The following is a 144,179-nucleotide window of genomic DNA, read 5'->3' on the forward strand; positions in this document are numbered from 1 at the left end:
CGTCCACGGTATACTGATTCCTAAAACAAGCAATTACAAATGAGTTATCAAACATGCAACCTCTCCTGTGTGTTAACTCCTTCCAAGGTAAACCCATCTCTCCCAGTCAAAAACAAAATAATAGTAGGGAATAATTGCCCATCTCACTGCTCCACAACCTAAACAAAAAAACTCTGGTACCACAAGCAGTCTCACACATCTCCAAACAAGTCAGTTTAACAGAGATCAACAAAGTGGAGCTAACTGATGAATGTCAGTTGAAATCTGTGCAAGCGGCCTCCCAAGCATGCACACCAGTTTGGGACCTTTGATTTTAAGGACCATTTAAATAAGCAAAGCCTAAACACCAAATACGAGCCACCTGTGAACCGCAAAATACAGGTGTAAAAACTGGAATTATGCTGGCCATTTTGTAGTAGCAAAATGGACCCGTATCGTCAACTGGGGCTTCCTCTATTCCCATAGGTTCGATAGAAGTTATACAGATTAAATGAGTCTGATGTGTTCCTCTAAAGAAAGCAAAGATCGTCTAACGCCCCTTAACCTAAATAGGGTCACCACCACAGGCTCAATTTACTGGAAGTCCCCCAATTAAAAAAAAAAAACACTTCGGCGTGCTGTATAATATGCTCTGGATCCTACCACCAGCTATATTTAACATTCCAAATATTCTGATTAGGAAATTGGGGGGATATATTGATGATATCATAGTGATTTGGACAGGCTTCCAGTTGCAAATGGAGAGTTATTTAGAATTTTTTAATCTGAATAATTGGAATGTAAATTCACAATGTCATCTCATAGAACTAGAATAAATTTCTTGCATATCACCTTTCATATATCTGGTGGTAGGATCCAGAGCACATTGTGCATAAGCCTCAGGCTTCTAACAATACTTTTGGGTATTTGTTTTGTTGGTTGGACATGGGAGTGAGCATCTTTTGTTTTCACCTAAATTATGGGGAATGTAACGGAGTGCTGTAATCTTGTGACACCACCATCATTGTATTTTTTCAAAATAGTACTAAGATCATACTTTTCGTTCATTTCAAAACTCCCTGGAAATTCATGGAGAAAAACAAAGGTAAGGGTGACGTTATAGTTAGGTAGGGTAATAAGATCTTCCTTTACGTTAAGAAATCCTAGAAATTCACTGAGGAAAAACAAAGGTTAAAGCAAAGTTTATGTATGTGAAAATGTCAGTTGAAAATACAATTTTAAACAAGAAAAACACTAACATTCACCAGATCTAGTTTACTGAGCAAAAGACTGGTGTTTGGACACAATATAGGAAAATAAATACTATGATAAAAAAAGTATTGCGTCAAGGATATTGGGATGTCAAAAATATCATCAACAGGAACATTGAAGGTAAAAATATAATTTTAAGTGTTGTTTTAATATTGTTGTAATACGTATGGATTTAGAACATATTGTATGTAATATTGTTTGTAAGTGTTAATTAGTATGTAATTTATTGTAGTGTGTTTGATTCTATATATTTGCATATGTTTCCGGTGGGAACAGTGGTACGAGATAGCACTCAGCTCACTTAAAGGAGCTCAGTGTTATCTCATAGCACAGAGGTGGCTGACCAGTGCCCTCTGAAGGCCACGATCTGCAAAAAAGACAGCGCACATTCCGATGGTGATGGGCCCATGAGCATGGGCAGGACAGGGACCCCCCTGTGGCCCCCTGCAATTGTCCTCAGCCAGTCTTTTCAGGGTGGGGAAACTGCCATGAAAAGTCTGGCGGAGAACAAGGTTGTAATCAGCAGGGCAGCAGTGAGTTCAGCACCGCCCTGGCTGATTACAACCAAGACCTCCGTCACCCCATCAGGATCCTGGCGTAGATGACGATCAGTTGGTGTTCCTATCGCCAAATTTGTAATGTGCCTGTCGGACCACCACAGGCGCGGTGGTCCGACTGCCACCGTGAGGCTGGTGGTCTTGTGGCCACCAGCCTCGTAATGAGACCCTTAGTTTGTGTAGATTTTACTGTATTAATAGTAATGTTTTACACCAGTTTGTAGTTGGGGGTTTTTGTACACTGTTTTAATAATGTATTTTTATGTTATGTTATCTTAAATTGTATTATGTTACCTATATTTTGATAATTAAGTGTGACGTATATATATTTTGGGGAATGTAATATATTTTACAAGTGGGTTTTTCTGTTTACTTTACAGGTTTTTGTTTACAAATGTGGCCTATGGGCATTTGGAATTACAGTTTTTTTTAAACAGAAAACACTTTGGTTTATAATAAACAATTGATTTCCTTTTATTCCAAGTTTTTGGGAAGTTTTTCTGTTTTAATTACTTTCTGGGGATTTTTTTATGGTTCCCAGATACTTTCGATTGCTTCGAGGTATCTCTAATAATATCATTTTTTGGGCTTTTTGGACAATACTTTTTCAATTTTGATGGATTATTATTTTTGACTACATGAATACAGAGAAAGACCTGCAGCTACAGAACAGTAAGTGTTAGCCCTGTCAGCCATAGAGTGGTCTTCTGTCAAATGTTTTGCCTCACTTACTCCATTTGTGCTGCCCTTTTTGCCCTTTTGGTCCTAGGACTCTTAGGACTTTACCACTGCTAACCAGTGCTGAAGTGCTTGTGATTGATCCCCTAAAATGTAATTGCATTATTTATACCCAATTGCCACATTTAATTTACTGATAGGTCCCTTGTAAAGAGGTACACCACACACCAGGGGCCTGTACATTAAATGCTACCAGTGGGCCTGCAACACTTATTTTGCCACCCACCTAAATAGCCCCATAAAATGCCCCAGGTCTGCCACTGCGGTCTGAATGCAGTTTTAAGCTGCCATGTCTACTTGGCGTTTAATACCCCCTTGCCAAGTCTTAACCTCCCTTTTGTTACATATGTCACACCTAAGGTAGGCCCTAGGTAGCTCACAGGGCAGGGTGCTGTGTAACGTAAAGGTGGGACATGTACTTTTAGGTTTTAACATTGCTTGGTAGTAAAAAACTCCTAAATTCATTTTTCACTACTATGAGGCCTACCCCTCCCATAGGTGACATTGGGGATCCCTTATTACATTTACAAAAAGCTGTAATTTCCATTTGGGGGCTGGCAGCTGTGCCATGTTTGGTCTCTGTGGAATTGTGGTGAAGAGCTCTATTTAAGAGTAAAGTCAGATTTTTTGTCACATTTATTTAAATGGCACTTTTAGATAGAAAGTTGGCTTTTTTCTGCCCTTAACCCTTTTCTGCCTATAGCCTGGCTTGGGTCACATGACTGGTTGTAGCTGACAGTTAGACTTTGTGAATTCCTCCCAGATAGTCAGCCAATAGAGGATTAGGTATGACTGAACGGGCCATCTGCTGTCAGAATGGGGGGGGGGGGTTTGAAGCTGAGCACAGTCCCATTTGCACCTACATAGCCTGTGCTCTGCCTTCACACAAAGGGGTTAACAAACCCACATTGTTGCTGCAGCCAGCTGGAGCCACGCAGGCAAGGCAGGAAATTCCATGCACTTCAAAGTCACTGTCTAGAAGCTTCTCCCACCTTTCAGAACCAAGGCATCAGGGTATAAAAGTAGGACCTTACACAACAAATTTTCAGTAAACTTCTGGACCTATGGCTATTAGGCTAGAAACAAGGTCTGGTGTGCTTCTGGAAGGACTGCCATTCTGCTGGTTTGCTGCTGTGAAGGACTGCTACCCTTTTGGATTGCTGTCCTGTTTGGCCTGCTGCTCTTCTACTTTCTGCCTGGGTACAAAGACTGGATCTTAAACTGTCACAGGTTGCCCAGGGCAACTCATGCATTTCAGTGGGGACCATGACGTGGGTCCCTTAGTGGCTACCACAACATGTTGGCCATGATTTCGCCAGCCAATCAAGTGTGGTCCCTTTGGGACCTCCCACATGCCCCTTGGAGTCAGAGTATGTTCACCTTGACCACTTATATACGTATATATTTTAATTAATTTTCAGAACAAAAGGGCCATGTACCTGAGTCCTATAATGGCTGCCACAACATATTGTTCAGGTTGTTGCCAGCTATTCAGTATTGACTAGTCCCCTTTAAAGTGGCCAATTAGAGCATGACTGTACACAAACAGTCCAGAGATATCTATTTTAACATTTTTATGACCCCCAAATATTTTCAAATATAGCAGAATGGATTCACACTAGGAAACAAGCAACATGCGTTCTAGGGGTTAGGGGAGCCTAGCGACCCTCAGGGAGTTGGGACAAAATCTGGCACAAGGTTAGGCTTTGCAGACAAACAACCCACTGCACACAACCAAAAGCTGTGCTCCAATGGTATTTGGGTGACTATGATAACAAAAAAAAACTGAAATTCACTGAAACTAAACAATGGTTAAAGTGATATAATAGTTAGACATAGTAACATGGTCTTACTTCCCACTTTTAAAAAAAAACCTCACAAATTCAATGAGAAAACTGTGGGTTAAGGTGAGATTAGAGGTAGGCAATCTAAGAAGATATTAGCTTCTGATAAAAAAAAAACCTACATAGTAACTAAAAAGAACAAAGGTTAAAGTGACATTATAGTTAAGAGTTGAGACAATACAAAAACTAGCAGCTAAAAAGCAAATAAACAACAAGCTAACTACAACTCCTGCCTCTATCATGCGCTGCTAATGACCTCACACATTACATCATTGATGACAGGTTCAGTGACATCATTGATGACATCACTAATGACATCACTGATGACAACATACAATAGATGTGACAGTTTGCTATGTGCCTTTCACACTGGAATTTTATGTTACTTCGTTACTGCTATTGGGTGTAACCTTTGGCGAACAAACAGGAAACAAACCTCATCTATTAAACTACCCACATTTGCTCAGTATTATGCTCTATTTTTACTGGCATCCATGTGTGTAAAATGCATAATGTCTTTGTAGTCATTAATGCAGGCAACCATTTATTAAAATTTGATTACCGTTCAAAAAAGAATTTGGTGATTATTTATCTTAATGAGATTTACCTGTTAAATACCTCATCTGACTTAGAATTGTTAGTCAATTCTTTCCTCTTAATGCAATAATCAGTGATACGGCAGGCAAAATGTGGTTCTCTGGAAAACATGTTGTACTTTGTATGATATGCTTTTGGCTAATATTTGTAAGTAATCTACTCCTTTGTTGTTATTAAGAGCTTGACTTTAAATTATAGGATATTGTACATTCTTTTGGCTTGTTTGCTAAGGTTAGGTGTAGTTTGGCTAACAGATTGCTCCATTTGTAGTTGTTGGTAGCATTGCTCTTTTTGCAATGCTTCCATAAATTTATAGAGTGTAGGTTTGATTCTGCCTAGTATGGATTGAAAGGTATTGTGCCTTTCTTCCTTTGCATTGTTTGTTTTGGCTTCCCACGCCAAAGGGCTGTGATAGACATTACACCATGGTATTTGGAATTTGGGTTGAGGTCTGTGTCCAGAGCACTGCAGTCTGCCAACCCAAGTGTCTTCACATTAGGAGGCTTAGTTCTCAGAATGGCAAATGATCTCCACCCTTGCCCGGGCCCCGCAACCTAGCACCACCGACCCCAACACAGCTGCCCTCAACCTCAGACAATGGCTAGACGACTGCGCCAACGCCTTGGCTCCGCTCAGAAAATCCCCAAACAACCACACCAGCGCCAAGACCATATGGTTCACCACTGACCTTCAGTCCTCGAAGCGGGAATTCCAGAAACTCGACAAGAAGAGGAGCCACAAACCAACAGAGAGCAACCTCGCCGCCCTCAAGACTGCCACCCGCAGACACCACCAGCTCATCCGGACCACCAAAAGATCCTTCTACAAAGACTGCATCGACAACGACATCCACAACAGCAAAGAGCTCTTCAGCAACGTCAAAGAACTCAGCAACCCCAGATCATGAATCGTCGACTCACCCTCCATCGCAAGACCTCTGTGACTCCCTTGCCACACTTTTCCATTGCAAGATCATGTAAATCCACAACAGCTTCAACTCTTCATCCCCCATTACCACCGCAACCACCACCAACCCTGACGTCCCCAGCCACACCAACCTCTTGCTCTCCTGGACCCACATCAGCGACAAGAACACCATCAAAACCATGAGCACCATCCACTCCAGCTCTCCCTCCGACCCCTTCCCCACCATGTCTTCAACAATGCGAACCCCATCATCGCCCCCCAACTCCGAATGATCGTCAATAGCTCCTTCGAGACCACCACCTTCCCAGAGAGCTGAAATCATGCCAAAGTCAACACCCTTCTGAAGAAACCCAAAGCGGACCCTGAAGACCTCAAGAATTACTGACCCATCTCCCTCCTCCCCTTCCTGGCAAAGGTAATCGAGAAGATCGTCAACGGCCAACTGACACGCTTCCTGGAAGACAACAACACGCTGGACATCTCCCGATCAGGATTCCGGAGGAACCACAGCACCGAGACCGCCCTCATCAGCGCAACAGACAACATCAGGACCATGCTTGACAAGGGCGAAACCGCAGCCCTCATCCTCCTGGACGCAGGGTTTCACCACAAATATTTTGCCTGGATCACGTCCTTCCTCTCCGGCCGAACCCAGGGAGTCCGCCATCCTCCCTTCCTGTCGGGGGCCACCAAAACCATCTACGGATTTCCCCAAAGGTCTCCTCTCAGCCCAACTCTTTTTAACATCTTCATGGCACCGCTCGCCAACATCTGTTCCCACAACCTCAACATCTGCACATAATCGCCACCTGGATGGAGAAGAGCCGCCTCAAACTTAACTCGGACAAGAAAGAGGTCCTCATTTTCCTGCTTTAACACCCTCTGCATGCTTCTCAAGATCTTAGTATGGATCCCCACCGAAACAAGAAGGACGATCACCCACGCTCTCGTCAGAAGCAGACTGGACTACTGCAACGTGCTCTACGCGGGGACCACAGCCAAGCTCCAGAAGAAACTACAACGGATACAGAACACCTCCATACGCCTCATCCTCAACATTCCTCGCCGCAACCACATCTCAGCCCACCTCAGAGACCTGCACTGGCTCCCTGTCACCAAGAGGATCACCTTCAAACTCCTCATCCATGCCCACAAAGCCCTTCACAATACAGGCCCGGCCTATCTCAACGAGCGACTCACCCTCCACACTCCCACCTGCCAACCCCGCTCCACCAACCTTGCCCTCACCGCCATCCCTTGCATCCATCGGACTACAGCCGGCGGCAGATCCTTCTCCTACCTCGCCGCCAAGACCTGGAACACCCTCCCTGTCCACCTTCGACAGACCCAGGACTTCCTGACCTTCAGAAAACACCTAAAGATCTGGCCATTCGAGCAGTAGTAGTCCTCCCTCCCCAGCACCTTGAGACCCTAGCGGGTGAGTAGCGTGCTTTACAAATGTTTGATTGATTAATTGATTGAGTTTGTCTTCATTTTGTTGGGAGAAAGGGATTTCTAAAAGTAAACTGGACAATGATTATCTACCTCTCTGAACCTCCTGGCCTTCCATCATAGCAGTTAACACCTGCCCCAGCTCAGAACGGTGGAATGCATAAAAACTGTCTTACATTTTTTAACTGATATGCCCATGCGTAGTACTGTATATCAGGAGCCGCGAGACCACCTTTTTCTTTCTTTCTCCTGAGCTTTTTCCATGACATACAAACACCTTTCGATGCCCAAATAAAACTACTAATTTTCCCCTGCAATTTCTTTAAAGCAGCCTTATTAAACATTAATGTCAATGCATTGAAAATAAAAGTTAATTTAGGGACAATGACCATTTTTACCACATGAATCTGACCTATTATAGTTAGTGGAAGATTTAACCATTTTCTCAGTAAAAGGTCCACCTCCCTCATAACCCGAGCAAGATTTGTTTCCGCCATTTTACATACATCATGTGTCACCGTAATCCCCAAATATTTGACGTCTTTTTTTACATTCACTACATCATCATTCACTACATCATCATTTAGTTCCATATTCCATGCCATCATTTCGGTCTTTTGATTGTTAACCGCATAACCAGAAATCCCCCCAAAATCCTCCGACAACTCTTGTAGAACTGGTTTAGGGTGGCTTAGGTTCGCTGTATAAATCATTAGATCATCCGCATACAAAGAGACCTTCTTAACCAGGTCTCCACACCAGAAAGGCAGCATTCTCTTATCTCTCCTAATTCTGCAAGCTAATGGTTCAATATAAAGGTCAAATAATAGAGGGGATAATGCGCACCTCTGTCTCGTCCCTCTTTCTATTTTTACCGGAGGAGTGAGCATACCATTAACCAAGATTCTTGCACTTGGGTCCTGATAGATATTTTTCACTATTCTAATAAATTGGCCTCCGATTTTATATGATTCACATACCATCCTCAAATAACTCCAATTAACCCTGTTGAATGCTTTGGTTGCATCCACCATTACCACCGCCAAAGGCATATGCAATGACGTAGCTAAATCAATCGACCCTACCAATCCCTGTATCAATTCATGCATATGCCTACCTATCAGAAACCCTCTCTGGTCTGTATGTATGAGTTTCCCCATCACCATCGCTAATCTATCAGCCATGAGTTTGGCAAAGATTTTATAATCACAATTTAACAGTGATATTGGGCAGTATGAATCACACTTCCTAGGGTCCTTTCCGGGCTTTAGAATTAACGTAATAATCGCCTGTTTCCAAGAAGGAGGAAGATTCTCACCTCCCCCCATGATCTTGTCACATAATTGCTTCAGAATTTTTGAAATGCTACTACCCAGAGCTCGATAAACCTCCATCGGTAACCCATCTGGTCCTGATGCCTTCCCCAATTTACCTGCTGAAATCACCCTTTCTCCCTTACTCAGCTGTACCGGTTCATTAACCACCCTTCTCTCCTCTTCATTCAGAGTCGGTAACTCTAATTCCCCAAGCCACTCCTTCCATATCTCCACAGGCGGCTTCAAATCTTTAGTATATATAAGTCCTTAAAGAAATTGAAAAAGCCCTCTTCCACCTGCTCAGCACCTTTACTAACCTCACCCGATTCCTGAACCTATCTGATTTTATTTTCTAAGCCAAAAGTTGACTGCTGGTCTCACTATACTCGAAATGCATCACCCTATTAGCTTCACATCTCAATCTAACCCTGCGATCCAAAAGAGCTGCCAACTCCAGACTGGCTGTCTGACATTGCTTAAATAAGTTGTCTAACTCTTCACCATGCTCCATACTTAACATTCCCTACTCACACTGCCGAACTTGACTCTCCAACCTACATATTTCTTCATTATTTAATTTCCTCCTATATGCAGCAATCCTAATCAGACATCCCCTCAAAAAGGCCTTAAATGTATCCCAAACTATCGCTAAGGGAGCTGAACCCAAGTTTATAAAATTACTCTGATTCCGCCCGCAATTCCGTAACCACCTCATCTTCCAGAAGCAAGGTTCTGTCTAGAGTCTACCTTTTTTCCCTCCTTTTTGTTGGCAACCTAAGAACCAAACTAACCGCCAAGTGATCTGATAAATGGGCCCCAATATACACAACTGACTCAACAAAGTCCCTCAAACCCATATCCAACAGGAAATAGTCAATTCTGGACTGATGCAGATACTTCTTATTATTATGAGAGTACCCTTTCTCTGACCACCTTTTATCTCTCCAAACATCAGATAACCCCATTGGGACATCATTACCCAAATCTGACCCTGCATTTTCTCATTTACTTTGGACCTACTACCCGCTGATCTATCTAATTCGTAGTTCAGTACAACATTGAAATCACCTGCCCATATTACAGGATCTAAATATTGTAAAAGGCAATCTGAGAGTTCTCTTAATGGCCCTATTAGGACCATAGTATCCTACCAAGGTAAAGACATATTCAAAAGCAGACAGCTTCCCCACCACCCACCTCCCCAAGTTATATATGGGGCCTCCCAGAAAAGTAATACTGGTATGTTTCTTAATTAGAACAGCCACTTCTTTACTACCACTCAAACAATTTGAGCTGGCAATCTGCTGGACCCACCAGCATGCCTTAAAAACTTCAAAACATTCCTCCCTGGAAAGATGAGTCTCTTGTAAGATCAAGACATCAAACAGGACATCTCTCAAATATTGCACCAACCTTTTCTGCCTGCTCTCTACCCTGAGACCATTTACATTCCAAGACAGGAGTCTCAAGTTCTTTATTGCCATTTTCCGATATCCAAACCACCTACCTTCTTCCACCCCCCATCCATCCCTCCCCCATCCCCCAGGTCCACCCACCACAATGAGGATCTTTTTTCCCGGTGATATACTCCCCACCCAGTGCTCGCCATCACTACCCCTCCCTCCCTAACCCCCAAACTACTTACACCAAAGATTATCTTTTTTACCACTATTATACTCCCCACCCAGTGCTCCCCTCCACCCTCATCCTGCACCCCACCCAATCCCCTTCCTCCCCTGGGAACCCACCCAAACATTGACCTGACCTAGGTCAGAGGAGGGTCACTGCTCCTAAGTTTGGACATTGCCCACAAAACCTCCTCACCAGGAGAACACTCCAATGTTAGGTTAGACCTGCCTCATTCCTGCCCTCTTTCTCAATTTTCATAATCAACTCATCCACCTCCTTCCAGTTCGTAAAATTATACATCTTGTTATTTACCATAACTTTTAGAGAAGCAGGAAATCTCAACTGAGCTGTAGCCCCAAGTTTTTTTCAAAATATCTATTCTTTTACCCAACTCTCACTGTTTATTCAAAGTCACAGCCACAAGGTCTGACCTAATTTCAAAAGGGCATCCATTTACCATCAACAATTTCTTTTTTATCGCCAGGGCAAGAATATGTTCCTTCAAACAGTATGTCTGAAAATAAACTAAGATTTTTCTTGGTCTGTCCCTTTTGGGGGGCATTCTTTCCGGGACCCGGTGCACCCTTTGAATAACTTTAGCAATGTCTTCCTCTGATATTTCCACATTCACCTCTTGCTTTATCAGATGAGCCATAAACCCTTTTAAGTCACCTTCTTCCAGCCCTTCCGGGACCCTAAGAAACCTCAAATTATTCCTCCTCAGATTATTTTCCATGGATTCCATTTTAGCCATCACCCCGTTTCTCCTTATTTTAAATAATATCTTATCTGCTCCTTATTTTCTTCCACCGCCACTCTTGACTCCCCCATCTCCTCCTCCAAAGCGGCAGTACGACCTGCCAAATCAACAATTTTCTTCCCTAAATCTTCACAGAATCCCCTTATCTCCATCTGATTGGCATTAGAAGTCTCCAAGCCACTCTTCAGCTCCACAGATAATGCTTTTAACATATTTGCAATTGATTGCCCATGATCCTCTTCGACAGGTTGGGAAACCTGCACTACATTCACTTCTGCTTGCCTCCCTATGGAATCACAGGAAGAGGGTGCTGTAACATACTCCCCCCATCCACACGGAGGTCTGAGCCACTACCCTCTGAGCTAGCGTCAGACTCTAATCTGTCCATTTCGTCTAGCTCTTTCATATTCAGCTAACACCCTTGGAGAGCCTGGAAGTAATCGAAAATAAGTCCTAACTGAAGGGGTGACACAGGCTCTCCTGTAACTCAATCCACCAAAAATCTTTGCATCCAGTTTCCTTATAACTGAACTATTATATTGTTCCGCTTATTTCTCACTGAAGAAGATTTACTTTTCTTAGCGCTACGGAGGGAATACGCTACTTGACCAAGACTATTTTTGAATGCCACCTTCCCTCCTTCTTTCCCGAACCCCACCTGCCCCTTTACCCTGTCCACCATAAGGTCTAAATAAGTTTCTACAACATTTATAACATAAGGCTGAAACAAAAAGCCTTCCAGTCTTGGTGCTTTCCTACGAAACTCAAAAGTCGCCAGGTCCTCAGCACGCTGAACAATCCTAAAGCACTGTTCTTCCTTCCACCGGTATCCACACTTGTTCTGGCTCTGCCTTGAATTCCCTGGAGGGAAACACGAGCCGCTGCCTCTCTGACCAGAATGAGCTTCAGGGAAGCACTCAGCAACGGAGCAGCTCCGCGCTCCCAGGAGTGCTGTCTCCCCGCCAGCTCCCTCGTCCATCACACCACTGCTGGATACAAAAAACTGGAAAAATTAACCCCTTTCGTCAACCTTATCAAGCCTCGCGATCCCCCGGTAAGGCTTGCATTATCTTCACATAATCTTTTCAGGAGCAGCACCCTCCGTGAGTGGCTCCTCAGACGGCCGCCATGTTCCCAGCCACGCCCCTCTCCTGTTTCTTGTATAAGTTTGGGGATCCGAGGTTCTTTAAAAAAAATCAATTTAAGATATTATATGATTGGGCAGTGCTGTGGGATGAGGTGAGGAAGATCACAAAGTTGTCATATTATAATGCGTATGCACCGATTTGGGACTCTCCTGGCTCCCCGGAGTGGACTAAAGACGCCCTGGCTATTCCCCTGAAAGAGGCAGGTTTTCTGCAATGGAAACATCTTTGTTATAATGGTGAACTTAGAGACTTTGATAACCTTAATATCGAGGTAGGAGGAGGGCTGTCAAAGTTTAAATACCTTCAGATGAAGTCCTGGATTGGGAATGTAACAGAGGAAGTGGGAAGTACTAACAGACTGGTGGACCACATGCAGATGAACAGATGACATTTCGATGAAGAAAGAAGTGTTGAGATGGTATTGGGTGATGTTGGATATTGTGAATGGGGAATTTAACATCCCAGAAGAAATCTGGAGGGAGTCCTTGCCCGAGCCGCAGCTTAAAGACATTTGGCAAGTATCTACTACACTTCTGTATAACACCGTTAAACCCGCTGCGTTATAGAGAAATCATCTATTTTCTATCCACAGAGCCTTCTGGACTCCCAAAAAATTGTCCAGGCTGTGACAAGATAACGTGGTGAGGTGTAAGAAGTATGTTTTTGCATCAGCTGACGATCTACATATGTTTATGGACTGTCCTTTACTTTGTACGGTTTGGTAAGAGGTGGGGGATGCAATTAATGAGATTCTTCCCTCAAGCCCAAAGGTAAGACCTTCGATAGTGATGTTTGGCTGTTCATACGAGACACAGAAGATGGGTAGAGATGGAGCTAAACTGTTGTTTTATATGATGCTTTTGGCAAGAAGGGAGATTTGTAGGAAATGGATCAGTCCTGCCCCCCCTACTTTTGTCGAATGGAAAAATTCTCTAATTTACTATCATATGTTTGACTGTCATAAAGTTTGTAAGAGGACCAGATTTTGGAATCCGTTGAAGCAATGGTTGGGAAGCGGGGAGGTATAAATAGATAGGATGTGATCCTATGATTATATTCTTCCCTCTGCTTTCCGCACTAGAGTTTGGGTGGAGAGTTTGTCCCGGACAGGGGTGACGAGGTTAGGGATGGGTGGTGAGCAGTTGGGTGAGCACCTTCGCTGCCTCCCCCCCATCGGTCATGTGAGGGATATTTGGAAGATATATGAGGATCAAAAAAAAAAATGATTAGCTACCTCTGTTACAGGGACATAGGCTAGTTATTTTTATTTCAAAGACAAATTGACTGTCTTTTTGTAGAATAATCTACCCTTAGTGTAGATTGTCAAAGGTGTTTCCACATGCTTTGATTGAAATGATAATAACAGCCTTGCATGGCTGCGTTAGGGTAATTGTTTTTTAAAATGTTCGAATCATGGCTTGTTCTAAATCTATGGTTATTGTTTGTGGGTAAAAATTTGTTTTATGTTTAATGTGGTTGAAATGTTTGTTGTAAGTGATGCTTTATTTATTTGGTACTAGGACACCTATAAAAGGGTATTTGTGTTTTGATATTCACCATGTATGGTGTATATCTGAGTGAATGGTTTAAGAAACATTTGGAAGGTCCCATCCATCATCTAGGTTTGACAATGGTTTAGTTTTAGTACGTTATTTGCTGTAGAGAATACTAGGCTTCATTGTTTAGGTGGTCATACGAAAGAAAAAGCATCCTCATTATTTGCCATTGTTAAATGTTTAGGTTTTTCTCTGTCGGTAGAAGGATTCTTGCTGATGGTTGTAGGTGTATCCCATGCGACTTAGTACTTGCGTTTTTCAATGATGGTATATATTTTACTCTCATTGTATCTGAAAGAAGCATAACAGCATACATATTTACATTTTAAAATTTGCACATGGATTATTCACATGTAAAATTATGCAGCAACTTCTATTTTGCATACTTTCATGATTTTTCTTTTTAGATGTTCACACTGTTTTTCGAATTTCCATTGATGGTGATCTAATGTGGAGCAGGTGCTTTCTTTTCTGTTGGATACAAAAAAGTGTCAGTTTAATTTTAAATGTTAATTTTGTTGGTAGTCTGCAGAGGTTAATAGGGTTTTTATTGACTGGGGTGAGTTTACATATTTTAAATAATTTTTGTATACTCGCTTTGTTATATCTTTTTGTTGGTTTGTGATAGGTGTGTTTTTCCTGGTAGCTTACTTTTCCAAGTTGTGATGTTTTCTTTTTAGGAAGTAGATGTAAAAAGATAGAAGTTGGGGAATGCTTTATTAATTAGTTGCTACTTTGCATTCTTAGGTTTACAAGTAATGTTTGTTTTAAATATGTTTTACTTACTTGGTTAGGCAGTTGTTCAGATATACATATGTATTTAGGGTTCTGGTCAGAGAATCCAGCAGAGTTTCCTCATCTTACAGTGTTTGTCATTTTTTAAATAGTGAGTTCATTACATTAATGTACCTTTTATGTTTTATTAAAAACAAGTTTTATTGAAAGTTTCCAGATGTGGCACTGTACTTTCAAGGAAGCAGATAAATGCATTGCCACTTTGATCATACAGTAACAGGACACCATCCTTATCAACCACTTCACAAGTAGCATACATATGCTGCAACAGAGTATCAACCCTGATTCATTACAAGCAAGAAACAGTCACTGAAATCGGGATTAATGGACTGTAGCCATACCCAATGAACATATTAAAACCTTTTGACCCCCTCTCATTCTTATGTAAGGTCCTGAAGGTGGTCTCACATGAAGTGCAACATGGATCATCTGTGAAGGTTTATAGTGTGTGTACGTGTGGATTAGAACCTTCCCATCCCTCACCTGCCATCAAACTCCCCAAAACCCTTAGTAGGGGCTCAACTCGCTGCTCTTTAAAATCAGACAGCATATCGTAGCAGGCATACAGGTCATCTTCCAACTCTTCATCCCTCTGAACATGCTTTATTCTCACCTCCCCTGCAATCATCCATTTAGAGATATCTCTATTCCAGGCCACACAAGCAGGAGGCAATGGACTAATTTATTTAACAATGATACGTTGCTTCTCTAAGAGCAACCCCAGGAGGACAAGATTTCTGCTGAGTTTTTGTTAGGGGGAAATGGCAGGATGCCCAACAGCACCTGTTCAATCTCCAACTGCATGGTCTATGCTGAGGCCATATTAAGAGCCCGCAGTACTTCCTGCCAATAAGTATAGTGTACCTTTTTTGTTGTTAATTTAATTGGCTGCTTGATTTTATTGGTTAAAGTGGTTTATAGTTTGATTTTATTGGTTAATTTAGCTCTAGTTTGAATTTTTGTATCAGTTATGTCCTTCTCTGGTAAACTCTATTTTAGGTTTTTTAATAATGTATGCTATATATAGTGTGATAAAACAGGGCTGATTGCAGAGGCCCCCTAACCTTTTGCACCCATTTTTCACTTTTTGCTGGTGTTTTCCTGACTTTAACGGTGCCCTGGATACTGCTAACCAGTCCCAGGTCCTGTGGTCTGAATAAAATGAGTATGCAAATTAGGCTAATTATAATTGGTTAAGTCAACCTTCCTATAAGTCCCTAGTATATGTTAGGGCCTGTAGGTTTAGGGACCCCAGCATAGGTGGTACACCCATAGGTGCACTGCTGAGGTGCCAAGTGTCATTTTAAAGGCTGCCTGTCTTTCTGACTGCTTTTAAATTAAAGTTACATTCAAATTCAACATTGGAATTAAAAGTAGTTCCAAAGTCTTAAACTTCCTTATTTTTACATATAAGTCACCCCTAAGATGTGCCCTACGTGCCCCTAGGGCTGGGTGCCATGTAACTTTAAGCAGGGACCTTACCAATATAGTTTTATAAGCCCTGGTGAGGTAAAACAGCCAAATGTGATTTGCCCTCATGGTAGTGAATGGCCTCCATAGGCTAGAACGGGGAGACTTTATTTTAATTTATAAATTCCTCTTAAGTGGCAGATAGCTCAAGTTTGGTACCAAATTGATTGTTATACTAAATCCACAACTTGAAATTGATGGATTTAATATAACTTGTTCAGGTAAAGAATTTTTAATTTTACCTAAAAAGTTGCAACTTCAGCCCTGTAGTGTTTTGCTGCTTTGCTGTGAATGGCCAGCCTCTGGCAGCCTGACCATCCTGCCTTGATGTATGAAGTGGCCTGGGCTCAACACAAAGAGACGTGCCTGGGGGAGGAGATCTTCCCTCAGCAGATGGGGAAGCAGGAAGGGGGGAGGGCTGTCAAACTAGTCTTCAAAGGCAGGGAAGGACATTGGGAGCAACCCAGCACCTCCCTCACATCCTGCAAACCCAGACAATTAGGTGCTCCCTTGATTAGATAAGGAGAGGGCAGGTGAGGGGTGTGTTTATGATTTTTGGCCACACCAGTGGGCTCAGCCAGATGTAACCTCCTAAAATCATTTTCAGACATGAACAATTTTTTAGGAATGTTGGTCCCTGGGAATGATTTTTGACACACTTCCTAGGCAGTGGTCATCACAGGGGGAAGAACCCTGAAAATGATTGGAGAACCAGGACCCCCTGTTTTTCACCCAGGAGCAAGGATAAAACTGGCTGAACTGCACCCACACCTCAGTTCCCTACCAGATTCCAACAAGAAAGAACTACAAGAGAAGAAGAACTGCCCTGCTAGACCCCTGACCTGCACCTGGACACTGCACTCTGGAGGACTGCACCAGCTGCACACTTGGGCATCACCACAAGAAGGACTTTGCTTGGCTTTAACTGGTTCAAGGAGGGACTCCCTGTTTGCTAGAGGTGAAAAATTGCTAACTAGCGTCCCCTGCACCAACTACTGAGGAAACTGACCAGCTGACCACTGTGCAGTGGCCAATTTGGAGTTTGCACCAGGTGCATTCTGGGAGTTGTAGTCCGCACCCTCAAGAAGCATCTCAGAGCTTCTGGAACCTTGCAGTGAGTTGTGGGCCTCAAAATAACCTTAATAGAACATCTGGAAGAAGATCCAGAAGTTTTGAGAAGTTTGGAGAACTTTTGGAAAAAAGCTCCATAAAGGGACCGACCTTCCGCAGCAACTCTAGACTGCTTGCCTCAACCACAACCCGGCCTGACTTGCGGGTTTGTCCCAGTGAAGAAAATCTCAGAAAAAGTGATTTAGTCCGAACGTAGACAGTTGACAGGCACCTCCAAGGCAGTGTATCCGAAAAGGGATCCAGGGACGTCGGATCAAGATTCAGGCTTGCCCAGGTCAAAGGATTTTCACCTCGAAAAAATGAATAAGCCTGAAGGTAAAAATCTCCACAGCGGGCTCCCGTGACGAGTATCCGAGGAAGAGTTCTAGGAGGTCGGATTGGATTGGCGATTTGGTTCCACTGAAGAAAATCTTCAGGAAAACGACTAAGACGGAAGGTTAACTTTTGACCGAGGCCTCCCGCGGGGTGTAGCCTAGAAGGGCTCCATCACGGTCGGCATATTAAGACCATACAATCCTCCACCTTTTCCAGGGCTGTACCAACGACAGCAAAAGCCTGGCAGAAACAATGCACAGAAGTGAAAGGACTCACCAGTGGAGACACAGGGAACAACCACGCCGCCATGGAGCCTGAGCTGCATGTCTTTCCCATGCTCTTCTATGTGCTGCTCCACCACAAACACCAACAACGGCGAAGACGACGATGGTGAGTACAGCTGCCTTGCACACAAGGGAGGGCGGAGGAAAAAAAGAGTGACACACACACATGCACAACACACACCCCCACCCTCAACACCAGACACACAATCAGCTGCAGTAATAAAAAAATATATACCCCGCACCTCAGATGAATAATGCAAGCACAACATGAATTTACAAAAGTGAGTGTAATAAGATCAACACAGTAGAAATAAGAAATAAGCAATGTAACTGGTATATACACATGTACAGTTCAAGGGATACTGTCTAGTCCTCAGTGTGCGTGGGCCATAGGCCCACAGGCCAAAGTCCAAGGCCCCACTTGTCACCTGTACCAACACGGAGAGAACACTGCAGGGGCATCAATTGGAAAATAGAAAGGCACCTCAGGGGGATGGGGAATGGGGGGTATCTCAGCCGGCAGATTGAACAAGACCACTTTTTCTAGAGGGGACAACATGCCCTGTGCTTGTTCCTGGGAGTGCAAGGCCACAGTTTCTCGAGTGGGTGACTTACCCACATGCTCTGGAGTAGGCAACATGCCCTGTGCTTGGTCCTGCAGAGTGGAAGGCTACAGTTCACAAGTGAGTGACTTGCCCACATGCTCTGGAGGGGGCAACATGCCCTGTGCTTGGTCCTGGGGAGTGCGAGGCCACTGTCTCTCAAGTGGGTGACTTGCCCAACATGCTCTGGAGGGGGCAACGTACCCTGTGCTTGGTCCTGGGGAGTGCAAGGCCACAGTCTCACAAGTGAATGACTTGCCCACATGGTCTGGAGGGGACAACATGCCCTGTGTTTGGTCCTGGGGAGTGCAAGGCCACAGTCTCTCAAGTGGGTGACTTGCCCACATGCTCTGGAGGGGGCAACGTGCCCTGTGCTTGGTCGTGGGGAGTCCAAGGCCACAGTCTCACAAGTGGGTGACTTGCCCACATGCTCTGGAGGGGGCAACGTGCCCTGTGCTTGGTCCTGGGGAGTGCAAGGCCACAGTCTCACAAGTGGGTGACTTTCCCACATGCTCTGGAGGGGGCAACATGCCCTGTGCCCTTGATCCTGGGGACGCTGGGGTTGGTGGGTGTCTTACCCACTGGTTCTGGAGGGGGCATTGTGCCCTGTGCTCTTGATCCTGGGGAGCCTGGGTTGGTGGGTGTCTTACCCACTGGTTCTGGAGGGGGCATTGTGCCCTGTGCTTTTGATCCTGGGGAGTGCAAGGTCACAGTCTCTCAAGTGGGTGTCATACCCACTAGTTAAGCAGGGGCCAGGCTGCACCTCAGCCCATGGGGGCAGGACTATATACCGTCTGCCAGCGGTGATGGCTGCTCAGTGGTGATAGTGGTGCTGCTGCAGCCGCTGGTGGGGGGCAGCTCCTGCCCATCCCCTGCAGCCTCGAACGGCTGCTCAGTGGTGGTGGTGGTGGTGGTGCTGCTGCTGGTGGAGGAAAGTTCCTGCCCATCCATGCAGCCTCTGATGTCTGCTCAGTGGTGGTGGTGATGCTGCTGGTCCTGCTGGTGGGGGGAAGCTCCTGCCCATACCCTACAGCCTTGGACGGCTGCCTACTGGTGGTGGTGGTGCTGCTGCTGCTGGTGGGGGGAAGCTATGGCCCATACCTTGCAGCCTCAGATGGCTGCTCGGTGGTGGTGGTGGTGCTGCTGCTGCTGGTGGGGGGAAGCAACAGCCCATCCCTGGCGGACTCGGACAGCTTCACAACCATGGTTGATGGTGGGGGCTCCATCTGAGCCCCTGCCCCAGGCCCTTGTCCTTCCTGTCTGCTGGTACTGGCTCCGTGCCCTTCCTGGCAGCAGCTGGTGCTGTCTCCTTGCCCTTCCTTGCAGCAGCTGGGGCTGACTCCTTGCCCTTCCTGCAGCAGCTGGGGCTGGCTCCTTGCCCTTCCGAACAGCAGCTGGGGCAGGCACCCTTTCCTTGAGGCTGCCTGATGCAGGCTCCTTCACCCTCTGCACAAGTGCCCTGGATCCTTTCCCAACACGAGTGGGTGTGGAGACTACTGGGCCCGTGGACTGAGTGGCTGAGGTGCTTGCCTGGCTTTTTGCCACCCTGGCCAGATGGGAAGAATGGGGGGGAGGGGTAAGGAAGAGGTCAATGGTGGAGAGGAAAAGATTCTTAGGGACATTGGGGCGGGAAGAGGGAGAAGGTTTGGGAGTGGAGGAAGAGGGAGTGGTTGTAGGACGTGTCTGTCTGGTGATTTTGGGTGCAGGTGCATGGGCAGGTTGCTGTTGTGAGGTGGATGGCTGTTGGGTGTCTGAGTGCTTGCGTTTGTGCACTTTAGGAGGGGGGACAGACACAATGGGAATGGACATAGGGGATGTGTGCATGGCTGTTCTGGAGGTGTCTGCCAGTGAGGTTTGTGTTCTTCTAGATGTGGTGGTGATGGATGAGGATGTAGTGCATGCAGGTGTGAGTGTAGACGCAACTGGGATGGAGGTGGAGGAGGAGGGGGAATCAGAGGAAATTGTGGATGTTGGTATGTCTGCATCTGGATGGTATTTGTGTGAGTGCCTGTGGGATGATGTGTGGTGCTTGTGTTTGCTGGTGTCACTCTTGTGTGTTGCTTTGTATGCCTGCTCGTCTGCCTGTGTGCTTGGGATAGATTGGGGTTGAGGGGAATGGGATTGGGATTGGGAAGAGGAAGTTGGAGGGGGGGAGGGTAGAAACAGGGACAATGGCTGCCATCAGAGAGGAGGCTAGAGCCTTGATCAATCTCAGTTGGGCCACCAAGCCAGTGTGAATGCCCTCTAGAAATGCATTAGTTTGTTGCATTTGGGCTGCCTGCCCCTGGATGCACTCACAATGGTTGACTGCCCTACAGAGATGGATATCAGGAGGTCAATAACCTCCTCACTCAGGGCAGCAGAGATCACTGGGGCGGGGGCAGTGATGCCTGGGGCAAAGGAGATGTCCACCCTCCTGGGTGAGCCGGCACAGGCAACTCAATGAGGGGCTGCTGGGATGGAGGTGCTGGTACAGGGTTGGTGGCTGTACCTGTAGCTGGGGTGGTCACAGAGGTGTGCTTCCATCGGAACAGGTATCTGTATCTCAGCTGTACCCTCCAGTCTCTGCCGTGGTGCTCCACTCACCCTCCCTCACACTGGTGCCCTCACCGTCGGTGGACTCTGCCTCCTGGGTCCTGTGGGATGCAGATCCCTCTGCTGCCGGTGCCACTGCTCCTCCGCCAGATGATGCTAATGCACATAAGGACAGGGTGACAAAACAAAAAGGGGGGGGAGACAAAGGATACACCTGGTCAATGGCTGCACCAACACCACCGTTGGCGTACACACCACTCTCACACACAGGGAACAGCCCTACACACTATACATTGCACTACCAGGTATTTTGCTAGCCACCAAGGCATGGGGAGGGGCACACACTGCCAAATGCAGCACACCTGGGACCCACGCAACCCTGACCAGTTGTGGAAGCCTACAAGCTAGGTAGCATGATTATCCCTTCAGGACCCTTGCCACCAGAGGACCTACTCTGCAATGTCAGGCCTGGGCTAGGGGCACCCACTGACACACATCCACCACCCGGATACCACCCTACCATGTGTAAGTTGTAATGCTGGGGACTGTACTCACCCCCTTGTGGCTGCTGTGATGCCCTCAACCGCCCATCCTGCTGAGGAGAGGCCACCACTAGTTTGAGGGCCATCAGGGGGGTCAGGGTTCGACAGGCACCCCTTCCTCGTTGGGAGGCCATCCCCAGCTGGGCCTCTGCCGTCTTCCATGCCCGGCGTCTAAGGTCCTCCCACTATTTCCAACAGTGGGTGCTCCGCCTGCCAGAGACCCCCATGGTCCGCATGTCCTTGGCGATGGCACACCATATACCCTTATTTTGATGGGCGCTGACCTAATACACACAGGAAAATAGAATCAGTCAGACAGTCCTGCCTGTTACACTTATGGCCCACTATACCCTACACATCACCATTTGGACACACATGGCCCAGTACACAACCAATACGCCGCCCAGAGGACATGCATTCAACCCCCTTACACGAGGCCTTCACACACACCACTCCATGCATTCATGCCACATGCATTGTGCTCACAGTGTACTCACCTGTTGGTATGGAGGCCGATACAGCAGTCCTTACTGGGGTAGGACCCCATCCACCAGTCGCTCCAACTCCGCTGAGGTGAAGGCAGTGGCCCTTTCCCCAGTCACATGCGCCATGGTAAGTTCCAGACACAGGACACAGCAGCGCATGAGGTGTAGGTCCTCTCCTGTTGAATGTCAGGTAGCAAGTGAGGAATCAGATAGAAAATGGCAGTCACGTCCATGGCGGTGCATACCGTCACTACCGGCGTAGATCACCATTGGCCACTGTACCCCATAGGGTCCAATGTTAACCCATGAGGAGTTGCACAGCAGTTCCCAACCACCTTCCATAACGGCCACAACGTCAGCGGAATTACCTCACTTCCACCTGTCCCTCCACACAGGACAGGCGGACTCCATTTCAGGGCAGGTGCAGGCCCTGGATAATAACTGCGTCACAGTTAAAATTCAGACATACAGGACAAATCCCACTTACCAATACAAATTGACATCATGCATTGTATTGTTGTGGCTCCAATGTTCAGTTTGTGACCGGCTCCTCACTCCTTTGTCCCTTAGTTTGCTACCGCTGCGGATGAATAGGAGATGGAGACATATCCCTGTGTACAGACACCTGGTGGACTTGGCAACACTGGATGGACCTATAGACTTGACAGGTCCACAATCACTGAGCTGTATGCCCAGTTGGAACCTGACCTGATATCTGCTATCCGTCACCCCACTGGGATCCCCCCTCTTGTGCAAGTTCTATCAGTGCTCCATTTCCTGGCAACTGGTTCTTTCCAAATGACAGTGGGCTTGGGAGCAGGAATGTCATAGCCAATATTCTCAATAGTGCTGACCAGAGTGTTGTCTGCCCTGATTAAACACATGTGCAGCTACATTGTTCTTCCCCAGGTGGAGGATTTGGCCACAGTGAAGGCTGACTTATATGCAATGGGACATATCCCCATTGATGGAACTCATATTGCATTTGTCCCCTCCCCTCCCCTTTTTACAATGAACAGTTGTACAGAAATTGTAAGAGTTTTCACTCCATGAATGGACAGGTGGTGTGCTTGGCAGACCATTACATCTCCCATGCCAATGCTAAGTATCCTGGGTCGGTGCATGATGCCTTTATGCTGAGGAATAGCAGCATCCCAAATGTGATGGGCCAACTACAAAGGCACAGGGTGTGGCTAATAGATGAACCCTGGTTCCCACCCAGTAAGTGTAGGTGTATGGGTATGGTATGGGCCATATGGGACAGTGTGGCTAAATGTTGTCCCTTGATATTTGCAGGTGACTCTGGTTACCCCAACCTATCATGGCTACTGACCCCTGTGAGGAATGCCAGGAGAAGGGCAAAAGAACTTTACAATGAGGCACATGGGCGAACAAGAAGGATAATCGAAAGAACCTTTGGCCTCCTGAAAGCCAGGTTCGGGTGCCTCCATCTAACAGGTGGATCCCTGTGCAAATCACCCAAGAAGGTATGCCAGATAATTATGGCATGCTGCATGTTGCACAACCTTGCCTTGAGACGCTGTGTGCCTTTTCTGCAGGAGGAGGCTGGAGATGGCCGTGTGGCAGCAGTGGATCCTGTGAACAGTGAGGATGAGGAGGCAGAGGATGAGGACAGCAGAACAGCAGTGATACGACAATACTTCCAATGACACACAGGTAAAAGAGTGTTACTTCACATTTCATCGTCAATATTTTGTATATCTTTGGCACTTGCATGCTGTTATTTCCTCTTCTATGCCCACTTACTGTACCCTTTGGCAATTCATTTTACAGATGTTGGTGCCCCACTATTGCTCCTGGTGTGATCACTGCAGCCAAATACAGGTCTTTCCTATGTGCACAATTACTGTACAGTTGAATTGCAATGTTTGAACCTGGTAAAGCGAATACATACTTTAAAAATGTAACATATTCCATACTTGCTTTTTTTCCAAGGGTGCTTATTGAAGTGCTAAGAAGAAGAGGAGCAAGTACAAGTAATGGAGTGATGGTGGAGGAAAGTCCAGGGTATTGTTCCAGTCTATTTGTAGCACAGGTGCATTGTCCATGGGGACATAGGAAGGGGAGCAATGGCAGTTCAAGGTGGACAAGGTGACTGAGTGGGACACAAGGGGGACTTTTTTTTTCATTTCCTGGCGGTGGTCTTGGCAAGTGTCACTGGCTTCTGCCTGAATCACAGGGAATGTTTGTGGGGTGGCTCTCCTTCCGCTGGGGGAGGGGTGCTGGTGGCCTGTGAGTCCTGTTGCGGGGCCTCCTGTCCACTAGCGGCAACGGAGGTGGAAGGCAGTTCAGATGTCTGGCCAGTGGCAGGGGCCCGCTGTTGTGAGACTGCCTCCCTCATAATGTTGGCCATTTCTCCTAGCACCCCTGCAATGGAAACCAGGGTAGTGTTGATAGCCTGCAAGTTCTCCCTGATCCCCTGGTACTGTCCTACCTGCAGCCGCCTGTTCTCCTGCACGTTGTCCAGGATCTGGCCCATCGTGTCCTGGGAATGTTGATAAGTTCCCAGGATCTTGGTGAGTGCCTCATGGAGAGTCGGTTCCCTGGTGCTGTCCTCCCCCTGGTGCACAGCACTCCTCCCAGTTTCCCTGTTGTTCTGTGCCTCTGTCCCCTGAACCATGTGCCCATTGCCATTGACCCCAGGTCTCTGATTGTCTTGGGTATGAGGTGTGCACTGGGGTCTCTGTAGAGGTGGACACACTGCTGATTGACATGCCCTGGGGACAGAGGTGTGGGTACGCTGGGTGGGTGCTGTGGTGGTGTTTCCAGATGGGGGAGGCTCTCTGGTGGTGTGTGACTGGGCCTGGGTAACCAACTGTCTAGAGGTCCCTGATGGGCCAGGTTGGTCCTCCAGATCCAGGGGACCAGAGTTGCTGTCATCACTGTGGGCCTCTTCAGTTGGGGGCCTGGATAGTGCTGGCACCTCTTCTCCGGTGACATTGGCTGAAATACCTGTGAGAATGTAAATGAAGTATTGTTGTTTCTGTGTGTGACATATTGTGAATCGGTGGGTTGCCCTATTTGGTTGTATTTGCCCTGGCAGCTTTCACTTGTGTAAGCTGGTATATGGTGGGCTAGCTGATTCTCTGTATTGTGCATGCTTTGGTGGTAGGTGTCCATGCAGGGTTGTGAGTGATGTCCATGCATTGGTAGTGTGTGCAGGGCTTGGCATTGGAATGAGTGGGATGTGATGGTGGGGTGTGTGGGAGGTGGTGGAGTCATGGGAGTGAGGGTGAGGGTATGTGATGGCATGCAGGTAGGGGGGTAGTAGTAGTATAAAGTTGACTTACCAGAGTCCAGTCCTCCTCCTACCCTGGCCAGGCCCTCAGGATGCATGATTGCCAAAACCTGCTTCTCCCATGTTGTGAGTTGTGGGGGGGAGGTGGGGGTCCACCGCCAGTCCTCTGTACAGCGAGTTGGTGTCTTGCTGCAATGGAACGTACCTTCCCCCGTAGGTCATTCCACCTCTTCCTGATGTCATCCCTGGTTCTTGGGTGCTCTCCCACGGCGTTGACCCTGTCCACGATTCTCTGCCAAAGCTCCGTCTTCCTAGCTATAGATATCTGCTGCACCTGTTATCCAAATAGCTGAGGCTCTACCACCATGACCCTTACCTCCTCCTCTGAGAATCGGGGGTGTCTTTGTGGTGCCATGGTTGTTGTGTAAGGTGTGTAGGTGAGGGTGTATAGGGTAATGTACTGGGGTGTGTGATGTGGGGTGCGTGAGTGGTGTATAGGTGTGAGTGGTATGTGGCTCTGGTTGTGTGAGTGGTCTTGCTGTCTCTCTCTGGTGGCAATTATTTGTAGTCGTACAGGGTTATGGGTAATGCAGGTGTGTGTTTTGTAGTAGTGTGGGTGTGTGGGCATGGTGTGTATATGGGTGTCTGGTGTGTGTTATTTAAATTGACCAATGTAGTGTTGTTTTGTGTGTGTGTATTTTGAGTGCACAGGTATATACCGCCAATGGTTTACGCCAGTTGAATGTCCGCCGTGGTGATTCGTGGTTCATAATGTGATGGGCGTTGTTCTGCTGGCGTAATGATGTGGGTTTGGATACCACCAGTTTATCACTGATCTTTGGTGTGGCGGACTTGTGTCTGTGGCTGAATAGTGACGGATTGGTGTGTGTGTTTGTGTCATAATATGGTGAACGGATATCCGCCGCGGCGGCGGTATGTTGGCAGCTGTCAGCATGGCAGTAAGTGGGATTTACTGCCAATGTCATAATGAAGGCCGTAATATGTTTATTTAAGGATGACAATATGTTTGTTCCTAATACTTATGTTTTCGATATAAGGAAAAATTGCTATTTATAGCAACAATATCTGTGTTCTCAATATTTGTGATTTTACTTGTTAGGTAGAGGAAGTCAATAATTTTATGGATGATATTTATTTACAGATTTAAAAAAAATATTTGTATTTGTTTTTTAAAGATAGTACAACAAGGACACAGTTGGGAAAAAGAGAACAATGAGCAGATGTCATCATTCCATTAAATAAGTCATGGTATTTTCATACATCAGATAGAGAAGAAGGTAAAAGCTTTACAGTGAATCGATTAATACAATGAGACAGGATTTTGGTATTAGTGATTCTGTGACAGAGGTATCTCTTCAACATTATATTGCTCATTTAAACCATAATAGTTCATCCAGCTACCCCATATCTTGCGGAATATACGGGTACAACCTCTACTCTTATAGGTTACCCTCTCTGATACACATAAAGTTCCATGCCAGTTTTCCAATTAGACATTCTAGATATGTCAGGGGCTCCCCAGTGCTTGGCCAGGTCATGCTTTGCAATCATCAGTCACAAGTTACAAAAAATTAGTTTCATTCTCAGAAGTTCTATATAATTAGGTATGCCTAGGTGTACAAACTTAGGTTCATCTGGTATTGCCATCCCTATTACTTTGCTCAGTTCCAGGAGTACTTTGTGCTAGTATGTGTGTATATTGGGGCATGTCCACAGCGTATGGTAGAAATCTCTGCATTGCTCTCCGCATCGTAAGCACTCCAGAGAGGTCACCCTGCCCATCGTGTGTAATCGGGATCTATCATAGTGAACACGGTGTAGAACTTTAAGCTGAATAAGCCTTAATCTAGATTTTATTTACACTTCCAATGGAACCATTAGTGCAGCATCCCAGTCCAACTCTTCCAGATCACCTGCATCAGATACCCATTTAATCCCAAATTTCAAAAGTGTGACAGGGATGTTGTTATTAATAGTTTAGTAGACCACGGAGATGGCCTGTTCTGGTATTTCCTCCATCAAACGTCTACCCTCTAGTGGTGAGAAGTCAGAAGGGGTTGGGGAATGTTTTCGACCTTCGAGGCATGCGCAAGTTGGAGGTACTTATAATGTTGTGTTTCACTAAACTGGGTTTCACTCTGGAGGGTATCATGAAGCTGATTTTATTCCCTATTGGGATACACACTATATATGATAAATAATTGGGTTCTGCATGGGGTTGAAAAGTTAAATAATTTTATTATTAGAAGGTTTTATGGATGTGATTGCAGTATTTTTTTATTTATTTTATATGTTCATGTAGGGAGTTTATTTTTATGATAAGCCCCATGGAGAACATTGATATGTTTTTAAATCAATTATCTTTTTATTTTTTTATTATTCACATATCTATGGTTATGTGCACGGAATATGGTGAAAACTAATGGATTGTGTATGTTGTGGATTACTAACATTGGACACAATTTAGATACCCACAGATGTTTCAATTATTGTAAGATTCAAATGAGGAGATTGTGGTAATCTATTAACTGATTTTATTCTGCCCATGTAGAATTTAATCTTTGAAAGACTATTGTGAAGCAAAGGACACTACACATATTAATTTATGGATCGGTATGAGGGTTTGCTTTGCCTTTGATGGAGGTGAGTGGTTGGGGAATAGGATATATATATTTTTACATCTATATATTCTCTCCTTAAAGAGTGTTTGTGGAAAGTTGACAAAGAATTCTTTTTTTCTGGTGAGGGTCTCTATAAAGGAATCTAGATTTAATTATAAACGTTGGGTATTTTAATAACATTCGGGGTGAGTGAGTGTAATGGGGGGCTATTTCGAAGGATATGTAAAGGTTTTGGTGAATTTTTAAGTTTGTTCTTTTGTTTGCTTGTTTATTTAGATTTGGTTAAAAATTGTGGGGAGTACCTTCTTTAGTCCTGAAGAAGGTGGTGAAAGGATCTGAAAGACCACTGAAATGCGTTGACGCTAATTAACATTACTGTACCTAGAGGAGTAGGCCTGATTCGAACAAGGATTGGTGACAGAAATCGATTAGCCTATATTTACCAGAATTGGGACAGTGTACCTACAATAGACCATAGTAGATGTCTTCTTTTGTCTTCCCCATGTTGGATTTTTTCTTTTATATGTGATTTTTTATTTACATTTTTTTTTTATTGGGACTGTTGTTATATTGTTTTTTTTAATTGTCTGGGATTGTATTATTAAATTATTATCATTAGATTCCTTTATTTGAGATTGATCATTTGAGTGATTGAATATTTGAGATTGTGTGGTGATTGTTTTTTTCCCCTTGGGGAGTTTTGCTTTTTCACTGTGTTATGGTGCCCTGTCCCCTTGGGGTGGTAAAGACAGGAGGGCGCTCGCTCTCTTTCGTTTGGACTTTGCAGGATTAGCACCAATACTTTTTATGCTAATTTTGTACAGCCCATTGAAGCCCATTACAAACAATGGTGTGCCTCATTTTAATGTGTGCTCTGAGGAGGCATTAGAAGTGCCGAAAGAAATTACACAAATAAATCTCTTAGATTTCATTGCGCTATTTTTTAGCCCCACTAACGGGGGACGGTCCCCTTTGCATACCTTATGCCTGGCACAGGCAAAGGGTTACAAAGTGGTGCAATGCATGGATTATGCCACTTTGTAAATTTGACGCCGCGATTTTGGCCTCGTTCGGCCACATTAGCAAAAAAAATATTATGCTAATGTGGCGCAATTAGGCACTAGGGGCTTTTACATCTGCCCCCTAGCTTATGAAAACTGAAGCAAAAAGAAAAGCGTTGGGCCTAAAGCCCATCTCTGGTGGCAGCATACAAGTGTTGAGAGAGAAACCTTTCTCCCAAAAGGAGTTGTTCATCCCTTTGCAGAAGGGGATGATATAGTAAAATGTTTTTTTTGCCTTTGAAAGAGCATTGAGCATTGAGTGGGGAATTGAAAAGAAATATTGGGGCATACTTTTGAAATTTAGCAGTTATAGTTATTTCAAGTAACTACAACTGATGTCTATGGTAACTATAACTCGTGCCCTCGCCATGCACTGCTAATTACCTCACATATTGCAATACTTATGACATCTTTGATAACATCATTGATAATATCAATGTAACATTTGCAGTAAAATAATTGAGAAGAAAATTGTGCATGACGAGGGCACGAGTTATAGTTACTTGAAGTAACTCTAACTCTAACTGCTGAAGTTCTATGGTTTTGTACATTTAAAATGTGAGCCAAACTATAATGTCCCTGTAACGTTTGGCTTTCTATTTGAATAAAAAAAGATATATATATTATATATTGAAATAAAAGTCTTATATACATATATACATCTATATATACATATATATGTATGCTCCATATATATATATATATATATATATATATATATATATATACACATATATATGTATATATAAATATACATACAAATTGAGTCTCAGATGCAGCTGTTTAAAGAGAAGAGTTTCTCTTTGTGGTAGAACATCATATTTGAAAAGTTGCTAGCCGTCTCTGTATAAAACGCTGAAATTTTGAAAATGTGAGTGTTATCTTAATTATTTAATGATATCATGTGTATTTGTTTTATATTGGCTATCATTGAAAGAAAAATGTTGCCAAGCGTTCATGATGCATTGTAGAATAACCAGCTTTTTAAAGTTTTTTTAGCTTAATGTTTTTCATACAGTGAGAAGATAGTTGTGAAGCTGTGCCAATGTATTTTAAGCATGTATTATGTCAGTAGGGCCAGTTAATTCTTTGAAGAGATCCCAATCTATTTTTCTGCATGAAAGAGGGTAAGGCTGGTGTAGTCTATTTCGGTGTTAAAATGCATTCTGTTTTCAAGATTAGTGTGTATCTAGAAGTCTGAAAACTGCTTTCACACTCATTGGGCCAGATCTACAAGAAAGTGGTGCATCAGTACTAATGTCTCACTTTTCTTGTGTTGCCCTTAGTTACAATACAGCACACCATGGCACACAATAGCACAATAACATCAGAATTTATGATGCTATTGTGGTGCTTTGGTGGATTAGTGCCATTAATTATGGTGCTAGTCCAGCAAAAATCTAGGGTGTCCCATAGGTTATTATGGGTCTGTCATTTTAACACCTTCAATGTGTAGATTTCACTGTGCCATTTTTTGCAGCCTCCCTGTGGGGGAACGCCCGCTTTGCATACATTATGACTGTCACAAGCATAATGTGGCACAAGGATATACAAAGTGGTGCAATGCTAGCACTTTGTGAATATGGGGCATCAGAAATGCCTACCTAACACCACATTAGCATTAAAAAAATGTTGCTAGTGTGAGCTGGGGTAAAGGCTGAAAATGGATAGGCTAGCAAAAAAACAAAAGTGGGCTACTAGCACCAAGGCTTTTAATAAGTAAACCTGACCTGGTAGACAAAAAAGCTGTTAGTCTGAACCAGATTGTACCTTCCAAAAATGATTTGGTGAAGAGAATTGTCTCCCCTCGATGAGTGGTCACTCAGCTTTAACTGTGGCAAGACCAAGATGTGTTTGGTGGTGAGCATGGTGGGGTTACTTGTGGATTGTAGCATGCCCGATGCAGTTGTGTTGTCCAGAGCTCAGCAAGTCCATGCTTATCTTGAAATACCACTGGACAAACTGGTAAGTTTTGGAGAATTGGGCTTGTTTGAAATTTACTTTGCAACTTCTGGAAGTATTTCACGTCCAGGAGCTGGTGAAAATTATGAAAATCACTTTTATGATATCTTGACTCTGAAGAGGTATTTGAGCACTTAGGGGCATATTTATACTTTTTTGGTGCAAAACTGCACTAACGCAGTTTTGCACCAAAACGTTTAACACCGTCATTCATGAGCACCAGCCGGGCGCCATATTTATGGAATGCCGCAAGCCGGTGCAAAGGGTGGGCTAGCGTAAAAAAAATGACATTAGCTGGGTGAGGCTGGCAGTATGGGAGAAGGGGGTTTTGCACCAAAAAATGACGTTTGGCTGGTTAGAGTAAAAAAAGATGACTCTAACCAGCCTACCATTATTTTGTGCTGCAAAACCATCCATACCACCTGACTCCTGTCTTAGAAAAGACAGGAGTCATGCCCACCATCCCAATGGCCAGCACATGGAACCAGTGTCCCCTGGGCATGGCCTATGCACGCTGTGCCATGCAGGGTGCCCCAAGTTGGGCCCCTGATGCCACTTTAATTAAAAAATAAATTACTTTACTATACTTACCCTATGTTAGAAATGGGGTCTTTGGTTGACAGTCAGGTTACCCCCTGTTCAAGCAAGGACCCTCACTCTAGTCAGGGTAAAAGAGAATCACCCTCAGCTAACCCCTGCTTACCCCCTTGGTAGCTTGGCAGAGCAGTAGGCTTAACTTAAGAGTGCTAGGTGTAAAGTATTTGTACCAACACACACAGTGACTTAATGAAATCACTACAAAATGACACAACACAGGTTTAGAAAAATAGGAAGTATTTATCTAAACGAAACAAGACTAAAACAACAAATATCCACAATACACAAGTCGAGTTATTATAAAAATGCCAAATGAGTCTTTAAGTAGTTTTAAACACACACTAATACTGTTAGCGTGAAAAAGTACCTTGGGTGCATCACAAATAACCCTGCATGGGCGAGTGTGCGTCAAAAAGGGCTTGCGATGAGTTAGTTTAGTTTAGTTTTAGTTTTATGGATTTATAGAGCGCATAGCTGCCCTAGGGCATCCCAGCGCTAAAGGTACACATAATTCTCAGAAGGAACAGGAAAAAACAGATGAGCTACTAAAAAGAATAGTTTTCAACTTCTTCCTAAAAAGAGATTCTGATGGTTCGTGGCGGAGTTCAGAAGGCAAGGCATTCCAGAGACGGGCAGCCTTGATGATGAAAGAGTTACCTCCCCATGATCTCTTGACACAGGGTATATAGATCTGCCGAGTGGATAATGACCTCAGGTATCTAGGGGGAGCATAAATGAAGATCCGCCTTCTGAAGAAGAATGGACCCATATTGTGTAGGGCTTTATGAGTGATACACATAGATTTAAAATGGATGCGCTGTTTGGTCGGAAGCCAATAGAGTGCTGCAAGAGCCGGCTTGGCAGATAGGTGCCTAGGAGAGTTAGTAAGAAGTCTAGCTGCTGCGTTTTGCACAATCTGCAGCCTCTTTATTACATACTCTGGGGAACTAAGATAGAGAGAGTTCCCATAATCCAGGCGGGAAAGAACCAATGCTTGGACAAGAATTCTTCTGGCTGTGACAGGAAGAAGATTTAGGGCCATATTTATACTTTTTAACGCACAACTGCGCCAACGCAGTTGTGCGTCAAAATTTTTACGCCGGCTAACGCCATTCCAAAGCGCCATGCGGGCGCCTGATTTATGGAATGACGTTAGCCGGCGCAGCTGACTCGTGTGCGTCAAAAAAAAAGACCCACACCAGGCAGCGCCGGCGTAGGGGAAAATGGAGCTTGGGCGTCAAAAAATGGGGCAAGTCAGGTCTGAGGCAAAATATTGGCCTCAACCCGATTTGCGCCATTTTTTTTTACTCCCAACCCCCATTGAAATGACTCCTGTCTTAGCACAGACAGAGTCATGCCACCTTGCCCAATGGCCATGCCCAGGGGACGTATGTCCCCTGGGCATGGTCATTGGGCATAGTGGCATGTAGGGGGGCACAAATCAGGCCCCCCTATGCCACACAAAAAAAAAAAAAATACTTACCTGAACTTACCTTAAGTTCCCTGGGATGGGTCCCTCCATCCTTGGGCGTCCTCCTGGGGTGGGCAAGGGTGGCAGGGGGCGTCCCTGGGGGCATGGGAGGGCACCTCTGGGCTCCTTCCGAGCCCACAGGTCCCTTAACGCCTGCCCTGACCAGGCGTTAAAAAATGACGCAAAAGCGGCTGGACGTCATTTTTTTTGACCCGCCCACTCCCGTGCGTCATTTTTGCACGGGAGTTTAAATAAGGCGCACATGCCTTGGAGTCATTTTTTAGACGGGAACGCCTACCTTGCATATCATTAACGCAAGGTAGGTGTCCACGCTAAAAAATTACGCAAACTCCAAGATCTTTGGCGCTAGACGGGTCTAACGCCAAAGTATAAATATGGAGTTAGCTTTGCGTCGGATTTGCGTAAAAAAAAACGACGCAATTCCAGCGCAAACAGAGTATAAATATGCCCCTAAGAATCTTCCTAAGAGATCTAATAAGACCTAAACAGACAGAGGAGATTCTTTTTACTTGTAGTTCCATCGTCAAGCGGGGATCAAGCATAAAACCTAGGCTTTTTACCTGCGCCTTAGGAGGGGGCAGACTAATGAAGGCCTCCGAATGCAGTGCTAAAGGAGAGGCTGGAGAGCCATTGCCTACAATCAGTACTTCAGATTTACCATCATTAAATTTAAGTTTGGATTGGGTCATCCTGCATACAACAGGCCAAATTAGCAGAGGAAGAATCCCCAGTACTAAAGAGGGAGTCCACTAATTGAGTGTCATCAGCATAGGTGACCATTGAAAGGGTATGGGGAGTGACTATTTTAGTTAAAAATGATAAATAAATATTAAAAAGAGTTGGACTCAGGGAGGAACCTTGAGGAACCCCGCAAGTCAAAGGAACAGTATCAGACAAGAAAGAGCGATCCAAGACTTGGAAGGTTCCTCCTATGAGGAAGGAAGAAAGCCAAGAGGGGGCCAAGCCTCCCAAGCCTGCCTTAGAAAGTCTGTCGCAAGGAGAGGTTGATCAACAGTATCGAAGGCTGCACTAAGATCAAGGAGGATGATAGCAGCATGTCCTTCTTGATCTAATAATTGACGAGCAGACTCAGTCACCGTAAGGAGTGCTGACTCCGTACTATGTTGGGCTCTAAAGCCCATTTGAGTGGGGTGTAGGAGCTCATGACTCTCAAGATAACTCGTCAATTGCAAGTTTACATGTTTCTCCAAGATCTTGGCTAAAATGGGAAGAAGAGCGATAGGTCTGTAATTATCCAAAACAGAGGGATCAAGCTTTGGCTTCTTTAGAAGAGGTTTTATAATAGCATGTTTGAGAGACTGAGGGAGAATACCTAAAGAAAGACAGTTATTGAGTATTTTTGTCAATGGTGGGACAATAATGTCTGCAGCCCTTAAAAGGATAGCCGGAGGGGCAGGATCCGGGGGGAGCCAGATTTAATATTAGATAGGAGTTTAAAAGTTTGAGCATCTGTAAGAGGTAAAAAAGTATTTAGCGAGGTCCTAATAGGAGGGGAATTTGCAGCCTGCTTATCCAACATCTCCTGAGGAGGGGACAAAGGAAAACCAGAATATATCTTAGTAACCTTGTCCTGAAAATGAGCTGCTAGTGAATTACTATGTAAAGTAGAGGCTTCTAACAGAGAAGCAGGCATAGGAGTTATAATGAGCTCTTTGAATATCTGAAAGATTTCCTTCTGCGAGTTAGAGGAATTCTCTATTCTATTATTATAATAAGCAGTTTGAGCTGCCTTAATATTATGATGATAGGATCTAATGGCTTGCGTATAAGCTTCTTTAGCAGAGGGACTGTAATTTTTTCTCCAAGTCCTCTCTACTTTTTTTGCAATTCTTTCTGAGTTCTAGTAGAGAAGATGAAAACCATGGATTAGATTTATGGAGAGGTTTTTTTATCCTCAGTTTGATGGGCAGTACTGAATCCAGAGAGGTAGAGATCCAACTGTTGAATAGACATTAGGGGAGGAACAGTCACTAATCATAGTGGAGGCACGAATTGCAGTATGCCATATACTTGGCTCCAACTTTGACCACGTATGCCCAAAGGTAGTTAGCCTGGGTTGAAAATCCCTGGAAACATCATAAGGAAAATTAAATGAAAGGAGAAAATGATCTGTCCATAGTAAAGGCAACGAGGATGAGATGGTAAGATCAGAGATGTTACTAAAAACAAGATCTAAGGTGTGACCCTTCAAATGAGTAGGGCCAGTGACAAATTGGGCCATATCTAACGCAGAGAAGGAGGCTAACAGAGATTTCACCGAAGGACAGTCTAAGTTGTCAAAGTGAATGTTAAAATCCCCGAGGATAGTTAAATTAGGAGTCTTACCTATAAGACTAGCCACAACATCAGGTACGGCTTCTAAAAAAACAGGCAAAGGGGGCCGGGAGGGTGGTAGAGGAGAATTCTAGAGAAAGTAAAGGTGGATGACAGGTATATAGAAAAGGTCATCCCTTCACACTCTGGAATCTCAAGTGGAGATGTCACACACTTAATAGTGTTTTTAAAGATGATGGCTATGCCACCGCCTCTCATCCGGGGTCTCTCTATATGAGTTATAGAATAGGTGGAGGGTAAGGATTTACAGATATCAACTGAAGAATCTTCATTTAGCCAGGTTTCCGTCAGGGACAGGGCATCCAGCGCTAATTCTTCCTGGAGCGTGTAAATATGTAGAGAGTGTGCTGATAGAGAGCGGCAATTGAGCAACAGCATTTTGCCCAGTTGATGAGAAGGAAAATTAGTTGACAGGACAGTAGTGGGCGTCCAAGAACAACCAGGGCAGGAAAATCAAGCAAAAGGCTGATGAATACCTCCCACGGTAGGACATGTATGGATGCCTCTAAGAGCCTGCATTTGAGAGGAGGAGTAAGTAAGCCTATTAGTGGAGAAATGGGCAGCATCCCTGGGCTCTGGGCCCGTCAGGGCGCGGACGGGCGCAGACGGGCTTGCCTTTGGCGCACCTGCGGCACGGCCGCTGCATGCGTCCGCTGCGTGGCCGGTGGCCGCCTGCGTTTAAATCCGTCATGCGGGAGGGCCGACCTAGCTCCAAAAGCTAACAACTAGTGCGGCAAACAAAATGGCTGCCGAAAATGGCCACGTAATGGCTGAACAGTGCAAGATAAAAAAGGCACCGGAGGCCTCTAAAAAACGTAGGCACTGGTGTGAACAATACCCCAAAAGATTAGTGGTCAAAGTATTTTAAAAGTTAATTTCAAACAGCCCCCCCCGTTACTCCTTTTTTAAAAAACAAAGTCCGTAAATATTAAAAAGTAAAAAAATAATGAGTTAATTCCACTCACGAACAGGACCTTGCGCCGTTTCTCCTTTCACCGGGTCGGGTACGTCGTTTCTTCTCCCTGCAGGAGAGCGATGCTTCGATCTGGTCAGCACTCTCGGGTCTGGGCACGCCTTGCGTTGGTTTTCCACGCCAAGTGGTAATTGAGTCAGAAATCCAGCCGCACGATGATCCGAAAACCCCGCAGCGCAGGTTGTGATCTCCCAGCCTCCATCAGCGATGCTGCGCATCATTTCTCCTGCTCTGTGCATCGATTCTTTGGTTGCGTTTCCGGTGATGTCGATTTTCAGCTGCTGAGCCGGAGGCACATTGTTTCTTCAGCCGCAGATCGGAGTTGCAACGATCTTTTCCCTGCACAGCACTCTGTGCGTGGATTTTCAGGGTCCCAGGAACTGGATGGGCACCACTGGGCAGAGTAGGAGTCACTCCAGAGACTCCAGGTGCTGGCAGAGAGAAGTCTTTGCTGTCCCTGAGACATCAAACAACAGGAGGCAAGCTCTAAATCAAGCCCTTGGAGATTTCTTCTCAAGATGGAAGGCACACAAAGTCCAGTCTTTGCCCTCTTACTCTGGCAGAAGCAGCAACTGCAGGATAGCTCCACAAAGCACAGTCACAGGCAGGGCAGCTCTTCTTCCTCTGTTCTTCAGCTCTTCTCCAGGCAGAGGTTCCTCTTGTTTCCAGAAGTGATCTAAAGTCTGTGGTTTTGGGTGCCCTTCTTATACCCAATTTCTCCTTTGAAGTAGGCCTACTTCAAAGTAAAATCTCTTTTGAATGTGAAATCCTGCCTTGCCCAGGCCAGGCTCCAGACACTCACCAGGGGGTTGGAGACTGCATTGTGTGAGGTCAGGCACAGGCCTTTCAGGTGTGATTGACCACTCCTCCCCTCCCTCCTAGCACAGATGGCTCATCAGGATATGCAGGCTACACCCCAGCTCCCTTTGTGTCACTGTCTAGTGTGGGGTGAAACCAGCCCAACTGTCAAACTGACCCAGACAGGGAATCCACAAATAGGCAGAGTCACAGAAATGGTATAGGCAAGAAAATGCCCACTTTCTAAAAGTGCCATTTTCAAACACACAATCTTAAAATCAACATTACTAAAAGATGTATTTTTAAATTGTGAGCTCAGAGACACCAATCTCCACATGTCCATCCGCTCCCAAAGGGAATCTACACTTTAATCAGATTTAAAGGTAGCCCCATGTTAACCTATGAGAGGGACAGGCCTTGCAACAGTGAAAAACGAATTTAGCAATATTTCACTGTCAGGACATATAAAACACATTACTATATATCCTACCTTATCCATACACTGCACCCTGCCCTTGGGGCTACCTGGAGCCTACCTTAGGGGTGTCTTACATGTAAGAAAAGGGAAGGTTTAGGCCTGGCAAGTGGGTACAGTTGCCAAGTCGAATTTGCAGTTAAAACTGCACACACAGACACTGCAGTGGGAGGTCTGAGACATGATTACAGAGCTACTCATGTGGGTGGCACAACCAGTGCTGCAGGCCCACTAGTAGCATTTGATTTACAGGCCCTGGCACCTCCAGCGCACTTTACTAGGGACTTACTAGTAAATCAAATATGCCAATCATGGGGTCCCCAATACTCCGGTGTCCCTCTGGTGTGAGTGGGGGTATTCCTGGGGCTTGAGGGAGGCACCTGTGGACCCATCTCATGGTGTTTAACCATGGAAATGGGTCCACAGGTACCTTATTGCCTAGCCTGACCCAGGTGTTAAATAATGGTGCAAAGCAAGCTTTGCACCATTATTTAACCCCTTTTCCCACCCGTGCATCATTTTAGCATGGGGGATAAATATGGGGCAATGGGGTTTTCACCATTTTTTAGATGGGAACGCGTACCTTGCATCTCATTGACGCAAGGTAGGTTCACACATCTGATAAATGGTGCAAAATCCAATGTTTTGATGTTAGACTGGTCTAACGTTAAAATATAAATATGGAGTTAGTTTTGTACCAAATTTGAGTAAAAAAAATCACGAAAATTCTGTGAAAATGGGGTATAGATATGCCCCTTAGTACGTGTGTACACATTGCAATCACATCTACAACATTCAGTCACCCTCATCAGTGTGGAATGCACTGCAAAATGTGTCACAGGAATCAGTGTACTATATATCAGGACCCTAAAGTGAAATGCCCAAGCTGAATTCTATCACTCACAGAACTGCTTAATAATACACTAGAAAATAGTGAGGGATGGGTAATTCAGCACACCAGCAAACCAGATTGCTTTGGATGGGGCTGCTACACAGTTGTTGACCACATACATATGCAGAGGCCTCTTGAGTAAAATGCAATCTCTTCTGAAAAAAGAACACATGACTAAAGGCTCCCCCGCCAGCCTCAAACAGAATACTGTATTGTGTTTCATATGGAATGTACTCAAAAAATGTTGTACACAAGCTCAAGTACATATTTGCCAAACATCCAACTTGTGATTAAATGGGAGTTACCAGAACCTTCTGGCTTCAATGATTTCCTTGACACCTTCTTGCAAACAAAAATCAAAGGATACATGCTGATGGCACATAATTATAATGTATCTGACTCTTCATTTTGGAAAATATGATTTGTGAAAATATGGATATAGAACTCATCACCTATGGAGACTGATGCTGCTCACCGCTGTTGCTTTACACATAAGATTCATTGATACTCAAATTTTTCTGCCTTTTGAGTAAGTTGAAAAAAGCCTTTGGTTTCCCGGGACCTAAAGGTTATTTTCCACGTGTTGTTAATACATGGACAGTTCACAGTTATGTGGGACACATCCTGCTACCTGACGGCTATTGTGTTAAGCATATGATGCTTGATGAGAAAGAGAGTTTTAAAATGGTATTGTGAAAACTGCGAAAAGACCTTTGATTTTTACTCCACGTTTTATGCCACAGCTTGCTGTTAGGAAGAAATATTTTTCTTAAGGAAATCTTGCAATCCATTTAGAGATGGTGTTGTTCAGATGACAAAATAAGAAAAGGTTCTGAATCCCAACATCCCCTGTGATGGCAAAATGAGCTGAGTAAATCAACCCTTTTCTATATGTGATGCTGGCTCCCAGGTGTAAGGTTGTCTAGAAACACGTTTTTACAGCTGGAAATCAGAGCACTGGTTCCCATAGACTGCTATAAAGGTAAGTGTTATCTATACGTCTATCCAATGCATTCCTGCAACTTTATGAGTCTGTACTGATTTGTCAACAAGATGAGCTTTCACCCCAGGGGCACGTGCTCATTATTTATATACACTTTAAAGCCATTGACAGATACTTTTGTCTGATTAAATGTCAAGTCTACTCTCACAGGAGGCTTTAATTCACTGTTCCGCCGCACAGAAATGAAAGTAAGCTAATGTTCCCCTTGTGTCACACATGCACAGAAAGTAAACAAACAACTGGTACAAGGTGTAGCATTGAGATATAATCTGCCCAGGGGAAAAGTTACAGGCTTGGAAAAATTAATGAAATATGGCACTTTTCGTGGCTACACTCAAAACAGTTTTTGAAGTATATTAACTTATTCCTCAGAGATAAGCAGGAAGTGTCAAGGTTTCCATAATGGTGTATCAACGAGATCACAGAGTAAAAATATATTGATGATTACTAAGCTCACAAAGGTATACAGTCATGGGTGTGTGGCCTCCTAATATTAGGCTAAGATGACATGTAATAGAGCCTATCCTCAGAGCTTGACTCAAACTTTTGACTCAGAGAGGAGTAATAAGATCATCAAATCAAATAATGAGAACTAATAGCCTTAAACAACAGCAATATTCAATAATGAGTCAGATATTTATACACATCATGACCTATGTGGTCATGAATCATCACGCCAATTTAGTAGAGTTTAAACATTTATTGCCCTTATATTAACAATGCAAAGGTCACGTAAATGATGTGCAAAACCAAATTATAGCAATACAGAAACAACACAGGCTGTTCAAAGCATCTGAAGAATCTCAATCTTATGAGAGCAATTATCATTAAACACTAAAAAAGTATTATACAGAATAACAACTGAATTATTTGAAATATAGTTGCAGATTTCATTAATTGTGCATTTGAATCAATCATAATCAGTTAATAAACATTCAAATCAAATATTGGGACAGACACCCTAGCTACCGAATTCTGGTTCAGAAAGCATGTGTGGAGCTGGGCTTTGCACATGCAAAAATAAAACATAAGGCAAAAATGAATTTGGAAAACCATCTAACTATGGCGCTAACAAAAATATGCAGTTGGATTTCTAAGGGAAAGACCTGCAAAGGAAAAACAAATGCATATTGGTTATACCTCTTCTGAATGAAACAGCAGCCAGCAGAGTCTTCATCAGCTGAGCACCGGAACAGCAGTCAGCATCAGAAACATGGAAAGGTACAACAGTTCAGTAAAGTTGAGCCTAATGTAATTGAACTGTTAAAATCACAGGTAGCTGGTCAGAACCTGAAAAGAGCTACACAGTAATAAAACTGCAAAATAACTGAGCAGAACAGAACTGGATAGAAACTGGTATCAGTCAAATTTGACAGTCTAAAGGATCTGGTGAACAAATAATCTTTTGCACATGATGTCAAAATTAAAATGCTATTATGTTACAACAGCCTAGCATCGTCAAGTCCAAATATTGGTGGCAAATTACAGGCGTGCCTTTGCATGAAATCTTGCAAGTGGTTTTGATAAAAGGGTACTGATGGATAACTACAAAAAGCTAGGTGCCTGATTATGAGTATAAGTGCTAATTATTACTTCTAGTATATAACAATACTACGGGGTACGCTATTTCTAGAGTGTGAAAAATTACAACTATTATGAGTTTCTGGGGAATAGCATGGCGATTTTGGTGTTTCATGCACCAAAATTCAAATGATACAGTAAATATTGTATGCTTTACCCCTGTTAAATTACAGCAGGTCTGACCTGCCGATATTTAACAAAGATTGAGGTATTCAACGCATCTGACAATTATCAGATGCATTAAATAACACTCCACTCATAATTCCAATCACTGCACAAAGAGGGGTTTGTGCAGGGGTAGAAAAATGACTCAGTCGTGATCAGGCCCAAGGTATTGATGGGCATAAGCACCTTCACCTGGCTTTGGACACCAGGCTGCAGCATCCATTCTCATGCATTTTTGCCAAACTATTTGACTTCTTTCATGTTAGGAGGTCTTTATACAGAAGTTTGCTAAACGTTCCTGCACAACACATTGATAGAAGGAATACTAATACTAACTAGTGGCGATGCTTTGATTCTCCAGAGCTGTGTAATCATGGTAATTGTAGACAATCTTATGAGTGAAGGCAGGGACCACCCTGAGATAGAGAAATATTTCATCTAATATTTTTACCATCAAAGCATCTATTACATCATATAGAACTTGTTTTACAAATCTAAGATCAGTCACTCTAAAGCTCTCAACACCTCTTACCTAGTGTTTTGAAAAACCCTATGACAAAAAGCAGATAGACATTTTTAGCTAAGGAAAAGTATCCTGGAAACACAATGTTTTTGGTGGATGACTTTAACAATGCTACAGAGAAACCCCTTGGTTGCTTACTGGTAGATTGAAAAAGAAACACTAAAAGACTATAGATAGTGTACAGGTATTTTTCCACTCAATTTCCCTATTCCTGTTAGACTCAAAACCAATTCCACAACCTATTAAAAGAATTTCTAAATAGAAACTATAACACTTACAATGTACACCTTAAAATAAGATGTATCAGTCATGTATGTGAGTCTATGTTTTAATCGAACCCTCCTAAACATTTTAGTAGCGGCTAGCCACCAACAAAAAATTGCCATTCTGTGTGGCCTCTGATGATTTAGTGGCTGCAATTTCAGTGATAGCCCTAATCACTCTAAAAGGTAATGTCCCTATATCATACTGTCAGTTCCATGTTTTGAAGTAACAGTAACTTATTAAAAAGCTTAGTATTAAATGCACAGCTCTACTTTTTACTGTTGAAGCAGTCATGCAGTGTTATGAGCTCTTTGCTGAGCACAGTGATTCCACTAATCACCAGCCTCCTAAGTGGAAAACTGATGGAGCTTGCCCAAAAGTTATACTTGGCACCCAACATCAGCTGGAATGTTTGGGTACAGTCATACCTGATGAATGAGACATTAGGAAAAATTGAATGCAGCACAGGGATGCTGACAGTAAAGACATTTTGAATCACACTGATTTAGAACCTCCTGTCAAAGTCCACTTGTACTCAAACACTCTTCAAAACATTCAAAAATATTATCGTCAAGATCCGGATGAAAGAGAAATGTTGACAGTACATGCCCCTGACTCTAGAAGTCCCCTGCTCCCACCGCCTCAAGAACCTCCACCAACCACAAACCCTTTTGTTGAAGAACTTTTAAAAAATAGGTCACAGCTACAGAGGACATGATCAAATGTTGCTAAGTAAAATGAGTGTCACTAAAGACATTACCTTCTGGACAGAGACAGGTCAATTCCTCTACAGATGGTGACCTGCTGTACGCTCCTACGTGCACAATCTGGTCAAAGGCCTTACTCAGCCCAAAACGTTAATGCACCAGAAAGTGCATAGAGGATAGGACCAGTTTCTGCATGCCTCTGCAGAACTCAACATTCCTTCTACAAATAAGTAATGCTTGGCACTGGCCACAACTGGAAAGCTTGAAAGATCCAATTTACATTCCACCAAGGACCCCACTACCAATAGTTTTTGATTTACCATCAAAGATGCCCATATTGCCTTTCTACCCCCACCACAATTCAAAATGAAAACATGACTTCCTGTCTAATGTTTCTTTGGCCACTGTCCAGCATACCAGCATTTTTTACCCCTCTATATGTGTGTATAGATGTGTTTGAGTTAGCATTTTACGTTTTTATTTCTGTTGTATATTGCATTTGCGTGCTGCTTCTAAAAAACTGTTTCATAAATACACTCATTCAACTTTTCACCATCTTTGCCTCATCTTTCAAAAATATAATTTTACAGGTAAAATATGTATGCTTAAATGTGAATAAATGATGCAGACCCAGTATTAAGAATGAACATTCGCATTTTACATATATTTCCCAGAATTTTTTTGCCTTAGATGGCCTTACACTTTTGAAAAGTGTGAAAACAATTTTAGCTTTCCTTGTTGTAGGCCGTGCATTTTCTTCCACATACCTCATAACATGACAGCTGTTGTTTCCAGAGTTATTCAAATTTAGCATTAAAAAAATTCTAAACTTCATAACCTCTAACAATTTTCAAATAAAATATTTCCAATACTTACTGCATTTATCTTTGCTTAAAAAATCACAAATCTGTAAAGTGTTCATTTCACAATATTTTAAAGATAATCAAAGAAAATCGGGTGTATGGGAGGGACTTGGATTACATTACCGAATAAAGACAATGCACCAATTTTTACATTTGCCATCAGGGGTTGCCTCAAACGTATTTCAACTATTACACTTCCGTTTTTCATCAAGTTATAGGGGTCGCCGTCTTCTATATTGAGACTCACATGAAATGCAAACAACGTGTACTCCTTCCCATATCCTTCTCTTGACACAACACTTCAAAGTGTAGCAGGTGCGTTCCTGTTATTGGAACTAATCCCTGATATTTCAGTCTTCAAAGCTGAGTGTTGCAGTTTCACAGGATCACAGCCCCTTTGTAAAACAGCACCACATAAGTGATGTTGTAGTTTTTTCAACTAAATAGACAAACCCTGTGATAATAAGTTTCAGTAGTTGTCCCAAAAATACTTTTTTTGCAGATCGACATCGTTTTTAAATAGTATATGTCTGATTTTGAGTTGGTGCTTTCACCAGAACTGCAATGCATGAAGGACATGCATACTTTTTTAACCATGTTTTAATACATATTTAATAGTGCTGTGGTTTCCTTGTTCTTTGAGGCTTTCTTCTGACTTGTGGATCTCCTTTTGTGAATGACTTTTGAAGCACACTTCATTTTTTATAGGGTGCAGTGGACTCTTCTATCTTGATGGTTTTTATTTCCTTCTAGCACCTGTTTGTTGCTTGTACACAAGACTCTCTCCCTCTTGGGACTGCTTGTTTATTTCCTAGGAGGATGTTTGCAGCGGCTGCTTAATGTGAAGTTTTGCAATTTCGTAACCTCTTCTCAAGAAAGGTAGAGTTCTTCTAAACACACCATGGAAACACCATTTCAGCCCTTCATAACAGTGGCTCCTTGAAAGAATGGGGTACACCATATCTGTCCTGGTGACTGTAATGTTCCCTATACAGGGCTGTGTTGCATAATGTTTTCATGAACACCTTGATAACAGCTTTAATAATCACTGTTGAGCCTTAAATGAAACTTGACAATCAGGTATCTTTATTTAAAGGACACTGGTTCAGACTGGTCATGATAGACAGTGTCAAAGTGCTTTTTAGGCATTGGTGCATATTACGGTCGGATATTTTGAATATTAAACATCATGCAAGTTTCTGCATTCACCTGTACCTATCTTAAAAAGGGAAGTAGCTATCCCCAACCCTCTGAGGGTCTATAATATCAGTATATATATGTAGAGGTATATAACTTTTGTTTAATAGCAGGACACATAGGATCTGATGGTAGCATGCTTTTTGGGTGATGTACAATCCCTAAAACCCTGTTTAATTTACTTCTACAGATAAACTCTATTTTGAGTCTGGAGGCTATAAAATCAACTTCCTTCTCACACTATCTAAAATTAACTTAATATTTGAATACATGCTGATGTTGGCCAGGGATTTTTTGAAGGCCTCAACCGCAGCTGCTAGGGTGATGTTGAAGTAGCCACAAGGAAACTCAGGGTCTCATTTACTAGAAAGAGGCACAGTGCAGCACCAAATTTGGCAGTTCCGTGCCGCGTCACTTCAGAAATGCAGGGAAGTGTTGCATTTAAGACAATACGGTGCACCCTTGTGTTTTCCCTAGCACTGGCGCTAAATTTAGCTGCCTAGCACCAATGCAGAGACACTGTCATCATAGTGCAAGGGTGCCTGCGCTGTAGGGAGTGATTGTTTATGTGCAGAAAGATGTCCCTTTTTGCACATAAAGAATCAATAACGGTGATTTGTTACTTCTATGTGTGCTGCCGAATGCAGCACACAGAAGTAGCAAATCATCATTATTTAATGGTTCTTTATGTGAAGAAAGCAATACTTTCCTGCACAAAAACAATCATTAATGACATTTTGCTCTTCCTATGTGTGCTGCAGGATGCAGCACACATAGGAACAGCAAAAATGAGGAAAAACAAAAGTATTTCACCTCGTTGGGCCATGCTAATGCCACCTCTGGAGTGGCGTTAGTTTTTGGTGCCGTCTCAGGTTTACGATTCCTCCTAAATCTGGGGCAGCATCACATTGTAATGGGTGTTGCAGTGGAACTCCCACAGCAACACCCATTGCACTCCCCTTTCACGCAAAGTGATGCATGTAAAGGAGCTGAATTTACAAAGCAGCATTAAGCCACAAAAAATGGCTTAACTCCATTTTGTAAATATGGAGCAGGGTATTGCGCCACTGGAACTTCAGTAAAAATTATGTTCCGGTGGTGCAATGCCCTTGTAAATGAGGGCCCCAGTGTGGAGAACCACAACCTTCAGGTCATTCATAATGACAAATTTGGCATCTTACCCAGTAAATATATTCTAGGGTTTCAAATTTCAGTTAGGACAACATTTCAATCCCCCTTTGGGTCCACCGATTTAGTCAGTCAGTTTTTCAGTAAAATTAATAATGTTATTGTCAGAGGACATGTCTTTCGAAGCATTGGAAGAACGAGTGATCTAAAATGATGTTGTTTCCATATTTTCTTCTTTTTCTTCTTCTTCTTCTTCTTTTTATTCAGTGAGCTGTATACTAACAGTCCTTTAAAGAGCTAGCTGGCACCAACAGTTACATTTCTTGGCCCAACCCCCTCCAATTGACCAAGGCCTAATTATTTGACCCTCTACTGTTCCATTCAGAATCTTTTCAACCCTGTGGACATGTTGTGGATCAGCTGTACCCTTCTGGAACTTTTCATGTTAAAAGCGTCCAATAGCCTTGTTGCTGTCTTAGGGCCTGATTTAGTTGTAAAACTGACAGAGTTCCTACTGCCCTATTTAGATCTATGGCGGTTCAACAGCCGTCCACGGAGTGCACTCTGTCATGCCAGCTGTATCCTGTAGCTGGACTCCAGTGATGATGATTATTACTCCATCACTGTTGGGATGGCAGGATTGTGCTGACCATATTTAAATAACACAGTCATTCTTGAGGTGTACCAACGGCAGCCCCATGACAGCGGGAGTCCGTCTGGGTCCTGTTCAGCATTTTACCATGGCTGTGGTTATTGGATGGATGCTAAGAGCCCACTCCTGATGTACATCGGACAATTGTGGATACCTGCAAACCACACTATAAAACAGACTCTATTTCAGACCATGATCCTTTGTCATTCCCCTGCAGCAGAGCACTTCGATGCAGATTTTGAAGGCAGAAGTCAGGTTTTTGCACAGTTTTTGTCTCCCTCTGTATTTCTTTTCCTTTCATTTGATTTCATTGTTTTTTCTCAAACATTTGGGGCACTAGTTTATTTTTTTGAACAATCACTATGGCAGGGAGAAAGAATCCACATTTCACAGCGGCAGAATTGCCTGTCATGGTGGATGAAATTATTAGAGTAGATCCACAATTGTTTGGAGACAAGTACAAAATACAACCATATCTCAGAAAAGGGAAGTGTGGACCAGAATAGTGAACAGAGTGAATGCTGTAGCTAACACTCTGCACACACAGGAGGACAATCGGAAGAGGTGGAATGACCTGCGGGGAGAGTGTGTTTTCTGGCCTCCATGTACCACTTCGAGGCCCAGAGGACTGGTGGTGGTTCTGCCAGCCCCCTTATAACTATTTGCCTTGAGGATAAGGTCTTGTAGATCCTACATCCGGAAGGATTGACTGGAATCACTGCGGGAGTGAAGACTGGTAAGTTGAACTTGGCAATGTCTTATCAATCACAAATGGAGTACTTGCCCTTTCGTTAGCTGTTCAGGATGTTGCAAGACCCTTATCAAAACATATATACCTAAACTTGAGTCTCAAAAATATGTGTTTTATCCAAACTACTAGCATCATGGTTGTATTTGGACATGAAGGTATGGTGCTTGTAAGTGTCATTTTGACCTATTCACATGATACACATCTGTGTGTGTGTATTGTAAATAAATGTGTGTTCATTTTCACTGTAATCATTTAAATAAGTATGTGCAACTCACGTTTTAACAAGTATTGTCAATGGTGGAAAGAAATGACTACAACTACCATAATGCCCTGTTTATGTCTCTGAAAAACAATAGTGCAATGTGATGTTGCTCAATCTCCCTCTTCTTCCATATATGCACAATTGTCAAGGTTTTACGGATTTGTCATTCACCATTTCATGGTATGTATGAACATTTTATCCGCTGTGCTGATCCAGTATGTTGTCACATTCTTGTTACTCTATTGAACTGATGTACATGCTTGCATAAATCATAGTTTGTTGATTCAAAGATTTCCAATCATGGTCTGTGGCATGCTGAATATAAGTAGTATTGGTACACAATTTACTTTGCAGGGTTCATATGATGACCAATGACATTAATTCTAATAGGTTGTACCATAGGTTGTTTTTGAGGCTGCTAGGCTTTAAAATGACTCAGCTCCCAAATCTCCTCTCTACTGTGTTGAGTTGCATGTCTGGTACAAGTAATGTACCCTTTCTGATTTACATTTCACATTACAGGACATCTCTCTATCATTGTTACTGAAGTTTGCATCTGTGTAAATTAACCTGCATGTGTAAAAAAGTACAAATCATACAAAGGACTAATCATTCCATTAAACATATGTTTTTAGGTTGCTTCATTTGTAGTTGACCACACAGTTGAGGTACAATACAGATCTTTAATTTCATTTTTGTGTAATTCATATTAGGTCCAGCACCCAGGGCCAGTGAACCACCATCTGCAACAGAAGACACCTCCACTTCAGACCTGGATCAAGCCTTCAATGAGGACACCACTCCTGCTAGTCCAGAGGATGTGGACATGTCTGGTCGATTTGGTCTGTCTGGGCAGACAGCTCCAGTGAGTCCCACTCGGCCCACACTTATCCCTCCCAGCCAGCAATGACAACACCTCAGCTTTAGGATACCTCCACTTCCTGTGTCCAGAGGATCACAACTACCATCTTGTGCCCCCCCAAGTCCTGACTACTGTTGGCAACCGCCACCACCACCTCCAGTTGTGCCGGGAACCAGAGAGATCGGCCACTAAAAGTTGGTTGTGACCTGCCTCTATATATTGCCACAGTGTATTGGAAAAATCCTGTGGCCACAAAATGAAGTAATGCCATGAGTTTCCATGCCATGTGTTATTGTGGTTGTATTCCTATTGTGAGACAGGTGATCAGGCTCCAGCTGGTGAACAATCCAGTATAGTTTGTCTATTTAATCTAAATTTCTTTATGATGTCCCTTTCCTCCATGATCACAAGGTTTGGAAACGATCTGAAGACTTGAGACTGTCGTCTTCTACCCCTCCATGGGGTCATATGTCTGCATTTTAGGAAAAAAAATGATCACTTAAAATGATCACACACTACTTTGACAATCTACACACATCTAATGTCTTAGTAAAATCTGTAATCTAATTGGGTCATTTAGGTGCACACAAATTTAGCAAGATGTAGCAACTCTACAACTCCGTTTTTTACATATCAACATGTTTAATAAATAATGTGTAAATAATAAATTTGAAATATATTATCTGCACATAATTTTTTTTTTTTTTTTTTTTTTTAAATGTCAACAGAAGTATAATATACCCAGCAGCACTATCGATGTTAGACACAGTAACGGTTCACTTTATACTGTCATACTTTGGCAAAAACAGAGTTGTACGTATCTGACATTGGTAAACAAACTAGCCACCATTTTGAGTGGTGGTGATGCACAAACAATTTAAAAATATACGGCTTCATCTCAAATGACGGCTGTCTGACCTTCTTGTTCCTGTACAGCTAGCTGTATGGGACCCAGAGGAAAAGGTACATGTTTGAGTGGGAAATGTTTTACTAAGTATACACAGGCTAATTTGTCTGTTTTTGTTCTTGAGTAAAGTGCTGTGATTGGAGTGTACTGAACAGAAATATTTTCCTGGGATCAGAATGTTGTTTGACAGTGTATGAAATGTCTGTACATTGAAATGAAAAGTTGTATTAAAGAGTAATCAGATTTTTCAGTTCTACTCACAATTCCAGATTTCATTTGACAAACTGCAGGCCCTTTACTTCCAGTGGACAGTATACACAGTACCACTGGTATAGGTGTAAACATACAGCCAATGAAATGTAAAGTGCAAGAAGAAACTGTTAATTTATGGAGTTGACTGTTGCTTCCTTTTAAGTTAAACTACAACCCATATTTTGAAAGAATGTGTGTTTTTGAAATGTCAGTGCAACATGTAAGGAAAGGTATTTTTTGTGCTGCAAGTCTAAATGACACAGGCTCTCAATTACCCATACAAGTATGTCACATTACTACACACAATTGCTCATATGGCACCGAAATTCAAGCTCTCACTGACATACATGGCAGCCCTTCCATAGTGCCTTTAGTCACTGTATGTGTTTCAAACCAAAGTATCTGACTCTTTTAAGATTAGGCATTAAGCAAATGTAGCTAAGCGTAGGGGCATGTGCAAATAATGTACAGGTTGTTTCACCTTTAGTAGCTCACAATGATTTGTACTAATTAGGTTGGGTCTTACCACAGGAAAGTTTTCTGGCCTAGATGATGTTTGTGGTCTGGATTGGTAATATGAGGAGATAAAATGTTTTGAGGGTACTCATCAGATCACGGCACATTTGTATTTCCTACAAACATTGAAATGTTGGTGAATAATCTGTGCTGGCTGCTTTAGAAATGTATGTAAGAAATGCAACAAAGTTGTGTCACAGCAACACAGACCAACAACATCATTCAAAACATATTTTGTTTTTTTTCTCACCCATACAGGTCACTGACTATCAAAAGTGTGGAATCTGGAAGGCCTTTGCCAAGAAGAGGCAAACCCTGGGGGTCCATAAGTGGTGCAGCTTGCACTCCAAGAAGAGGTGGAAGGACCTATGACGCTGGGCCCACAGAGACAACTGAAGTCCAGCTTAGCCAGTCCTCTCAATGAGGTAAGCATGTGTGCTGACCCCCTCCGATGGCCTGCATCCTTGCGGTGGCCTACCCAAAGCTTGATGGGCAATTGAGAACCCAACAGCAGCTTCAAGGGGTTGAGCTTTTGTTTGTAGTTCTTCTTGTTAGTTAACCTTTTTTTATTTATAGCAATTTTTTGTGGCATCAACATAAAGGTTCACACACATCCAACACCCTCAAGGATTTCTGTAGGTGTACATTTTTCAGACAGCGTCTGAAGATGTGTATGGTGTATTGATTTGTACTAAAGGTTGCCACTAGATTGCTTATCACAAGCCTAGTACTGTTTTTAGCAGACACATGGCTGCATAAGAAAAAATAGGTATCTGCATTTTCTCTGTTATGAGGGACAGTTTGCCCCGTTTGAGAATTGGGTAAGGTGTAATGCTCTATCACAAATGTGAGTAGGTATTGTATGCCCAATCACAAATACAGTTGATGTTTCAGACTTTACATCGGTAAGTTAGTACAATGACAAAATGATAATGAGCATCTGGTCCAAAAAGACTGGAAACATGAGTATAATGGCATTATTCCTTGTCAAAAACATGTGAAAAATATGTTTCCACAGAAAGATTCGTCAGTTCATGTTGACAATAGCCTGAAGCCTTACTCCTTCACAAATGTGCATGTAAGCCAGTCAGTTTCAACCAACATAAATTCAGTGGGCAAACTATGTTTATTGAAACAGACAGAAATGTGTCTCCTTATTGGTGCAGAGCTACACATATCCCAAAAAGCAATTTAGTGTCCTTAGACATAACCAGATGTGATATCAATGATGATGAAAAATGAAATACTTAAAGGGATATTTTCAGATGGAAGGTTATATCACATATATGTTGGAGTCTCCTATCTTGAAAAATCAATATCGGGCCCAAAACATGACTAGTTTGAAAATGTGAAAATATTTTTGCTCTGTACTTAGGAGGATTATAAATGGATCAAGACCTATGTATTTACTCATGGTTTCAAAGACATTTTGTCAATCTACCACAAACATATTTTGTAACATATCTTCAACAGCCCAGGTATGTACATAGTCAGTGATACATTGGCAAGCTACTTCAGTACAGCCTCTGTATAGTATTTTTACATTTGAAATGTACTATAGTTACTTGCAGTAAGGGTCACCATTGTGAAATGGTCAGACAAAATAAAGAGGCTTTCAGTTTATAGACATATAGTTACAACATTGCAGTATTTGTGGCCAAACATTGATTCGTATTTTACTTTTTGTGAATGTAAATGATGCAGATTATTTGACCTTGTAAACACACTGCACAAAAGTATTTCTAGTTTATGTAATCTTTGGGGATATAACATCACTAATCTAAAAGCAAAGTTCATACATCATAGAGGAGCTAGCAAGGGGAATTATAAAACTGTGACCAAATGGTGTCTGAAAATGTTCCCTACATGCATGAGATACTGATGATGAAGAAGCCAGGTTTGAGAACCTTGATGCTGGTGAAATATGTCGACTTGGCAAATATTTTGTGAGCAAAATTCATGCCACAAGGGGGTGAGTACAGATTCAGATGAATTACTTTGCACGCGTTAAGGTTGTACCTGGGTGGGGGATATGAGCTGTGGGTGCCCCTAGGCCAGGGCGAACTGGCAGGGTTAGGTCCCTTGTTGGTCAGGCTCTGAAGCACTCCAACCCCAATAGTGATAGTGGGCATCTACTACTGGGCATGGTCCTGTTGGTTTCAGGTGTACAGCCAATGGCGTTGAGCAATGTACCCCATGGGCTGGTGACTAGCATTGTAACTGGTAGTGCATGGCCTAGTGCATAGGGCTGATCCCTGTGTGTTGTGTACGCCAACGGTAGTGTTGTTGCTGGCATTGACCAAGTGTATCCTCTGTCTCTCCTCCCCCTTTTTGTTTTGTCACCCTGTCCTTGTGTGCATTAGCATCATCTGGCAGAGGAGCAGAGGCACTGGCGACGGAGGGAGCTGCATCCCACATGGGCCTGGAGGCCGAATCCACCGGCGGGGAGGGCACCAGTGGGACGGAGGGCGAGGGGAGCACCATGATGGAGACAGGAGGGGACACTACAGACAGCGACTCCTCCTCCGATGGAAGCTCACTGGTGGTGGCAGACAACTCTGTGCCCACCCCAACAGGTACAGCCGCCACCCTCGTATCAGCACCGCCCTCCCAGCAGCCCCTCAGTGTGTTTCCCGTGCCTGCTCACCCAGGAGGGTGGGCATCTCCTTCGCCCCAGGCACCTCAGGCCCTGCACCAGTCAGCCCTGCTGCCCTGAGTGAGGAGGCTATTGACCTCCTAAGATTCCTCACTGTTGGGCAGTCAACCATTCTGAATGCCATCCAGGGTGTCGAGAGGCATTTGCTACAAACAAATGCATACCTGGAGGGCATTCACTCTGGCGTGGCGGCTCAACGGAGAGCATTTCAGGATCTGTCCTCCACACTGATGGCAGCCATTGTCCCTGTCTCCAGCCTCCCCCCTTCAACTTCCTCTACCCAGTCCCAATCCCCTAAACCCCAACCTATCCCAAGCACACCTTCAGACCAGCAGTCACCCAAATCAACACACAGAAGTGGCTCCGGCAAAGACAAGCTCTGAGAGGCTCTAGGGAGGCACCCGTCAGCCCAGCCAGTCTGCCACCAACACTTGCCAAGGCAAAGAAGGTTCTGCCACCAGGAAAGGGCAAAAAGAGTAGAGCATCCAGCAAGGAAAAGGAGGCACAACCAGCCAGCAAGGCCAAGGCAAAGACTGCAGCTGGCAGAAGCAAGGATGCACCACCATCTGCCAAGGGCAGGAAGGGGCATAGAACACCAGCCAGGGCACTTCAGCCATTTGAGGCTGCAGGGGAAGGGCTGGAGCCTCCCCTCTCCACTGGCAGCACCACCACCTGCACCGTGGCCAGCACTGCCACCTTCACCATGGCCAGCACCGCCACCTGCACCGCCACCAGCAGCAGCAGCACCAGTGGGCAGCCATCCGAGGCTGCAGTGGAAGGGCTGGAGCCTCCCCCCTCCACTGGCAGCACCGCCACCTGCACCGCGGCCAGCACCGCCAGCTGCACCACGGCCAGCAGTGCCACCTGCACTGTCGCAAGCACTGCCGCAAGCAGCAGCACCGACACCTGCACCGGCACTGCAACCACTGTACAGCCGTCCCTGCTGGCTGATGAACTGTAGTCCTGCATCCATGGTGTGTCATGCATCCTGCCCACAGAAAATCGTGTGGATCTGACACCCAGGTGAGTGACTGTGACCCTGCACACCCCATGTGCTGCATCACTGGGCACAAAGCCCCCTGCAGAACCAGTGGAAGAAGGCATCCACTCACCCTATCCTTGGCAGGATGAAGCACACTGGGCACAAAGCCCCCTCCAGAACCAGTGGAAGAAGGCATCCACTCAGCCCCTCCTTGGCAGGATGAAGCACACTGGGCACAAAGTCCACTCCAGAACCAGTGGAAGAAGACATTCACTCACCCTATCCTTGGCAGGATGAAGCACACTGGGCACAAAGCCCCCTCCAGAACCAGTGAAAGAAGGCATCCACTTGAGAGACTGCGGCTTTGCATTCCCCAGGACCAAGCAGTGGCCAAACCACCCACTTGAGAGACTGTGGCTTTGCACTCCCCAGGACTTAGCAGTGAGCAAACAGCCCATTTGAGAGACTGTGGCCTTGCACTCCCCAGGACCAGGCAGTGGGCAAACCACCCACTTGAGAGACTGTGGCTTTGCACTCCCCAGGACCAGGCAGTGGGAAAACCACCCACTTGAGAGACTGTGGCCTTGCACTCCCCAGGACCAGGCAGTGGGCAAACCACCCACTTGAGAGACTGTGGCATTGCATCAGGCAGTGGGCAAACCACCCACTTGAGAGACTGTGACTTTGCACTCCCCAGGACCAAGTAGTGGGCATAGAGCCCCCTCCAGGAGCAGTGGCATTGTACCATCTTCCGGCTGAGGTGCCCCCACCTTTCCCGTCCCCCTGAGGTGTCTGTGTGTTTTCGACCTGATGCCCCTGCAGTGTTCTCTCCATATTGAGGCATGAGTCAAGTGTGGGCTTGGCCTATGTGTTTTGGCCCAGTGGCCCACGGACATTTTGAGTGGACATTGTCCCGCCTTTTGTAAATATTGTATATTTTATAAATACTGTTTTTGAATCATAAACGTATTTCTAACTATTTCTAATAAAACACTCATTTTAATCCATTCCTTTTGTCCTTGAGTTATTCCAGAGGGTTACGCGGTGTATATGTAATGTTGTTGCATGTGTTTGTGTGTATGGTGTTGGGGTGGGGGTGGGGGTGTTGCGTGTTGCGTGTGTGTGTCACTCTCTTTTTCCTCCCCCCTCCCCCCTCCCCAGTGTGCTAGGTGCAGTACTCACCGAGTTTGTCGTCGCCTGCGTCGGTACTCCTGTTATATGAGCAGATACACCAGCATGAGGAAGACCCACAGCTCGGGCTCCGTGGCGTCCTGTTTCTTCCTTGAGTGTTGAGAGGTGAGTCGTTTCCCTTCAGAACACTGTTTCTGCCATGCTTTTGATGGTGTTGGTACCGCCCCGGAAAAGGTGGTGGATAGGCCTCTTGTAATACAGAGGGAGGAACCTTGTCTTCCGCGGTGTTTGTTGCTTCTGCCGTGGCGGTGGAGTGTTAAAGTGGCTGTATGTGTTGGTGGTTTCTGCTGTGGTCATGATTCAATTTTTTTTACTGCTGGCCTGTTGGCGGTATCACCTCCGCTTTACCACCGACCACCAGGGTTGTAATGAGGGCCATAGTGAGGTGTGTTGCTTTAACTTTTTAAAGCTACCACATTACACAAATATTCAGTGCGCATCATTTTATTATTGTTTGCAAATAATTTTTTAAACATGCATGAGTCCATTGCTAATGTACACAGACAATTTTGATAGGAACAGGTAAAACAGTTTCTTACTTCCTGTTCCAGTGACTACAGGGTTAATTTTTGTCTTTGTCCAGTAGCAGCAGCAAAGGTAGGACTTGTACAATTGGATCCATGGTGGCAGGAACAGTAGAAAAAAGGTAAGTTTTGATGTTATATGCCTTTGATTCTGCCAACTCAGGTGTGGATGTTTAGGCGCCACAGTTACATCGGCGGGAAGGCACTTTGTGATTGACTCAGTGGTAAAAGCACAGTAAGGAGTCACTATAACTAGTGCCCTAAGGTAACTATAACTCTTACCCTCGCCATGCACTGCTAATTACCCCACAAAGGCAAGGGTGCGAGTTATAGTTACCTTAGGGAATGAGTTATAGTTACTTGAGATAACTATAACAGGTGAATTTCTGTGGTTTTATACGTTTAAAAAGGTGAGCTTAACTATAACATCGCTGTAACCTTTGTTTTTAAGTAGATTTCAATGTTTTTTTCAATTCTATTTTCTAACCATAACATCCCTGTAATACTTGTTTTTCAGTGAATTTTGATGTTTTTTTTGTAATGTAAATTCATTTTAATGGCTTTACATTAATTTAACCACTGCCATGCACTGCTTTGGCCTTGTGCGGTCGAGGTTGGCTGCAGGGCTTGGCCTGTGGCCAGGCCCTGCGGCAAACCCCTTTAAATCACCTATCCACGCATCACGCATTGGAATTTGGCTGTGCGCGGTAGGGATTTGCCACAGGGCCTGGCCTGTTGCCAACCCCCTTTAACCACCCAACCCTGCTTCGTGCACGGCCTTTGGACGTGCTTGGCGGGGTTGGGTCTCAGCAGTAGTTGACAAGAAAGAACCCACTTGTCACAGTCACTGCATGAGATATTGTGCTCGAAAAAGGCAAGGGTGCAAACACCTCCATTAAAGACTACAGATAACCTTTCAAGGTTGCAATGCAGAGGAAATACATTTGCTTTGCCTTGGCCATGCACACAAAGTTAGACTGATTAGTATTTTGGAGAAGTGGAGCATCAATGTGGGAACCTGATGAGCTTCGTGCCAGAATAAATCCTACCATGTGTATTTTTCCAAGAAAAGGCATCTGTTTTCTACAAAATGTCTACCCAACTGGAATACTTTCTACTGGCTATTTAGTGAGTGCTACCTCCTTCAGAAAATGTATACTCCAGGTGCACAAAGGGCAATGAGGAAATGTCTCCATTGACCTTGTGTGTTTTTTACTTTGTCAATGTGATTGTTCCTCGAGTATCTTCATTAAATAAATGTCAAGGTAGAACTGCAAATCTGCATTTCCACCTTGAATGTTTTTTTTGTTATTATTAAAAATTATCGGGATACTTTGGGGGAGCCTTAAGGCTCCTGCGGTCTCAGCCAGCTCCCGACTACTGCATTGCTCTCAAAAGCAGACAGCTGTTTCAAATAGCAACTCTCTGCTTGCTGGAGCAATGTTTTCATCTGTTTCCCTGCATGGAAACAGATGGAATTCCACTCTCTGTAAGTGGGAGTTGTTTGACAGAAAGCCGAGTTATGTTTGCTTTTGCTTGGTGGGAGCTGTCAGCTCCCACCAAACAAAAACAAAAAGCTACTTCCCAAGGAGGTACCTTAGGAGGTAGCAGGAGCCGGTCCTAGGTGGTGGCAGTCCACAGGGTCATCTATGGCTCCACGAGGAGAACTGCGCACTCCCCTTTCCATTGTTTTATTTAGCCCCAGGGAGCTGGTGGTCCCAAGGGCCGGGGGTCTACAATGGACCCCCTATATTAATTTGTTACAGCCACAGGGGTGTGGTGGTTCCTGAGGCTCCAGGAGGGCACACTTGTTTACTTTATGTTTATAAAGGGCCTTGGGGGGTCCATAGGGCGCCACCTATATCTCTTCACAACTTTTTTAATGTTTATTTTTTAGATTCAGCTGAAGCAGAGTCTCCAAATGGCTGCTAACACTTACTGGTTGAAGTGTTGGGAGCCAATCAGATCTCTGCACAAGATTATAAGTATTTGCGATTTTGTCGCAACCCTAGATATCCAAATTATGATTTCCTTTAATTTTTCTTAAAATACTGAACGGATTTACAGCAAATAAGTAAAAGCCACATCTGCAGACTAAGAGCTAAATTTCTGTCAAATTTGGTGTAATTCTGTCCAGCAGTTCGGGCTACAGGAGTGTCTAAAGAGTCTATGGGAATTAACATGGGGAACACATGTTTTTTGACCCCCCTTTTTTCTCTGCCCCTGCTTAACAGATCACCCCAAAACTTTCCATTCACAACAAGATTCTAGGGAGCACTTTTTTGGAAAATTTTGTGAAGATTCGTCAAGCCGTGCCAAAGATATAGGCACGTCAATAAATGCTTTTTTAATGAAAACTAGCTCTTGACTATAACTACCTCCTGGCAACCACCAGTATATATATATATATATATATATATATATATATATATATATATGTGTGTGTGTGTGTATATATATATATATATATATATGTGTATGTGTGTGTATATATATATATATACATATATATATATATATATATATACATATATATATATATATATATATATATATATATATATATATATATAAATATATATATGTCAGAGAGTCCGGATCCTCGGGGTTTGCGCCTGTTCCCAATATGTCCACCTCTTGGCAGCTCCAAACTCTACTACCTGTTATAGCACAGAGTTAAAGAATGGCCAAGTGGGGGAAGGGGTTTTAGGTTGGGAACGGCGTGGAAGGAGACCTGTGGAAGGAAAAGTTAAGAACACAATAATCAGATTATACACTTTGACTTTCATAGGCTTTGTTCTGATAACATGAATGATCAAGAGCCTTTATACATCATAACCTTATTAGCTCTGAGTGCCTGTAAAATAAATAAGGATTATGCAAGCTTTCATAAGAGCGTTTCTTTAGAATACAATCTGAGGCTCTGTACCTTGAACTAACTCAAGTTATTCTTTGAATAGAAACTACTTAATAACAGTGATCAATAAACACATTAGTTTTCAGGAATAATATGCGTTAGGTTCATGAATGATACTGAAAAAGCACACTATAACAGTAATCAATTAACACATTGTTTTTTAGGAATAAACTGTGATAAGCTCATAAATGATACTGCAAGGACACACTTTGTCTAGATTTTCAAGATTCAATTGCTTAAGAATTATTATACACTTTAAATATCAAAACTGTGCATCAAGATTTCAATGTCTAGAAATGATTGCGCTTTCTGTCGATCTGAAACACAAGTGTTAAATGCCAAGAATGACTTTCGCACTCTGCCATTGATTCAGCCATCAGGATCCAAATGTCAAAATACGATTGCGCACTCTGCCGATCTGAGTTGCAAGTTTTAATTGCCAAGAATGAATCGCGCACCCTGCTGCCGATTCAACCACCAAGGTTTAAATGGCAGGATACGATCACGCACTCTGCCGATCCAAACTGTGAAAGTCAAATACCAAGAATGAATCGAGCACACTGCTGCCGATTCAACCACCAAGGTTTAAATGGCAGGATACGATCGCGCACTCTGCCGATCCGAACTGTGAAAGTTAAATGCCAAGAATGAATCATGCACACTGTTGCCGATTCAACCTTCATTGTTTAAATGCCAGAATAAGATCGTGCACACTGCCGATCCGAACTGTGAAAGTTAAATGCCAAGAATGAATCGTGCACACTGTTGCCGATTCAACCATCAAGGTTTAAATGCCAAAATACGATTGCGCACACTGCTGATCTGAACTGCAAGAGTTAAATGCCAAGAATGAATCAAGCACTCTGTTACTGATTTAACCATCAAGAGTTAAATGTCAAGATACGATCGGGCACACTGCAGATCCGAACTGCAGGAGTTAAATGCCAAGAAAAACATTGCACACGCGATGTAACCAAAAGGCCCAAGACTCGAGTATTTCTGAAAATGGAGTCTGGGACCTAACCCGACCTCTGCCTTACCGCCCTGCTTGAAGATCACCAAAGGAAATGAAGACAGGGCCTGGAAATCCTAGGTAGGCCTTCGGAACAGGAGTTCAGTAAAATGCTGCTGCTCTGCACCTGGACCTCTGAATAATGAGCACGTGGAGCTGAGGTGGGTCCCTTAAATAGGTCCAGGCCCTGCCTACGTGCCACACCCAGCCAGGCTACAGGAAGGGATTCTAGAAAGGCTTAGAATAGGGACCACACCCGAACCACACCCTGTAGTACTGCAGCAAAGCCTTGAAAATGCGCAATACATTGCAAACAGCATTAATGATGTTTCAACATGAATCTCTGCAATGCAAAAGGTTAACATACTACATTAATACATAATGCATGAATTATTACATTTCATAAGAGTTAGTTTATTGCATTACGTTGCCCGTAGAGTGCGCACTGTCCTGATGTAGACAATATATATATACATATATTATAGTTAGGCGCACATTTTAAATGTACAAAGACGATAGAAATTCACTATGCACAGTTATCTGATCAATAATTTCACTGCGCATGTTACAGTGACATTATCAATGATGTTATCAAAGATGTCATGACTGCTGTAATTTGTGGGGTAATTAGCAGTGCATGGTGAGGGCACGAGTTATAGTTACCTTAGGGCACGAGTTATAGTTACTTGAAATAACTCTAACTATAACAGGTAAATTTCTATGGTTTTGTATGTTTGAAATGTGAGCATAACTATAATGTCCTTGTAACCTTTCGATTTTTAAGTGAAGTGTAACAAAGAGCATAAAATGTATGATTGAGATAGGAGCTCACTACACTTACACTACATTTAACAAGCCATATAGGGTATGCCTGGCACTTCATTTGCAATATAATGGATTAAGGCACATTTCTTATGTGGTTCCCTATTTTGGATAGTGGAAGTTTGAGTCTGTTTTGAACAGCATAACCAGTACAAATTAACTGCATTAACTGTTGGCAATATACCCTCCCTTTTGTCACTAATGATGGTTGTCATTCATGAAAGAACAAAAGACAAGCTATTAGCTAAAATTTAAATACACACATACTGTATAAATATGTGTGGGTTAATATCTTCACTCACCGCAGCACATTTGGTGTATTCAGAGACAGCTTTGACATCTTCAGTATTCAGATCCATCGACCAATATCGGAGGTGTTAATGCTGACAAATTTGTGATAATTTCTTTCATGTAATGCCTTATACTGTAAGTCTGTCATTCCTAGGTGCTGGAAATAATAGATTGCCCAATCTAATTGCAATTTATTTACTGAACTTAGAAGGATGGAAGATTGAGATGGAAGGATCTGAACTCATTATTCATATCATTAACTTTCATCAACCAATTTTTTGTATATTTTATGTACTTTGATGTTCTATCATAGTGACAATGTGCAAGTATGTCAGTTAAAAGTGTTGATATTGTGGAGCAATAACGTGTAAGGGAATGGCAGGCCCTCAAAATAGCACTGTGATATTAAAACAGGAAATTACAGCCTAGGACTGTCCTCGAAAGAAAAGCAGAAATGAAGAAGTGAAAAAGTAAGAAAGAACAAAGAAGGAAAGAACAAGGAAAGGAAAGGCACAAAGGAAGTAGGGCTGCTTTGCATATACTTACCAAGGCTTATTTTGGTTCCCAGCCCTGTCTGTAATTACTATCGTTCACACTCCCTATTTCATGACTTCCATGGGGTGTTCAGCATTCTTAGGGCCAGATGTATCAAGCTCCTGGTTTGCATTTCCTAAATAGCGAATTTTAGGAAATCGCTATTTAAGAAATGTAAATGGGATGTATGAAAATTGAGTCGGTAATAGCGATTTCTTAAACTTCGCGATTGCTATTTCCAAATCACAATTAGGGAATGGGACTCCATTCATCCCAATGGTGTGAATGTTTTTGCATTACCTAATTTGCTAATTCCAGTTAGGAATTCGCAAATTAGATAATGCAAACCCCAGGGTGCTGGGGGCCTAAGGCCCTCTTTGACGCACCCCAAAAAAATCTTTGCGGTCATGTAAAGTGCACACAAGCCCTAGGGGCATGTGTGCACTACATGTCATTTTTAAAAATGCATTCATAATGCATCTTTAAAAATTGCAGATGCTTACCACCAAAGTGGATTTGGTGGTAATTGCATTTCCTAAATGCCCAATTTGCATTTAGGAAATGCTTGATGCATGTGCTTTGGAAATCGTAAATAGGAATTCCCTATTTGCAATTTCCTATTTAGAGAATCGCAATTTGCGATTCTCTAAATGGAGTCGCAATTTCAGGGAATCGCTACTTTAGCGATTCCTTGAAATTGCATTGCGAATGCCTTTCATAAATCCTGAAAGTCATTTTTGCATTCGCAAATTTACATTTTTTTTTCGATTCGCACCGTTTGCAAATGCAAAATTGTTTGATACATCTGGCCCGTAGTGATGTGGAAAATCACCTTATGTAGAGGTGCTGTGACCACCATGGAAGGGGGGCACATAAAAAGAAGACTAATCTGCCTATGGGCCAACTGGAGAACTTTGCTTTCACAAAATCTAGGAAAAGATTGAGAAGCTAGAGACCCATGCATAAAATTCATGTTTATACAGTTTGTTAACTGCTAATAGCCTGAGGTAAGATTTATTAGACATTCTTGTCTTTCATGTGCTATTTGGAATTTTGAGAAAAGGGGGTGGTAAAAGTAAATCAACCAACAAGAAATAGTTAGGTTGATGGTATAGAAGGACGCTTTTGAAATATATACAAATGCTCCCCATAATGAAAATAAAAGCTTGGACTTACACAGCAGGAGAAGGGATGTAGGTTGCAAGGGGGAGCAGCAGAAAGCATGAAGGAATGAGTAAGGGTAGACACCAGGGGCAATATTACAAATATGGTACATTTTCCTTGTTTATGCTGGGGTACCTTTCAAAAGGTCCTCTCAAAAGGTGTGCCCTGCAGAAATAACGTGACTGTGTCTTATTAGAATGACGGTGTTGCCCTCAGGGCAGCCACAAACTCGCACTGCCCTAGGAGCAGGCCTTGAAGTGAAATATGGAGAAGTTTTAGAAGTTTCAAGTTTCACTGTGCAAGCCGCAACCCACCTGCACTTTTAAGAGAGATGAGAGATCCCCTTGCAGGAGGTGCAGTGAGTGGCAGCACCTGCCTGCAGATGTCTGGGGGTGTCCATAGGATCCCCTTGATCTTCTCCGAAAGGCTGCCATCAGGAGGCACACTGACAGTGCACCTCCTTTTTGCGGTGCACTGTCAGTGCACTTACTGCGAGCTTCTTCGCCTTTGTGCGAGCATCTATAATACAACGCGATGCAGAGGCAAAGAGATCCCCTCATCTGCATGGGCCATGCCCCAATGAAAATGAGGAAAGGACCTATGATGATAGGGCTGGAGCTACATGTGCACCAGCGCTATCTGTAGTACAGAAGCACCACACAAGCATATTTGGCTCTTTCTGTAATACCAAAGTGCCCTGTTGCACCCCTGGGGCACTTTGTCTAATATGGCCCTAGAAGTTGATATGAAGAGAGTGGAGGGAGTAGCAGGAAGTGCAAAAAGGGGAGGGAAGGAGAGCAGCTGAAGATGGGAGATGAGGAATAAGACACTAGTATTGAAAGCATCTAGTATGCATGAGGTACACACTGAGCTGCAGCACCAAACCTTGAAGAGAATTTACTGTCCAACACTGAACAAACGCAAAGTGAGTAGGAGGAGTTTATGCAAAATGAAGGGTTGGGCACTGTTGGGCAAACCTGACCTTGATAATGCCAGAGCCTTCATAAAATATTTCCTTGTGCCTGGCTGTATAAACTGGGGAGCGGCGTTGGAACTGGTCTACAAGGTGCATCGTTGCTCCATGCCAAAGGCTCCTAGGAACAATGAAAAGCATTGCTACTGAAGGGCAGGAGGAGGACAATGTGACATGTAGCTGCCACCTCTGGATATGCAATCCAATGCATACTTTGAGATTGAGGAAGCACATGCTCAGTCTAGGGCAGATAGAGTAATAATGTGAATGTAATTAAACAATCAAGATAGAAAGTTGAAAAATGTTAAAAGTTTAATAACCATGAATGATTTTGCTGATGGAGGCTAAAAATTAAGGTATTGATTCGAGGCAGCAGTGCACATGCTTTAAACAGAATATAGAATGGACAGCGGATGGCCTTAGCTGAATTTAGAAAAGCCCCAACCTTCCCATTAATGTGAAAAATCATTTTTTTTAATATTTGTTTGCAAATCACATAACGATGTTATTGTGTTTGTTTGAAGAATGCTTGGTTATACATTATTGTGTATTGTTTTGAGGTTCAAATCATTGAAATTGGTTAAGTCGGGGTCCCTGGATTCCAGTAATGACGATGTGGCAGTCCATAGACTCCAATAATGGTTCAGTGGGGGTCTCCATATTTCAGTAATTATTAAATGGGGGTTCATATAAGTCAAAAGAATAAGAACCACTGAGTTAGTGAACCACTTTGATGTCTCCTTGTTAAATTAAACAAGCATAGGCAAAGACAATATGTCTCGCTTGTACAAGAGCTATTGGCTTTTTCAATGTGTTTTTGCCACATTGTACGCCAGTGTGGCTGCTGTCCAGCATGACAAAAATGTAGTGGTGTGGAGTGTTGTAAACTGGATTTGTGGGAGTAGAGTGTCCTACAGTGGAGTGAATAGAGTAAAGTGTTGTACACTGGATCTGTTGGAGTAGAGTGTTTTAGAGTGGAGTAGGGTGTAATAGAGTTGAGTAAAGTTCATTGGTTCAGTGGAAGAGAGTGCCATACAGTGCAGTGCTGTATAGTGCAGTGCCGTAGACTGCAGTGCAATAGAGTGATGTTGGATGGAATATGGTGGAGTAAGTTGGAGTGGATTCAGGCAGTGGAGTGGATTGGATAGGAGTAGATTGAGGTGGATTAGATTGGGGTACAGTGGGTTGGATTGAGTGGAGTGGGGTGGATTGGAGTGGGTGGACTGGATGGGTGGATATGATTGCAGTAGGGTGGATTGGACTGACGTGGAGTGGATTGGAGTGTTGTGGGCTGGATGGATTGGATTGAGTGGAGGGCTGAAGTGGGGTGGGGTGGGGTGGACTGGACTAAAGTAGAGTGGTGTGCATTGGACTTGGTGGACTGGATGTGATGGACGAGATTGGAGCGGGTGAAGTGGATTGGATTGGATTGGCATGGGGTAGGGTAGAGTGGATTGGAGTGGAGTAGGTAGAACTGGTGTGGAGTTTGGTTGGACTGGAGTGGGGTGGAATGGAGTCTAGAGGAGTGGAATGGAGTGGGGTGAATTGGATTGGCATGGGGTGGATTGGAGTGGAGTAGATTGGATTGCAGTGGGGTGGATTGGATTTGAGTGGGGTGGATGTTATTTGGGTGCATTGGACTGAGGTTAATTAGGTGGAGTGAACTGGATTGGGGTGTTGTGGGGTGGATTCGATTGGATTGGGTTTGGGTTGATTGGAGTGGTTGGGGTGTGGTGTATTGGATTGGTGTAGATTGGATTTGGCTAGACAGAGGTGGATTGGATTGGGTAACTTGGATTGGGGTGAGGTGGACTGGATTGCAGTGGGGCAGATTGGAGTGGGCGGATTGTTTTTGTTTGGAATGGGGCAGATTGGAGTGAGATGGACTGGAGTGGGGTGAATTGTCTGGATTGGAGTGGGGCAGATTGGAATGGGCCAGATTGTTTTGGATAGGAGTTGGGCAAATTGTTTTAGATTGGAGTGGGGCAGATTGGAGTGGTGTGGAGTGTTTTGGATTGGAGTGTGCAATTTGGAATGAGTCAGATTGTTTTGGATTGGAGTGGGACAGATTACTTTGAAGTGGAGTGGGACAGATTGGTTTGGATTGGAGTGATGCAGATTGGAGTGGGGCAGATTGTTTTGAACTGGTGTGGGGCAGGTTTTTTTGGATCGGAGTGGGGTAGGTTGTTTTGAATTGGAGTGGGTTAGTTTGCTTTGGATTGTAGTGGGGCAGGTTGGTGTGGGGCAAAATGTTTTGGATTGGAGTGGGATAGATTGGACTGGAGTGTGGTAGACTGGGCTAGAGTGGAGTAGATTAGACTGGAGTGGTTAGGGCTGGTGTGGGGTGGATTGGATTGTGGTGTGGAGTGGGGTTGGATGGAGTAGATGGGTTTTATTGTAGTGTGGAGTGGGCAGATTAGATTGTGATGTGGAGTGGGGTAGATTGGATTGTGGTGTGGAGTGGGACAGAGTGGAGTGTGAAGCGGGACAGATTGAATTGTGCTGTGAGTCGGGTAGATTGGATTGGGGCAGATCGGACTGGGGAGATTGGACTGGAGCTGATTGGAATGGGGTAGATTGGAGTGTGGGGCAGATTGCTTTGGATTGACTTGGGAAGATTGTTTTGGACTGGAGTGGTGCAGATTGAAGTGGGCAGATTGGTGTGGGACAGATTGGAGTACCGCAAATTAGTTTTGGATTGGAGGGGGGCAGATTACTTTGGATTGGAGTGGCACAGACTGGAGTGTAGAAGATTGAAGTGGGGCAGATTCTTTGGGTTTGAAGTGAGGTAGATTGTTTTGGATTGGAGTGAATTGGAGGGGGTCAGATTGGAGTGGGGTGGATTGGAGTGCACTGGATTAGGGTGAGTGATTTGGATTAGTGTGTGGTGGAATGGATTGGTCTGGGGTGGATTTGATTGAGTAGGGCGTATTGGTGTGGGGTTAGGTGAGGTGGATTGGAGTGGGGTGGATTGGGGATTATGTGTTTAAGCATAATTTCAGAAACTACACGTGAGAAAGAAACAATGTTGGTTTGCAATAAAATAAAACTCATCTTCTGAGAAGAGCGTCCATGAGCAAAAACAGAGAAAAATCTGAGTGCAAAGTGAGAAAAGAAGACACAGCAAAATAAAAGAAACTTAACTACAGAAAATTAATCTGTCCAACTGTATTTGTCTTACTGGACACGTTTTAGCCAGTCACATGCCTTTTGTTTGCAGTACACTAAGGGGGTCATTACAACCCTGGCGGACGGTGTTAAAGCGGCAGTAAGGCAGCAAACAGGCCGGCGGACAAAAAAAGGGAATTATGACTGTGGCGGAAACCGCCAACAAAGACAGCCACTTTAACACTCCGACCGCCACGGCGGTACAGACAAACAACGCGGCAGTCATCGCCAACAGACAGGCGGGAGTCAAAGTACCGCCCACAGTATCACAACCTACCAATCCGCCACCTTTTACGGGGCAGATTCACTGTGGATAAAAACACGGCGGAAACAGCCATTTCAATGGGAAAATGCTCACCTCTACACACTCCACGAGGAAGGAGGGCACCATGGAGCCGGAACTCCAAATACTCCCTGCGATAGTCTTTCTGCTCCTGTATGATCATCATCAACGCCGGCGCCGAAGACAATGGTGAGTACTGCATCTACGACATGGGGGGGGAGGCAAAATTCAGGAACACACACACGCAACACTCCCACTTCCACCCTGACCCTCACCCACTACAACACACACATCAATGCATATCCAAACATAACAGTAACAACCCTCAACCCCCCCAGAAGAATGCAAAGACAAAAGGAAATGAGTTCAACCATTGTAATGTATCAAAATACAGTAAGCAAATATATACAGATATATATATACACATTCAACAAAATATACATCACGATTAGTAGTGCAGGTATGCACCATTCAATGTCCGTGGACCACTGGGCCCAAAATGCATGGGCGAGGCCCACACACGATACCTGAGCAAAATGGAGAGAACACTGCAGGGGCATCAGATCGAAATACAACAGGCACCTCAGGGGGAAGGGAAGGGGGGCACCTCAGCCGGAATACAGCACCACGCCAGATCCACGACGGGGCTCCATGCCCATTGATGTATCTTGGGGAGTGCAAAGCCACAGTCTCTCAAGTCTCTCCAGTGGGTGGTTTGCCCACTGTACCATCCTGGGGAGTGCAAAGCCACAGTCTGTCAAGTCTCTACAGTGGGTGGTTTGCCCACTGTACCATCCTGGGGAGTGCAAAGCCACAGTCTCTCAAGTCACTTCAGTGGGTGGTTTGCCCACTGGACCATCCTGGGGAGTGCAAAGCCACAGTCTCACAAGTCTCTACAGTGGGTGGGTTGCCCACTGGACCATCCTGGGGAGTGTAAAGCCACTGTCTCTCAAGTCTCTACAGTGGTGGTTTGCCCATTGTACCATCCTGGGCAGTGCAAAGCCACAGTCTCTCAAGTCTCTACAGTGGGTGGTTCGCCCACTGTACCATCCTGGGGAGTGCAAAGCCACAGTCTCTCAAGTGGATGACAGTCTCCACTGGTTCTGGAGGGGGACTGGTGCCCAGAGTGCTTCATCCTGTTAAGGACTGAGGTAGTAGATGCTGTTCTCCACTGGTTCTGGAGGGGGACTGGTGCCCAGAGTGCTTCATCCTGTTAAGGACTGAGGTAGTGGATGCTGTTCTCCACTGGTTCTGGAGGGGGACTGGTGCCCAGAGTGCATCACTCTCCCCGTGACGGTCCCAGTTCCGTCACTGCCCCTGCCGCACATGGGCTAGCGGTGCTTCAGTTGGCGGTGCTTGCCCTGTTCAGCGGTGCTTGCCATGGCGGTCTTTGCCCTGTTCAGTGGTGCTTGACTTTGCAGTTTCTGACCTGTTCAGCGGTGCTTGCCATGGCGGTCTTTGCCCTGTTCAGCGGTGCTTGACCTGTTCAGCGGTGCTTGCCATGGCGGTCTTTGCCCTGTTTAGCGGCGCTTACCCTGTTCAGCAGTGCTTGACTTTGCTGTCTCTGACCTGTGCAGCAGTGTTTGCCATGGCGGTCCCTCATTGCCCAGTGGGGCTGTAGCTGCCGGGGCCCTCCTGGGCACTGACTCTGGCGGTGGCCTCCTGGTCAGTGACGATGGGACTGCCCTACTGGGCACTGACTCTGGCGGTGGCCTCCTGGCCAGTGACGATGGGACTGCCCTCCTGGGCACTGACTCTGGCGGTGGCCTCCTGGCCAGTGACGATGGGACTGCCCTCCTGGGCACTGACTCTGGCGGTGGCCTCCTGGCCAGTGACGATCGGGCTGGTGGTGGCCTCCTGTGCAACGGGGATGATGGCGGTCTTCTCCGCCGTCCTGCTCTTCCCAGACTTTGGCGCTTTCTTCTGCCCCTTCCCCACCTTAGGAGGAGTCACAGCTGAGTCGACACTCCCCCCTGGGACCCTTGTGAGCGGCTTTGCCTGCTGGAGTCTTCCCCCTATCCCGTCGGGCACTGTCCAACTTCTGGTGCTTCACAGGGGGGGTACTGGCTGTGCTTTGGCTCCGTGTCACACTGGCTGCCCTGGTGCCCGGTGCACTCCACATACCTCTAACAGGCACCACTGGTACTGGAGATTTTTTGGCTGAGGTGCTAGTACGGGACCTATGAATTGGAGGGGGGTTGGTGGGAAAGAGTTCAAGGTTGCTCAGGAACAGTTTCTTAGGAACACTGGTACGGGTAGCTGGAGGGGGTCTGGGAGTGGAGGAAGAGGAGGTGGTTGTAGGAGGTGTAACTTTTGATGATTTGGGTGCAGGTGCATGTGCTGGAGGCTGTGGTGAGGTGGATGGATGTTGGGTGTGTGTGTGCCTCCGTTTGTGTACTTTTGGAGGGGGCGTCACAGACACACTGGGAGAGGACACAGGGGACGTGTAAATGGGAGTGGGGGTGGTGAGTGCAGGTGAGCGGGGTGTGGTGGTGGGTGTGCTGGTGCGGGTCCTAGTGGCTGTAGTGGTAGTGCATGCAGGTGAGAGTGTAGACGACACTGGGAGGGAGGAGGGAGACGACGAGGAGGGGGACACAGTGGAGGCAGTGGATGTTGCTGTGTCTGTATGTGTGTGATGCTTGTGTGAGTGCCTGTGGGATGTGTGGTGCTTATGTTTGCCTGAGCTTCCCTTGTGTGTTGACGTGTGTGCATGCTGGTCTGATGGTGTGCTTGGGATAGTCTGGGGTTCAGGGGATTGGGTCTGGGTGGAGGAAGTTGGAGGGGGGAGGCTAGAGACAGGGACAATGGCTGCCATCAGTGCTGAGGCCAGAGATTGCAGGGTTCGATGATGGGCAGCCTGACCAGAATGAATGCCCTCCAGGAATGCATTAGTGCGTTGCAACTCCCTTTCTACACCCTGGATGGCATTCACAATGGTAGACTTCCCAACAGTGAGTGACCTGAGGAGGTCAATGGCCTCCTCACTGAGGGCAGCAGAGGTGACAGGGGCAGGGGCTGAGGTGCCTGGGGCGAAGGTGATGCCCACCCTCCTGGGTGAGCAGGCACGGTGCGAAGGCTGAGGGGCTGCTGGGAGGGCAGTGCTGATAGGGGTGGTGGTGGGTGTACCTGTAGAAGTGGGGGGCACAGATTTTGCCGCCACCACAAGGGAGCTCCCATCGGAGGACGAGTCTGTGTCGCTGGTTGCTGATCCGGTGACCGCCGTGAAGCTCCCCTCGCCCTCCGTCCCACTGGTGTATTCAGAGTCCATGGTGTGGCCCTCCATGGCCATGTGGGATTCAGCTCCCTCGTGCTCCGGTGCCACTGTGCCTCCGCCTGATGATGCTGATGCACAAAAGAACAGGGAGAGCACAAAAAGGGGGGGGCGACAGAAGAAAGACAGGTTGAGTGCATAGCTTACCGCTACCGTTGGCGGACAATACAGACACAGCAGCCCCCTGCACTACGCCGCGCTGTTGGGCTCTACTGATGCAGTTCCTGGGATATGGCCTACATGGCTATGGTGGACATCAGCACACATAGATGACACAGGGGCATGTATACCTGTACTCGGCATTCTAGAGAGGTGGGGTGGAGTGCCACATGGCCTGCATTACGGAGGAGCCTAGCCTACGGAACTCGCCCTGGCCTAGGGAAAACCACAGCCCTACTCCCCCACCCAGACACCTTCACTGCACGCAAAGTCCGCTGCATGAGAGTGTACTCACCCCCTTGTGTCTACTGTGATGCCCTCAAGCACCCATCCAACTCAGGGTAGGCCACCGCCAGGATCTGGAACATCAGGGGGGTCATGGTGCGACGGGCACCCCTCCCACATTAGGGGGCCATCCCCAGCTGAGCCTCCGCCGTCTTCTTGCTCCAGCGGTGAATGTCCTCCCATCTTTTCGGGCAGTGGGTGCTCCATCTCTGGTGGACCCCCAGGGCCCGGACGTCCTTGGCGATGGCACGCAACATATCCTTCTTCTGGTGGGCGCTGACCTACATGACATGTACAGGGTAATACGAGAAGTCATTACCAACTGCACCGTCGAAGTGAGTGGCCCACATCCCTGCCCTTGTGGCACATGCATTCACAGTCCCTCATGCTCGCAGAACTCTGCCCCTTTCCTTCTTACATCCAGCCCTCTCCACCCAGGCATAGCCCATACAACTTGCACCCTATGTACTCACCTGTTGACCTGGAGGACCGTAGAGTAGCGTGTACTGGGGGAGGACCCCGTCCACGAGCTTCTCCAACTCCTGTGCAGTGAAGGCAGGGGCCCTTTCTCCAGACGCACGAGCCATTGTCTCTTCCAGACCGAGGTCACAGCAGCACTTGCAGTATAGGTCCTCTCCTGTCGAAGATCAGGTATCGAGTGATTGAACAGATAGAAAATGGCGGTCACGTCCGCGTCGGTGACATCCGCGGCGGTGCGTATCATTACTGCCGGCGCACTTCGTCATTGGCTCCTGGGACCCATAGGTTCCAATGTTAACCAATGCAGCATTGCGCAGCAGTCTTCGACCGCCTACCGCGACGGTGTACAGCGCCAGCGCAGTTACCTCACATCCCATTGTCCCAGTTTAGAGGTCAGGCATCCGCCATTTCAGAGGCCCACATGGGTTCATTTTCAACTGCGTCACACATACCTAGGCCTGGAATCTACACACTTACAGACAACTTTTGGGATTATGTTTCGTGTTCTATGTAGCTGTGGGTACATACCTCTGAGTTGCTTGACTCTGTGGTCGCTGTTGTCCTTCCTAGGCACCGTCAGCTGGGACATGTGAGGAGATGGTGGAATCCTCTGGTGTACCGACCGCTGGTGAACCTGTTGACAATGGAGGAGCGACATTTAATCATCACCTACAGGTTTGACCGTGCCACAATCCAGGGACTGTGTACCCAGTTGGAGACTGACCTGATGTCAGCAATCCACCATCCCACAGGAATCCCCCCTCAAGTGCAGGTGCTGTCAGTGCTCCATTTCCTTGCAAGTGGGTCTTTTCAAACAACAGTGGCCATGGCATCAGGCAGGTCCCAGCCTATGTTTTCCAACATGTTGTCCAGAGTGTTGTCTGCCCTGCTGAAACACATGAGGAGCTACATAGTTTTCCCTCAGGTGGAGGATTTGGCTACTGTTAAAGGTGACTTCTATGCCCTTGGACATATCCATAACATCATAGCTGCCATTGATGGGACCCATGTAGCTCTGGTCCCCCCCCATAGGAGTGAACAGGTGTACAGGAACCGGAAGAGTTATCATTCCATGAATGTACAGATGGTATATTTGGCAGGCCAGTACATCTCCCAGGTAAATGCTATGTTCCCTGGCTCTGTGCATGACGCCTACATCCTGCGGAATAGCAGCATCCTTTATGTAATGGGTCAACTCCAGAGGCACCGGGTGTGGCTATTAGGGGACTCTGGTTACCCCAAACTGTCATGGCTACTGGCCCCAGTGAGGAATCCCGGGACCAGGGCAGAGGAACGCTACAATGAGGCCCATGGGCGGAATAGGAGGGTGATCGAACGCACCTTCGGCCTCCTGAAGGCCAGGTTCAGGTGCCTCCAAATGACAGGTGGTTCCCTATTCTACTCACCAATGAAGGTGTGCCAGATCATCATCGCCTGCTGTATCCTTCACAATCTTGCTTTGCGACACCAGTTGCCTTTTCTGCAGGAGGATGGTCCAGATGACGGTGTTGTGGCAGCTGTGGAGCCTGTGGTCAGTGATGAGGAGGAAGCAGAGGAAGAAGACATTGACAACAGGGACTCAGTCATCCAGCAATATTTCCAGTGACACACAGGTGAGAACACTTTCTTGCCTACTACAAGTACTTTCACACTTCTACCTTTATCCTGTCTGTCAATTTCAAGCAGTATTTGGTAAATGAGTTGTACATTTCCATTACGGTTTCACAGGTGTGGTTACCAACGTGTGTCATCTGCTTGCATCCTACATGGACTTGTGATGTGTGACATAGGTATATTGACATTACATTTGAGAACGGATTTTGTCACTGTCATAGCTAATACACATTTTCTAAATCACAGACTGACTCCAGATTGTTTTGTGCTTCAAGGGTGTTTATTGAAGTGCTAATTATTGGAGGGGGTGGTAAAATGGTGATGGGTGAGGGTGGAGGAATGTCCATGGCAGAGTCCAGTCTATTAGTCTCACAGGTGCACTGCCCATATGGGCATAGGAAATGGAGCTGGGGCAGTTCCAATATGGACAGGGTTACAAAGTGGGACAGTGGGATGGCAATCAGGGTGTTCTCATTTCTTGGCGGGGGTCTTACCATCGTCCTCTGTCCTGTTCCTGGATCTCAGGGACCGCTTGCGGGGTGGTTCTCCGTCTGCAGGGGGTGGGGTGTTGATGTGGTGGTCCTGTGGCGGGGCGTCCTGTCCACTAGCGACAGCGGAGGTGGTGGGCAGTTCATCGTCCATGCTAGTGTCAGGGGCCCCTTGGAGTGCCACGGTGTCCCTCATGGTGTTCTGTATGTCCTTCAGCACCCCTATGATGGTGCCCAGGGCGGAGCTGATGGTTCTGAGTTCCTCCCTGAAGCCCAAATACTGTTCCTCCTGCAGGCTCTGGGTCTCCTGAAACTTGGCCAGGACCGTAGCCATCGTCTCCTGGGAGTGGTGGTATGCTCCCATGATGGAGGAGAGGGCCTCGTGGTGAGTGGGTTCCCTTGGCCTGTCCGCCCCCTGTCGCACAGCAGCACTCCCAGTTACCCTGTGTTCCTGGGCCCCCGTCCCCTGGACCGTGTGCCCACTACCACTGCTCCCAGGTCCCTGTTGTTGTTGGGGTGGTGGGTTATCCTGGGTTCCCTGTAGTGGTGGACACACAGCTGGTTGACGTGTCCTGGGGACGGAGGTATGGGCCCGCTGGGTGGGTGCTGTGCTGGTCTTTCCAGAGGGTGGAAGGTCTGTGTTGGGCTGTGCCTGTGCGAGGGGAACTGACTGTCCTGAGGCCCACAATGGTCGGGGCTGGTCATCTGGATCCAGTTGGCCAGAGCTGCTGTCATCACTGTGGGCCTCTTCTGTGGGCGGGGTAGAGATGTCTGGACCCTCCTGTCTGGTGACGTTAGGTAGTGGTCCTGCAGGGGTGTAAAAGCATGATTATTGCATCTGTGTGTGTCATGGTGTGCAATGGGTGGGTGAGCGTGTACCCCAGTGCTAGCATTCCTGTGTGGGGGCTTGTGTCATGATGGTTGGAGGGGTGTTATGGGTATGTGCAGTGGGCATGCTTTAGTGAGGGGTGACAATGCTTTGTTGTGTCATGCAGGGCTTGGTGTTGGGATGTGTGGTTTGTGTTATTAGTACATTAGGGAGGAGTTGGAGTGATAGGGGAGGGGGTGAGGGTGGGGGTGTGTGATAGAATGCAGGTAGGGTGGGGGATATGATAGTTAAGATTTGACTTGCCAGTGTCCATTCCTCCACCGACTCCTCCGAGGCCCTCAGGATGCATAATGGTCAAGACCTGCTCCTCCCATGTTGTTAGTTGTGGGAGAGGAGGTGGGGGTCCGCCGCCAGTCCGCAGAACCGCGATGTTGTGCCTGGAGACCACGGAACGCACCTTCCCCCGTAGGTCGTTCCACCTCTTCCTGATGTCCTCCCGATTTCTTGGGTGCTGTCCCGCTGCGTTGACCCTGTCGACTATTCTTCGCCATAGCTCCATCTTCCTAGCTATGGAGGTGTGCTGCACCTGTGATCCAAATAGCTGTGGCTCTACCCGTATGATTTCCTCCACCATGACCCTGAGCTCCTCCTCGGAGAACCTGGGGTGTCTTTGTCGTGCCATGGGGTGGTGTAGGTGATGTGTGGGGTGGTGTATGTGGTGATGAGTGTGGTGATGTGTAGTGGTGTGTGGTGTTTTGTGTGTGGATGTTGTGTAGGTGATGGTGTTGTGTGCCTCTATGTGGTGGGGTTTTCTATGCTGTGTTCTCTCTCTGGCCTTCGTGAAAAATTTTTGGTCGTAGGGGTTTGTGGGTGATGTGGGTGTGTGTTTTATATTGTGTTGGGTGTGTGGGAGTGGTGTTTGTATGTATATCAGGTGTGTGTATTTTGAATTGTCTAATGTGGCGTTTTTTTTGGAGATGTGTGTGTATTTTGATTCGTGGGTCGTGATAGCATGGGCCTGTTTCTGTTGGTGCGACGGTGGAGGATTTGTTATCGCCAGTTTATCACTGACCTTTGGTGTGGAGGACTTGTGTGGGTGTCTGAATTTCAGCGGATTCCGAGATGTGGGTCATAATAGCTGTGGCAGATTTCTGCGGCGGTGTATTGGCGGTCTTCTGCATGGCGGTAAGCGCCTTTTACCGCCAATGTTGTAATGACCCCCTAAAAGTTAAACAGAATAAACTAGTACCTCAATCAGGTCGGGAGCAGTGGACTTGCACTGATTGATTCAACTTAATCAGTGCTTGATTCGTGCAACACGGAGGGAAACAGAAATAATGTTAGGCCTACCTTGACAAATTATGAGGCTGTAAAGAAGAGTGCCATGCAAGCCAACAAATGGTAAGCCATAGGTGAGCTCCAAGCCCCTTACTGTACACAAATGAGTCTTGCAATTGAGACACATGCACTTGCAAGCTCAACCCTAAAAAATAGGCATCCACAAACGATATGGGCCGATTCAAATGGTGATGAATAGACAACTAAGTTAATGCTTGATAAGTGAAGGAGGCTGATCAAAATGAGATTTGTGTATGTAGCTGTGTATGTATGTGCATGTTGTGCATGTTGTGATTTTTGATTTTTTGTTGGATTCTGTGGTAAACACACAGCATCTTAAGCTGTATTTAGGAAGACTTAAAAAGATGATTTCAAAAGAAAATGGAATATATGCAGGATCACATCGATGGAGAGAAAAAAAATACATTTATACCTGTCACATCTAAGTATACATATCATTGTCAGATCCTGTTTCCCTGCCTACCCCAAAAATACCAGTATCCAATAGCAATAACAACTTTGAATGCATTTAATTCCTTATGTGATTTGCCATCTGCAGATTGCAGTGCCCTGCCAATGTGATAATAACAAGCCAATTACAACTTTACAATGCACAAACCATCAGATATTGCATTCCTTTACAAACCCTTTTAAGTACTATTGTTTTTGTTTAGAATAGGACCTATTGTGGCAGAGCCAATTCAGACGAAAACACACACATTTTATACTTAGCGAGTTAAAAATACCTTTCACGGCACAATAGTATCTTAAATTACACACAAAACTAGGAGATATAATTGAGAGCTCTGCAATGTTCCTAGTTTTATAGTAAAAAAACTTTTGGAAATAGCCCTTTGTTAATAACAATAATAGATTTCTTCATACTAACTTCTGATTTGCTTCTGCCGAGAATATTAACGTAGGAACAACTTCTTACAAAGTATTTCTATAGTCAGCTGTAGGGATACTGTTGTTCAGAGGCCTACAGCTTTTTTCGACAAAGTAGATTCATTATCTAGTGCCTCAGATAACACAGACCTCTGCTCCCAGAACAATCTTCCTCCAGCTGGTAGCCAAGCGTGAGTTTGCAAATGTCATCAATCTTACGGAATTCAATTTGAACCAAACTTCATTTGCAAAGACTCCACCCCTGCAGGCTTCTCTCTTACCGTACAAACTCTCTTTAATTTATGTTTTATTGTCTCCTGTAAAACTGCAGTGCTCTACACGGTTTTTGAAGCGCAGAGAATGATTCAAACCCCTTTAAAGGCTATACAAATCTGGACGCAGACGAGTGCCAAAAAAGATAAGGAACAAGGTTTGCTTTATTAAGGTGATTAGCAAATGCATCCTTGATGTAACAGTGAGCTAACATATGCTAAAACACTGCCAACCAGCTTACAATAAAAAAAAAAATGTTATAAATGATACACGTTCTTTGGCAATCTCACAGCTGGAACCCATTTTGCTATTCTTACATCCTCCAATGCCTATAGAGAACCCTTCTCTAATTTCCTAATTACTGGCGACGTCGGATGCACCAAGTCACATGTAATAAAGAAATGAGGACAGCTGTTCAGTTAAAATAACTTAAAATCAGTTGAGTTCTGGTGTCACAATGCTGGGTGCTAGAGCCAAGGTGAAAGGCAGGGCATGCAACATAATTAAGGCTGCAGGGTGAATGTTTATTCTGTTGTTTTTTTAAATGAACATTGATAAGCATAAAAGAGATATTTTTGACAGGGTGCTAGGTTTTTTCATACCTCAGGCAATTATACAAAAGACAGAATCCCTCCACATGTTTCTAAACATTCAGTGCTACTGCCCTTTAAAAAAAACAAATCTGACTCGCATTAAAAAGATTAAAATATCTTTTTACAAAAACAGTTCTAGCTACTTTTTTAGTGGATTTAATTTTGCCTGAGAGCTTCTACTAAACCAATGATTTACGATGTATGTGGGACTGGCAAGGTGTTACAATGTATTATATGGAATAAATTACCCCTGCCTTAAATTACAATGATTTTGCAAGTCACCTTGGAGTTCCAACTTGACCTTTGGCCTCTTTCCTCTATATAGTCATGAAACTCCTTGTTGACTTGCAATGTCCTTACAATGTATGGTGGGGTACTTAAACTCATGTACTACTTTGTAGTTATGTGTACATCAGACTTCCAAATCCACATTGAAAATTGGTATTTAAATGTTGATAACTTTTTTCCATGTGATGAAGCTACACAGCCAAATCTACTCGAACCTGAAGAAATTTAGGAAGTTCAATCCCAATCCAGAAAATGCTGTTGGGTGGTTGTTAGAATGTGGGTTTCTAGCTGGCAGAGCTATGAACCCCATCCACGTTGGGATCACAATCCTAATCAGGGTAAATCAGAACACAACAGAAATTAACCTGGGCTCATCCTCTGGGAGCTTGTTACAGAGCAGTCAGGCTTAACTTAAAAGGCAATGTGTGAAGTATTTGCGCAACACTGAAATTACAGTAACAGAGTGAAAACACACAACGAAGTCTCCTCACTAGTTTAGAAAAATGAAGAATATTTTTTTTAGAAAAGAAGACGAAAACAACACATTTTTTAAAGAATAAGCTGCAATAGAGTGCTTAGAAAACAGTAGAGATAAAAGGCTACTTGAGGTTGCGCTAGACCGGGATAAACCCAAGGTTCAGGCCAACTGCAATGGAGCGCAGGCCAGCTACAGGACCCTTGCAGGACCCACTGAAAAGTACCTTAGATGGAGGGTCGCATGGATGTTGAGGAGGCAATTTGAAGGCAGTGCGTTGGTTCAGATGGACGCAGTCCGGGGGATGCGTCATTGTTGAGGTGCACAGTCATTCAAGCAATGTCTTTGAGGTGCGCCGTCAAACCCCTTGAGATGAAGGCGATGCATCATCGTCAAGCCAAGCAATCGGCGATGTGAAGGCAATGTGCTGGGCAGGGGGTGAGTCAATCCTGAGCCGCGCAGTCTGTGATGCAAAGTCCTATTCCTCAGCAGAAGTGGTGATGCATCAGCGTCAAGGGAGGATGCTGCAGTTTCAATTGGAGGAACAGCATAGATGCATTGATTTCTGCAGGAAAACAGCTGTAGAATCCCCTTTCAAGGCTCAGGACTGGATTGGCACCTCTTGGCACGACAGGGCTCACACAGACCAGCAGCTTAGCAGGGTTATAAGAAATCTTTGATGGCCCTGAGACTTCAGAACAGGAGGCAAGTCAACAAGCCTTTGGAGTCACTTAAGCTCTTAGGAGGATGAAGAGAGGCAGGTCCAGTCTTTCTCCCTCCCAGGACAAAAGCAGCAGGTCAGCACAGCAAAACAGTCCAGTAGAGTGGCAATCCCTCCTACCAGCACAGCAGTCCTTTTTGGGGTGGTTAGGGGACCAGTTGAGCCATGGAAGTGGGGGAGCCTTCAAAGAGAGGCCTTTGAAATTTACAAGGTCCCTGCCCTTTCTTCCATGGCTTCAGATACTCTACAGGTGGTTATGCAGCTCTTTGGGGATAGGCACAGCCCTATTCAGGTGCAAGTGTCAACTCATCCCTCTCATGTAGCCCAGAAAGGCCTATCAACCTAATTATGGGTCATCAGGATGAAAATGTCACACCCCAGCTCCCTTTGTGTGTGACTGTTTAGAGGGAATGCATAAAGCCTAACTGTCACCTACCCCAGATGTGTGTACAGAGATAGGCAGAGGCACAAAATGGTTAAAGTAAGAAAATGGCAACTTTCTTAAAGTGACACTTTCAGACTTACAATTTAAAATACGACTTCAACATAAGTTGTGATTTTGAATTGTGAGTTCAGACACACCAAACTCCAAATTTCTATTGCTCCCAATACACATAAAGACAGTTTAAAGTTAATCCAAATGTTAGTGTATGGGAGAGATTGCCCTTTCAGTAGTAAGAAATTAATTAAACTACCAGGACATGTTAAACTTAAAAGAGCGTGTCCAGCTTTTTAAATACACAGCACCCTACCCTGGTGGCTAACTGTGGCCTACCCTAGAGGTTACTTACATGTAAGAAAAAGGTTGGGCCTGGCAAGTGGGTGTGCTTGCCAGGTCAAAATGGCAGTTTACAACTGCACACACAGGCTCTGTAGTGGTAGGCCTGAGACATGGTTAAAGGGCTACTGTAATGGGTGGCACAATCAGTGCTGCAGGCCTGATAGTAGCATTTAATAAACAGGCCTGAGCACATGTAGTGCACTTTAGTAGAGACTTACATGTAAATTAAATATGCCAATTGTGGATAAGCAAATGTCACTATGTTTAGAGTACAGAGCACCTGCACTTTATCACTGGTTAGTTGTGGTAAAGTGCACAGAATTCTAAAGCGAACAAAATTAAAGTCAGCAAAATAGGACATACGGGGAAACCACTCCAAGGATGATAGGTCTAGCAAGGGGTGAAAAAACTAAAGGGGAAATGTATTGCATAATTGATATTAAAAATCAATACAATACCTTAAATAATAAAACAACCTAATGATTCTAAAAATATATAAACATTACATTAGTAATCATTAATCACCTGTTAAAATTCATATTCATCATATTATGATCAAGGCACTAAATGTAGATTATTCAAGCCGGGCCTTCAACAGCAGCTGGCCCAGTAGAAAATGTTTAGTTAAACACCCAATGGATCTGTTAGAATCCTTGGCAAAACGAGAATTCATAGCGCCTTAAAGTCCCACAAGTACTTAACCACAAACTAATTCCCAAAGGTAAAAACAAACATGGTTACAGCAAGTAGTAGTAAACAGGTTTTTATAAAATATGAATGAGGTGACGTGTGCTAGTCCAACTCGCAAATTGTAGTTTCGCAATAATCAATACATTTTTTGTTTCAAATGAGGCAAACAAAAGTAGATTCAAATCAAGATTGAACTAGACTTCTTCGCAAAGAAACTCACAAAATAACATCATCACTGTTAAGGAAAAGAGGAAAAGCCATGAGGCAAGGCAAACACCAATCTAACGGCAGACTCTCTGGTATCTCTGAAGAGTGCAGAAATCCTTAGTCACAAAATTGAAATGTAATTCTTTCCAACTCAAATGAGCTTGCAGCTATTGTCTGAGAGTTTATTCTTCTCCATCCAATACTGAATACATCCTCTAATCCTTTCCACCATATCTCACTTACAGACATTGCTTTATGTTTGCCTACTTCTTTTAGCAAAAAGTCAAAGATGTATGAGCTGCAATCCATGTTACTTACACTCACACTGCTAAACATGTTATATCTTAATGATATTATTGCCTTGGGATACATACCCATACATTAATTAATCAGAATTCTTCAACATTGTTATCACAGTTTACTAACTGAATGGTATGGTTCACAAGCTCTTTCAATCCATAGGATTATTAACCCCTCTGGTGCAGTTCCAAGCCATCCTCTGCGCTGGTCCTCGTGTGTTGAGAACGACTCCAAGCCGTCCTCACACATGAGGCAGGAAATACCTCTGGTGAGGGAACCAGAGGGATTTCCTCTAATTAAAAATAGCCTTGGGAGCTAGGGAAGGGATTTCCCAGCACCTTAGGTTATTTTTGTTTTTTCATTGAAATGACAATCGGCGGGCATTGGGTGCCAATGCCATTTCAATGAAAATAAAAGTGAAATTAGTCAATTGGCTCATTTCACTTTCACTGTATAAGTGCTTTAGGGGGCTATCTCAGCACCCCAAGTACTGACTCCGAAGGGGAGGTATCATTGTAAAAGGGAGTTTCTCCCCTTTCCATCATTGGACACCAAACAGGGGAGCGGCCCCTTTGGCAAGGGCATGCACTCCCGACTTCATAAATTTAATATTCCAGTCTTTCTCCCCCCTGGGAGGTAGATGGGATCAATTACCCCCATCTGTCCCCTGGGTGACAGAAGGCCAACTACACACCAGGGAATATTCTTGTTTCAATTGTAGGGCTGGGGGCTTCCCAGCAAGGGTATATCCATGCACCCACTCCCCAAAAAATTTAAACAGACTTTCTGCCGATCCCTGGGTGGCAGATGGGGACAATTAACTCATCTGCACCCCACCCCTGTGGCAGAAAGCCCACTAGACACCAGGTATTACTTTTTTTTTTAACTGTAGGAGTGGAGGCTGCACAACATGGGCATGGACATGTCCCCACCCCACAAAAAAATGGTATCAGTCTTCCCACCGCCTGGGGGTAGATGGGGACATTTACCCCATCTGCCACCCCAGGGGGGCAGAAAGCCCACTAGATACCAGGGATTTTTAATTGTAGGTGGGTGTGGGGACTGCCCAGCTTGGGCATGGCCAAGCCCTTACCCTTATAAAAATAGGGACACAGGCTTTTTGCCTTTTGGGGGCAGATGAGGGCAATTACCCCCATGTTCCCCTCCAGGGGCCAGAAAGCCCACTAAATACCAAGGATTACTTTTTTAAAGGTAGGGGGGGAGCTGCCCAGCATGGACATGGCCATGCTGCCACCCCCTAAAATGGGAAACAGTCTTGCTGCCCCTCCCAGGGGGACAGATGGGGAAATTACCCCAACTGCCCACTCAGAGGGGCAAAAGTCCACTAGATACCAAGGATTACTTTTTTAATTGTAGGGCTGGGGGCTGTCCAGCATGGCATGGCCATTCCCCCACCCCCATAAAAATGTGGATACCGGAGGCAATTATTTCCAACTGCCTCCCCAGGGGCAGAAAGCTCACTAGATACCAGGGATTACAATCTTTTTTGTAGGGGTGGGGCTGCTCAGAATGGGCATGGCCAGGTTCCCACACCCTAAAAAATGGGGAAACAGTCTTTTTGCCCCCCTGGGGAGCAGATGGGGCAATTATCCCCATCTGTGATCCAGGTGGGCAGAAAGCCCACTAAGCACCAGGGGTTACTTTTGTTTTTAACTGTAGGAGCAGGGCAGCCCAGCATGGGCATGGTCATTCCTGCCTCACAGAAATGGGGAAACAGTCTTTCTGCCCCACAGGGGCAAATGGGATAATGACCCCCAATCCGCCCCATGGAAAAGCAGAAATACCACTGTATGGCAGCAGTATATGTAGTTAATAAAATAATGGTGTGTATCTTTCCCAGCCTAACATCAGGTACCACCCTCACCCCTAAACCCTCCACAGTTTTTCTGCTCCCCTGTGGACTAAAGCATATTTTCTCAATGGCAAGCAAGAGGACATTTAATTCTTTTGGGTGTTGTTTTTACCAACAGGGCAGGAGCGTTTGGCCAACTCCTAGTATTATCCCACTTGCAATGGTGAACAGCTGCACTTTTTGGGCTTATGTATGTTCCCACCTGGAGAAAACTACCAGACCCAGACAGTTATGTAGCTAGACAACTGGGAGAGTCCAGGGTGGTGTGGTTCACATGCATCCCTCACCATTTTCTTATCAACAATACCCTGCACAACTCAAACTTTGACTAAAAACACATATTTCTCACATTTCTGTGATGGACACTTCTGGAATCTGCAGGAATCCAACAAATTCATACCACTCAGCATTTCCCCACTTGTTCCAATACAAATGCTGCTCCAATTGTGTGGTTGGGCCTAGTGCCAGTAACAGAAGCAGATCCAACCGAGGTGAAATAGGAGTCCCCATGCAAGGGATCCCATTGTCCTTGGTTTGATCCATTCCTGTCACTGGTACTAGCCTCAGCCACACAAGTGGTGCAGCATGTTCATTGGCACAGTTGGGGCACTACTGGGTGGTAAAAATGTTGTGTATTCCAGAAGTTTCATCACAGAAATTTAAGGAAATGCATGATTTCAGGCAAAGTTTGAGGTTAGCAGAGCATTGTAGGTGAAAGAAACTCATGGGATCCATGCAAGTCACCCCATCCTGGATTTCTCTAGGTGTCTTGTTTTAAAAAAATTACAGGTTTGCTAGGTGTCCCTAGGTGCCGGCTAAGTTAGGGCCCAAATCCACAGCTACCCACTTTGCAAAAAACAGGTCAGTTTTAAGTGGAAAAATGTTATGTATCCATGTTGTGTTTTGGGCCGTTTCCTGTTGCGGGCACTACACCTATCCGCACAGGTGAGGTACCATGTTTATCAAAAGACGTAGGGGAATGCTGACGGGAAGGATGTTTGTGGCTCCCCACAGATTCCAGTAACTTCATCACAGAAATGTAAGGAAAATGTGTTTTTAGTCAAAGTTTGAGGTTTGCAAGGGATTCTGTGTAAAACAACCTCATAAGTCACCCCATGCTGAATTTCCCAAGGTTTCTTGTTTTAAACAATGAACAGGTTTGCTAGGTTTCCCTTGGTGCCAGCTAAGCTAGCATCCAAAAGCTACCCACATAGCAAAATAATTGGTCAGTTTTGAGTGAAAACTTTTTATGTATTCATGCTGCATTTTGAGCCATTTCCTGCCAAGGGTTCTAGGCCTACCCACACAAGTGAGGTACCATTTTTTATCAGAAGGCTTTAAGAATGCTGAGTGGAAGGAGGTTTGTGGCTCACCACAATATGAGGATATTGTGTTTTTTTAGTGGAGGTTTGAGGTTTGAAAGGCATTCTGAGTAACATAACTTGGTGAGAGCCACACATGCCTCTCCATCCTGGATTCCCCTAGGTATCTTGTTTTTAAATGTACTGGTTTGCTAAATGTCCTTAGGTGCTGGCTGAGCAAAATCCACAGCTAGGCACATTGCAAAAAAAGGGTCAGTTTTCAGTGAAAAAATGTAATGTGGCCATGTTGCATATTTGGGCAGTTTCCTGTCACAGGGACTAGGTCTACCCACATAAGCAAGGTACCATTTTTATCAGAAGACTCAGGGAAACACAGAATAGTAGAACAAGTGTTATTACCAATTGTATTTCTCTGCATTTGCACCTTCCAAATGTAAACAGTGTGTAATAAAGAAGTCATTTTGAGAAATGCCCTTTAATTCACACGCTAGTATGGGAATACACAAATTCAGAGATGTGCAAAGAACCCCTGGTTCTTAGCTCCATATCTTGTGCACATTTTTTGTTTCCTTGACACCTATTTTTCACTATTTATATTTTACAATATGAATTGTTCAGCTCCATTATGGTCTCGGGGTACCTTGAGTTCTTGGAAAGCCACAATCCTCATCTATCCTCACAACCAGAAGAGCCTAGCAGATGAAATGGTATATTGCTTTTGTAAATCAGTCATTGTTATTAGAAGTTATAAATGAAATCATTGTCATAAATGCCTGTTTTTCCCACTAATTTTCAATATTTTTTTATTTCAACGCTTAAGACCTTGTTGGAGCAGATATGTTAATTAAGAAATTATTAATGACTTATATGTGTGTTTACTAAATGAGAAAAATGCATAGAGAAATTAATAACAGAAAATAGTTTGAAAATGTGCCCTCGGGGTATGATCACCATGTGTACTAAAATAACATAAAATATGCAAAATAATGAACACATATGAGAAAAATGTACTAATATGTCATATTGAGAAGTATAACCTATGTTTTGTATTAATTTAATAGTCTTAAATTAGCTGAACCAGAGGCCTAGTTCCACTGGGCCATGCTCGTGCTGAACATGGAGAATTTGAACGCCTTGTAAAGGACTGGTAACTGGGGACAGAGAACTTGAACTTCTCAGAGTTCAAGTCGCTTAGCTAGAACATTCTGCAATGTACCAACGGACAGAAGATGGGGAAGACAATTTGATACAATTATGTGTAGTGTAGGCTAAATGTACTTTCCCAGGACTAGAACAATGGAAGCACTGACTAGAGAGCCATGTGCAACAATTTTGATACCTCACGAACCAAATGATGTCCTCATCGCAAGAAGAACCAATCAGTGTTTTGTAAAATATAATAATACGATTTGGTAAATAAAAACTATGGATTAGAGTCATATCTTCCGACCGATTGACCAATTAGCAATTAGTGGGATGGATTGGGAGACACTAATAAAAAGTAATGACAAGGAGCTAAGACTTCAGAATTTAGGTGTATCTGGGAAGAAACTGATGATGTCAGGAGACGCTGTCCGAGGTGCTGATATTGGGTTCATACTCTGTGAGACTGATCTGTAGCTGACTGATTGATGACCTGAAGACAAAGACTGACCTGTTGCTGATCCATCCTGGATAGGTAGCTATGAAAATGTGACTGACAATTTTGTGCCTTTTCTTCTAGGTATCAAGTGCGCTGTTTTATAGAGCTTCTCACTTAAGTAGAATTTTTCTAAATGAATGTTTTCTCTAAACTATTTTCGCATGAAGACCCACATGCTAATCCTAATCTTGGTCAGGTAGGCTGTCAGGGGTGACGTTGACGGTGACAAATGGCAGTCGAACTTAATTGCTGAATTACATTCTTAGTGCTGATATTCTTAGCTTATGGTATTGCATTGTCGCACGTTTCCTTTGAGAAAATGTATTTTTTATTAACGGATTAATAAAGATTGATTAATAAAGATTGAATTAACAGATGATTAGAATTGTAATCAATAGGGAATAAAACTTGTTAACTCTTTTCCTGAGTAGTGGTTATTCTTGAGTATTATGGTTTAAAGTTGTTTTTCATAGAATGTTCCTTGATTATTTATGTTAGCTACCATTTCAGTGGTCACTGTATGACTAGAATACTCCATGTGATTCAAAAGGTTCATCGACCTATATGCATCCCCTTGTGAATTTACTTACTAAGGACCGGGTGCGCTAGCAACCTCATTATGAGTTTGGCAGACGGACGAACCAAACTCCAAAGTGTATTACAATGTCACCGCCGGGCTGACCGGTGGAAATATTGTATTACGTGATTTTGCCGGGCTGACCGGCAGGAACAATGCTACAATATTGGCCTCAGCTCCCTTAGCTGAGACGAGGCCAATACCATAGCACACCAGCAACATTGAAGAGTGCACTGTCTGCAAAGCAAACAGTGAGCGTTCTGATGGTGCTTGGCAGGGGGACCCTTGCACTGCCTGTTCCATGGACCTGGGCAGTGCAGGGACCCCGTGTGGCCCTGTGTGGCCCCAGCACTGGCTTTCCACCAGCTTTTCCATGGCGAGGTGACCGCATTGGAGAGGTTGATGGAAAGCTGAGTTGTAATCAGATTGGCGGTGCTGAGTTTAGGGCTGCCATGGCTGAGTACAACTCAGACCACTGTCAGCCCATCGGGAACAATGTTCCTGGCACTGATGGTGGTTCCCTGAAGGGTCCACCTGCCAGAGTTGTAATGTGGTGGTATGACCGCCTGGAGTGCAGTGGTTCAGCCTTACCGCAAGTGTGGCGGTCCTCATAACGCCACATTTGCAATGAAGCCCTTCGGGCCTGATTTATACTTTTTAGTGCCACATTTGCATAATTTTTTATGCAAAAGTGGCACAAACTTACATAATATAATTGAATTTTTTAGGTTTGCGCCGCTTTTGTGTCAAAAAATGACACAAATGCAGTGCTAAAAAAGTATAAATCAGGCCCTTAGTTTCTTTAGGAAAACCTTGAAGGATCAACAAAAATGACCCCTGGCTGAATTCAGAACTTTGTCTAGTTTTCAGAAATGTATAGCTATTGGCATTCACCAGGAGTTTTTATACCTGTTCCTACCCCAAACTGGAAGGAGGTTAAAAGTACACAAATAGGAAAATGGGCTATCTCCCCCAAAAATGGCAAAATTGTTGTAAAAAATGATTTTCTGAATCAAGTTTGCCTGTTCCAGCTAGCTGGGAAGATGGTGGGTGATTTTAGCACTGCAAACCTTTTATTGATGTCATTTGCAGAAAAGAAAACAACTCTTTCTTCTGCAGTACTTTTTTTCCGTGTTTGCAGAAAGACAAAATGTGGCTTTATTTAGCATAATTTCTCAGTACCCTTCAGGGGAATCCCCAGGATGTTGGAAAAAAAGACCAAAATTTGGTTTGGATAGCTTATGTAGACAATTGGTTTGGAGATCTAAGTGTGAACACTCCTGAAATAGAATAAAATTGGCACGGGCCGGCAAAGTAGGGGTTAACATGCTTCTAACCAAAGGATGCTTCCCGGTAAATCTGAAATTAGCCCAAATTCAACTAAGTTTACCTGGGCTTGTTGGATCTCACCAACTCTATATTTCTTTTTAAACTACTCCTACTACGTAAACTAACTGAAAATTGATATACCTTTATCTAACAGCTCACATCACCACCTACAGTCTTCTTAACTATATGCAGTCACATTTCAGGCTGAAAGTTGGCAATGAGACTTCTGAACTTCTTATGTTTGAACTTCAGATACTGCCAAAGATGGATGTAATGATGCTGAGTTTTTCATGATGTCCAGACGATTCCATCTAGTAGTCACGAAGGTCCTTGACATTTAAGTTTCCTTCTAAAGACAGGTGTCTGCAGTGAGGGGCCACTAATGAACAAAAAGACAAATGGCAGAAAAAACTGTCCCGACGGTGACTACGACTAAAACGACACAGACTAGAGAAAAGAGAATTCAGTTCGAAGGAGTAAGGCAGATCCAAAAATTGCTAAGGCTCTAAAGAAATCAATAAGGAAAAAGATAAAAAAGATTCATTGGAACCTGATGGAAAAAATACTTCATCTACTTTGCGACACAGTTACTTCTGATATCCAAGCTATTTAAAAGTAACAAACAGGAAACAGCACAAGAAAGTTGATGGCACCATTTTGGATTGGGGAAACAGTAATATTTATCTACAAGTAGCCATTTTGTATTGGTAAAATGACATTTCCTGTTCACCTGGAACAATATGGATTGTAAAGCTTATTAAAAGGCTGATGCACGTTTAGAAAATTCCTTTTTGACACAATTCCAAGTCCAATAGGATATACCAGTGCTAGGTAAAATAATTCATGTCCACTTTCCGAAGAGAGATACTGACAAGTTAGCTGCCAAAGTGTCCCAGAGAAAGGCCTTTATCCAAATTGTTGAGGCGAGACTAAGGAGAACTCTGCTTGACATAGAAATAGGTATTGCAAGAGTTGGCGTACATATCACTGATACGAGTTTGTTTGTTTGTTATGTTTTATAGGTATAACAGACACTAGAAGACGACTTACCCAGGGCAGGATAACAGATGGTTGTTTTTTTATTCTTATGAATCTCACAGTGGCTTTTGACATTATTGATCACGATACTATCTTGGCAATCAAAACTACAGGACGGAGTATTAGTCAAGTAATTAAAAAATCAGTCTCCTCCTTCCTTAAATGCAGAATACAATTTGTGAAAAGGAATCATCTAGGCGATCTGTGCAACACCGGCGGTAGTCTTGAAGTGTCTTTTCTGTCCGCAATCTTTTTAAAAATCTACATGCAACTGCTGGGACACCTTTTCTGTAATTGCCTAAGTGCATGCGCTTGAACACTGGAAAGTCGTTTATCACCCACAACGTAATCCTGAAAAATGAATATTTACTCAACATTTATGAGGATATACCTTACACAGAAATCACCCCCTCACCCCCACTGGTTTTCCCTAGAGGTGTTTTAAATGTGTTTTTCTTTTTGTGAAGCCCTTGGGTGGGGAAAATATTACAAGAGTGAAAAGTTCTGTGTTTAGAGTGCTCCTGGAGAATATATAATTGGAAGAAAATAGTTGATAAAGGCATTGTCAGAAAAAATGTTCAGCTAAATGTAACTTTTAGAGAAAAATTCTGCAAATGTTTTCAACATGGGTGCAGCTAACATGAAACACACTCCTTGAGTCATTTTGTTTAACTTGAGTCTTGTTCAAATATTTATTTATTTATTTATTTAGTTATTAATTATTGAGCATGCAACTATCCAACAGGTGCCCTGGTGCTTAGAACAAGAAACAAAATCTGCAAGCCAATAAGAAATAAAGTAAAAACCATGCTTAAATAAATAGATGAGATTTCTAGTGATGTTTCACAAAATGCTGGAACACTCCTGTTATTTCCAAGAGTTGTTGCATATAATGGTAATCCAGGGAGAAAAGAACAAGGCCATCGCCTTAAAGACCATCACAGAACAGGGATCAAGAGGAGATCCAGATGAAGTCAATTTGACTTTAGATTTTACCTTTTCATATACGATTGAACAAAACTCAGACCACTTCTTTTATATAGTAGATTTTGATTTTAAATCTTGTATTGTGGTCATGGTAGATGTGAAAGTAGATAGAATAGATTTGTTGGGAAATGGCCCTCTCTGAAGGGTTACCCCAAACTGTTTGCCTTCCCCCTCCTCTTTTTCTGACCTCGTTTTTGTTGGCTTTAGGACCCTGGGCACTTTAACACTGTTGGGCACTTTACCACTGCTAACCAGTGCTAAAGTGCACATGCTCTCTCCCTAAAACATGGTGTGAAAAAGGCCTCTTTTTTACATAGTTATGCCCACTTTTTGCCTGATGTTTGATATAGCGCAGAAGTTGTATTGCCCAGGGCACCTGCTTACCAGGTTCCCTAAACCAGAGCTCCTTTCCTAAAACTGTTGTGATGCATTGACACGATTGGATACACCCTTAACTACCACTAGAAGTCCCTAGCTCCCTAATAAATTGATACATAGGTGCCCAGGGCATGGGGTACTATTGGTAGGCCCCTGAGGGCAGCAGCACTGATTGTGCCACCCTCTCGAGCCATACATCCAGATGCACCCAGCACTGCCATTGCAGTCTCAGTGCCCTGGTACAAACTGAAAACGCAAACTTGACATGGCAGACTACCTGTGTGCGCTGTACACCATACACTGCATTTACTATGGATAAGACCCCCCTCTGGCAGGCTTTACAGCCCTAAAGCAGGGTGCACTATATTATATGTGAAGGCATAAGTGCATGAGCAACATGTCCCCCAATGTGCCCTTGACAAACCTGGGGCATAGTGAGAGAACAGAGCAGCCATTTAAATGCATGTGCTGGAAACTAGTCAACATGAGTTTCCCAGCTACATGATGGCCACTCTGTATCCTGGGTTGTTTGGTATCAAACAACTCAGAATGATGAATCCAAACTGGTACCAGTATTGGATTTATCTCTAAATCTACCCAGGGGTCAACTTTTGAGGTGCCCCCTGCAAAACCCAACTACCCTGGCATGGTTGCTGACTGGTTCTATCCAGCCTGCCACCTCCAGACACCCAATCTACAAACCTTGGGGGAGAGCCCTGTCTCTCTGGTTTGTAGAACAATGCCCTTCCTGGGTGGAGGAGCTAACACTTTCCTCACTCTGCAATGTGCACTGCCCTGGTGGTGAGCTTCAAAGGGCTTACCGCCTTTGAAAGTCAACCTCCAGGCCTGCTGCTAGCAGCAGATTGTCAGCCCCTTCACAAACCCCCACTTTTGGTGGGAGCAAAAGGCATGAACCCACACAAAGCGTAGGAGGAGTGGCCTCACCTGGCATGCACTGCCCTTAAGGTGTTGCCTGCGAGATGGGCACTCCATTTGATTTTCCTCCATCGTAGATGGAAGGAAAATAGCCAATCAGAGTTAGGGAAGTGCACCTTCCCACAGGAAGTGGTCACCATAGTGGGAGTAGCCACCCAAAGGTAAGTGACCCTTTGGACACTACCAGGTCCCCCCTACGCCCAAAACACCCACTAAATTCTGTATTTAGTGGGTCTCCCTAGACCAAGAGATCAGATGCGAAGGACAGAAAGAAGACAAGCACAAGGAAGATCCAAGGCACAAGAACTGTGGACCTGTTGCACAAAGAAAAGGCGCCAAACCCTGTTTGCTACACCCAGCACCCGACAATCACAGCTGAGGAGCTGTTGGACAATTGGACTAACCTCAAGAAACCCAGAGAACCCCCATGCTTCACCAATCACCCAAGAACTCCTGCCAGAGTGTAGGTACCACTCTTTTACAACAAAGAAACCAGCAACACAGTGAGGGTCACTTCATTGACTGGCCGCTAAACCCCGAACTGGAATTTGCAGCCAGACCCAACAATACACCGATGACCACAAGGACAAACCCTGCAAATGTGCCAAATTTGGTGGCACTGTGCCCTCCTGTGCCTGAACCATACTAATACCCTGGGGATTGGTAGGCTAACCACAGACACCAGGAAAACCAACCTTCCCGGGGCTGAAAAAGGACCAGGAGGAGGCCTCAGTCATGGGACATAAGGTACACCCTGGAAGCCTGGACCTCCTGCCAGAGTTCCCTCGTTGTTCTGCAAGCGGCCCCTAAAGAGACTTACCCCGTGCCCTGAAATGAAGAACCTGCTGTGTCTTAAGGGTCCCTCACTCTTGTGAACTCAACACTCCAAGGGGACCCAAGGAACCAGCTTTAAACTTACCTGTACAGTGCTTTTCCAAGTGGTCCCCCACAGTGGCCCTGCACCAGCTCCATAGACTTTTCCCAGCTGTTCCCGCCAGAACCAGGAGCAGTCCGAACTTCTCCAGCTGGCACACAGTGCCCATCGATGTCCTCAACCAACCTGCAAAAAAGAGAACTTTGTAACTCAACTGTACGATTTTATATGTATTTTTAAAGGTGACTTTCCATTGATTGCTATAGTGCGTAATTAAGCACAAAAAGACTATTTTCTTTAAACTTTAAAAATTCATATCTCCAAAAGTACTTTACCAATTTTGATAATGTTGGTCTTAACATTTATATAAAATCTGAAGTATTTTTATAAATTGCTCTCAAGTTATTCCTTTGAATGTGTGAGTTGCATGATTGATACTGTGAGTACAGCAAATTATTTCCACTTCTCCAAGATTGGCCTAATTGCTTGACCAAGCTACCATACAAATTAGAGCATTATGTGATCTAGTTTTTACCTCTATAAACCAACGTGTGGTTGCCTGGACCCCCGCACAGTGAGCAGATGATACACATATGGTGGGTGAGGAAGATCCTGTGGAGAATGGGGATGATGGAGCTCCTCTTCCACCAGAAGCTCTAGAAGACCCACAGAAATTGACCTGGACATTGCCAGGTTTACCAAGAGACTGGCATTAGAGAGACTGCTCTTGGAAATAGAAAAACAAAGAAAAGAGTTGGGCTTAGGACCCATCTCTGGTGGCAGCATACAAGTGTTGAGGGAGAAATCTTTCAACATTAAACTACCAAAAGGAGTTGTCCCTCCCATCACTGAAGGGGATGATATAGTAAAATTGTTTTCTGCCTGCATTGGATGGGAAATTGAAAAGAAACATTGGGGCACACTGGTGTGGGATTTATTCTTAGGAAAGTGCAGGGATAGTCTCCTGACACGGAATGAGTCAGATTCTAAATTATATGACCTCATGAAGGGTACCCTGATTGAGGGATTTGGATTTACAACTTAAAACTACAGAATAAAGTTCAGGAAGGCTTGAAAAACCCAGACATGGGTAGTCTTTGTGGACTATTCAGTAAACATGCTGGGTTGTTGGTTAGCTGCAAACAAGGTACAAGATAATGATGGGCTGTATAACCTGTTCATGAAAGAGCATCTGCTAAGTAACTCTTCCAATGATAGGCTACATCAGCATCAGGTAGACCTGGGTCCACTTTTCCCTCAAGAACTGGGGAGGAAGGGGGTCCCTTGGGTCAAAACAAGGGTGACCAAGACTACCACTGGAGGGGGAGACCAAAAGACAGAGACCTAAAAGCCCTCCTCCCTCAAGGGAAATATGGGAGCCAAAACAAAAACAACAAAGATTCTTCTCAAGGCCCCCAACAACCTGCACAGGAGGGTGGGCCTAGAGACTCCTCAAAGTTCAGGGGTGGGTACAAAGACACTTTGACCCTAGCAAGGCTTGGTGCCATTACTGCCAAACAAAAGGGCATCAAACCGGAGACACTAGCTGTAAAAACAAAAAGAATGCATCTAGTCAATCTGCAGTAAATGCAGTTGCCAATCTCCAGATGGGGTCAGATTTGTGGCCTGACCATGTCAGTGACTCCACAGAGGTAACATCAGTCACTGAGGGTGGGTTAGAATTATTCTGTGCTGCCTGGCCAAATAATATGTGCAAAAATACAGACAGCACCCTTTGATTAATGGACAGAAAGTAGAAGCACTGGCGGACACAAGAGCTAGTGTTACTATGGTAACTCAGCACTTGGTCAACTCAAATCAGTTCCTGGTAGGGAAGTCTTAACCTGTCACCAATGTTGACAATGAGACAAAGTTCCATCCCATGGCTATGGTAACCTTTGATACGGGGGAGTAGTAGGGCAAAAAGAAGTGGCTGTGCCCTCATCCATCCATATAAACTGCCTGCTTGGAAATGACCTGGAGCATTCCCCCTTGGCTGAAGTAGAACTGAAGACCCATGCAGCAATGCTAGGGATCCCTGAGTGGGCATGTGACAAGACAAGGGAGAGCTGGATCCTGAAATAGTGGACCAGCCTCCCAAGAGAAAAGGCAATAAAACTGGGGGACGAGCTTCAAAACAGATCCCAAGATAGGACCCCTCTTCTCAGGAGGTGGAGCCACCCACCTTGGAGGGTACTGATCCTGAGGAGCTTGGTCCTTACCACCCAGAGCTCTTGGAACCAGGGGAACCTCCGGGGAAGATCTATGCCAGACAGAGGACCTGCCCCAGTCTTGAATGCCTGAGACTGCAAGCTGCACAGGAAGAGTTAGGGCGGAGGCCCGCGAACACCGGGAGCTCAGGGTGGCCGGAGCGGAAACCCAACCGCGGCCCTGAGCACAGCATTCGCGCCAAAGCTTGGCGCGCTAGACAACAAGGCTGGCAACGAGGGCGAAGGGCTTCCACGGCAAATGAAAGCGGCGGCAGTACCCCGGGCGCTGCAAGCATCGAAGGCGGGGGTAAGGCACGCAGGAGCAGAGGAGAGCGGCCCCGTCTTCGCTTCACAGCAGCGACGCATTGGGGGACCGAGCGCTCGGAGCCTCGCGTCTCAAGCCGGCTCCTAAAGCGCGGCCACGCCCCCTCACTACGAGCGGCCCCTGCAGGCTCCGGAAGCGCGGCTAAGCCCCCTCACCACGAGCGGCATAGCCTTGGGGGACCGCGCTGCTAAGCGCAACGCGACCCTGGGCAGCGCACCCGAAGCGCAGCCACGCCCCCCTCACCACGAGCGACTGCACCCTGGGGGACCGCGCTGTTAAGCGCGACGCGACCCCGGGCGGCACACCGAACGGCGCTTCATAACGGGCTGACGAACACCATCGAAGAAGAAAACGGACCCCAGGCAAGAAATAACTGCCCTTCGGTGAAGGGCACACTAAACAGAAAATACTACCCGGCTCGGGGGACCGCGCATCGTGCGCGACGCGACCCCGGCCGCAAATAACACTTCTACGCTTGGAGGAACAGACCGGGCACCAGCATCCTGGGGGACCGCGCTTTTCAGCGCGACGCGACCTCGGGCACCGGAGTGCGGATCCAGGGCTCAGGGCACAGGAGCAAGCAATTTCTAAAGGGGAGAAACGACTGAAAGCGGCTCCCTGTGAGCACCACAAAGATAAACACACGTGCCCCATTGCAAAGGAGCCCTGGTGAATCAAACAGCTTATCTGCGGGCGAAGACCCCCGTACAAACAAACAAATCCCAGCACAGTCCCGGGTAGCGAATCAGCATGGAGATCGTGGAGACCAACGGAGAGCTGGATCTAGAGGAGATCATCAAAGCGGCGAGAGAGGCAGCGACAACGCGCAGCAAAGACTGGATCCTCAATCAAATAAAGGGCGCAGGGGCGAGCGAGGAAGAACTACGCGAAGTGCGCGGCGACATCAGTGCAACCAAGGCGGCGGGAAGCGACATGACACATCCCGAACCAAAGAAGCGACAAAGAAACGCAAGCAGAGGAGCGAGAAAGGGGGACAAGAAGGAGGCAGGCGAGCACACGGAAACTGCAACCCCAGGGCCAAGCAAGAAAGCGAAGACATCGAACGGTGAGCAAATTAGCATAATTGTGCAAGAATGTCTGAAATCCATGGCACCGTTATTATTTGTTAGGCCAGGTGCGGGGGGACCGAAAACGAGCGTGGGGACTCAGATCTAAGGAAGGGGTCACCCCACAAAAGGGCAAGAGGGGAAAAATCCCAGTCAGCCAGGGCAGCCAATACACCTGACAGAAGCACTTCACCGGGCAGTGGGGGGGAAGAACCAGCGCACCCAAGATCCCCAGCCAGGCCCACGCAAGCTTGGGGCACGGGCCCAGACAGGCCAGCGCACAGACGGCGCCACACAACGGCGGAAGGGCAGTCCCCTGAGGCTTACAAAAGAGGGTCCCTAGGGAAACCTTACATGGTATCAAGGGCTCCTGGGCTAGCAAGTCGTATATCGCTAGCATTAAAAGAGAGGATTTGGCGCAGGGAGTTCATAGATATCTTTACATTGCTGGAGATACAGGTGGAAGGTTTAGACTTAACCACAGTAGACAAGAAAGAAGAGGACAGGAGGGAGCGCAACCGAGTTAGGAAGGAAAGGAACTTTGATAACTGGCTGGATGCCTTTAGGATAATGGCATGTATAATAGTGGAGAAATTTCCACATTGCGCAAAAGACCTTTGGCTCTACGAATCGAAAATCCACGAGGCACATAGGCAGTTCTCAGGGGACGCCTGGCTAGATTACGATAAAGGTTTCAGGTTAAAGATGCAAGCCCACCCCGAAATGGAATGGGACGAGGAGGATGTAGAAGGGTACATGCATAAAATGATGGTAGCAAGGGAGGCTAGGAATTGGTTCCAAAAAGGAGAGCAGCCCTTTCGTGGGAGCTTCCAAAAAAAACGGCATGAAAAGGGCAAGCCCTACCCAAAGAGACAGCCATTCACACAATGGAAAGGGTCCCAGGCAGGGAGAACGGCACCCGCCATTTGCTACAAATTTGAAAAAGACGAATGCTCTTGGGGAGCAGCATGCAAGTTCAGGCACGTATGCTCCACCTGTGGGGGAGGCCACCCCGCGTCCGAATGCAAACGGGGGGTTAGCAATATCACCAAACGCGAGAAAGACAGAAAGAAATGAGCGCACCACGCACATCGACTGGATAGGTGGGGAAGTAGAGTTGGCGGCATCCCCCATTAACACAGTCAGGTTAAGGCAACTTGCCAACGAATACAATAACCAACAGGATGCAAAATTGATATGCGAGGGATTTGAACTAGGCTTCAAGATACCATCCACACCCAGACCCCATAACAAGAAACCAAAGAACTTACGCTCAGCAAGCGAGTACCCAGAAGTCATAAAAGAAAAAATTAAAAAAGAAATAGAATTAGGAAGAGTAGAGGGCCCGCTCCCCATCCCCACCCCACATGAGCTGATCATCTCTCCTCTAGGAGTAGTCCCCAAAAAAGAGGCGGGTAAATTCAGACTCATCCACCACCTGTCCTACCCGGAGGGGGAGTCTGTGAACGATGGCATAGACCCCGCGCACTGCGCGGTAGGTTACGCATCAGTGGATGATGCAGTAGACTTACTGCGCGCCAAAGGGCGGGGTGCGTTAATGGCAAAAGCGGACATCGAAGCAGCCTTCAGGCTGCTCCCAGTGCACCCCGAGAGCTACCACCTGTTAGGGTTCACGTTCGAGGGCAGGACATACTTTGACAAAGCCATGCCCATGGGATGCTCGATATCGTGCGCATACTTTGAGAAATTTAGCACCTTCATGGAATGGGCACTACACAAGCAGCACCCAAAGGGCGGCAAACTGCACTACCTAGACGATTTTCTATTCATAGGCCAGCCCAACGGGTCGGAATGCCAGGAGCTGCTAGACGCATTTAAATCCTTAACAACCACACTAGGCGTACCGCTGGCAAAAGACAAAACCACAGGCCCATCCACAAAACTAATATTCCTAGGGATAGAGTTAGATTCTGAGGCAGGCACATCCAGCATGCCAGTGGATAAAGTCACAGACCTCCAAGGTACCATCAAACGGCTATTGGGGAAACAGAAGGCCACATTGGGGGAGCTACAAGAGCTCATAGGCAAACTGAATTTCGCTGCTAGAGTGATCCCCGCAGGTAGAGTATTCTCCAGACGCCTTTCGCAGCTGACTAGGGGACTAGAAAAGAAACACCACCACGTACGTTTGACAGCTGGGGCTAAACACGACCTGCAGACATGGCAGACATTTTTAGCAGATTTTAACGGGACCCTTATATGGAGAGAAGGCTGGGTCTCCACCAGGCAAATCGAGCTTTACACGGACGCGGCTGGCAGCATTGGCTTTGGGGCAATACTAAAAAACAAATGGTGCGCCATGAAATGGCCAACAGAATGGATAAGACAAGGACTGAACAAAAACATCACACTAATGGAGCTATTCCCCATCGCAGTGGCACTAACAGTCTGGCGGGAGCAGCTGAGAAACATGAAACTCACACTATGGTCAGATAACCAGGCAGTAGTACACGCCATCAACAGAGGGTCTTCTCAGTGCACGTCCATCCTAAAACTATTGAGATATGTGGTGCTCAGGCAGCTGGAGGGTAATTTAGAACTAAGAGCTAGACATGTACAAGGTATAGCAAACTGTAAAGCAGATGCCCTCTCTCGTTTCCAGATGGGGAAATTCAGGAGATTGGCCCCGGAGGCAGAGAAAGAGATGACCCCGTTCCCAAGCAGCCTGTGGGGGCTGGTAGAGGGGACTTAACGACTTTAATAGCCCACGCCTTGGCGCCTAAAACAGGCAGGCGCTACACGGGTTACGCAAACAAGGTGCTGACAGTAACAGGTCTGAAGTCTTGGCACCACCACGAAGAATCACAGAAAGCAGTCGAACGCTTCATACAATGGGCATTCTTGCAGAAGAAAACAAAATCATGGGCCCAGGCCCACCTATCAGCAGTAGCACACTTCAGCAAATTGGCAACAGGCAGGGACCCCTCTAACTCCCACTACATAAAATCGGCTATGAAAGGGTGGCGCAGATTGGAAGGGCCAGCAGCTGACAAAAGGCATCCCATAGATTACAAGATGCTGAGGCAATTGTTAGGAACACTAGAGGGCATATGCCACAACAAGTTTGAATGTACCCTTTTTAGGGCAGCTTTCTCATTAGCATTCTTCGGGGCATTCAGGATAAGCGAGCTCGTGGCTCCAGCAAAAACAGGCCACGAGAAGGCGGGAATTCAGAGAAATGACGTGCACATAGGCCACAGGCGGATGCAAATCCTACTAAGGAAATCCAAAACAGACCAACTGGGAAAAGGGGCAAAGATAGAGTTGAAATGCATAGATGATCCGGAAGCATGCCCAGTATGCAACACCCAGGCTCTACTACAGATCACCCCCGAGACACATGGAGCACTCCTAGCACACGAGAACGGGGAATGTCTGAGCCTATTCCAATTCAAATCAATACTCAGGAGGGCAGTGGCCACGGCAGGGCTCAACACCCACGACTTCAGCACACACTCCTTCAGGATAGGGGCGGCCACTACAGCAGCCCGCCACGGCATGTCAGAGCCAGGCATCAAAGCAATCGGGAGATGGCGCTCCAACGCCTACAAAAGATACATCAGGGAAAAGCCAGGGGGTAACGACCACTGAATGGACCAAAATTCACCCCGCTTTCCCCTTCCACCCACAGGTGCTCATAAAACGGCGTGGGTGGTCGGTCACTCCTTCATTCACAGAACTAAAGCCTGGTGGGAATCAACAGCCAGCACAGGCAGGCAACACCCACTGGGGACAAACATAAAATGGTTCGGTTTCCCAGGCATGAAGTGAGAGCATTTCATGAACAGAATCAACGAGGTCCTGGCCTCCAAGCCACCCGCCCCCGACATGCTGGTAATTCACCTGGGGGGGAACGAGCTGGCACAGATGGGAAGGAAAGGCCTGATGGAATCCATAAGGTCAAACCTCACAGCAGCGGCCAGACGCATGGGTGGGACCGCATTGATCTGGTCAGAAATCATCCCCAGGCAGCAATGGAGGGGGGCCATAATAAACAGGGGCACTGGACAGATCACGGAAGAAGCTAAACGTCGCAGCCAAAAAATTTTGCACCCAAAACGGCTGGGAGAGTGTCAGACACGGTCTAATCAACCTTCAAAGACCAGAATACTTGGCAGCAGACGGGGTTCACTTATCCAGGCAAGGGATAGAAGTGTTTTGGGGCAACCTGTGGGCCGCATTAAGGCTCGCCAGCTGCAACTAGCTCAAACGAAAGGGGGAGCCGTCCTTGGGCGGTAACCCAAAGGGCGGCGTGGCGGAAAGAAAGGATAAAAGAACTACAAAGGCCACACCCAGCGCCGCGGGGTGGCAAGGCTACTTACCTTGGGATGCCTCACGGCAGGGTAAGGCAGTCAGGGGAGTTACTCGGTAACACGGCACTCGCAGCCCGGGTCCACTGGAGAGCGGGACACAAGGACCAAAACAAGGTAGCGAGCTAAGCCTAAAACCAAAATACGAGTACCCTCCTAGCTAAAGAATGACGGACAGCGTGAGAGAATGATTGAAAACAAAGAGCAAACAGCATGCCATAAGAATTATCGTCTAAATGAGAAAATTGTTAAGGAAAGCATGTAACACAAATGTATCAATGGGATAATGATGTATTGCCCTTAACAAACTAAACCTATGATTGATTTATGACCCTCATAAAAGAAGGGCTGACATGCTGTAATTAACCCCTCAATAAACTGCGGCCAATATGTTCCAAAAACTACGATCTGTGGTATCCTTATGGTATAATGATTTATTGCCCTTAACTGCGGATTGGGCCGTCTGGAGGGGTTTAGGGCGGAGGCCCGCGACCACCGGGAGCTCAGGGTGGCCGGAGCGGAAACCCAACCGCGGCCCTGAGCACAGCATTCGCGCCAAAGCTTGGCGCGCTAGACAAAGGGGTAAAAGGTGGCAAGGCCACCTCCCCTCCCCCCCCCCGCACTCCCGCCTTCCGGCACCATCGTAGGGCCAACGTTGGGTGGAAACGGAAAGGGGTTGGGGACAGGAAGAAGCAACCAACCAATAGGGGGAGGGCAAGTTTGAAAACAAACAACGAAGGGGGGGGGGCACCCAGGGGGGGTGCGCAAGGACATTTAAAAAGGGGGCTGCCCGGCACCTTGATCATCGCAGGTGACCGGGCAGCCAAGAAGAGAGAAACACCCACCCACCCACACCAACAGAGCAGCAGGCACCCAGAGCGTCGCAGGCTGGGTCATCGGACGTAAACGGAGGGAAGGAGGCGGAAAGAAAGGATAAAAGAACTACAAAGGCCACACCCAGCCCCGCGGGGTGGCAAGGCTACTTACCTTGGGATGCCTTACGGCAGGGTAAGGGAGTCAGGGGAGTTACTGGGTAACACGGCACTCGCAGCCCGGGTCCACTGGAGAGCGGGACACAAGGACCAAAACAAGGTAGCGAGCTAAGCCTAAAACCAAAATAAGAGTACCCTCCTAGCTAAAGAATGACGGACAGCGTGAGAGAATGATTGAAAACAAAGAGCAAACAGCATGCCATAAGAATTATCGTCTAAATGAGAAAATTGTTAAGGAAAGCATGTAACACAAATGTATCAATGGGATAATGATGTATTGCCCTTAACAAACTAAACCTATGATTGATTTATGACCCTCATAAAAGAAGGGCTGACATGCTGTAATTAACCCCTCAATAAACTGCGGCCAATATGTTCCAAAAACTACGATCTGTGGTATCCTTATGGTATAATGATTTATTGCCCTTAACTGCGGATTGGGCCGTCTGGAGGGGTTTAGGGAATGGCAGTGGTACCCAAAAGGTTTATTGTGAGGAGGTGATCCTGTATACTGAGGCCAGAGGCCTCAAGCCTGTTGCAGACAGGCGGGTGGTAGTGCCCAAAAGTTCCTAGCCCAAGACATCCCCCTAGCAGGGCATCTTGGCCGAAACAAGACTTGGAGTAGGTTAGTTAACCACTTTTATTGGCCAGGAATGTCCTAAAAAGTGAGAGACTTTTGTCAGTCCTGACCCACCTGCCGGGCCAGTGGTAAGCAGGTTGGCACTTTAAGAGAGCCCCTTAATGCTGCTACCAGTGGTTGGGGTACCCTTTGAAAGAGTAGTAGTCATCATTGTTGGCCCTCTTGACCCTCAAACAGCATCAGGACACAGATGCATACTAGTGGAAGTGGATCATGCCACTAGGTATCCTGAGGCTATACCCCTTAGGCCCATTACTGCACCTGCAATTGCTAAATCACTCCTGGGTACCTTCACCAAGGTAGGGTTCCCTAAGGAGGTAGTATCAGACAGAGATTCAAACTTCATGTCTGCATACTTGAAACACGTGGCAGGAATGTGGGTGACCTATATGCTCACCACCCCATACCACCCAGAAACCAATGGGCTGGTTGAAAGATTTAACCAGACCCTAAAAGGTGTGACTGGAGGACTCCATGAAAAGCTCAGAAGGAGATAGGAAGTCCTGCTTCCTTGCTTGCTGTTTGCCTATAGGGAAGTGCCACAAAAGGGATTAGGTTTTCCTCCATTTGAACTTGTGTTTGGGCACCCTGTTAGGGGACCACAAAGTATTGTTAGGGAAGGCTGGGAGAAACCTCTCAAAAAGAGCCCAAGCAAGATATTGTGGACTATCAGCTTGGCCTACGTTGAGGAATGTCTGAGTATATGGAGAAAGCTAGAAAAAATCTTCAGGCCAGACAGGAGCTTCAAAAACTCTTGTATGACCAGAAAGCTGCTATGGTGGAGTTCTGACCAGGGCAGAAGGTTTGGGTGTTGGAGCCTTTTGCTCCAAGGGCCTTCCAGGACAAATGGTCTGGGCCTTATTTCATACTTGAGAGAAAAGTGGAGGTCACTTAGTTAATCGACCTGGGCAGTTGCAAGAATCCAAAAAGAATAATCCATGTCAATGGCCTAAAACTCTTTTATCAGAGAGCTGATGTGACCATGCTTATAATTATAGATGAGGGACAGGAAGATGAGAGTGAGCCTCTCCTTGATCCCCTCTCCAGCAATCCACAAGATAGTTCTGTGGATCAAGTGGTCTTATTAGACACCCTCACAGAACAACAGCAAGCTGATTGCAGGCAAGTCCTCAACCAGTATGCTGAGTTGTTCTCTCTGATCCCTGAAAAGACAAACTGGTGTACCTATGATGTGGACACCGGTGACAGCATGCCTGTCAAGAACAAGATTTATAGACAGTCAGACCATGTCAAAGAGAGTATACAGGCAGAAGATAAAAAGATGCTGGATTTGGGTGTCATTGAACCCTTTGAGAGTACCTGGCCTAGCCCAGTAGTTTTAGTCCCCAAACCTCACTCCAAAGGAGAGAAAAAAGAAATTAGGTTCTGTGTGGACTACAGGTGCCTCAGCTCTGTGTCAAAAACTGATGCACAACCATTTCCAAGAGCTGATGAGCTTATAGAAAGATTAGGAGCAGCCCGATATCTCTGTACTTTTGATATAACATCTGGTACTGGCAGACTGGCCTGACCCCAGTCGCAAAAGAGAGGCCAACATTTTCTACTCCTAGTGGGCATTATTAGTTCACTGTTATGCCCTTTGGATTTAAGAATGCACCTGCCACCTTCCCGAGTTTGGTGAACCAAGTCCATGCTGGACTGGAAACATTTAGTGCAGCTTATGAGGGTGACATAGCTGTCTACAGTTTCACCTGTCAGGACCACCTGATCCACTTAGGGAAGGTCATTGAGGCTGTGCAAAAGGCAGGCCTTACTATCAAGGCCAGTAACTGTCAGATAGGGAAGGGAAAAGTTGTTTACTTGGGTCACCTAGTTGGTGGAGGCCAAGTGTAACTCCTCCAACTCAAGATTCAGACTATTGTGGCTTGGTAAGCTCTCACAACCCAACACAAGTCAGGGTATGCCTTGGCTTGACTGGGGACTATAGGAGATTTGTGAAGGATTATGGGACTATAGTTGACCCCCTCACAGAACTAACCTCCAAGAAAATGCCCCAAAAGGCTAACTGGACAGAGAGTAGTCAAAAGGCCTTTGACACTCTGAAGGAAGCTATGAGCTTTTCTCCAGTTCTACAAGCACCAGACTACTGAAGGCAATTCATAGTCCAAACAGATGCTTCTGAAATGGAGATAGGAGCAATCCTTTCCCAGAAAAATGATGATGGAAATGACCAGACAGTTGCTTTTATAAGCAAGAAACTACTCTCTAGGGAACGCAATTGGAGTGCCATAGAGAGGGCAGCCTTCGATGTGGTTTGGGCCCTGAAGAAGCTGAGGCCATACCTGTTTGGTTTTCACTTCATAGTTCAGAGTGACTGCATGCCTCTCAGATACCTACAACCCCAAACTGCTTAGGTGGTTTATTTCCCTACAGGGAGTGGACTTTTAAGTGGAACACAGACCAGGGACCGCCCATGCCAATCCAGGTTCTTCCACTTTGATGATGAAGACTCACTAGGTTAAGGGTTGGCTCCTACTCTTTTGTTTGAATGTGACAATCAGTAGTTTTTAGAAGAAGGGCAATGCATCTTCAAATGTTTTTTTCAACTAATGCATGTTTGCCTGTATAAAAACAATGTAGAAATAAGGGTTGTCCAATTAGAATTAAATGCAGGTGCTGTTGGAGCCAGCCCAGCGGTTGCCATAGGAATACCTGGTGGACTCAAAATAGTATGTTTAGATTTGTCAAATAAACAATGTGACATATAGAGTGATGCATGGCTCTTTGATTAATTTTAATATTTATGTTCACCCATTGACACGTGTAGTGGCGGGTGACTGTCCCGCAAGGGGCAGTGGGTTGGTGTCGAAGTGAGTTAGAGCTGTGAGGGTTCCACTAACTGTGACAACAGGCTGAGCTGCAATCGGGGCTGAGATGCATTAACAGACAAAAAGGGGAAGCAAGTTTTGAAAAAAGTAAAGGGTACTGGAACCCAATATTAAAACACATCAGCCGGGTTCTGTTAAGGAGGAGGTGTTGCAAGTGAGGATAAAGGTTTTTGAACTTTTTTTGCTTATGCAGGGTCATCCCCAATCTGCTTCCTATTTTTCTGACTTGTTGCTGTTGGCTTTTGAACTCTGAGCACTTTACCACTGCTAACCAGTGCTAAAGTGCATATGCTCTCTGTGTAAATTGTTGTGGATTGGTTTATCCATGATGGGCATATTTGATTTACTAGTAAGTCCCTAGTAAAGTGTACTAGAGGTGCCAGGGCCTGTAAATCATATGCTACTAGTGGGCCTGCAGCATTGGTTATGCCACCCACATGAGTAGCTCGGTAATCGTGTCTCAGACCTGCCATTGTAGTGTCAGTGGGTGCAGTTTTAACTGTAAATGCGACTTGCCAGGCCTAAACCTTCCCTTTTCTTACATGTCAGACACCCGTAAGGTGGGTCCTAGGTAGCCCCCAGGGCAGGGTGCAGTGTATGGTTAAGGTAGGACATATATTAATGTGTTTTATATGTCCTGACAGTGAAATATTGCTAAATTCATTTTTCACTGTTGCAAGGCCTGTCCCTCTCATAGGTTAACATGGGGGGTACCTTTAAATCTGATTAAAGTGGAGATTCCCTTTGGGAGCAGATACACATGTGGAGTTTGGGGTCTCAGAGCTCACAATTTAAAAATACATCTTTTAGTAAAGTTGATTTTAAGAAAGTGAGCATTTTCTTGCTTATACCATTTCTGTGACTCTGCCTATTTGTGGATTCCCTACCTGGGTCAGTGTGACAGTTGGGGTGGTTGCAGCTCACACTAGACAGTGACACCAAGGGAGCTGTGATGTAGTCTACATTTCCTGATGAACCTTCTGTGCTAGGAGGGAGGGGAGAAGTGGTCACTCACACCTGAAAGGGCTGTGCCTGCCCTCACACAATGCAGTCTTCAACCCCCTGGTGAGTGCCTGGGGCCTGGCCTGGACAAGGCAGGATTTCACATTCAAAAGAGACTTTACTTTGAAGTAGGCCTACTTCAAAGGAGACATTGGGTATAAGAAGGGCACCCAAAACCACAAACTTTAGAAACACTTCAGGACAAAAGAGGAACCTCTGCCTGTAGAAGAGCTGAAGAGATGAGGAAGAAGAGCTGGCTTGCCTGTGACTGTGCTTTGTGGAGCTACCCTGCAGTTGCTGCTTCTGCCAGAGTAAGAGGGACTTTGTGTGCCTTCCATCTTGAGAAGAACTCTCCAAGGGCTTGATTTAGAGCTTGCCTCCTGTTGTTTGAAGTCTCAGGGACAGCAAAGACTTCTCTCTGCCAGCACCTGGAGTCTCTGGAGAGACTCCTACTCTGCCCTGTGGTGCCCATCCTGTTCCTGGGACCCTGAAAGGAGAAGCTGGCAGCCTAAAGACAAGAAAATGCACACACAGAGCACCATGCGGGGAAAAGATCGATGCAACTCCGATCTGCGGCTGAAGAAATGTCGTGCCGCCGGCTCCGCAGCTGAAAATTGACGTTCGCCAGAAACGTGAATGAAGAATCGACGCACGGAGCAGGGGAAACGAAACGCAGCATCGCTGACAGAGGCTGGGAGATCGCAACCCGTGCTGTGGGTTTTTTGGATCATTGTGCGGCTGGATTTCCGACTAAAGTACTGCTGGGTGTGTAAAAACAAATGCAAGGCCTGCCCGGACACGAGAGTGCTGAATGGATTGATGCATCACTCTCCTGCGTAGAGAAGAAACGACGCGCCCGACCCGGCGAAAGGAGAAACGATGCAAGGTCCCGCTTGTGAGTGGAATCAACGTATCGCAAGCTCTTTCTGACGCGCACTCGCCCCTGCGGGGTTATTTTTGACGCACCCAAGGTACCTTTTCACGCTAACAGTGTTAATGTGCTTTTAAAACTACTTAAAGACTCTTTTTTTATTTTTATTGATAACTTGACTTGTGTATTGTGGATTTTTGTCGATTTGGTCTTGTTTTGTTTAGATAAATATTTCCTATTTTTCTAAACCTGTGTTGTGTCATTTTGTAGTGTTTTCATTAAGTTACTGTGTGTGTTGGTACAAATACTTTACACCTAGCACTCTGAAGTTAAGCCTACTGCTCTGCCAAGCTACCAAGGGGGTAAACAGGGGTTAGCTGAGAGTGATTCCCTTTCACCCTGACTAGAGTGAGGGTCCTTGCTTGCACAGGAGGTAACCTGACTGTCAACCAAAGACTCCATTTCTAACAGAGGTGCATCTGTGGTGCTGTGCCTGGGGTCTAGGAACTCACGTAGAACACAGAGATGCACTGGAAAGGTACGTTCAGAGTTTACTCTCTTTGTCGATTTACTTTTGTGAGTTGTACAGCACAACACAGCACCTTACAGCAGGTTGCTTCATTATGTTGAATGGCGTGATCAGGGTTTAATAGCAGGTGGCAGTGTGTGGCTCCATTCACGAACAAGGGGTGATGGAATGTATATTAGTAGATCTGTCTGTGACTCCCTTCCTGAAAAGGAATACATCAATAAAAGACGCGACCAGGGAAGGTATGCATAGCTGTCCCTTCTGTGCAGGAATTGGAAAGGGCACCCAAAAGCCGAATGGCGGACTGTTGGCGGACACGTACATTGGACGTAGCACAAGAGGAGCTTGGGAAACTGCAGGAGATCGAAGAGCATCGACAGAGCAAAGAATGCAGTCAGTGCTAGAAGGGTGTGGGATGATAAAGGGAAGGACTGAGGCGCATCGATTCACCTCAGTGAATGCCAGGTCCTGGGAGTCCAGGGTTAGGCAGCAGCTCAAGGGTGAGATGCATCATTGGAGCTGCGCACAAGCCCAACACTAAAACTGAAGAAGGGCAACATCCGGTCAATATTGGGGCGCGTCTGTAGGCTTGTACTTACTTTATGATACTAGCATTGCAGTCAGATGTAGCAGGCTAACACTGTGGAACATCAGCAGGCCTTAAATTATGCCTCTGTTATTGAACAGCAGTCTGGCCAGCGTATCAGGGTTCAGGTGCATCATCAGTGCTTAATTTGTGCAGGTGGTTGATGATGGAATTGGCACAGATTTTTAATAACCAGGAATTATTTTTCATAATTCGACATTGGCGAGTGCAAGAGAGAAAAGAAGCAGATGGGGAAAGAAATGGGAAGAGAAAGATAGGAAAACAGGGGCAAAGGGAGAAAGTAGGGACAGAAAGTGTAGGGTGCTGAAAGAAAGAGAGCCTATATACATACATGGAGAGAGAGAGATATCGCGTTACAGTTTGTCCATTTCCAGGCGGTGCACTGAACAGGTCATTGGCGAATAAAACAGGGTGCGTACCCTTTGAACACCTTACTCCTACCGTGGCTGACCCCTGGACATTACAGGTCAGTGCTTCCCCTACTAAGTAGTTGGGGCACCAGGCGCCAGTGATGACATGTTTACAGTTTAAGCGGACATCAATAATTTTCTTGCTTTGTGATTTTGGAAATCTTAAGGAAAATTATTCTACTTTTACCACAAGACTGCAGAAAGATAGTTGTGCAGACAGCCATCACTTTGCATCTGGAATATAGGAACTCCTCCCATATTGGGATGACTCACAATCTAGTCGAAAATCTGCATATGATACAAATATTTACAAAATGTGATGTCCGTCTTCTGTTGGGGTTTAAGAGCAATAGACCAGTCACCTTGCACGTCAGCAACGTCCCCATGTGGGAAAAAGTAGATTTTGTTGCAGGGACTAATCATTTGCCATGAAGCAGTTTGCCATGCAGGGCTTATATTTTGTAATTTAAATTTACCCAGTGTGCCTATTCAAGAGCGCTAAGCAACCTTTCAAGAGTGTAGACACAAAAAAAGGTTGGTAGTGGAGCTTTCTCAGTGTGTAGGATTGGAATTATCATGCCTCATTCATTGGAGCAGTTAATTAATTCTCATCTTGAATTGAAGTGGCGTTTAAAAACCTGTCAGTCTGTTCACTAATTAAGGACCAGATGGATCATGCAAAATGCATTTTGGTATGCTTGAATTCCAATTTGCGATTCAGTAGCTTGTTACCAAATCGTAAATTGGAATTGCAACAACATACCGATTCAGTTGTAGGAAGGGGCGTGTCAAAGGCGTACCTTCCTAATACCGAATTGCAGCGGAATGTAGGAATGTTTTGTGACCAAAATGCAGTTGCAAAACATTCACATTTTACCACATAGTTCAAGTAGGTGATAACCCATTCGCAAACCTGAAGGGGGCCCCAGGGGGCCCCTTCCCCTTTGTGAACGCATTTTTCTTTTTTAAACGCATCCCGTTTTACTTTAAGGAAATCAGGCTGCATTTTAAAAAAAAGATTGCTTTATTTATAAGCAATCACAGGCACGGTGGTCTGCTGAGCCCAGCAGGCCACCATCCATGTGATTATAGCCATTCACAATGGGTCGCAAATTATGACCTACCTCATGAATATTAATGAGGTGGGTCGATTTGCCGTCCATTGGAAATCGCTAAATGAAACTCCTTGAAACTCGCAGATAATCACAATTAGGTAATCTCTATTTGGAAAAATGATACATCTGGCCCTTGTCTTCTCTTCTGTGTTTTCTCCAATGTTGGAATACCCCTCGGGACCTCTGTATACTTTATAAACTGTAAACTAACTAAACGAACTGTAACTTGGAACTTGCATCATAACGTAGTCGAGGAGACAACAGGATCTATTATGTAGTATTATAGCCTCACAAACTAGGGGCCATATTTATACTTTTTGACGCAAAACTGCGCTAACGCAGTTTTGCGCCAAAAAAATTAGCGCCGGCTAACGCCATTCTGAAGCGCCATGCGGGCGCCGTATTTATTGAATGGCGTTAGCCGACCGGCGCTGCCAGGTGTGCGTGAAAAAAAACGACGTACACCAGGCAGCGCCGGCGTAGGGAAAAATGGCGTTTGGGCGTCCCAAAATGGGGCAAGTCAGGCTGAGGCAAAAAAATTGTCTTAACCCGATTTGCGGCATTTTTTGGGGGCGCCCAGACGCCATTAACATGACTCCTGTCTTAGCAAAGACAGGAGTCATGCCCCCTTGCCCAATGGCCATGCCCAGGGGACTTATGTCCCCTGGGCATGGTCATTGGGCATAGTGGCATGTAGGGGGGCACAAATCAGGCCCCCCTATGCCACACATTTTTTAAAAAAAAATGCTTACCACAACTTACCTTTTCTTCCCTGGGATGGGTCCCTCCATCCTTGGGTGTCCTCCTGGGGTGGGCAAGGGTGGCAGGGGGTGTCCCTGGGGGCAGGGGAGGGCACCTCTGGGCTCATTCTGAGCCCACAGGTCCCTTAACGCCTGCCCTGACCCAGGCGTTAAAAAGAGGCGCAAATGCGGGTTTTTTTGCCCCGCCCACTCCCGGGCGTCATTTTTGCCCGGGAGTATAAATACCACGCACATGCCTGGGAGTCATTTTTTAAGACGGGAACGCCTACCTTGCATCTCATTAACGCAAGGAAGGTGTTCACGCCAAAAAATGACGCTAACTCCATGAACTTTGGCGCTAGAAGTATAAATATGGAGTTAGTTTTGCGTTGAATTTGCGTCGAAAAAAACAATGCAAATTCGGCGCAAACGGAGTATAAATATGCCCCTAGATTTATTAAATATGTGTATGGTTCTTTACAATCCACTGTGTAGACTTTTAATGGACTTAAGAAAATCAATAAGGCATATTGATAGCTGTATTGCTAACTAGGTAAACTGACATCAACTATATTGTAACACATTCACATGGACCAAGCCAAAAAGTGTTTACTCGGCTTCTCTAAGTCAAGCAACACTACTCGACCTTTGTGCAATGAATTTTAGTGGGACGCTGTGAATCTATAGATTTTCAGGCTAAAGAGAATAGTTTAATTTCATAGACAAATGGGGACAAATGAAATCCTCAATAGGAACTCTGGATCTGCAATTCTATGTGCACAGCACGAAGGTTTGTCAAAGAGCATTTGTTAAATTCTACCACTATACCATGGAAGGAGGCCCAAATGCTAATCACTAGTGGGTGCTGAAAGAACCAAGCAGGAAAACATTGAAAAAGCAGTGGAATGTTATCTGACAGTCGGCATGGAAAAGCTGGCCTGTTCAGGGGCATGGCCCTTGTAATGAGAACATCAAGAAATGATTCTGTATAGATTGTGGTGGCTTAATTCAGCTGTATTCATGTTATTTCAAAGCAGACACTATATTATTGAGGTCAAGCCTGTGATAGCATATGATAGCGCATGCTTATCGCTAGCGGGATACTGTTGTATTTAGTAAAGGTCTTGGAGCCTGCTTGTCATTTACCATTTGTTTGCCTGCCTGGAACGTCTGCCATTCTTCTTTACAGCCTTGTTAGAAATGGGGTCCTTGGTTGGCAGTCAGGTTACCCCCTGTCCATCCAAGGACTGTCACTCTAGTCAGGGTAAAGGAGGATCACTCTCAGTTAACCCCTGCTCACCCCCTTGGTAGCTTGGCACGGGCAGGCAGGCTTAACTTCAGAAGGAATGTGTAAAGTATTTGTACCAACACACACAGTAATATAGTGAAAACACTAAAAAAAATTCACCACACCAGTTTAGAAAAATAGGCAATATATATCTAACTCAAACAAGGCCTGAACAACCAAAATCCAATATACACAAGTCAAGATATGCAGTTTCACAGAATAAAAGTCTTAGGCCCTCATTCTAACCCCGGCGGTCTCAGACCGCCGGGGCCAGGGTCGACGGGAGCACCGCTGCCCTTAGAATCCCCCATGGCGGCGCAGCTTGCTGCGCCGCCATGGGGGATTCTGACACCCCCTACCGCCATCCTGTTCCTGGCGGTTCGCCCGCCAGGAACAGGATTGCGGTAGGGGGTGCCGCGGGGGCCCTGGGGGCCCCTGCTGTGCCCATGCCAATGGCATGGGCACAGCAGGGGCCCCCGTAAGAGGGCCCCACAAAGTATTTCAGTGTCTGCCTAGCAGACACTGAAATACGCGACGGGTGCAACTGCACCCGTCGCACCTTCCCACTCCTCCGGCTCAATTCTGAGCCGGCATCTTAGTGGGAAGGTTGATTTGCCCTGGGCTGGCGGGCGGCCTTTTGGCGGCCGCCCGCCAGCCCAGGGCAAATCCCAAAATACCCTCAGCGGTCTTTCGACCGCGGAGCGGTATTTTGGTGGGGGAACTTCGGCGGGCGGCCTCCGCCGCCCGCCGAAGTTAGAATCACCCCCTTAATCCTTTGAAAACAGTGAGAATGCTGTTGTTACACAAAGTACCTGGTTAACATAAAAAAAGCCTCACGGGCGAGCCTGCATTGGAATGTGTCGATTCTTTCCTCCCAAAGGAGGCCGTGCGTAATTTGTTTCTCCAGGCAGATAGGCAATGGTCGTTTCTTCTTTCTCACAAGAGAGCAATGCATAGATTTCCAGATGGGGCACCTCAGATCCACGCAGAGTCGGGTTGACTTTGACGCCCAGGGACAATGCGTGGAAAATCCTGTTGCACAGTGTTAGAAAACCGTGCTGTGTGGGGTTTGCATTGTTATCAGCAGCCACAAGCAGGTGTTGTACGTCGTTTCTCCAGCAGCGATGCGTTGATCTCCCAGCCACAATGCAGGTGGGGCATCGATTTTAGCCATGAGGCTGGTGGAGCGTCATTCATCAGCCATGTTTCAGATGGTGCATCGAAAAATTCCCCTCACGGCATTCTGTGCGTGGATTTTTAGCTCACTTCACTTTTCAAGTGCGCAGTGTATGGATTGGACACCACTTGGCAGGGCAGGAGTTTCAGCGGAGAGTCCAGGTGCTGGCAGAGGAATTCTTTGATGGCCTTGAGACTTCAAAACAGGAGGCAAGCTCAGTTCAAGCCCTTGGAGACTCTTCAGAAGCAGGAAAATACCACAATGTCCTGTCTTTGTCCCATTTCACAGGGAGAAGCAGCAACTTCAGGATAGGCCATCAAAGCACAGTCACAGGCAGGGTCAGCACTCCTCCTCAGCGCTTCAGCTCTTCTCCTTGTCAGAAGTTCCCCTTGGTTCCAGAAGTTATTTAATTTTCAGGGGGTTTGGATCCAATACTTCTACCCCTTTCTGCCTTTGAAGTAGGTCTACTTAAAAAAAAAAGTATCTGTTGTTCACAAGATCTTGCCTTGCCCAGACCAGCCCCAGACACACACCAGGGGCTTGGAGACTGCACTGTGTGAGGGCAGGCACAGCCCTTTCAGGTGTGAGTGACTTCTCCCCCCCTCCTAGCACAGATGGCTCATTAGGATGTGAAGGCTACACCCCAGCTCCCTTTGTGTCACTGTCTAGAGGAGATTCACAAACAGGCCAACTGTCAAACTGGCCCAGACAGACAATCCACAAACAGGCAGAGTCACAGAATGGTTTAAGCAAGATCATGTGTAGTTTCTAAAAGTGGCATTTTCAAACTAGCAATGTAAAAACTAACTTCACTAAAAGATGTATTTTAAATTGTCAGTTCAGAGACCCTAAACTCCATATTTCTATCTCCTCTGAAAGGGACTCTGCACGTTATGGTTATTTAAAGGCAGCCTCAATGTTAATCTTTGAGAGAGATAGGCCTTGCAACAGTGAAGACTGAATTTAGCATTATTTCACTGTTGGGACATGTAACTCACATCAGTACATGCCCTACCTTCAACATACACTGCACCCTGCCCATGGGACTACCTAGGGCCTACCTTAGGGGTGCCTTATATGTATAAAAAGGGACGGTGTAGGCTTGGCAAGTGGGTATACTTGCCAAGTCAAATTGTTAGTGTAAAACCGCACACACAGACACTGCAGTGGCAGGTCTGAGCCATGTTAACAGGCCCACTAGTAGCATTTGATTTACAGGCCCTGGGCACCTGTAGTACACTTTACTAGGGACTTGCTAGTAAATAAAATATGTCAGTCACGGTTAAGCCAATTTACGCATACATTTCACATAGGAATACTTGCACTTTAGCACTGGTTAGCAGTGGTGAAGTACCCAGAAAATCAAAAACAGCAAAAACAGAGTCCAGCAAACATCAACAATCTGGGAATTAGAGGCAAAAGGTTAGGGGGAGACCACACCAAGGATGCCAAGTCTACCAAGCCTCATAATTGGTCATGGCTGGTCATCACCTCTATTCCCTGTCCATGAATTAGGAACCAAGGGCCAGATGTAGCAAGCAGTTTAGCCCATTCTGTGTCTATGGGAAAATGTGTTCGTACATATGGCCCCCACTCAACTTAATCAGTGCCCGCAGCTGCTCCCAACATGATTGAGGTACTATTTTCTTTTTTTAACTTCTAGTGCTCTGCAAGCAGAAAGCACATGCCTGGAAAAACTTGCCCAGCAAGACAAAAAAAAGTGCAAAGTTGTATTTTCTATAGTTAACTTTTTTATTTTGACAAGTTTTCTTTTACCACTTTGCACTCATGTTTTGCTTTTTTAACTTCTAGTGCCCTGCAAAGAGAAGATGCGGATTGGCAAAAACGTGGCCAGCAGGGCGAAAAAAATTGCAAGTTGTATTTTCTATGGTTAACTTTTCTTTATTTTGCCAAGTCTTAATTTCTAATTTTGCACTCATGTTTTGTTTTGTTTTTGCTTGTGGGCATTGTCATCAAACGATGACTGTTATTATGTATTGCAAAGCAACATTGTTTCTTTCTTATGTGTAATTTCCAAATTATGTTTTAACACATAATTGTGCAGTACACCCCAAACCATCCCACTCCAATCAAATCGGCCCCAATCCTCCCAATCCACCCCACTCCAATCTTCCCCACTTCAATTCCAAACAATTAGCCCCTCTCCAAACCAAAAAAACTCCCCCATTTCAATACAGCAATCCAAAACAATATGCCCCAACTTCAATTTCAATCTGCAACAATCTGCCCCACCCCAATCCAAAATATTCTGCCCCACCCAGTCTAAAACAATCTGCCCGACTTAAATTTCCCCACTCCAATCCAAAACAATCTGATGAACTCCATTCCAAAACAGTCTACCCCACTCCAAACAATCTGCCACACTCCAATACAGCAATCCAAAACAAATCTGCCCCACTTCAATCCACAACAATCTGCCCACCCCAATCCAAAACAATCTGCCCGACTCCAATCCAAAACAATTGACCCTACTCCAGTTCGAAACAATCTGCCTACTCCAATACAAAACAATATTCCCCACTTTAGTCTGCCCATACAATCCCAAAAATCTGTCCTACTGCAATCCAAAACAATCTGCCTCACTACAATCTAAAACAATCTGCCCCACTATAACGTGTCCCAATACAAACAAAAACAATCTGCCCCACTCCAATCCAAAGCAGTCTGCCCACTGCAATCCAAAGTCATATGCCCCACTCCATTCTGCACCATTCCAATCCAAAACAATCATCCCCACTCCAACCCAAAACAATCTGCCTCACTCCAATGCAAAACAATCTGCCTCATGCCAATCCAAAAACAATCTGCCCCATTCCCATCTAAAACAATTTGCCCCACACCAATTAAAAAGAATCTGCCCCACTTCAATCTGTCCCAGTACAAACCACAACAATCTGCCCACTGTAATCCAACACAGTCTGCCCAATACTATCTAAAGCAATCTGCCCACTCCAATCTAAAACAATCATCCTTACTCCCATCCAATCCACCCCAATCCACACAACCCCAGTTCAGTCCAGTCCACTCCAATTAAATATATTCCACTCCAATCTATCCCACTCTAATCCAAATTACCTTAACCCACCCCACTCAAGTCCAATACAGTCAAGTTTAATCCACCACACTCCTGTCCAATCCACCCGCTCCAGACCGCCTTAATCAAAGCCACACCAACCCACACTAATACAATCCATCCCATACCAATCCAATCTACCCCACACCAGACAAATTCACCCCAATCCAATCCATCCCACTCATTCTAATCCACCTCACTCCAATACATCACTGCAATCCAATCCACCCTCTTCAGTTTAATCTACCATGGTCCACTCCAATCCAGTCCATCTCAATTTATCGACCAAAAAAAAGATTCCACTCCACTCTACCCTGTCCTTCCCACTCCAATCCACCCCTCCCCAATCCAGTCTACCTCAATCCAATCCACCCACCCAAATCCAATCTACACAAATCCAGTCCACCACAATCCAATCCAGTCCAATCCACCCCACCCCATCCCACTCAATTCCACTGCACCCAATTCCACTCTACTCAAATTTACCCCACTCCAGTCCAGTCTCCCCCACCCTATGCCAATCCACCCGACTCCAGTCCAATCCACCCCACCTCGGTGCAATCTACCCCACCTTGATTAAACCCACCCCATATCAATTCAATCCACCCCACCCCACCCCAATTCAGTCTAGTCAACCCCACTCCAATTCACCCCAACCCAATTTAATCCATTCAACCAAACCCCAATCCACCATACTCCAATACAGTCCAGACACCCAACTGCAAACCACCCACTCCACCGTAGTCCAATCCAACCATTCCATTCCAATCCACCCCACTACAGTCTAGTCCACCCAATCCAATACAATGTATTAAACCCACCCGACTCTAGTCCAGTATAATCCACCCCACTCCAATTCACTACAGTCTAATCCACCCACCCAAATGCAATTTTATCACCCCATTCCAATCCGCCCGACTCCAATCCACCTCACCCCATTTCAATCCACCACCCTCTAATACACCTACTCTACGCCAATTCAGCATAGGAGTTTTGCCTAAGGTTGTGTGCAGATTATACATCACAACGCTCATTGGGGAGTTTACAGATGCCAAAAGTGGATATAATTAAAATACAATTATAAAAACAAAAATGAATAGCAAAGTGAGCCTATTGTTTTCTGACTGTATATGTATTGTATGGAACTGTAGGTGTGAATTTCATTAGATATTTATGTGTCAGCCCGTGAGTTCTAGCTAGTGATCATTGCACACAGCTCCTCCTGGCATTACCATTTCTAAGCACCTGTGTGGACTCCAATCCCTTGCACCGTTGCTTTTCGCTCCCTTGATTTATCCCTCATACTGTTGTTGCTCTCATTTTCCTTATGCTGTAACCTAGTTTACTCTTCTGTTTTCTCTGACAAGCAGCCTCATCCTACCTACTGCTCAGTTTTGAGTAGCATCATGCCATTAATAAGGCAAGTTCCTCACTCCCTCTTTGTCTTATTCCCTCTTTCAATTCTCCTGTCACATTTACCACTTTTATGCAGCCTTCTTGAAGTGCTATACAAGCATTCAATGTATCATACCACATCTCTTGGTCTGTGTGTATCAGTGGTCGAATGCCAGGTGTGCTCTATATATGACATCCTACAGCTAAGTGGAGATGGGTGAATGTGTGCCCGCTCTTTGTGCATGTGTGCTAGTAGGCATTTTGGTTTTGTGTGTGTCTGGATGGATGTAGATTTTTTGTTCTATCTGCATATTGTGTAGCTTCAAATTCAAAGTGTTATAAATATCTGGCATTAGTACCATATAGTTTGACCTTAAAAGGATGAAAGACTCAAATGGCTTTGTCAGGGGCGCAGACCAATGATCTATTTGTTGCAGCACTCTCAAGGGGTCTCAGTACATACCTGGTCACAGAAAGGAGAATAAAGGCATAAGACTGGCCACATTAGGGGGATGTTATGCTACCATGTAGTATGAATGATTAAAATATTTCCAGGTACATACTATCTACTGTTACACATATCCTCAGTGATCATATTAAATCTGCACAACACAGATGACTCCTTCGATTGCACCTCTAAACTTGAAGCAAGGAAATTATGGTAACACAGATATATTCCTGCCTTTCTGAATATTTGTACCCATTCATGTTCAAGCTTTAGTGCTGCAACCTCAACCACCTCTCACATGACTAAGACTCTTCATCCATGGCTCACAACCTTGAAGATGAGCAATACTGAGTGGGGGCCTGAAGGACACCCAGCTATTAAACTCTTGCTTTTATTAATTGAAATGTCTAAACAAAAGACCATGACCATATAAACTGAATTGAGGCAGGCACATACACATGACCTGGAACCAGATGAAGAGAATTCAGCTAGGTCCAAATGGAACATCTGAAAACCTGTTGAATACAAAGAAGTATCTGAAAATATATGGCATCCAAAAGATTAGGAATCTATAGGAGGGAAGCAATTTGCTTAAACAATGAACAATTTACAGGATAGAGTGCAATCATGTAGCTAGTTCTCTTTTTTATGCTTACTTTCTTTCTACAGTAAGGTATAATGATGCACACACTCCAAAGTGTTTCAAAAATACAAAATCTTAAGACTGTTGTACATCAAGATATATCACATCTCTGTTGTGCATATCATAGCACTGTTGGGCCTGCAAGGGAGCAAGAAATTGCACCTAAATAGGTCCCTCTTAGAGACCTGGTTCAACTAGTTACCAGACTGCAAAACACACCCATCCTATGATAATAAGAATGGGCAGGGACAAGAAGACAGGAAGGCAGGGAAAGATGGGGTGCGATAGAGAGGAAGAGAGAGAGAGGGTGGGGTCAGGAACAAACAACAAGAGAAGAAAGAGAAAGGTAGGGGGCATACTGTCAGATAAAGGTAGGGAGAGATGGGAAAATAGTGAGAAAAGGAAAGCAAGAAAATAACAAGTATATAAAGACAGGGACAGACAGAAAAACGAATAGGTTGGGAAAGAGAAGGAAGAGAGAAAGTATGGAAACGCAAAAAGGCTTTGATTTGGAGAGAAATCAGGAGAGACATGAAATGGCAGAGATACAAAAAAATAAATAGAAAAATAAAGTGAGAGAAAAACAGTGAGTGAGTGAAAGGAAGAGGCAGAGAAAGACATGTGGGCATAGAAGAAGACAGATGTGGAGACTGATACAGAGGAAAGAACAAACTGGAGGAGACGTAAGGTCAGAAATACAGAAAGAGACATAGAAAGACAGAGAGAGAGGTTTAGACAGGTGGCAAGGGACAGACACACAGAAAAGACACTTATCTCGACATGAAAATCATCTGCCTCTTAATTTAAACATGTCCATATCTATTGATCTATCTTACATTCTTGAGTGATTTTATTATACTAAATGCAATGGTATGAAGCCCATATTTCATTCAAGGAATCTTGAAATATGGGAAATATTTCATGGTTCTTTATGAAATACATGTTTTAGTCATAATGGCACCCTAAACACAACTCTTCCGGACTTTACATTTGCCATTGTCACTAAAATTACATGGTGATAGTGTCTGACTTGTGAACATAAAAGGCAAATTATGCTGTACATTTCTTGTAGGATTATTTTAAGCCACTTTTTTGTGAAATCTGCATATCATGTGAAATTATGTGGCAAATTATGTGGCAAAGATGGTACATCTCCAGTTGTATGATAAATCCTACAGCCACACAATTTAAAGAATCCACTAGCCGTTCCCATTGCTCATTGTTTCAATAACCCTTTATTCATGAACTTTAAACCTATACATTTTAGTTCCAATCCGTTCCTCTGATTGATGCACTTTGAATAAGGCAGATCCTTCAAAGTAATTACCCACGATATACATGTAAAATAAAAAATACATAAGAGTTTACATAAGGGTTTAGATATGTAATGTGGTATTTTATTATCATTGCTGGGAATTAATGTTAAATGGATGGATGCTTAATGTTGGTTGATGACTGGATGTATTGTGCACAGCCACCTAGAATAGCTCATGGGCCACAAGTGAGATAGTATTGCCTCTCAAGTTATTTACGTTCACACACAAGCCTTCTATGTTCACTGTGACTGTGAATATGTGGATACAACTATGTTTTGGCACTTTTAGCTGCTTAATCTATCTTTCAGTGCTCTGAAGTAACTGTAAGATGATAAGATAGAGTTTATAAAACAATTGTTCTCAAATAAATGGTTGTGTTCCTGTGAAGGATAAGAGGCCTGTTTAAAGCAGACTTCAATTTACACTATGGCAATGGAAAATGCGACTTAGAGCGACCAGTTGTTTGAGGTTTGCTGGCATAGTCAATTTTTTAAATTATATATCCCAGTGCCCTAACATATTCCACCAGATGAAATATTGGTTGTGGTTTTGTGAGTTTGGATAAGGAGAACAAGCATTATGTGTTTCACACAACTATTATACCCAATCCCATATTCAGCAGAGTAGAAGACAGATATTTCTTTACAACATCCTTGTCAAGGTTCCTAGGTCTATATGAGAATAGCTGCTGCAGATTAGTTTTTTTCTTTGCATTCTGTTACTTTGAATCTTGCTTATCCCATTATAAAATGAGGACTACTACTAATTCATGGACCTGGTAAACCTGACATCTATGCTATGTTTACAACTGCTGCCTTTTGCTACCATTGTTGCAAAAGAAGGAGTGAAGGTTGACCTTGTCAAACATTTGTGTCTTTGCATTGTTAATTAATCCCATTGAAACAATGATTGTGAGTAAACAGCAAGTCAGTTCTGATACTGTACTATTCCATGCTCAGTAGATCTTTGTAACCCAGGTTCGCTTACAACCCCATCTGTCTGTGCTGAAATCAGCAATTTTAAAAAGGTTCAGAAAATGCACATTTCATTTTTATTGCTTGATTACCACAAAAATAATTACAATAGCAATGTCGTTGTAACTATGTGATACCATAGTGCACTGACCATGACTCATCTTTGTATTCCTATACTTAAACTTACTGAATGCCCTTTTTTTGGTTTTGAAAAAATGACCACCATACAGTTAGCAAACATAAAATATTGTGTAAGCACCACTGAGAGAGTCCAAAATAAGCTTATGACAGGCAAACTACTCATACTTCTCCAACTATTCCCTCACCTAGTGCACAGACATTATCCAGCCAGTGCTTAATTTGAGCAGGTGGTTGCAGGAGGGGCCCACTGGCACCCATTTTTGCAGACAAGCACTTATTTTTCCTCAACAGATTTCGATTCAGGGCAAGAGAGAGAAAAACACAAAAGAGGGAAAAAGGATGAAGAGAAAGATGGGAAAATGATGACAGAGGTAGAAAAGAGGGTCTGGTAGTGGATTAAAGGTGCATGTGGCTAGAATACAGATAATACAGCCTTTGTATTCAGCACCCTGACCTTTGACAGTGCCGTCTGTGGGCTTCTAAGCAAACGTTGTCCCCGGCTCACTGGATCCAGCTAATATGAACATATTTATACTGCTTCAATTGTGCAGCTCTACACACCATCTTATAGCTGCTGAGAATTTTAAAGATGGCTCCAGTTTAACAAATAGCGCAGTAAGCCATGGTGGGAACAGACTTGTTTAACCAACTCAGAGACACTACCTGCTGCTGTCTGTTGTAGTTGCGAGAAAGCAGATGTTGGCCGAGCCATTGAAACTTCAAGCCAGATGCCTACTGTAGCTCAACCCAAGTTCCCAAGGTCCTTGAGGTCAAAACAAGACCACTTTCAACATAGCTTCTGTTTTCCACCCATGCTCTAACCCCAGTCTCCAAGAACTAAAGTGAAAGCATTAATCTTTGCTGTAAAATAGGAGAGATAAAATAATTTATATCTGGTGGCAAAATTGTGAAACCACAACAAAAGGGATCAATACCAGCTTACTTATTTGATTTAAATATCTGAACCTTGGCAGACATTTTGTTTCACTGTGCTGTCTTTTTCTTCATTATTGTTTATTAGAACACCTTAAAACATGTGAGCTCAGAATGTGCACTGAACAAAAACCTATTGTGTTTGAGTTAACACGCTATAATATTGTTCCACATATAATAGGAATATAGGGCACACATGACAATTGACTTGCTGCTTAGTTTTCGCTAATGCCATTGTCATCTGGGTGTGGGGCAGCAATGTTGTTATGCTTAAAAACTACCAGTTTAACCCCTTGACAGCCAAGGACGTAACGGCTTTTGCATTTCTCCTCCGATGGCTGAAGAGGCCGAGAAAGGCATGAAAGGAGAGTGAAGGCCTTTCCTCTCCTTTCATGTCTCTCTCAGCATTTCTGCTGCCCGATTGGGCAGCAGAAATGCCCAGTAGACACCAGGGAATTTTTTTTTTGTAATTGTCATGAGGGGAGCGACCCCTTAGGCAAGGGTCGCACCTCGAGGGGCCAAATATATTTTAGGAATTTTCTGCCCCCAAGGGGGACAGAAACCCCCGATACACCAGTGCTAATTCTTTTTTTTTATTTGTGTTTTTTAATTGTGGGGAGCCACCCCTTAGGCAAGGGTCGCTCCCCAGGGGGCAGATCGGCCTATCTTTGCTAGGTGAAACTACTAGACACCACAGAATTTTTTTGTTTTTTAATATTATTCAATGAGGGGAGCGGCCCCGAGGGCAAGGACCGCTCGCCGGGGGGGTATTTTTAGGCAGATCAGCCTATTATAATTAGGCCGATCTGCCCCCGGGAGGCAGAAACCCATAGACACCAGGGATATATTTTTGTTTATGTTTACTTTTGTTTTTTATATATGGGGAGTGACCCCTTAGCCAAGGGTCGCTCCCCTGAGGGGCATATTGTATTTAGGTCATTTCTGCCCCCTCTTGGGGGTAGATCAGCCTATTTTTGTTGGGCCAGTTTGCCCCCCAGGAGTGCAGAAACCACTAGGCACTGGGGATTTTATTTTTGTGCCAATTTCACGCAAGGGGAGCGACCCCTTAGGCAAGGGTCACTCCCCGGGGGGGATTTATTTTAGGCCATTTCTGCTCCCCTAGGGGGCTGTCCAGCCTATTTCTATTAGGCCGATCTGCCCCCTGGGCGGCAGAAACCACTTAGGCACCAAGGATTGTTGTGTGTGTATGTGTGTGTTTTGTTTGAGGGTTAGCCCTTTTGGCAAAGGTCGTTCCCCATGGGGTCACATTACTGTTGGCTATATCTGCCCCCCCTTGGTGGCAGATCAGTCTTTTTGTGGAAGGCCCATCTGCCCCCAAAGGGGGCAGAAATTCCACCAGAGTCCAGGGAAGATATTTTCTTTCTAAATAAGAGGGTGGGGGTATGGCCATACCCCCGACCCAAATAAATGGGGCCAAAGTTGTTCTGCTCACCAGTGGGCAGATGGGTCAATTACCCCCGATCCACACTCCGGGGGCAGAAAGTCTACTAGATGCCAGGGAATTAAAAAATAAAACACAAAATATTGGGATGGTGGCTACCAACCAGTAGGGGCCAGGTTATGCCCCCACCCCAACTGAAGGGGGTAACAGTCCTTCAGCTCTCCCCAGCACACTAAAACATCTTATCCCACGGCAAGCAAGAGGACTTTGATTATTTTGGGTTTTGGTTTTACATTTGGGCCATGAGAGCTTGGCTAAATCTCAAAATCGTCCCACTTGGAATGGTGAGGGCTGCACTTTTTGGACTTTGGGACACTGCCATGTAGAAAAATTCACAAGACCTAGACACATCTGAAAACTAAACATCTGGGTGAGTCCAGGGTGGTGTGCTTCACATGCACCCGCACCATTTTCTTACCCACAATGCCCTGCAAACTTCCAACTTTGCTGGAAATCACAAATTTTTTCCCACATTTTTGTGATAGAACCTTCCGGAATCTGCAGGAATCCACAAAATTCCTACCTCCCAGCATTGTCTCATCTATACCGGTAAAAATTCTGCTGCACTTTTCAGTCTAAAAATGTTTTTTTCAAACTGCCTTTTTGGAATCACTTTGGTTCCCCCTCAATTTCGACATGTTTTGGACTCTTCTCTCTCATAGGCACTTGGCCCACCTACACAAGTGAGGTATAATTTTTACCAGGAAACTGAGGGGAACGTTGGGTGGTAGGAAATGTGACCCGGTGTGGTGATCCCACACAGAAATTTGGGAAAAAATGATTTTTAAGCTAAATTTGAGGTTTGCCGAGGATTCTCGGGGATCCACGCAAGTAACACCTCCCTGGACTCCCTTGGGTGTCTAGTTTTCAGAAAAGTCTGGGTTTGGTAGGTTTCCCTAGATGGCTGCTGACCATCGGACCAAGAATGCAGGCCCCACCCACGCAAAACCAGGTAGTTTTGTATTTGATCATTTTGATGTGTCCAGATAGAGTTTTGGGGCATTTCCTTTGGCGGGCACTAGGACTACCCACACAAGTGAGGTACCATTTGTATCGGGAGACTTGGGGAAATGCTGGGTGAAAAGGAAATTTGTGGCTCCTCTCAGATTCCAGAACTTTCTGTCACTGAAATGTGATGAAAAAGTGTTTTTTTGGCCCAATTTTGAGGTTTGCAAAGCATTCTGGGTAGCAGAGCCTGGTGAGAGCCCCACAAGTCACACCATCTTGGATTCCCTTAGGTGTCTAGTTTTCAAAAATGCACAGGTTTTGTAGGTTTCCCTAGGTGCCGGCTGAGCTAGAGGCTAAAATCCACAGCTAGGCACTTTGCAAAAAACAGGTCTGTTTTCTTTGGGAAAATGTGATGTGTCCACGTCGTGTTTTGGGGCATTTCCTGTTGCGGTCTCTAGGCATACCCACACAAGTGAGCTACCATTTTTATCGGGAGACTTGTTGGAACGCTGGGTGGAAGGAAATTTGTGGCTCCTCTCAGAATCCAGAACTTTCTGTCACCGAAATGAGAGGAAAAAGTGTTTTTTTGGTCAAATTTTGAGGTTTGCAAAGCATTCTGGGTAACAGAACCTGGCGAGAGCCCTACAAGTCACCCAATCTTGGATTCCCTAGGTGTCTAGTTTTCAAAAATGCACAGGTTTGGTAGGTTTCCCTAGGTGCCGGCTGAGCTAGAGGCTAAAATCCACAGCTAGGCACTTTGCAAAAAACAGGTCTGTTTTCTTTGGGAAAATGTGATGTGTCCACGGTGTGTTTTGGGACATTTCCTGTCACGGGCGCTAGGTCTACCCACACAAGTGAGGTACCATTTTTATCAGGAGACTTGGGGGGAATGCTGGGTTCAAGGAAATTTGAAGCAAACACAGAATAACAAAACAAGTGTTGTTGGCCCTTTTCTTTCTCTACATTGTTTCCTTCCAAATGTAAGGCAGTGTGTAAAAAAGACTTCTATTTAATAAATACCCTGTAATTCACATGCTAGTATGGGCACCCCGGAACTCAGCGATGTGCAAATAACCACTGCTTCTCAGCACCTTATCTTGTGCCCATTTTGGAAATACAAAGGTTTTCCTTATACCTAATTTTCACTTTTCATATTTCATCAAATGAATTGCTGTATGCCCTGAATAACATGAAAAGCCATTGCAAGATGCAGCTCATTTATTGGCTCTGGGTACCTGGGGTTCTTGATGAACCTACAAGCACTATATATCCCCGCAACCAGAAGAGTCCAGCAGACGTAACGGTATATTGCTTTCAATAATTTGACATCACAGGAAAAGGTTACAGAGTAAAACTTGGAGAAAAATTTCTGTTTTTTTACCTCAATTTCAATATGTTTTTATTTCAGCTGTTGTTTTCTGTAGGAAATTCTTTTAGGATTTACACAAATTACCACCCCCAGAATTTTGTCTACTTTTCAGAAATGTTTAGCTTTCTGGGATCCAGAATTGGTTTCACACCCATTTCTGTCACGAACTGGAAGGGGGCCGAAAGCACAAAAAATAGTAAAAATGAGGTATGTCCCAGTTAAATGCCAAACTTGTGTTGAAAAATGGGGGTTTCTGATTCAGGTCTGCCTGTTCCTGAAAGCTGGGACGCTGGTGATTTCAGCACCACAACCCCCTTGTTGATGCCATATTCAGGGAACAAACCACAAGCCTTCTTCTGCAGCCCTTTCTTCCCATTTGTTTGAAAAAACTAATTTTCCCTGTATTTTGGCTAATTTCTTAGTCTCCTTCAGGGGAACCCACAAAGTCTGGGTACCTCTAGAATCCCTTGGATGTTGGAAAAAAGGATGCAAAGTTGGCATGGGTCGCTTATGTGGACAAAAGGTTATGAGGGCCTAAGCTCGAACTGCCCCAAACAGCCAAAAAAAGGCTTGGCACCTGATGGGGAAAAGGCCTGGCAGCGAAGGGGTTAATAAGTGCCTCTCAATGTAGTGATACAAACTGAGATTTTAAGGGGAAGTTCTTCCACTTTCTGTAATTAAGAATTAAAGTGAAAGCATTTCCCAGTGACATAAAACAGATAGATCAGACAAAGAAATAGCCATCTAGTGGCTAAATTGCACAATGTGAAACTACGAAACATGGGATTGATCCCGGCTCCCCACTTGACCAAATTGTGTGATTCTAGGAAAATATTTTACTTCCACTGTGCCGCCTTTTTCTTCATTATTGCATAAGAGAACAGGTTCAAATATATGTGTTTAGGTTGTGCACTACACAGAAAACGATTGTTTTTGATTTAATAGGCTATGATGTTGCTGTATATTTTAAGAATCTAGAATACATATATGGCACACATGACAATAGACTAGCACTAGTTGCTTAGTGTTCACTAATGGCATTGTTGTCTTGTGGCCAGGGGGATTTTTTTTTAAATTGAAGTTTGAAAACTGTCAATTTTAATCAATGCTTCTTAATGAAGTGATATAATCTGATATTTTAAGGTAAAACGCTTTCCGGTGTCCAGAATTATTACCAAGAAGTGTCAAACCATTAATCTCTGATGTAAGACAGGAGAGAAAGAGATTCCCATCTAGTGGCTAATTTACATGGGATATTGTGAAACTATAAAACATGGGACCACATACCAGCTTACCTGTCTGACAAATAGAGTGATGATAAGCAAATGTTTTATTTCTGCATGCCACTGTTTTTTTCCTTTTTGGCGCACGAGAACACCTTTCAATATGTGAGTTTAGGACGTGTGCTGGACAAAAACCTCTTGTGTTTGATTTAGTAGGCTATCTACGATGTTGCTCCACATATGATAAGAATCTAGCCCACAAGGAGGGCACACATGACAACTGACTTGATGCTTAGTATTCACTAATGGCCTTGTAGTTTGAGTGGGGCTTAAATGTTTCAAGGGCGAAGTTTAAAAACAGCAATGTTAATATATACTCTGAATGCAGTGATATAATGTGAAACACTTGAGCTTTCTGCATGCTTACAAAATACACATTTCTGAATCTTGAAGACTTATCATATTTGTGGATTGCTGCATAAATTTAATGCCAGATATTTTCATGGCTCTCTGTGCATGGGTTTGTTAGAACTAGTCTCAATCTGGGATGGGCTCTGGCAGGTGTTGCTCCATGTTAATTTCTTGTGTTGCCCACCTCAAGAAAGTCCTTTCTCGTTTTTTTTGTTTACATGACTTAGACTTACTGGATAGAAGCAGACGACCCTTGCTCGCTCTGTTGTACAGTACTGAAGGTCCAGGCCATAGATTCCTTAATCCGGTGGAGAGCCTTCGCTACCTGTAGCTGGCCTGTCACTAGTGCTTCAATCAATACTGGCCTACTCACTAGTGCTTCAAGCTATACTGGCCTACTCACTATGCTTCAAGCAATTCTGTGCAGGTGCAGATACTTTGATACTGTAGTCCCCCGAAATGGGCAGCTCTGTGTCTTCAATGCACTAAAGGCACATGCTCTATAGGGAGAGCAGCTCTGGCACTGGCAGGCTGACGGCTGGGGGTGCTGCAAATGTGGGCTAGGCCGCAGGGGAGATAAAAGCAGCACCCCCTTCGGGTCCTGCACTGTCTGGGAAACTAAGGGAAGCTCTTCCTGAAGCTAAGCAGCACGTGCACAGGTGCTGCATCTCCAGGTCGAGCAAGACTCAGGGAAGGCATGCCCCACAACTCCTCCTATACATCCCCTGTGATTTTCTTTTCCTTATGGGCCACAAGGAAGTTTGTGTAACTAAACCAACCCTCCACCACTCAGCCCCCACGTCAAATCAGAGAGTGTAATCTGCTGTGTAGAGCATTATAGGAGCATCCCCAAATAATGGGAAATAATAATACATGTGGCCAAAAAAAGTAAAAAAGAAACATAATTTTAAGAGGGCCACACAAAAGTATAGGCTGGCCCAACCCTGACAGCCCCCATCTATAGCTATAGCGCTGAGAAAAGCAAGCTTTTGGTGATTAAACTAATGGAAAACGACTGTGCATCATCCTACTACGAGATATGCCAGATTCAGAATGAGAGCAGCCAGCAACATGTGTCTATGCATGTCTTAAAAGAAGACACTGTGCATAGATCACTGACCTAAAACAAATTGGAAAATGAAACAACTACATCTGGTGAGACTGTAAGATGTAATATATTTCACATGCTTAATTGGGTAGCACTTGTCTGATTTGCCATGACACTATGTAGTATATTTTAAATTGTTTTAATCGATGATAATAATAATAATAATAATAATAATAATAATAATAAACCTGTTGTAACACTGCCACGTACATCAGTTTAAGGAGCTGAAGCACAAGCTGTAAAAATGTTACCTTTAAGTACTACGTTCAACTCCTTCATCTGCCTGTTCGGTATGGAGTGTTGAAAATGAGCAGAATACAGAGGCATACAAAAGTTGAATGTTTCTGCTTGAAAGAATGTGAATACTCAAGGTTGATATCTGCAGAACTGCACTTTTTGAGGAAACCGTGCCGTTCATTTGCTAGTAAAAAATAATGAAGCCTGTTATCTAATGGTTGTTTCCAAACACTACTCAAGCGCTAAAGAGCCAATTTAATTTTCTAATGGGTTTTGAAGTTTGACATATCCTTGTAACAGTATAATAGGATTATACAAACACTGCCACTTATACAACATATAATTATGCAAGGCCCACCTTAATCCTAACTGAATTGGTTTTAGCTTTTATTAAATGCAGCTGCAATTCAGATCCTGTCTGCCTTTCATACTGTATTCATTGCATGGAAATATCTCTTTAAATGTTAGACGCTCAGAATGTTAAATATATGAATGAAAAGAAAATGAGGAATTTGGCATTTTTCTTCACTCATGCGGGTCATTGTTATGATACCAGATATTGGAAATGGTTTTGAGAAATTACATTTTCATTGTGTGAACTTCAAAAGGTCTCAAGGATAATTTCCTAATATTGAATCCAATATAAATGTTACTAGGAAGAGATACATAGGCCCTCATTCTGACCCTGGCGGTCGGCGGAGAGACGGCGGTCGGACCGCGAACAGACCGGCGGTATTAAAAATGGCATTCTGACCGCGGCGGTCCCCGCCGCGACCGACCGCTACTTCTCCACTCCGACCGCCACGGCGGTCATGACCGCGGGGCTGGAGTTTGCGCACTCCGGCCCGGCGGTCGTCCCAAGACCGCCAAGGGTATTATGACCCTGCCTACCGCCGCGGTTTCTTGCGGGCGGGAACCGCCGTGCGAACCATGGCGGTAAGCACTATCGGGGCCAGGGAATTCCTTCCCTGGCACTGATAGGGGTCTCCCCCACCCCCCACTACCCACCCGAGTCCTCCCCCCACACCCTCCACCCCCCTGCCACCCCCCAGAGGTGGTACGAACCCCCTCCCCACCCCCACCCCGACATGCACATACATGTACCCCGACATGCACACACCCCCAACATGCACATATACACGCCCCCTACACACACATACACAACGGGGACACATACCCGCACACATACATGCCGACATGCGCACCTGCCGAACAGCACACATTACCCATAGACACAGCAGCACCCCCCGCCCGCATACACGCACTCACACACCCACTCTACACACTCACACGCACACCCCCATGCACGCCCACATCACACAACACCCCCCCACCCCCTCCCCTCACGGACGATCAACTTACCTTGTGCGTTGGTCCTCCGGGAGGCGACGGGAGCCATAGGGACGTGACCGCCAACAGAAGACCGCCAACAGAAGACCGCCACACAGAAATGTGGGTCGTAATTCTGTGGGCGGTGTTCTGCTGGCGTGGCGGTGGAGGTTGACCAGTCTCCACTTTCCCGCCGACCGCCAGTGTGGCTGCTGGCGGTTTTCCGGCGGAACGCTCCCAGCGGTCAGAATGCGCACAGCGGCACACCGCCGCGGTCGGCGGTCTTCACCGCGGCGGTAACTCAGCGGTCTTGCGAAAAGACCGCCAAGGTCAGAATGAGGGCCATAGTTATTAAACAAGAAAAATACTTTACCAAACCAAAGCAAAGTATTTCCAGTTAACTGCATGCATTTGGTCAGTGGAGATGGTACTGTGTTGTATTATATGCTAGAAGTTGTATGGTTGCTTCAAAAAATGAATGGGGTGATAAAGCATTTGTGGGTGGCCAAGTAAACGACAATTCATTTCTATGGGAATGAATGGAGATTGTCGATGTACGGTGTTGGCTACGTGTGAAGCATTGAATGTTGTCCGTGAGTTTCAGAGACCTGCCTCAATTGTGTCAAGGGGAACGTGTGCTGCACTTAACCACAGAATGAAGCACACAGAGATAGAGCTGCACATGGAGAGAAGCGCCATTTTATGGGTAGTTAGGTAAGAAACTATCTGGATTGTTGGGATTGACAGGTATACTGTTGAATTGTTTGTGGTATGGCCGGTGTGGTGTCAAGAGAAGGATGCAGAGATTATCTCTCTAGTTTCCTTCTTGACTGCATACGGAAAGGGTGACTCCTTCCAGTATCCATAATGCTATCCAGCACAGTACAATGCACATGAAAGATGTCATGTGACTCCTTAAGAGGATACAATTTAGGATGGAAAGAAGAGGGAAACTTTGCAATTTGTGTGACTCTTGAAATTAGTTGAAATCAAGGTACCAAACCCACCCTGGAAACAGGCTTGAGAAAGAGCCCATCTTGAGATGTTAGAGAAGAGAGAACCCCAGAGGAGTGCTGCCACCCAAGAAGAGAGTCAAAAGCCAGGAACAAAAAGTTAAGAGAGTGGAAAAACAATGCAATGAAAAATCATCGAAAGACTGCATTCAAATGCAACCTTCTGTAGCCCAATCCTCCTTTTATATGATCAAGACTGGAATTAATATTACAGACAAAGATGTTTGCACTATATTGGAATAGGAACATCAGGGAACAAAGACTGCAGAGGTGACCATCTTGGTTATTCTTATATATAAAACTAGACGTAACTACCGGTCAAGCGGAATAGGATTTTCCCAAAATGGTGGAAGAAAGCAATATAACTCAATTTTTGACAGCTCTCAAACTTTCACATCTACCAATCACCTCCTGCACCCAGCTCTCAGTAATATCTGCCGAACCCAGCCATGGCTATGGAGACACCAGGACTAGCCAAGCAGAGTGAGCAGAATCTGCCCAGCAAACACAAGAATCAATGATGAACGGTCCTTTTCTTGCACAATGGGAGACTAGAAGAAAACAGTGCCACTCAAGAGTGCTGTGCTTCTGGAGCTTCTGGGTTACAATGGTAGAGACTGAAAAAACAGTAAACCAACTAGGGGGCATGGATGGAAGAAAGATCTATGCAAGAGCATTCACCATTGGATAATATTGTTTTTGTTGACCTTTAGGACTCTGAGCATTTTACCACTGCTAACCAGTGCTAACCCCCTTGTACTCTCTCATTTAAACATGGTACAGTTGGCTTAGACCCAAATGACAAATTTATTTTGCTTGTAAGTCCCTAGTAAAGAGACACTACCTGTACTCAGGTCCTGTAAATTATATACTGCTAGTGGACCTGCAGCACATATTGTGCCTTCCACTTGAGTAGCCTTTTAAACATGTCTCAGACCTGCCATTGCAGCCTGTGCATGCAGTTTTAAACTGACATCTTGACCTGGTAAAATAAGCATTTTTTCAAGCCTAAATCTTAATTTGTATACACCTAAAACACCCTAAACAGCCCATAGGGTGGGGTGCAAAGTATTTAAAAGAAGTTAGATGTATACTTTCCAGTTTTATATGTCCTGATAGTGAACAGCTCTTCATTATGTTAAATAGTACTGAAGACATACCTCTTCCATAGGATAACATTGGGTTCCCATATTACATTTAGTAAGGGATCATTTTCAATTGGGAACAGATAGTAATGTCAATTTTGTTGTTCAAATAAATGTAATTTAAAACCCCTCTTTAATGGTAAAGTCAGATCTTATGTAACAATTCTGAAAATGAGACTTTCAGAAAGTTGGTATTTTCTTGTCTCAAACATTTGGGACCTGCATCCTGTGTCACTGTGTAACTGGCAGTTTCTCTTTGTGTATTGCTCCCAGACAGTGAGGCAAAGAGAGAATAGGTATTGGCAGGATGGACTAATCTGATTTGATGGGGGAAAGAGCTGTCAGCTACCATACTTGCACATCACAATTGCTCTGCTTCAGCACACCAATGAAGGGTATTGCAGTTGTGTTTTGTGCCTCCAGACAAGCTGGGGCCAGGGCAAGGAGGCAGGAAATGCCAAACTCCCCTGGGGGTGGAAACCCCCAGAACCTTCTTCTACTTGATAGTTGGAACTGAGTAAAAATGTTGGACCCTCTGACCCAATTCTTCAGTACTGTTCTTTACCTATGGAAGACTCAGAATAACTCCTGTGCTGCTCTGCTGCAAGACAGGCTGTTACTCTTCTGCCCTGCTATGTTGCTGCTCTTCTGTCTGAGTGAAAAGAACCGGACCTGCATCTTGAGCCCAGGACCACCAGAGAGACTCTAAGTGTTAGTTGACTGGTCTCGGATTAGTGCCGCAGGGAGAGAAAAAGGTTCCAACCACCTTGAACCTAGCTCCTTAACCTTGTCTGCTGTGAGTCCTGCCCCCTAAGTGGTGTCACCCCATGTCCTGGACACTTGGAAATAGGCCTAAAGGACGGCTGTGTTCTCTTGGGAAGAATCAATGCAATGCAATGCATCTCCTTGCAGCTATTCATCATATCCAGCACTGCGCTATGCATCTCCGATGCAGGATCTTGCATCCCAGATTGTTGATTCTTTGGAATCACTGATTCTCAATGCATCCCAGATGCAGAACTTTGCATCACAAGCCTTCTTCGATGGCATCATCACGATGGAGAAGGACCTTGCAGCAAAAGCCTCATTGATAGCTTTATCAGAATCGCTGCTGTGCAGCACATTTCTGGTACAGGCTTTCCCATCAGAATCTGCAGTTTCTCAGAACCGTTGCTGCACAACACATCCTCAATTCAGGAGCTCACAATACTCTGCCACTAGGATTCAAGGTACTTTGTTCAGAAAGCCTATCTTGGTCCCTGTATCCAGGCCCTGCTCTATTAGGGTCTGTCTAAACTTGTGACACTGTCTTGGTCTGGTGTGACCAGAAGCCCAAAGTTGACACTTTGTGCTTTTAGGAAATAATTTCACTTACATCTTCAAAATTGCATATCTCCGGTTCTCTGATTGGATGTTTTTCCACGTTGATGTGGGATTTTTCTTGTGGTATATTTTCACTTTATTGCTGTTTGAAGTGCTGCATAAATACTTTACACATTGCCTTAGGGTAAGCCTGACTGCTTTGTGCCAGGCTGCCAGATGCTAAGCACAGGTTAATTCAGTGTTGTTTCTAACTTCATCCTGACAGGAAATGTAGTTGCTCCTTGAGTTGGGTCCCCTCTTCCAAACAGTAACCCAATTTCCTACACAACTGATATATTTTCAACTCTGAAGCATAAAAGACAAGATGTGCATATTTCTTGTATGCAATTGTGGTGGTGATGTTTTCTATTTTTGTGCTGAATTGTGGTTGTGCTACTGTAATAATATAATAATATGATTGTACAGTAGATTGGGTAATACAGGAGACTTAATCTATAGCACTTGGTGAACTCCCAAATAGCAGTACCATACTTGCACATCACAAAGGCTCTGCCTCTGCTATTAGTATTTGACCCCAATACAATGCAAAAGGAAATTATTACATTTGTTCTCAATAATTATAATTCATAAATTTACTACGTTATTTCATTTGTGAAAATAATTGGGGCCTAATTACGAGTCTTGCAGCTCTTGAACTGCCAGACTCACGGTGGTGATCGGACCACGCAATCCTTGCGGTCTGACCACCAGATTAGGACCCTGTTGGTTGGCTCACCAGGGGACCACTGTCTCCGCTAGGATCAAGGTTCCCAATGGGGTGACAGCAGTCGGAGTTGTAACCAGCCACGGCAGCGCTGAACTCCTCCCGTGACTGATTACAACCCCACTTTCTGCCTGCCTTTTCATGGTGCCCATGGCATGGCCAGTGCGGGGCCCCCCCTGCCCAGCACCGTCAGAATGCGCACCATGTGCTTTGAAGACAGTGCACATTCCGAGGGTGCTGGTCGTCCCTCTCTGCTATGGTCTCTTAGCTGCTGGGTCTTTCCCCCCCAGTGCTGAGCCCTTTTTTGGCTATTTGGGGTAGTTTGCGCTTAGGCCTTCATAACTTTTTGTCCACATAAGCTATCCACGCCAAATTTGCGTCCTTTTTTTCCAACATCCTAGGGACTCTAATGGTACCCAGAGTTTGTGGTTTCCCCTGGAGGAGACCAAGAAAATAGCCAAAATACAGTGAAAATTTCGTTTTTTCCCAAAAAATGGGAAAAAAGGGCTGCAGAAGAAGGCTTGTGGTTTTTTCCCTGAAAACGCCATCAACAAAGGGTTTCTGGTGCTGAAATCACTATCTTCCCACCTTTCAGGAATGGGCAGACTTGAATCAGAAAACCACATTTTTCAACACAAGTTTGGCATTTTACTGGGACATACCCCATTTTTACTATTTTTGGTGCTTTCAGCCTCCTTCCAGTTAGTGACAGGAATGGGTGTGAAACCAATGCTGGATCCCGGAAAGCTAAACATTTCTGGGAACTAGACAAAATTCTGAATTCAGCAAGGGGTCATTTGTGTAGATCCTACAAGGTTTTCCTACAGAAAATAACAGCTGAAATAAAAAAATATTGAAATTGAGCTGAAAACAACAGCCATTTTTCTTTATGTTTTACTCTGTAACTTTTTCCTGCAATGTCAGATTTCTGAAAGCAATATACCGTTTTGTCTGCTGGACTCTTCTGGTTGCGGGGATATAAAGGGCTTGTAGGTTCATCAAGAACCCTAGGTACCCAGAGACAATAAATGAGCTGCACCCTGCAGTTGGTTTTCATTCTATACTGGGTATACAGCAATTCATTTGCTGAAATATGAAGAGTGAAAAAGAGGTATCAAGAAAACCTTTGCATTTCCAAAATGGGATCAAGATAAGGTTTTGAGGAGCAGTGGTTATTTGCACATCTCTGAATTCCGAGGTGCCCATACTAGCATGTGAATTGCAGGGCATTTCTCAAATAGACGTCTTTTTTACACACTCTCTTATATTTGGAAGGAAAAAATGTAGAGAAAGATAAGGAGCAATAACACTTGTTTTGCTATTCTATGTTCCCCCAAGTCTCCCGATAAAAATGATACCTCACTTGTGTGGGTAGGCCTAGTGCCCGCGACAGGAAATGCCCCAAAACACAACATGGACACATCCCATTTTTTGATAGAAAACACAGCAGTTTTTTCCAAAGTGCCTACCTGTAGATTTTGGCCTCTAGCTCAGCCGGCACATAGTGAAACCTACCAAACATGTGCATTTTTGAAAACTAGAGACCTAGGGGAATCCAATATGGGGTGACTTGTGGGGATCTGACCAGGTTCTGTTACCCAGAATCATTTGCAAACCTCAAAAAGTGGCTAAAACAAAAAGTTTTCGTCACATTTCAGTGACATAAAGTTCTGGAATCTGAAAGGAGCCACAAATTTCCTTCCATCCAGCGTTCCCCCAAGTCTCCCGATAAAAATGATACCTCACATGTGTGGGTAGGCCTAGCGCCCGCAACAGGAAATGCCCCAAAACACAACGTGGACACATCCCATTTTTTGACAAAATACAGAGCTGTTTTCTGCAAAGTGCCTACCTGTAGATTTTGGCCTCTAGCTCAGCCGGCACATAGGGAAACCTACCAAACCTGTGCATTTCTGAAAACTAGAGACCTAGGGGAATCCGAGATCGGGTGACCAGTGGGGATCTGACCAGGTTCTGTTACCCAGAATCCTTTGCAAACCTCAAAAAGTGGCAAAAAAAAAGTTTTCCTCACATTTCGGTGACAGAAAGTTCTGGAATCTGAGAGGAGCCACAAATTTCCTTCCACCCAGCGTTCCCCCAAGTCTCCCGATAAAAATGATACCTCACTTGTGTGGGTAGGCCTAGCGCCCGCAACAGGAAATGCCCCAAAACACAACGTGGACACATCCCATTTTTTGAAAAAAATACAGAGCTGTTTTTTGCAAAGTGCCTACCTGTAGATTTTGGCCTCTAGCTCAGCCGGCACATAGGGAAACCTACCAAACCTGTGCATTTTTTAAAACTAGAGACCTAGGGGAATCCAAGATGGGGTGACTTGTGGGGCTCTGACCAGGTTCTGTTACTCAGAATCCTTTGCAAACCTCAAAAAGTGGCAAAAAAACAACGTTTTCCTCACATTTCGGTGACAGAATGTTCTGGAATCTGAGAGGAGCCACAAATTTCCTTCCACCCAGCGTTCCCCGAAGTCTCCCGATAAAAATGATACCTCACTTGTGTGGGTAGGCCTAGCGCCCGCGACAGGAAATGCCCCAAAATACAACCGTGGACACATCCCATTTTTTTACAAAATAAAAGCTGTTTTTTGCAAAGTGCCTACCTGTAGATTTTGGCCTCTAGCTCAGCCGGCACATAGGGAAACCTACCAAACCTGTGCATTTTTGAAAACTAGAGACCTAGGGGAATCGAAGATGGGGTGACTTGTGGGGCTCTGACCAGGTTCTGTTACCCAGAATCCTTTGCAAACCTAAAAAAGTGGCTAAAAAAAAAAGTTTTCCTCACATTTCGGTGACAGAAAGTTCTGGAATCTGAGAGGAGCCACAAATTTCCTTCCAACCAGCGTTCCCCCAAGTCTCCCGATAAAAATGATACCTCACTTGTGTGGGTAGGCCTAGCGCCCGCGACAGGAAATGCCCCAAAACACAACGTGGACACATCACATTTTTTCATAGAAAACAGTGCCTACGTGTGGATTTTGGCCTCTAGTTCAGCCGGCAACTGGGGAAACCTAGCAAACCAGCGCATTTTTGAAAACTAGAAACCCAGGGGAATCCAAGATGAGGTGACTTGTGGGGCTCTGACCAGGTTCTGTTACCCAGAATCCTTTGCAAACCTCAAAATGTGGCTAAAATAACACATTTTCATCACATTTCGGTGACAGAAAGTTCTGGAATCTGAGAGGAGCCACAAATTTCCTTCCACCCAGCGTTCCCCCAAGTCTCCCGATAAAAATGATACCTCACTTGTGTGGGTAGGCCTAGCGCCCGCGACAGGAAATGCCCCAAAACACAACGTGGACACATCACATTTTTTCATAGAAAACAGTGCCTACCTGTGGATTTTGGCCTCTAGCTCAGCCGGCAACTGGGGAAACCTAGCAAACCAGAGCATTTTTGAAAACTAGAAACCCAGGGGAATCCAAGATGAGGTAACTTGTGGGGCTCTGACCAGGTTCTGTTAGCCAGAATCCTTTGCAAACCTCAAAATGTGGCTAAAATAACACGTTTTCCTCACATTTCGGTGACAGAAAGTTCTGGAATCTGAGAGGAGCCACAAATTCTCCCGATAAATATGATACCTCACTTGTGTGGTTAGGCGTGGTACCCGCGACAGGAATAGATCACACAACGGTCAATGTTGGTCCTTACGTGAGACAGCTGTTGACCCTGGGGTGATCCATTCCTTACACAGGCACTAGGTGTAGGCACTCAAGTGGGGTAGTGTTTTTATCAGGACAGGTGAGGAGTCACTGGGTGGTAGGAATGTTGTGGATCCCAGCATATTCCTATAGTTTGTGTGACAGAAAGGTGAGAAAATTTTAGTTTTTTTTCAACATTTCAGCTTTGCAGGGTATTCTGGGTAAGAAAACTTTGGGGAATCCACACAAGTCACACCTCTGTGGACTCCCCCGAATGTCTAGTTTCCAGAAATGTTTGGGTTTAGTGTGTTTCTCTCTATGGCCGCTGAATCCAGGACCAAAAACACAGGTGCCTGCCTTACAAAACCAGTTTGTTTTGCCATAGATAATTTTGATGTCTCCACAATATGATTTGGGTGGTGGAACTTGGGGCTGAACTAAATTGGGGAGCTCCCAAGAGAGCACTCTCTCTCTCTCTCTCTCTGCTTGCCGCTGCATTCACCTGCTCTCTGGGTTGGCCTAACCCACTATTACCCAGTTGCACGAGCAGCTTGCGAAGGGACAGCAGGACTGTCCTCATCACCTCCCTCATAATGTACTGGAAGCGGAGTTATCGAATGGGACTCCTCTGACTGAAAAATCACTCCCAGAGTCTGCGCCATTGTCCTATCCCTCAGATGCTGTCCAGTATCTGATGTCTCAGTCTCTGATCCTATGTCAGAGCGGTCCTCTATAACCCAAGCGCAGGCAGCAGTCATCCATCAAGATGCCATCTCTGCTATTGGCTAAACTGTTGCTCTAAAACACTAGCCTGCATAGACAGTCACAAAATCGATGGTGTGTGTGAGATACGTGCAACAGTAGAGGCCACCTTACCTGCGCTTCTTCCCTCAATCAGCACGTACTTTCAAGACACTCAAAAAACACCTTGTCACATACCATTCGTCACAGTCTTTAGCACCTCCTGCGCCCAGTCCAACAATCATTATTGGTGCTCCCACTCCCTCCTCCTCGGATTCCCTCATTACCACCCAGCAAAAGTGCCCTTCATCTCTCCATAGCAGCCCTCCACCCGCACATACATTTCATTGGTATTATAGCACAGGTAATGGCTGACTTTACTAATGTACTCAGCTATTTACATAAAATACAGATTTGCTCTTTGCGCTTCTTTATGGCACTAAAACTGCCACTAGACAAGTCGGACCCTTTTCCCCCCAGGGAAACCACACACATATTGACAAAAGTGATATATATATGACAGTCAACCACCTGGAACTCAACTGAAGCAAAACCGAAATAATCCTCTTTGGCCCACACAAAAACACCTGGGACCCCTCATGGTGGCCCACCACGCTAGGCCCTGCACCCACCCCCGCCAACCACGCACGCAACCTCAGCATCATCCTAGACTCCTCCCTCTCGATGACCCAACAAATCAACGCTCTCACCTCCTCATGCTTCAACACACTCCGTATACTGAAAAAAACATTCAAATGGATCCCCACAGAGACCAGAAAAACTGTCACTCACGCACTCATCAGCAGCAGGCTTGATTACGGAAACGCCCTCTACGCCGGCCCCACTCTAAAACTCAAGCGCAAACTACACGCATCCAGAACTCAGCAGCACGACTCATCCTCGACCTCCCCCGACACGAACACATCTCTCCACACCTCAAATCCCTCCACTGGCTCCACATTGACAAAAGGATCACCTTCAAGATCCTCATCCTCGCACACAAATCACTCCACAACACAGGCCCTGCCTACCTCAACGAGAGTCACCTTCCACACCCCCACACAAAAAGTCCGCTCAGCTGACCTCTCTCTCGCCTCTGTCCCCTGCATCAAACACACCACCACCGGGGGCAGATCCTTCTCCTACCTTGCACCCAAAACCTGGAACGCCCTCCCAACCCACCATCGCAAGACCCAAAACCTACTTCTTTTCAGGAAGGGCCTCAAAACCTGGCTTTTTGAACAGTGAACCTCCCAGCCCCTTTCCCTCTGATTGATTGATTGATATATATAGATCTACCTCTATATATATATCTATCTACATAGATATATCCATGTACATAGACATATCTATCTACATAGATATATATATATAGATCTATATATAGATCTATTTTTTTTTAGTTGTTGTATGGTTTCCTTGGGGGCCAAAATGGCCCCCAGGGAAACCCTACAACGTCTAAAAAAAATATTGCCCCCACATGGGGTCGCCCTGCTCACGGGCGACCCCCTGTCCTTTTATTTTATTTTTTTATTTTATTTTTTGTAGAAAAAAAAAATCCCCTGGGGGGGGCGCGATCGCGCCCCCCCCCCCCCCCCCAGGGGGCACCTATCTTTTTTTTAATAAAAAATATGCACCCCTCTGAAAACGGGCCGCCCCCCCCAAGTGAAATCCCTGGCATCTAGTGGTGTTTCCTGGCCCCCGATCGCAGCTGTGCTGCGATCGGGGGCCAGGAAACACTTTCAGAAGGCCTTGTAAGAAAGGGGAGAGTCTCCCCTTTCTTACGAGGCCTTTTGAAAGTGTTTCCTGGCCCCCGATCGCAGCTGTGCTGCGATCGGGAGGCCAGGAAACCTGAAAGTGTTTCCTGGACCCCGATCGCAGCACAGCTGCGACCGGGGGCCAGGAAACACTTTCATGAAGGCCTCGTAAGAAAGGGGAGACTCTCCCCTTTCTTACGAGGCCTTCCCGAACGTGGGGAAGGCCGTTTTCCACATCGAAGCAGGAAGCGGCCGCAAGGCTGCTTCCTGCTCCGATGGGGAAAACAACTTTGTAACTTCAGCGTGCCTCGCGGCACGCTGACATCACAAAGGGGCGGGTAGGGGGCGGGGGGGAGACACGGAAGCTTCCGTGTCTTCTGTGAAAAGAAAAAAAAATTAATAAATCCTCGGGTGCAACGCACCCGAGGATTTATTAACACCCTCCCTGGTGTCGGCCACTGGTCGTTACCCGCACCAGGGAGGTAGTGCGGGCGTCGGCCAGTGGCCGTCGCCCGCATTTAAGGGGTTAAGGGCAATCTAGTGTATTGTGTGTGTGTGTTACAATAGCGCGCAATGCAGCATAGCTGACATGTTACCCCAAGTGGCAGTAGAAGACGCTGATCGCCTCAATAAGCAGCATGCAGAACGGGAAAGAAATGGCTTTGAAGTGGAAGTAATAGACCCACATGAGCTTTACCACTGAAAGCATGGTCAAAATGGCACTGAAGTCCTATCGGGAAAGTAGAGACAAAGGATTCTGTGGGTGCTGGTCTTGTGTGCAGAGAAAAGGATAGAGAAATCCAAAGGACCATGAGGATCTGCAGGAACATTGGTGTGTGCTTCTCACCTTGGCCCAGAAAGTGTGCACCATGGCCACCTGGCACCCAGTGCAGACCATGGGCACACTGAGGATGGAGGCAAGACAGAGATGCTCAAATAACACTGTGTTGAGGTAACAATTCACTCCAAAAGGAAATGGATAGATGCCCCACCTCTTGGGTATCTAAGAATGAATTTTCTTATAATGTAAGAAAATCCATTCAAAGCTGTCGTACATGGATTCACGTGCATCCAGTGGAGCCATCTTTAATTAATTTTCTTGAGGCATAAGAAAATCCCTACAAAGATGACCACAGTAGTTGCACATGATTCTGCGAAGGCCATCTTTCATTTTTCTTAAAGCATAAAAGAATGCATTGAAAGCTTCCCACCATGCACAAGCACACATGCACACACAAGGACGACCATCAGGGTTAAGAAACTACTTTATATGGACATACAGAGTGGGCTGGAAACCAACCAGTTGCTAAAGTCTTAGGGCAGATTTAAATGCCCCTAGGGGCTCCTTGCACCACATTAGCCAAAATCGCATGCCAAATTTACAAAGTGGTGCAATGCATGCATTGTGCCACTTTCTAACCCTTACGGGCTACATTATGCCTGCGCCAGACTTCTTTGTGTCATTTTATTCTGCACTTTTAACACCTGCTAAAAGCAGGTGTTAAAAGGAGACAATCCATTGTTTGCACTGGGCCTCAATGGGCTTTGGAGGATTAGCATTAACATTTTTGACACTAATACTGCAAAGCTCTGAACTAAGCTAAAAAATTCTGTTGCTAGTTTCCTAACTACCACCATGATGCATTGTATGTTAGATGCAGCGCACACATAGTGTCGTTAGGGAGTGCTAAGGGGCGCAAGAAAAGTGGTCCGCCACTGGGTGCACAGCCACTTTTCTTAAATCTGGCCTTTATTAGCCAAAATCGTCAGGCCAAATTTACAAAGTGGCGCAATGCATGCATTGTGCCAATTTCTAACCCTTACAGGCTACATTATGCCTGTGCCAGAGTTCTTTGTGTCATTTTTTTCTGCACTTTTAACATCAGCTCAGAGCAGGTGTTAAAAGGAGACAATCCATTGTCTACACTGGGCCTCAATGGGCTTTGCAGAATTAGCATTAACATTTTTGACACTAATACTGCAAAGCTCTGAACTAGCTAAAAAATTCTGTTGCTAGTTTCCTACCACCATGATGCACCGTATGTTAGATGCGGCGCACATATAGTGTCATTAGGGGGTGCTATGGGGTGCAAGAAAAGTGGCGTGCCACTGGGTGCGCAGCCACTTTTCTTAAATCTGGCCTTTATTTTCAATTAAGAAATGGGTGGGAGGAGATGAGAGAGGAGGGGTGGAGAGGGAGTAAAATTAATGGTTCATGCACTGCAGAGCAAGTTCTGATGTCAGCAGTTGATGTGTTAATGTGACCCAATGAAAACTCAGTGAAGCTGAAATGTTCCTGTACAGTACAAATGCAAGAATATGGAAGAACGCCATTGAATGCCATTGAATCAGGAGCATGGAGGAGTGTAGACAAGAAAAACGTCCAATCCTAAATAAGGGGCGAATCCAATGCAAGCTATAATATAGCATTTTTTAAATAGAGTTTTTATTATCAGACAGCTAAAGCTAAAGCTGTCAGTAGGCGAGACCTGAATGTGCGGATTTAAATCATGCTCAGCTAGCTCATTGGGATAAACTTATACTCAAACAGATTGGAATATTTAGCCAAGGAGACTGGTTAGATACCACCATTTGCCTAATTAATAGCATGGACGTGTGCACAGGGCCTTATGCAGATGATAATTTGGCCAGTGAATGCGGATGGCACTTCTAAAGCACCCATATTCAGCTTCTTTGCCATCTTAATGGTGACATGCCAAAAGCAAATGAAGTCCATACTGTCACTCAGTCAGTAATGACTTCAGCGTGGGTACCCAGAGAGGTTTTATGATGGAACGGTCACAACCACATGTTATAGTTCTGACTTTTCCTAATATTCACATGAGTCTCTGAATGTCAGCAAGCAGAGTTGTTGGAATAACAATCCAAGGACTGAAGAGGGATGTTACAACAACAAATGACATGGAACCACTTGCCACAAATCTAATGCCTTTTCCACTGACTCTTTTTTATTTTAGCAGACACATTGAATGGTGTCTAATTTACTGCATTGGTTCTGTAACTCACATAAAGCTTTCAACAATCATTCAGAAAAATGATCAGCTGAAGATATTCAGAAAAACACTGGTAGGTAATGTAGTAGAGCAATATAACTTGTTTGAAAACATATTTTAATAATAAATATGACTTCAATTCATTCATTCATTCAATGAAATGTCTCTAATGATGACCGTAACCCTGCATAGCTTTATACCCACACTTTACCTACCCACATCCTACTCACAGCTCACTCATTTGAAAGTCTCGCTCTCCCAGCAAACCAAGGGGCATATTTACATGCCCCTCTGTTCAGCTGGAATGTCAATTTTAGTGACGGTTGGGCAGCCTACACTGCAGGGCCATATTTACATGTTAAGGTAACATGTTAAATATTTACATGTTAAATATAGACTGAGGCAACGCGTTGCCTCACCCTGCAACTGGGAGGCGTGCCACGGGCATTACGGTGAGTGTTCTCACATAACACCCATGCCATTTGACACACTCCCAGATTTATGAAATTAAAAAAAAACTGGGAATAAGTCAAAAGCCTGTGCCTCCCCAGGGGAGTAGAAAGGGAGGCGGAATGATGATTAATTCCTTTATTGCTCCTTGTTTTTCCTTTTTCTACATGTGCAGCATTCTGCAGCACACATAAAAGGAGGAAAACACCTCTTGTGATTGTCTTTGTGCAGGAAGGTGTACGTTCCTGCACAAAATCAATCATCCCTGCAACAGCAGACACTCTTGCATTAAGGTGCAAGGGTGCCTGCGTTGGCACATGGCAGCCCATTGTGCACCAGTGTAGGGGAAAAGGACAGGAAAGTGTCATATCTTATAGATACTGGGCATTCCTGCCCTTTTCTTTTGAAGCAGGGCAATAGAGCAAGAAGGTTTACCGTGCTGCCCTGTGCCAAAAACTTGTAAATATGCCCCCAAATCTGTAAGCAAATCGAACACCTTGTAAAAAATTAAGAATCCCCTCTGATTTCAGAGGGATCCACACAGCCTCACACTATGGTGGTCATTATGTCATTGGTAGTGACTGCTAGAGTGGCGGTAATACCACCAACAGGCTGGCAGTAATTACCACCAAATTATGATCATGGCGGTGATAGCTCCCACAGACAGCCAATGTACCACACCATCCGCCAGTGTGTAAACAACACTCACCACGGTGGTAACCATCAACAGCTAGGTGGAAGACAAGGCACTGCCCACCACATTATGACACACCACACTGCCACGTTTACCATGACGGTACCAACTCCATCAAAAGCCTGGCAGAAACACATCACACAACGCCAAAGACTCACCAACAAAGACACAAAGAAGATCAACGCAGCCATGGAACCGGAACTTCAAGTCTTCCAGATGCTCTTCTATGCCATGCTCCACCTGGAACACCATCGCCGATGAAGACGATGATGGTGAGTACAGCTGCCTAGCACACAGGGGAGGGAGGGAGGAAAAGGAGAGTGACACACACGCACAACACACACCAGACACACACACACCATACATACAACCAGCTGCAGAGGAAAACCAGTGGCACACAATACACAGCATAATAATACAAGGACTAGAGGTCGGAAGTACTGAAAATGTATTTGCAAGGCTAAAGCTACCATATGGACCAATTCTGAACAGATAGACATAAGCAAATGTCCAGAAAGGGCCAATGCCCAGTCCAAAGTACATAAGGCGCACATGGCCACAGGGCTCAGTCCAAGCCCCAACTTGATCCTGACTAACCATGCACAAAACTGTGGTGGGGCATCATCACGGAAGTGGACAGGCACCTCAGGGAAAAGGGGGTTGAGGGGCACCTCAACTGAAGTTGGGAACATGCGCACTGGTTCTGGAGGGGGCTCTATGCCCATTTCCCAATGCTGGGGAGTGCAAGGTCACAGTCACTGAGGTGGGGAACTTGCCTGCTGATCCTGGAGGGTGCTCCATGTCTACTTCCCAATGCTGGGGAGTACAAGGTCACAGTCACTGTTGTGGGGAGCTTGCCCATTGATCCTGGAGGGGGATCCTTGTACAACAGTCCCTGGAGGGTGGGCTACATGCTCTCTGGTGGAGGTGAGGGCTGCTGTGTCTCTGTAGGAAGTGAGGGCTGCATGGTCTCTGCTGGGGGAGGTGTCACATGGACAGCCTCTGCTGGACGTGAGGGCTGCATTGTCTCTGCTGGGGGAGGTGTCACATGGGCAGCCTCTGCTGGAGGTGAGGGCTGCATTGTCTCTGCTGGGGAGGTGTTAACTGTGCAGCCTCTGCTGGAGGTGAGGGATGCTGTGTCCCAGCTGGAGGTGAGGGCTTCTTGGCTGTCATTGGTGGTTGAGTGGGAACCTTTTTTTACATTGGTGGTTGAG

Source organism: Pleurodeles waltl, chromosome 5, assembly GCF_031143425.1.
Source record: "Pleurodeles waltl isolate 20211129_DDA chromosome 5, aPleWal1.hap1.20221129, whole genome shotgun sequence".
NCBI classification, from domain to species: Eukaryota; Metazoa; Chordata; class Amphibia; order Caudata; family Salamandridae; genus Pleurodeles; species Pleurodeles waltl.